Raw genomic sequence first — 125,443 nt, 5'->3', positions numbered from 1 at the left:
AGTGCTTTATTTTAGTGTTTCGTGAGAGACACTTTTTATTGTAGGTGTTCTTGGTCACTTGGCATACCAGTTCTAGCTTATTAACTCGAGTTGACAATACAACTCTTTCGGAGAGATTGGGTTCCAGCCATTCCCCCAGGTACTTAAACCTGTTGGATCGTTCCTTGCTACAAATGCAGTGTACAAGGAGATTCACTAATCGTAAAGTATTGTGTTTTCTCAAGTTAAATGTGTACCCCTACCTTTGCTACTCGTTGTCTGAGAATATTGAATTGTTTGACTAATGTATCTATTTAATTATTTAGAGGTGCCAGGTCCTATTATTATTATTGTGGGTTTCAATTTTACACAATATTTAATTCGAAAAAAAAAAAAGCATGAAAGGTACACAATAACATATTTGATACATCCACACTCCGCTTTCGACATCACGTTTCTGTTTTTATTTTGTCTTTCTGTTGTTTGTTTATCTGAGTTTCTAACAACCAAAGAATAGCAATGATTCCACTCCCACAAGTCGGCCATCATCTCTAACCCCAACTCCTGATTACAGGCTATGTATTTTTCCCACTACTTCTTCTATCTTTGCACATTCTTTCCATATTCGTCGTCCTCTTCTTCATTTTCGGGGCGATACCAGTATAATCTATATTTAACAAGTTAGAGATTGAAATTAAATCATCCAATGATAAATTCTTGTCTGCAGTCTGAATCTTATTTAATTTTACTTCAGAACCTTCGCTGAAAGAACACCCTTTAATCCACGTAACCTCTTCTTAATCTTCCCATCACCAAATTAAACATTTGTAAAACCTTTACAATTTTAACTGACTCCTTGTTAATCTGCATAATAGACAAGGTTACAATAATAGAACTTACAATGCAGGCATTGTACCTTGAATCTTGAACGGCGCCAAAGATGCACATCCTTGGCATTCGTGAAGATGCGGCCTAAAGCGTCGTCACTGGAAGTTATTCACAATACTTGTCCATCTTGTTTGTTGTATAAGTGAGTATTATTTATGTGTGTGAATTCGTCTTACCTACAGTACGTCTTGGAGATTACCGACATTCACTTACCAATGCGTCTTTGTTATTCATCACCTTTTTTTCTCGTCTTCTATCTAGAACGAGCCCACTAAATATGTGCATGTTTTAATTTTACACAAGATTTAATTAGGAAACAACAAAAAAGCATGACAGATACAGAACACATTTGATACATTCACACTCAATTTTCGACATCACGCCTCTTCCTTCCTTCCTTCCTCTCTCTCTCTTTTCTTTCTTTACCGGAGCCTCTAACAGTGACATACACTAGTCTTATTTCTACAGCCAACTGTGGACTACGCCCATTGTAACCTCGGGCTCCTTTTCAGCCGTTCTTCCGCCGAGATGTTCCGCAACTTTCTTCCTAAAGATGGTCCACATTTACCTCAGCCAGCGGGGGTGAGATTTACATTTTTCCTGTAACGTGGGCGATCTCTCCGGGTCCGGTGTGATGACCTTTTCGAATCCCGCATACACTTCCTTGTTTGACCTCACAAAACCGTCGAGCACTTTCTAAGGAACTTCCTTTCCTTCTTCTTCCATTTCTCCTAGTTCTGCGGCCTGACTGCTACGTACTAGTGTCTCAGTTTAGCCTGGTAGGATCTATATCATGCCTCATTTTAAATGCCAATTCCTTGCTCTCTCCTACAGAGCTTTCTTTTCATTGTGACTGGAGTTTGTCTTTTCCGAACCCATACACTCGGTCTTTTCAAAGGAGCCAGTTTTAGCAGCTATTTCCACCTGTTTCACTGCTGTCTGAAGATTGTCTGCTAGGAGCACATCATCAGCGGAAGCCAAACAGTCAAAAGTGTTTTGCATCCCACTTTTACTCCATTTAGAACATTACTTTCGATCAATATTTTTCTCCACTCCCTGATTACCTTACCTAAAACACAATTGAACAGGAGTGGGGTGAGGCCTCAAACAGCTGAGACAGCGAGCCGAGGAACTTCGTCAGTGAGAGTCTGTTGTGTTAGTACTAGCGAGTTATCATCGACTTCAAATTCTCTGAGAATGTTTAGAGCATACCCTTTGTTGAAATCCACGAAAGTCATAACAAATTATTATTATTATTATTATTATTATTATTATTATTATTATTATTATTATTATTATTATTATTATTATTATTATTATTATTATTATTATTACATGCGAAAAAGACCAGAAAAATGATCACGGAAAGCTCTCTTAGAAGTTGTGCATTTCCTTCTTTGCCAGCCAGCCTTCAGTTTTTCTCTCATCGTGGTTCTTCGTTCTTCTGTCCACTTAGCTCCTGTCTTCTTCTTGTGGTTTCTCTCTGACCCTACTTCCCTACTTATTATTATTATTATTATTATTATTATTATTATTAATATTAATATTGCTATCTTTTAATTCCTGTAAAATAGTTATCCAAGATCCAGTCTAGCGGAATATACACCGGCGAGACAAGAAGAAAAATGTTTGTACAGAAGTTACTGAGTGGCAGTCATTAGACTACCGTAAATGCCACACTTATTCCAGTGGATTGATTACTTGTGCTTCTATAATCGGAGAACCAGTTTAGGCTAACATGAAAAAATAATCGTACTTTAAAATATGTAATGACCCAAATGTGTCTTCTTGTTTATCATCTGAGGACCTTGAAGAGAAGTTTATGTCTGTAATAAAATAAAATGAAAGATCATATGTTATTCCTCCTATGCGTCCACTGTCGCCGATTTTCTTAGACATATTATATGTACCATAATTTTGGGAAAGGTCCAGTGGCGACTCTGCTCTACCAGTTTGAAAATGTACAGAAAAAAATACAGGTAAACATACCGAACATCTCAATTTGTAAGACCCAGAATTTGAGGGACATGGACGATTTAAATAAATGACTTGATTAAAGAGTTTCAGAAAAGCCTTTCCTTCGCTTATCGAAAGGATGTTGATCCACACACTCATATTGACCTGCATACGCTTTCTTAATGGAGAAGGAACATCATACTAACGTTCCCGTTGTCATTTTCATGGCTACTAAGTCGGAAGAATTCACTATAATTACGGAGAAACATATTCATGATTACTTGTAGGCCTAAGAACTCGTACATTCGCTTCGTACGACAGAAACTGTTTTCGGTCCTTCGATAGAATTATGCTTAAGTCCTGGCCATTACACAAAAGGTAGAGAAATATACAGCACGTACCCCCAATCTTTAAGTACGCTGTTAGAAGACTTAACATGAACAGTAAATTAATTCTGTTTTAATCACAACTGAACACCGTCCTCTTTATCACGCATTTCTGCTGTATTTAAGCTATTTGGGGTTTCTTTCTTCTGAACAGAAGCACCACAATTATACGGTAGTGTAGCATCTGGAAATGTTGACATATACGATTACTATCCACACAGTTTTAAAAGTTCCCTATTTACAGCGGAGGGAGCTTTTTGCCAAACGGCTGGCAGTGAGATTTCAATATGCTCCCCTGGTAGACGGTGGCGCTGGTGCTGCTTGTTGGGTATTCAGGCCGAAGGCTGGTTTGATCCTCAATAGCTCTGCCAACAGCTTTAATGATAGCCTAGGCGTCACTGAAGAGGCATTCTAGAGAAATGAGATAGTTTACCGTTGCTTTCCCCACCGAGCTATTACATATCATTCTGCCAAGTCTGCTGAAATGCACGCACCAACCAACCCTACGAGCGATATTTTCACACTATTCATATCAGGATCTGGCTGCATTACTGGCATCGCTCATACCCTGGTCACTTTCGTATTGTCAAAGCCAAGGATGAGACTGAGACAGGTCAATGAAAGTAACAAATTTATTCTAGCCCGTACCAGAAGACACAGTGCACTGTAAACACTACATCTCGCCAGCAAAGGCATACCTCTAGTGTATGGTCTCAGGGACACACACGCGGCGTGCAGCTCATACAGAACCTTATGGGTGACTCTCAGTACGAAGGATGGGATCGATAATCGCTCTATATTATATGTTTCACTCTGCAGCTCTGCAGATAGTATTATGAAGCTGCGCCTGGTAACATTGCAAAAACTTACTAATCTGTTTGTTCATCAGTTTTGACAAATATGGCTGGGGGTCGTTTGAAACTGTGTAGCACGATGTTACTTAGCAAACTGCCGGTCAATGAGTGACGTGATGTTACCTAGCAACCGTTGAAGGATGGGTTGATAGTACACTCGATGCGGAGACGAATGCATTATCTGTCATTCTGTTTACATTGAATAAACGCAAAACCTGCTGATCGGCTTTCCATGAAACTGTCGATATTAAGGTAGAGGCATCCAAAATTTTCTTTCGCTTGGTTTTATCTCAATCAGTTTAGTACAAGGTGAGAAATAACTTATTTAATCCCGAGTCCGGCAGAGAGAAGGGAACAACAAGTTCAGCGACTTCCGTCGTGGGCAGTGGTGGCCGGTATTCTCTTCAGATGGGTGTGCAACACTTCTCTCTTCCTTATTCACGTTCTCTCTCACTCTTTTACATACAAACATATGTAGATTTACTCTTCCGTCAGCCGTTGCCACTCCCTATCTCTCCATCTAACGGATTAGAAAACGAGGTGATGATTTAAGTCCATTCTACGGTCCTTTTGACTGGCAAATCTATCTGTTACTTTTCGTTGAAGTTGAGCAAGTCTTTCTTTCTATGATGGCACTACAAATGCACCCATACTTTCCTCTCCTATTTTAGAACGCAAGAAGGATTTTGCATGCATTACAGTAGAACAACAAATTTCGGTTTCCCTGGTTGTCATTGTCACTGTTTAGCAGTTTGGAAATCTCACTCAGTGTGTTCTGGATATTAGTTTCTACAGTGTATCCTAATAAGCCAAGTAATACGAGTAATGCACCTGTTTGGGGGTGAGTGAGTAATTAGGGTGTCAGGAAGTACCACACCCTGATGTTAGCCAGAGTGTGTAGAAGTTTCTTACATCATCCACTGCAAGTCGCAAAAGCGCTTGTGCAGAACCTATCTTTTACGAGACTGGCTTAGTCCCTGATCCCCGCTAGCAGTTTTGGGCTCACAAACTCGCGTGCTCCCAGCAAACAGCACGCTCTTGAAAGGTGGAGAGAGCGCGTGGTTTACATGATCGGAAACTTGTATTTTCTCGAATGTTCTTTATCTATTAATATTCGGGAGTTTTGTCTGTACATTGCTCAGAATTTCTGTATCGGTCGTGTCCACAGTAACAAGGAAGTGCACTTTTTAATTTTCCATCATGTCTGTCTGTACGCGCATCACGAAAAAGTACCTGAAGAAAATTTTATGAAAATCGATATCAAAACTCGGGGAATGGAGCTATAAGTCATGTTATTCACGCTGAATGAAATGGTAGTCTAGGGGAAGGACTAAGGTTTCATTCTCAAATGTCTATGTTTTTTGCGGTCCTGTCGATAAACAATTAAATTTCTCATCATTTATGTCTTATACACTTTTACCGTACCGGCTATGGTAACACAGATATTCGTAAATCTCGATTTTTGTTACTACGATCAACGCCGAACCACGAGCAAATGGGTAAACCGAATTTAATGAAAATCCGTGTGTGAAGTTAGATAATAAGGTTATAAATAATTTGAGTGGCGCTGGATAAAATTGTAGTTTAGGGAAAGGCGCCTAAAATGTATTTTTAAGTACCTATGCTATTGGTCCCATCGAAAAGTTATAGAGAATACAATTGCCTATCATTTACCGACCATGATAATAGAATTAATGATTTTAGAGTTTTGTTACTTCAACTGGTGATGCTTGTAAAACCGCGCGGTCATCGGTCCACAAGGAACATTGTGAAGATCGCTTCAAGAATGAGACAAGGGGGAGTCATTGAATGCCCAAATATCACAAGTGGAGCTGCGTGTGAGAGGTGACGTTGTTGTTATTCCCTTTTAAAAGTTTCCTTTATTGCCAGTTCTACATAAGGAAAGGCCTCACTCCTTTCTGTATTTCATTACCTTCTGTTCTTATCACTGCATAATAATAATAATAATAATAATAATAATAATAATAATAATAATAATAATAATAATAATAATAATAATAATAATAATAATAATAATAGTTCCGGGGTTACCCGTGGAGCAGAAAGAGGTTAATGAAGGTGCCGGGGGTGAATGGGTCTATCTACAATTCCAAAATTAACTTAAAACTTGAACTGAAGGTTATATTTCTTCAAAAACAACAACTCAACAGCTTTTCACATAACAACATGTCAGGTACAAAGCAACCTTGAAACAAGACAAGGAAGAACCAAGATAGTGAATTTTACAGATTCTGGACTTCAAGCCCCTAGTTTACAAATTTACAATTTCAAAGTGATATAAGTTATGCAAGGGCAGAAATCCCCCAATTTAAGAGCACTTTGCTCCAACAAATTTACAGCCTTCCAGAGGCACTCCTCAATATTACAGTAAACTTAGAAAAGAGCTTACAGGCTCTCCAACATTACGCTCTCTGGCCTCTCTAGTCACAATTTACAACTGAAATTACTTTTATCCAACCTACTGGGCCTTCGTGGAAAAGAACAGGTTAGATAACTGGCCCAAACACAAAATGAATGGAGGCGTACACTTGCACTCCTCCTAACGGGGCTCTTGGCCCAGAGATACAGCTACTGAGGTGGCTCGCATATTAATTACTGTAATCCATTACAAAAGATTGCAAAATCGCAGGTACCTCGAACTAAAATGAAGGGGAGCTCGAGAGGGTAACTCACTCTCTATCCCCACTTTACAATTAAAGATTTTATGAAGTTTTTACATTAGCCGAAAGAAAAGTTACATTTTAGAAAAGTAGGTTACATAGTTATAGATTCGGACCTTCCCCTCGGAAGAATTCGCGGCTACAGCAAGAAAGATGGAATTATGTGGCCATTACCTTATAGATGTTCTAGCTGCCGACGAAAGAGGCCGCCAGCCTCCTGCTTAAACACACACTCTCAGAAAGACGACGATCAATTGGCCAGGAAACATGAAAAGCCGCAGTTTATATACCCTCAGGGAAGGTTCGAGATCATTCAAGACTAATCAGGACACACCCTCTTAATTTTATTGGTTGATTCATTTTTTGCTAGGGACTTTACGTCGCACCGACACAGATAGGTCTTATGGCGACGATGGGATAGGAAAGGCCTAGGAGTTGGAAGGAAGCGTCCGTGGCCTTAATTAAGGTACAGCCCCAGCATTTGCCTGGTGTGAAAATGGGAAACTACGGGAAACCATTTTCAGGGCTGCCGATAGTGGGATTCGAACCTACTATCTCCCGGATGCAAGCTCACACCCAACTCGCCCGGTTGGTTGATTCAAAGTGAACAAGAAATGCGGGATTGGTTGAAAATTAATTACCAAAATTTATGATTGGTCCGATTCAAAACTGGCGGAAAGAAAAGGAAGTGTTGCCAATCCAAAAATAAATGAACATAGATTCAGTTATGGACAACCTAGAAATACAAAACTTCTTTAAATTATAAGTTCTTTCACCTTACACCAGAGTGCATGAGTGTCATCTGTAGAAAACTGTTCAAACATCTTGATGTATAGCAAACAAAACAAGGAGAAATCCAGTCAGTTTAGGAAACTGCACAATAACAAAATTACTTAATATTTCAGTGGAGACATCTTCTGATTAAAGTTTCAACTTGTTGTGTTATTAGTTTCCCTTTTTGATCGATAGAGCAGTTCATTAAGGCGCTTATTTTGAATGCGCGGCGTTGAGGTGTACCTCCCGGCACAACAACAACAACAACAACAACAACAACAACAACAACAACAATAATAATAATAATAATAATAATAATAATAATAATAATAATAATAATAATTGTTACGGAGTTATCCGTGGAAGTCAGAGGTGAAAGAAGGTGCGGGCTGGAATGGGTCTAACTACAAGTCTCGAAAGATGAATTAAAATTTCAACAAGGTTATATTTTCAAAACTTAACAATGGTGACATAGAATTTTGAGCGTACAACAAATAACAACAAGTTAAATCAGGTACACAACCAAGAGAAAAATTTAAAGAGTTTCCACTAGGGGGAAATAACAAAGAAAATCAGGTACAATGCCGCTTTACAAGAAAGCACCAGTTAAGTGGTCTCTACAAATTCTGGGCTACGGGCCCAAATTCATCAATCCTTGAGTTCTCAGCTCAAAATCACAAAACACCAAAGGGCAGAAAACCCTTAATACATGGAGCATTAGCTCCCAACTTTACCTTCCAAGCCTCTCTAAGGCACTTTTACCACAACACCGTAAAGAGCTGACCCGCTCTCGATAGTTCAAGCCTATCAGAAGGCCATAAACAAACTTTACACTTGACTGCCCTTAAGGCATACTTATAAATAAACAGGGGTATCTCGTACCCAATCTACTGGGCCTTAGTGTGCAAAAACCAGGTTAATTTAAATGGCCCAAAACAAAAGGATGGAGGCGTGAACTTGCACTCCTAAATCTACATTTTAAAACCTAAGTGCCTCTAGGCCGATACACATGGGCTAATCCCAAGCAAGGGAGGTGACTCGTATGAAAAAACTTTAATACATTAAGGAAGAGAAGAAACGGTTATGAAAACGTAGTCACCTCAATTTCAAAATGAAGGGGAGCTCGAGAGGGTGAAGCACTCTCTATTCCCGCTTTACGGTAAAAGAGATTGGTAATTTTTACATAGACTGGAAAGGAATTTACATTTTAAAGAGATGGGTTACATATTAAAGGTTTCGAACCCTCCCCGAGAGTTAGACTGCTGAGCTAGCAAGAAATAAAAATTTTAAAAGGCCATTACCTTGTTGAAGATCTGCTGTCTGAAGAACGAGGCGCTTCCCGCCCCCTGCTACATATCCACACACTAAGCTAGATGTTACTGAAGTGGCCCGGAGACAAGAAAATCAGCAGTTTTTATACCCTCGTGGAAAATTCGAGACCTTTCAAGAATGAGTAGACACCCCCCCTCAATATTTGTTGGTGGACAAAGAATTACACATGGAAATTTGAAGAAGAAAGCTATGATTGGAGGAAAATTAATTACAGAAATTACTGATTGGATAAATTCAAAACAGGCGGAAAGAAAGGATAAATATGCCAACCCAGAAACTCAGAACAAAATTTAGTAAAGACAAAACTTATGAATACAAAATTTCTTCAAGAGAGTTCATTCCATTGCGCCAGAGTGTATTACCATAGTTTTTGGTAGAGACATCTGTTAGAGAATGCCCACACTTCTTGATTAATAAAAAACAAAAGCAAATCAAAAACACTCAGTGACATCTTCTCATAACTAGTAGAGGTAGTTCGATGGTTAAAGTTCCGGGTTTCTCCAGTAGAGGAGTTTCAATTGGCGCAAGATTTGAACTTGCGTCGCGTAGAGGTGTACTGCTCGGTACAATAATAATAATAATAATAATAATAATAATAATAATAATAATAATAATAATAATAATAATAATAATAATAATAATAATAATAATAAAGAAGGTGCGAACATGGCCAAAAGGGACAAGTCAGGAATTTGGAACTGAAAGAAGGAAAGATCTTGAGAAACATCGTGGGCCCCATTAAAGGGGAAGATGAATACAGAATTTGGCATAAAAACGAGCTTTACCAACATTTAGAGAGCATAACAGAAGGAGACATTATTACTATTATTATTTTATTTTTTGCAAGTTGTTTTACGTCGCACCGACACACATAGGTCTCTTGGCGACGATGGGACAGGAAAGGGTAGGAATGGGAAGGGAGAGGCCGTGGCCTTAATTAAGGTACAGCCCCAGCATTTGCCTGGTGTGAAAATGGGAAAGTACGGAAAACCATCTTCAGGGCTGCCGACAGTGGGGTTCGAACTCACTATCTCCCGAATACTGGATACTGGCCGCACTTAAGCGGCTGCAGCTATCGAGCTCGGTGAGGAGACTTATCTTCTACGGCTACACAGTCAGAATGGACAACAGACTGACACCCTTCCTAGAGGCAAGGGGGAAAATGCTAAATCAACGAAACTGGTTCGAAAAGACCTAGAATTCAACAGGGATAAATTTATTAAGATGACGGGAACATCCTGGCAGCTGGAGTGGGAGTGAAGTGGACAGATGCTAAGAAGAAAGAAGGAACCACGTGGTCGACTAAACAAGAGGCATGAGACTGGATTTAAGAAGCACAACAAAATTGCAATAAAAATCCATCGTTTGGAAACTAGTAGCACAGCAGCAGTACAGTGCGGTTCCCAGCACACCGAGAAGGGTGGAAAACGATGCCGGCATGTTTTAAGAATGATGTGACAACTTTATTACTAAAAGAATAAATCAAATCACATTTTTACCGCCGTCAATAAGTGAGATGCACCTTGTCACTCACATTCGGAAAACGTTCTCATATCAATTTGGCCTGTAAAGTCTTCACTGCGTCATTTTCGGAGTCGAATCATCGTCCTATGAGTACTTTTTTGTAGTTTGAAACAAAAATCCACAGTTGTAGCCCTTCAGGCAGATAACTCAATGTTGAAAACATCCTAGGGATATGAGCTACGAATTTTACGTGAATAAAATAAGAGAGTATATTCTTTATTTATTCCTATAAATTACAATCCTTTTCTTTATCATCGTTATCCCGTCTATTAAATTAGCAGTTTCCCTTTTTCTACCACTACGAGCGCTAATGTGTCTTAATGCAGAGTTTGACTCAGGCACTTATAATTATATTCGGGGCAGAAATATTTCAAAAATCAAAAAAGCTTGAGGGTATTGTGCCAAGGAACACAGCAAGTCTAGGATTTTAATAAAAAAAGAAGACGAGTAAAGAATCAAGCGATTTTAGGCAATTTTTATGGAACTGTTTTCAGACCGGAAGTGGTTTTCGAAATTTGATTTTTTTTTCTTAGATAGAGCTATCCAAGACTCAACATTTTGAAACATTTCCGGGCTCTTTAGCCCTTCAACTTTCGGCACAATTGAGAAAATTGCTTAATTTTACGTTTCTCGTAGTATGGGGACCCCTAGTTTGTCTGCTAAGAATTGTGCGAGTTCTCCGACGGTGACACGAGGGTCCTTGGACACGAGCACAGCCGCAGTGTTGAAAGTTATCTCACTTATCTATATACAGAAAATCGTAACGATCGTGTCACTGTACATTGACCATTTTGGCGAAATTTTCGTACAGTTATCCATTTCAGTTGTAATAATGACCATCTGCATATTTTTTAGCTTTGGTATCTGTTTGTCTGTTTGATTGTCTGTTTGTGTGTTTGTCTATAACTTGAAAACTACTGGATATATTTCTACCAAACTTCATATTTAGAATCCACCTGTCCTTGGGTAGGCTTTAGGACCAATATCGTTTCTGAATCACTGAACTTACTGGAGCTTTATAAGAAACCGAAACCGATTTTGAACTCCTACAAAATATACACAACCAAACTTTACGGAAATCCACCTGCCTCAGTGGAAATCAATTTATAAACCATTTATATCATCTGAATCATTTCGATACGAGGATTAATAAAGGAGGTATCGTTAACGGACCGTTTTTCGGTACAAGTCCCACCGGACTTAACTCAAGATGGGGTGCGTATAAAGCGTATTTCTGATAAAATTCGAACTTCTGAAGATACGTCAACCAAACTTCATATTTAGCATCCATCGGTAAAAAGGTAGGTTTTTAGGTCCATATCATTTCAAATTTCCGGAATGGACTGGTGGTTTATGGGGACATCGTGATTTTACCGTCTCACAATATATACAAGACCAACCTGACCCGAAATCGACCAACTTTGATGGAAATCCATTTCTAAAACTCTTTTCTCATGTGCATATTTTCGATAGGAGAATTAATAAGGGAGATGTCATGAACGGTCGGTTTCGCAGGCTAAGTCCAGCGGACATAGTCCAAAAGGTGTTGTACGTAGAGCAGATTCCTTATCTATATAGACCGTGAGTCTGTACATTCACTATTTTGGCGAAATTTTCGTACAGTTATCCGTTTCGAGTGTAATAATGACCATCTGCATATTTGTTAGCTTTAGTTTCCTGAAAGTCCTTATTTTTAATCCCCGCTCCCCCCAAACAAGATTGAGGCACAATCTGCCAAACGAGCTAGAAAATGGAAATTTGGCAAAATTATATATCTTAGCCTGTAATCGACGGAAAGATTCCATGAGCATCAAATGTTTCATTTTTTAACCCCGGATAATATACGAGTATTGAGACAATTTTAATGCCGGTACAGACCTTCGCTTCGAGGTATTTCGTGGCTAAACGGTAAGTCGTATCACAAAACGGATAGCACAATCTCAGTTCAATTTGGAGTGATATGCAACTTTGGTCCTATGACGGTTCACCATGTCTCTATTACTTATACGTTAGTTTCTCCATTATACCTACATTATGCTCTTTGAACACGTATAATTCGAAGTTCAAATCACTTATACGAAAGGTAGAATCATCTAATTCTACACGAATATTGGCTCACCCTGTACCCATACGTGAGCCAAATTCTATGTTCATAGCTGTAATATTAGTACCCAAAAGAATGCCCTGTGGGAAAACCTTACCCAAATTTTACCCTATTCAACGTTTCTAACACAATTGTACCCATAAATAGAGGAGACAGGAGAAAATATCTTAAGACCAGCCATTTAGATCGCTAAATGAGGCATCTGATGGTACAATCCGTTTGTCGATATGATGTACCGTTTAGCAGCAGTTAACCTGTAAATGAAGGTTTGCCATATTGTAAACATGCATGTCCTACGTATGTCGATCTATATATATTCTTGTCGATTTGTAGTGATGTGGAAGGGGTGTGTTTGTCATTATAATTAATATTTTACATCGGTAGTAACTTTCAACAGGAGTGTGTCTGCTATTGTAATAATTACTCAACACATCGACTTTGACTGGCAGTAGGAATGAGATCCTTCTCCAACTCCTTTGTAACTAGCATTAATAAGGAGGGACTGCCATTATAATTAATAATTCCCCTCTCGATTTGACTGGGAGAATTCAAGGGAGCATACAATTTTGTTCAAAACTCCCCTAACCGATTCTGTTTGCGAGTAGGCAAGTGTGCCCGCCATTATAAAGAAATTTACTCTTCTAAAATGTGACTGACGTTAGGCATTGTGGCCTTGCTATTATAATGGAAACTCACCAACTCGGTGTGACTGTCATTAAGGAAAGGGGTCTGTCGTTATAATGATAACAGCACAACTCATTTTTGACTGGCAGTAGGGAAGGTGCCTGCTATTACAATAAAAACTCCTCAACTGTAATCTGTTTCGAAGTAGGAAAGGGCGCCTGCCATTGTAACGAAAACTCCCCAAATCGATTGTGATCACGCAGTAGGTAATGGGGCCGCCCATTATAATGAAAACTTACGCACTCGATTGTGAATGGCAGTAGGCAAGTGAACCTACCGTTATCATCACGACTCCGCAACTTGCACTTTACATTGGAAACAACGTATGGGAACCTCCCCCTGCTGTTTCTGGATAAGGCTAAGAGACATGCAATTTTAAAAATAACTTATTCACTGCATGTACAGTAATTTACTTCGATATCCGAATACAATGCAGAATACCGTAGCGAAGCACGGGCACATTGTGAGCGACTAGAGAATGTTGTGACAGCATGATGGTAAACAGTCCTCTCAGTTTTATTTACTGTGTTCATAGTAGGCTTACGTCTTTACGTCGCACCGACACACATAGATCTAGGAAAGGAGTGGAAGCCACGGAAAACGATCGCCAGAGTTACCGATTATCTCTCACAGTATGGTCACTGTAAGGAAGCCCAGTACTGCCAGAAATTTAAGAATGGCACGAGTTGAAATGGACATCCATCGGGAGTTAACTTTACTTATCTTCATTAACGAGTTTGTACAGATCTCTCCACATGGTTATGACGGTATTTAGGTTGTCTTTTATGCTTTACGTCTCACCGACACTGATAGGTCTTAAGGCGACGATGGGATAGGAGTGGGAAGAAAGTGGCCTTAATTAAGGTACAGCCCCAGCATTTGCCTGGTGTGAAAATGGGAAACCACGGAAGACCATCTTCAGGGCTACCGACGGTGAAACCCACTATCTCCCGGATGCATGCTCAAAGCTGCGTGCCCCTAACCACACGGCCTATTGAGGAGGTGTAGTAGGGATAAAAAGGAGAGAGCGTATAAGTCTGGTATGTGATTGAGGATAAAGTTGTAATTAAAGAAGACAAATTGGAACAAATATTAATTTATAGGACGAGGAGTGAGGGACTGATGTTCGAAACATTTGAAAACGTTTAAGAGAAAGTTGATAGCGACAGCCCTAAATGCAGATCGTGGTCTCGACAAAATGGCGCTACTCCACTCTACCAATATGTGACTACACACGCATAATTAATGAACATAAGAAACATATCACACACACAGAGTGCTTTACAATTAAATTATGCAGGTTCAGCCGTTCATGGACACCATTTCCTATATTTCTTTCGTGAGCTTTACAGCTGACCTAGATTTTCATCACATCTGAAAGCTGCTGACAGAAATGCGCATACAAAATGCCCACCAAGAGATTATGACACATAGAAGATGTGATGTCTCTTTAAATAGGTCTCTTACGCCATTTTAGACCTGATTTATCGTTCATGACCAAGCAAGGACATTTAACCTTTCTTATAAAGATGCATATTTTAACGTATGTTTGACACCTTGGCAGTTCCTGAATGGTTTCTCTTGGAATGCGAGGCCAGAAAGAAGCCCTGAGCTGTCGAAGTTGAAGCCATAGATGAGCGCCAGTCCTATTAGAACAGGCCAACGGCCGTTCACTCCTTCAGTACCTTCCATCGCGACACAACACATCACATCACTGATTGTAAGTTGCTTTATACCATTATTATTATTACCACGGCAAACAATGCAGTCCTTCATCATTTCGCTGTGGTTCCTCTTCCACTCTTCTCACATCATGTTCTTGGGCTTTTCATTTTGTTTTTCCTGAAACCCCTTGCATTTATCAATTTTATATCGAAACATATCTCTGTTAAACATTTCTTCCGGATTGATGCCAACTTCCTCCATGTACTTTCCTGCTCCTTCTTTTAATTTGATGACGTAGTTAAATATTAGTCCCGCTCCCACCTAGTGGAATGGAATCTAATCGAACTGAACAGAATTTGTTTTTAACGTGTGTTTAAATGGGAGATAGAAATCGCGATCGCCACGAGTCGAATCGAACAGAACAAGATCATTAAAGCACTGCATTTAGGGCAGTCACCCAGGTGGCAGATCCCATATCCGTTGTTTTCCTAGCCTTTTCTTAAATGATTGCAAAGAAATTGGAAAATTGATTGAACATCTCACTTGGTAAGTTATTACAATCCTTAACTCCCCTTCTTATAAACGAATATTTGCCCCAATTTGTCCCTTTGAATTCCAACTTTATCGTCATATTATGATCTTTCCTATTTTTAAAGACACCACTCAGACTTATTCGTCTACTGATGCCATTCCACGCCACCTCTCCACTGACAACTCGTAACATACCACTTAGTCGAGCAGCTCGTCTACTTTCTCCCAAGTCTTCCCAGCCCAAACTTTGCAAAATTTTTGTAAGGCTACTCCTTTCTCGGAAATCACCCAGAACAAATCAAATTGCTTTTCTATGGATTCTTTCCAGTTGTTGAATCAAGTAATTCTGGTGAGGGTTCCATACGCTACAACGATACTCTAGTTGGGGTCTTACCAGAGACTTATAAGCCCTCTCCTTTATAGCCTTACTACAACCCCTAAATACCCTTATAGCCATGTGCAGAGATCTGTACCCTTTATCTAAAATCATATTTATGTGATTACCCCAATGAAGATCTTTCCTTATATTAAAACCCAGGTACTTACAATGATCCCCAAGAGAAACTTTCACCCCATTAACGCAGTAATTAAAACTGAGAGGACTTTACTTATTTGTGAAATTCACAACCTGACTTTTAACACCGTTTATCAACATACCATTGCCTACTGTCCATCTCACAACATTATCGAGGTCATTTTGCAGTTGCTCACAATCTTGAAACTTATTTATTACTCTGTACAGAATAACATCATCTGCAAAAGACCTTATCTCTGATACTGCTTTGAGGAATTCCCCTCTTAATTATTACAGGGACAGATGAAGCTTCGCCTACTCTAATTATATGAGTTATATTTTCTAGAAACAGAGCCACCCATTCAGTCACTCTTTTGTCTAGTCCAATTGCACTCATTTTTGCCACTAGTCTCCCATGATCTACCCTATCAAATGCTATAGATTGGTCAATCGCGATACAGTCCGTTTGATCTCCTGAAACCAGGATATCTGCTATATATATCTGGAATACTACAAGTTGAGCTTCCTGGAATAACCTTTCCTAAACCAAATTACCTCCTATCAAACCAGTTATTAATTTCGCAAACATGTCTAATATAATCAGAAAGAATGCTTTCCCAAAGCTTACATGCAATGCATGTCAAACTGACTGGCCTGCAATTTTCAGCTTTATGTCTAACACCCTTTCCTTTATACACAGGGGCTACTATAGTAATTCTCCATTCATTTGGTATAGCTCCTTCATGCAAACAATAATCAAATAAGTACTTCAGATATGGTGCTATATCCCAACACATGTCTTTAGTATATACCAAGAAATCTTATCCATTCCAGCCGCTTTTCTAGTTTTCAACTTTTGTATCTTACGCTACATGTCTTTGTTATCATAGATAAATTTTAATAATTCTTTAGTATTAGTCACTTCTTCTATCTGGACATTATCCTTGTAACCAACAATCTGTACATACTGCTGACTGAATACTTCTGCCTTTTGAAGATCCTCGCATACACACTGCTCTTGCTCATTAATGAATCCTGGAATGTCCTTCTTGGAACCTGTTTCTGCCTTAATGTACCTGTACATATTCTTCCATTTTTCACTAAAATTTGTATGATCGCGCATTATGCTTGCCATCATGTTATCCTTAGCTGACTTCTTTGCTAGATTCAATTTCCTTGTGAGTTCCTTCAATTTCTCTTTATTTCCACAGCCATTTCTAACTTCTTACTCTATTTCTTTCAAATCTGCACCTCCTTCTTAGTCTCGTTACTTCTCTGTTATAATATAGTGGATCTTTACAATTCCGTACAAATCTGTTTTCACATTCCTTAACAATTGCTTTATAAACCCACCCCAGAGTCTGTTTACATTTTTATTTACCGTTTTCCACCGATCATAGTTACTTTTTAAAAACTCCCTCATTCCTGTTTTATCAGCCATATGGTACTGCTAATTTCAATACCTTCTTGTCTTTCACATTTATTTTTAACTACGCAAAAACAGTTTCGTGATCCTTAATGCCATCTATTACTTCGGTTTCTCTACAGAGCTCTTGCGGTTTTTCCAGCACCACCAGCACCACATCCAGAATATTCTTCCCTCTAGTTGGTTCCATCACTTTCTGAATCAGCTGTCCTTCCCATATTAACTTATTTGCCATTTGTTAGTCATGCTTTCTGTCGTTCGCATTACCTTCCCAATTGACATTTGGTAAATTGAGATCACCGCTACTATCACGTTCCTTTCCGTATCGTTTCCCAAATAATTCTGAATCAGCGTCAGGGCTACCCTTTCCCGGTCTCTACACTCCAAAGATATCAAGTTGAATATTATCTTTAGAGATGAGCCTTACACCTAGAATTTCATGTTTGTCATCTTTAACTTTTTCTTAGCTAACAAATTCTTCTTTCCCCAGAATGAATACTCCCCCTCCTACTATTCCTATTCTATCTCTACGATACGCAATCCCGTTCCGTGAGAATATTTCTGCATCGATTATATCATTTCTCAGCCGTGATTCAACTCCTATTACAATATCTGCTAAGTATATATATCTATTATATTACTTAATTCTATTCCTTTCTTTACAATACTTCTACAGTTGAGCACTAATATTTTCGTCATCCCTACTGACTTTCAGTTCCCCATACCCTTATCACCGGTCCCTAGACCACTCCGTCTCTCTGAATGTATCTCCCAATAACCCTCCTAAATAAATTTCGTAACTTATATGTACCACTACGGTTTAAGCGAAGGCCATCTGAGCTGGGGTCCCTTTCTCCTACCCGCCCATTAGAATCTAGAAATATCACTCTCAGGATTCTCTGCCAAGAATATTTTTGGACTAGCGGATTGGAATCGAACAGAATTATCAACATATGTGCAACTTCGTAAATTATCGGGATATTTCGGACGGCCATTTTGCGGCAAATGTGTATCAGGTAGGGATGGCAGAAATATTTTAATACCGATATATTGATATTGCGATATATTGAAAACTTATTTTCGATAATCGATATTTATTGCACATAATATATCGGTATATTCAAACGATATCGATATATCTTTAATGATAACCGAAGAGTATAAGACATTCTACTCCTCTTTCCCCTCTTGCAACTAAACGTATTCGACTTTCCCTCTACATAAGGGAAGTAAGCATTTTTACTGACGGATCAAAATCAGCACACGGCGTTGGAGCAGCCTTTTATATCCCCCAACCGTATACTATCTCTGAGTTTTCCCTCCCTTCTGCCTTTTCTGTTTTTACCGCCGAATTGTTTGCTATTAGACAAGCCCTCATTACCATCAGGTCACATGCTTATGATAAGGTTACGATTTTCACGGATGCACAAAATGTTCTGCATGCCTTATGCTCGCCTCTCTCTTCCCCTAATTGGTACTTATATAGCGTTAAGTATCTCTTATATATCCTTACTCGTTCTGGTGTTTATATAACTCTAGTTTGGGTTCCCAGTCACTCTGGTATCATGGGGAATGAGACTGCTGATCAGGCAGCTAAACGAGCATCACAACAATCCCCCTTTCTTTTTCTTGCGATCCCCCCTTCTGATCTCATTCATGAAGTGCGGGATATAGCATATCAACATTGGCAGTCCGATTGGAATGAAACGTCACGAGAAAAGGGATGTTTTTATCATCAATTACAACCTGTTATTCCTCTTAAACCGTGGTTTTATTATGGTACGTACTCTCGGCGCCATATCACATCTATTATACGTCTACGTTTTAATCATGCCCTTACTCCCCAATATAAAAATCGTTTTCATCTTCCTCCCCCAACTTCCTGTGCTTGTGGCTTGTCTGATACTGACAGTAATCATCTTCTGTTACAATGTCCTGCTTTTGATGTTCCCCGCCAGCGCTTCCTATCCTCTTTGCTTAACATGGGCATCCCCTTCCCCACAAGTATTTCGTGTTTATTATCCTCTCTAACTCCTACTCTTGTGAACAGCATAAATCAGTTTCTTGATGAAGCACATATTATATTATAATCCTCTGACAGTCTCTTTATGCTCTCTCTTCCATTGCAAAATGTTTATCATAATTTTGGTAGGATATAAATCTCTTTACCCTCTGTCTATATGTTATCATCGTTTCTTGTGTGACTCCTATGGAATGTTTTTTATTTTTTTATTTTCTATCAATTACTTTTTAAAGTACAATACGAGTGATACATGTGTCAGTGTTAAGTAATTAATGTTTTCGTGACTGGACGATAACACATGAGTCCAACCACACCTTTCAAGAAGAAGAAGAAGAAGAAGAAGAAGAAGAAGAAGAACAATATCATCAGACCTCAATGCATATAATATATCAATATTGGTATTCTGCCTGTGCACGCGACTGGTTGGTTGAGTTTATCTTGCTCCTGGAATTCGCGGTTTAATTATCCATGGAATATATCCATCAACGGCTGCTAATTTCAGATGAGCACCAGCCTGCACTATACTTCCGAAACACAAATTTTCACTGACCCTCGGCCACAAGATATATTTATGTCAATAGGCGAGGCATAGATCCTGAAAGAACTACGTACACCTGTGAAAGAGAGTGAAAACATAGTGCCAGTAATACTTGATGAAGTTTATATAAACCTCGTAAATTAGTAGGAATGGCCGAAAAAGAATATGATGCAGAATCTACCGTGCAAGTATTTATGTCTTTATCATTGCATTCTGGGAATAAAGATGCCATTGGTCTTTTTTTCTGGTAACTCAGACACTTAAGGTGTTAGAATTCTTGGTTGAATTAGGTTTTGATGTTTTGTACTTTACTGCTGATACTATTATACACACAAGATTTTGGTCATTATATTTGATTCTCTTAATTTTCTTGTTTTTCTTGGAACTGCCGTGGTCCCCTTTTTATAGAACTTCAATATAATTTCATATCCTTGTATTTTGGAAAAAAACTGATATCGAGATATATCGATATTTTGCTTTGATAGTAAGATAATATCGGCATGTCGATATCGAAGGATATATCGATATTTTAGTACGATATATCGGAACGTCCCTAGGTGTTATCGTTGCCTACAAGATAAGTAAAGGCCTTTGCATGCACGGTCTCTTCAATACTCAATTGACAGAGTAGCAGCAGTTCAAATAGCGCCGCTGGATGTCAGGTTTTCCCTCCATTTCTCAGCACGATTCCAATTGGCATTACGGGAATAACTTGCACATAAACACACATTACAAATATAAAACATTGCGTTTTGAGTAGGAAAGTGATATTTCTATGACGTTGAATGAAGAAAATAATTCAAGATTAGCTCATACGAATCAGGTAGTATCATTGCAACCGGAAAGTTCACGTCCTAATAAAAATGAAAATACTCCACAGTATATTTTAAAACACTGCAGTATTCACATAACCTATGTCGATGAATGCAGAGTGAATCTCGGTCCACAAGTGGCCACGGCTGGTCCGTGGTCCTACAGCTCTGGACTCCGACCGGCCAATCGAACAGAGGAGGGGTGGCCACAGCTCTACCGTGGCTCTTCACCTCTGTATTCGGAAGACGGGACAGGGCTGAACCTCACGACTGGTCCCCACTGTCGACTGTCCTGAGAATGGTTTTCCATTCTCCTGCACTAAGGCGAATGCCGGAGCAGTTCCTAGTATAGACCACGGCCACCAACCCCCTCACCTCTCCGAGCATCTCCTTCAACGTGACAAATCTCCCGGCCTGAGAGGCGTCACCGTCTAAGAGGCCCGCCTCCTCCTTCACGTGAGGAATGTAGTAGTACATAGCCTAGTCTTGCCATGAAAATATGATGGATACCCTGAAAAAAGTGTTGGCATTGATTGTGGCTAGTTTTAGTAGAAATGCTAAAGCATGTGCTTTCAAAATGTTCACTACATACTACAGACTTCGAGGAAGGTTGCCAAATGCTATTCTTCTCTTCACCCCGACATGATATAATTTTGACCCATTATTTGCTCGTGGAAAGAAATGCCACTACCTTCCTGAAGTTTACTTTGTCAGAATGGTACACAGCAATAAACCATTGTTTATCACGCGCAATAAACATCCTGTGAATATAATGTTTACAATAAACTCGACCTCGGCTCTTGTATATTTATCAATATGCACAAAACATTTTCTTAATGTAAATCCTCAGCTTGTTTAGTCATTTGACCGGGTCAGGAATGGAAAGAATGAAGGCCCATCTAGCGGCGAGGATGGGAACCGTGCCGGCTGCCGAAGCCTGTCGCACTTCTCTGGGGCAATGATTAATGACCGACAGATGAAATGAAATGATAGTGGAGAGTGTTGCTGGAATGAAAGATGACAGGGAAAACCGGATTACCCGGAGAAAAACCTGTCCTGTCTCCGCTTTGTCCAGCACAAATCTCACATGGAGTGACCGGGATTTGAACTACGAAACGAAGCGGTGTGAGGCTGGCGCGCTGCCATCTGAGTCATGGAGGCTTCTATTTCTATAAACCATATACTCACCCCAAGCTGAATACACAAATTAACACCTCTTATAATTAATTTTAAGGCTTATCTCACCTAAAAACTCACTAACTTACCTTTTTGCTTCACAGTTTCCTTATACGTCTGTGTTGTTAAACAATGGAGGGCTAACACGAAGTCTAGCGGCGACTCTGGAACTAGAACGTATTTCGCGCTGTGTAAACTGCCATACGGAGGCCTTATTACTAATCACGTAGGCAACGGCGTTACATATTCCACCGTTTGTGTTCGAATTATAGTCCAGCATGTCAGAGGCTCAGAGCAAGGTATTAGTTAAATTGGATATTTCCAGGTTGCAATTCCACCTTCACTAGCACCATCTCTTGGAGAATTATCGGCGTTCTCTAGTACGGATGTTGTCAATGAAAATAATAATTCAAAGAAAAACGATACATTTATGGAAAAACCGATATATTATACGATAAATTGAATCAAAATGTCGGTATCGATATATCGATAAATCGAAAGGAAAATATCCGTATTTCGTAAAAACCGATATATCGTTGCCATACCTAGCATCAGGTTCTGCTGGAAGGTCACTGTTTCCTGCAGACGACCGGGAACTGTCTATTTCGTTATAGTTTATTCAACTTACCAAGAACGGACACGAAAAATTATCAATTTAGTTCAAAAATATAATTTCCTTTACGACAAGACCGATGAGTACCGCATTATTGCAACAACATTAAGAAATAATGCCTTGGAGGCAGTGGGAAATAAAGATGGTTGGAATATTCAGTTACTATACCCAATTTATTTTATAATTATTGTTGACTTAATGACAAAATCATGTGAAGTTGGAGTCCACATACAGTATGTCACTTGAAGTGATTTTTTATATTTACATTAGAACAGTTTCATAAGTGGCATTCCCTACGTTTGACACTGTCGTACATGTGTTCTGTGTACTGCATACGGAACTGCTCTGCTGAGGAATATAAATACACTTTACAATTTTTAATTAATGTTGAGCTTACCTCGATTAACGAGTTTATCATGCCTAGGTACTTAAACTACCGTATTATCCCTTCCAATCTTCCCATCCCTACACAAGGCCCCTGTTCAGCATAGCAGTTGCGGCCGCCTGGGCGAGCTCCTGGTCATCCTTACCAGTTGTATCCCCCGACCCGATGTCTCACGTTCCAGGACACTACCCTTGAAGTGGTGGAGGTGTGATCTTTCGCCGAGTCCGAGGGAAAAGCCAACCCTGGAGGGGGACAGATTAAGAAAGAAAGAAAGTAAGAAAGAAAGAATATAAATACCCGAAATAGAAACGGAAATCTATGATGAAAGTGCTAACTGCTTTGAGCCAGAGAATTCTTGAAATGATAGTGTCCCTTTGCTCGTTTTTTCCTGTTCGAAATACAAAAAGGCACACAGCAATACATATTGGAATATTTCCAAACACAGGATGTAGATCATGTGTACCCCCTGCTACTGAGAGCGGAACAACCAAAGAATCTGTACTCGTATGGTGCTCCGTGTAGCGGAGAAATTTAATATTTAAAAAATCAATATTTGGACCCGTGAGAAGAGGAAGATCAAAATGCACGAGGAGGAGATCCTGCGAAATACTTTTGAGAAACAGAAACACCTCTGCATGAGTACTGCTTCCTTCGTATCCAGCAACTCGTCTCCTTACTCCCAAGTCATCTCAGGCCAAAGTTTTTGTCGGAAATCGTCCAAAACAAATCGTGCTCTTTTTTTTTTTTTTGGAGTTTTCCATATCAAGTAATTCTGGTGAGAGTTCCATGCGCTGGAAAAGTGTCGTCTCTCTTTTAGACTACACCTAAATAACCTCATAACCATATGAAGAAAGATCTATGGAGATCTTTCCTTAGATTAACACCTTAGTCGTCCCCATGAGGCACTATCAACGAATCAACGCATAAATTAAAACTGTGGATATTTTTCAATCAGTCACTACTGATCTGCATTTAGGGCAGTCGCCCAGCTGGCAGATACCCTATCTGTTGTTTTCCTAGCCTTTTCCTAAATGATTTCAAAGAAATTGGAAATTTATTGAACATCTCCCTTGGTAAGTTATTAAAACTGTGGATATTTTTCAATCAGTCACTACTGATCTGCATTTAGGGCAGTCGCCCAGCTGGCAGATACCCTATCTGTTGTTTTCCTAGCCTTTTCCTAAATGATTTCAAAGAAATTGGAAATTTCTTGAACATCTCCCTTGGTAAGTTATTACAATCCTTAACTCCCCTTCTTATCAACGAATATTTGCCCCAATTTTTCCTCTTGAATTCCAACTTTATCTTCATATTGTGATCTTTCCTACTTTTAAAGACACCATCCAAACTTATTCGTCTACTGATGTTCTCCCACGCCATCTCTCCACTGACAGCTCGGAACATACCACTTAGTCGAGCAGCTCGTCTCTTTTCTCCCAAGTCTTCCCAGCCCAAACTTTGCAACATTTTTGTAACGCTACTCTTTTGTCGGAAATCGCCCAGAACAAATCGAGCTGCTTTTCTTTGGATTTTTTCCAGTTCCTGAAATAAGTAATCCTGGTAAGGGTCCTATACACTGAAACCATACTTTAGTTGGAGTCCCACCAGAGACAAATATGCTTTCTTCTTTACATCCTTACTACAACCCCTAAATACCCTCATAACCATGTGCAGAGATCTGTACCCTTTATTTACAATCATATTTATGTGATTACCCCAATGAAGATCTTTCCTTATATTAATACCTAGGTATTTACAATGATCCCCAAAGGGAACTTTCACCCCCATCAACACAGTAATTAAAAGTGAGAGGACTTTTCCTATTTGTGAAACTCACAACCTGACTTTTATCCCCGTTTATCATCATACCATTGCTTACTGTCCATCTCTCAACATTATCGAGGTCATTTTGCAGTTGCTCACAATCTTGTAACTTATTTATTACTCTGTACAGAATAACATCATCTGCGAAAAGCCTTATGTCTGATTCAACTTCTTTACACATACCATTGATATATACAAGAAAACATAAAGGTCCAATAATACTGCCTTGAGGAATTCCCCTCTTAATTTTTACAGGGACAGATAAAGCTTCAGCTACTCTAATTCTCCGAGTTCTATTTTCTAGAAACAGAGCCAGCCATTCAGTCAATCTTTTGTCTAGTCCAATTGCACTCATTTTTGCCAGTAATCTCCCATGATCTACCCTATCAAATGCTTTAGACAGGTCAATCGCGATACAGTCCAATTGACCTCTGGTGACTTTTCATTGCCTACTGTCCATCTCACAACATTTATCCAGTCTCTCAGATCCTCTGTGAGAGATGTGATGGTGTTTAATTCTATGAGTAATGCGGAAATGATCTTGTTAAACATCTACTCCCACCCTTTAAATAATATCACTCGTTGCAGTATGTAGAGGTGTACACAAGCCGCTGAGGCCTGGTATTGTCATGTCAGTAACTGTGAGTGACAACTAAATATCGGATTTGTATGAAAATGCATATTTTGTTTGCCGATATCCAAAACTGACAAGGAAGTGAAACTGGACGAATTAATAACTTTAATAGTGCATATTTTTGAGATTAGTGTATAGATTTCGGATTTATTGTGCATGTTTTCGATTATTATGCGTATTTTAACACGTTTCAAGCAGTTTTTAAGAAAATGTAAAGTAATTGCTGCCGTGAACTCTTTCGGGAATGAAATGGTTCAAAGGGAACTAGCACTTACTACGACACACTTCCAAATCACACCACAATCAATCAAGAAGTTAGAAACACATGGCGATTCGCTGAGCATTATGGAGAACGAATGTGAAACGTGAAATGGAAGTTAACCCAAGTAACCTCGGATTCCGTCTGCAAACAAAATATCATGATGCCCTTAAAGGAAATCCGGGCTACGATATCTTGGTAGCTATAAACAAATATGCATTTGGTACTGATAATGTGGATCTACACCTACACTCTCTCCCGAATTCAAGTGCTGTCCTGTCATATCAGTAGATGTAGAGAGATGCACATTGGAGGTAGGGTAAAATTCCAGACCTTTCACGCAAAGAGGTGATGAAGTATAGTAGAAAGCATGCAAAACTTACGTGGAATCCCTTTTAGAGAAGAGATGTCTTCATTGCTATGTCCAGAGACCCAGCAGCTCACCCCTAGTTAACCTAAGGAAGAGTCGTGCACCCTATGTTCCACTGCTGGAATGGCTACTCGCATTGCTACTGGCTGATGTAAAATACATTTTGACGTAATACCCATCAATGATCAGAAGTACATAGCGTTACCAACCCGCGCACAGCTAATAAAGCCTGTCAGTGAAGCAAAATAGAATTACATAGGTATTGTATCAACAGTGGAGAGATGCGCCGCTGTCTCTACCTCGAAAACAATGTAGTAGGCTTTGCTACTATCCGGCATAGCTTTTCACAACTAGCAAGAAAGAGGTAATTAATCCTCTCGCCAGTAACCCACATAGAATGCACTGCTGTAGTATACGGCAAGAAAAAAACGTAATGTTGGTCCAGGGCCCACTACCTTAACCAACCCAAACCAATGGCCTTGTCCAGGGTCTAGCGTAACCTATCCGAACCAATGGCCTTGTTCAGACCCTACCCTAACCAACACAGACCAATGGCCTTGCCCAGGCCTTACCCTAACCAACGCAAACCAATGGCCTTTTCCAGGTCGTACCGTAACCAACCTATCCAAATCAATGGCCTAGTCCAGGCCCTACTCTAACCTCTCCAGATCAGTGACGTTGTCCAGGCCTTAACCTGAAATCTCCAGACCAATGACGTTGTCCAGGCCCTACCCTAACCTCTCCAGATCAATGACCTTGTCCAGGCCCTAGCCTAACCTCTCCAGATCAATAACCTTGTCCTGGCCCTACCCTAAAATCTCCAGACCAATGATCTTGTCCAGGCCCTACCCTAACCTCTCCAGATCAATGACCTTGTCCAGGCCCTACCCTAACCTCTCCAGATCAATGACCTTGTCCAGGCCCTAGCCTAACCTCTCCAGATCAATGACCTTGTCCTGGCCCTACCCTAAAATCTCCAGACCAATGATCTTGTCCACGCCCTACCCTAACCTCTCCAGATCAATGACCTTGTCCAGGCCCTACCCTAAAATCTCCAGACCAATGATCTTGTCCAGGCCCTAGTCTAACCTCTCCAGATCAATGACTTTGTCCAGGCCCTACCCTAAAATCTCCAGACCAATGATCTTGTCCAGGCCCTACCCTAACCTCTCCAGATCAATGACCTTGTCCAGGCCCTACCCTAACCTCTCCAGATCAATGACCTTGAGCAGGCCCTACCCTAACCTCTCCAGATCAGTGACGTTGTCCAGGCCTTACCCTGAAATCTCCAGACCAATGACGTTGTCCAGGCCCTACCCTAACCTCTCCAGATCAATGACCTTGTCCAGGCCCTAGCCTAACCTCTCCAGATCAATGACCTTGTCCTGGCCCTACCCTAAAATCTCCAGACCAATGATCTTGTCCACGCCCTACCCTAACCTCTCCAGATCAATGACCTTGTCCAGGCCCTACCCTAAATTCTCCAGACCAATGATCTTGTCCAGGCCATAGCCTAACCTCTCCAGATCAATGACCTTGTCCAGGCCCTATCCTAACCTCTCCAGATCAATGACCTTGTCCTGGCCCTACCCTAAAATCTCCAGACCAATGATCTTGTCTAGGCCCTACCCTAACCTCTCCAGATCAATGACCTTGTCCAGGACCTACCCTAACCTCTCCAGATCAATGACCTTGTCCAGGCCCTAGCCTAACCTCTCCAGATCAATGACCTTGTCCTGGCCCTACCCTAAAATCTCCAGACCAATGATCTTGTCCACGCCCTACCCTAACATCTCCAGATCAATGATCTTGTCCAGGCCCTACCCTAAAATCTCCAGACCAATGATCTTGTCCAGGCCCTAGCCTAACCTCTCCAGATCAATGACCTTGTCCTGGCCCTACCCTAAAATCTCCAGACCAATGATCTTGTCCAGGCCCTACCCTAACCTCTCCAGATCAATGACCTTGTCCAGGCCCTACCCTGACCTCTCCAGATCAATGACCTTGTCCAGGCCCTACCCTAACCTCTCCAGATCAGTAACGTTGTCCAGGCCTTACCCTGAAATCTCCAGACCAATGACGTTGTCCAGGCCCTACCCTAACCTCTCCAGATCAATGACCTTGTCCAGGCCCTAGCCTAACCTCTCCAGATCAATGACCTTGTCCTGGCCCTACCCTAAAATCTCCAGACCAATGATCTTGTCCACGCCCTACCCTAACCTCTCCAGATCAATGACCTTGTCCAGGCCCTACCCTAAAATCTCCAGACCAATGATCTTGTCCAGGCCATAGACTAACCTCTCCAGATCAATGACCTTGTCCAAGCCCTACCCTAAAATCTCCAGACTAATGATCTTGTCCAGGCCCTACCCTAACCTCTCCAGATCAATGACCTTGTCCAGGCCCTACCCTAACCTCTCCAGATCAATGACCTTGTCCAGGCCCTACCCTAACCTCTCCAGATCAGTGACGTTGTCCAGGCCCTACCCTAACCTCTCCAGATCAATGACCTTGTCCAGGCCCTACCCTAACCTCGCCAGATCAATGACCTTGTCCAGGCCCTACCCTAACCTCTCCAGATCAATGAACTTGTCCAGGCCCTACCCTAAAATCTCCAGACCAATGACCTTGTCCAGGCCCTACCCTAACCTCTCCAGATCAATGACCTTGTCCAGGCCCTACCCTAACCTCTCCAGATCAGTGACGTTGTCCAGGTCCTACCCTAACCTCTCCAGATCAATGGCCTTGTCCACGCCCTACCCTAACCTCTCCAGATCAATGGCCTTGTCCACGCCCTACCCTAACCTCTCCAGATCAGTGATGTTGTCCAGGCCCTAGCCTAACCTCTCCAGATCAATGGCCTTGTCCAGGCCCTACCCTAACCTCTCCAGATCAATGGCCTTGTCCAGGCCCTAGCCTAACCTCTCCAGATCAATGGCCTTGTCCAGGCCCTAGCCTAACCTCTCCAGATCAATGGCCTTGTCCAGGCCCTACCCTAACCTCTCCAGATCAATGGCCTTGTCCAGGCCCTACCCTAACCTCTCCAGATCAATGACCTTGTCCACGCCCTACCCTAACCTCTCCAGATCAATGGCCTTGTCCAGGCCCTACCCTAACCTCTCCAGATCAATGACCTTGTCCACGCCCTACCCTAACCTCTCCAGATCAATGACCTTGTCCAGGCCCTACCCTAACCTCTCCAGATCAGTGACGCTGTCCAGGCCCTACCTTAACCTCTCCAGATCAATGGCCTTGTCCACGCCCTACCCTAACCTCTCCAGATCAGTGACGTTGTCCAGGCCCTAGCCTAACCTCTCCAGATCAATGGCCTTGTCCACGCCCTACCCTAACCTCTCCAGATCAATGGCCTTGTCCAGGCCCTACCCTAACCTCTCCAGATCAATGGCCTTGTCCAGGCCCTAGCCTAACCTCTCCAGATCAATGGTCTTGTCGAGGCCCTACCCTAACCTCTCCAGATCAATGGCCTTGTCCAGGCCCTACCCTAACCTCTCCAGATCAATGACCTTGTCCAGGCCCTACTCTAACCTCTCCAGATCAATGACCTTGTCCAGGCCCTACCCTAACCTCTCCAGATCAATGGCCTTGTCCACGCCCTACCCTAACCTCTCCAGATCAATGGCCTTGTCCACGCCCTACCCTAACCTCTCCAGATCAGTGACGTTGTCCAGGCCCTAGCCTAACCTCTCCAGATCAATGGCCTTGTCCAGGCCCTAGCCTAACCTCTCCAGATCAATGGCCTTGTCCAGGCCCTACCCTAACCTCTCCAGATCAATGACCTTGTCCAGGCCCTATCCTAACCTATCCAGATCAATGGCCTTGTCCAGGCCCTACCCTAACCTCTCCAGATCAATGACCTTGTCCAGGCCCAACCCTAACCTCTCCAGATCAATGGCCTTGTCCACGCCATACCCTAACCTCTCCAGATCAATGGCCTTGTCCACGCCCTACCCTAACCTCTCCAGATCAGTGACGTTGTCCAGGCCCTACCCTAACCTCTCCAGATCAATGGCCTTGTCCAGGCCCTAGCCTAACCTCTCCAGATCAATGGCCTTGTCCAGGCCCTAGCCTAACCTCTCCAGATCAATGGTCTTGTCCAGGCCCTACCCTAACCTCTCCAGATCAATGACCTTGTCCAGGCCCTATCCTAACCTCTCCAGATCAATGGCCTTGTCCAGGCCCTACCCTAACCTCTCCAGATCAGTGGCCTTGTCCACGCCCTACCCTAACCTCTCCAGATCAGTGACGTTGTCCAGGCCCTAGCCTAACCTCTCCAGATCAATAGCCTTGTCCAGGCCCTAGCCTAACCTCTCCAGATCAATGGCCTTGTCCAGGCCATAGCCTAACCTCTCCAGATCAATGGCCTTGTCCAGGCCCTATCCTAACCTCTCCAGATCAATGGCCTTGTCCAGGCCCTAGCCTAAAATCTCCAGACCAATGATCTTGTCCACGCCCTAGCCTAACCTCTCCAGATCAATGGCCTTGTCCAGGCCCTAGCCTAAAATCTCCAGATCAATGACCTTGTCCACGTCCTACCCTAACCTCTCCAGATCAATGGCCTTGTCCAGGCCCTAGCCTAAAATCTCCAGACCAATGATCTTGTCCACGCCCTAGCCTAACCTCTCCAGATCAGTGGCCTTGTCCACGCCCTACCCTAACCTCTCCAGATCAGTGACGTTGTCCAGGCCCTACCCTAACCTCTCCAGATCAATGGCCTTGTCCAGGCCCTAGCCTAACCTCTCCAGATCAATGGCCTTGTCCAGGCCCTAGCCTAACCTCTCCAGATCAATGGTCTTGTCCAGGCCCTACCCTAACCTCTCCAGATCAATGACCTTGTCCAGGCCCTATCCTAACCTCTCCAGATCAATGGCCTTGTCCAGGCCCTACCCTAACCTCTCCAGATCAGTGGCCTTGTCCACGCCCTACCCTAACCTCTCCAGATCAGTGACGTTGTCCAGGCCCTAGCCTAACCTCTCCAGATCAATAGCCTTGTCCAGGCCCTAGCCTAACCTCTCCAGATCAATGGCCTTGTCCAGGCCATAGCCTAACCTCTCCAGATCAATGGCCTTGTCCAGGCCCTATCCTAACCTCTCCAGATCAATGGCCTTGTCCAGGCCCTAGCCTAAAATCTCCAGACCAATGATCTTGTCCACGCCCTAGCCTAACCTCTCCAGATCAATGGCCTTGTCCAGGCCCTAGCCTAAAATCTCCAGATCAATGACCTTGTCCACGTCCTACCCTAACCTCTCCAGATCAATGGCCTTGTCCAGGCCCTAGCCTAAAATCTCCAGACCAATGATCTTGTCCACGCCCTATCCCAACCAATCCAGACCAATGGTCTAGTAGAGAGGGTGGCAGCGCGTGGTCACGTATTCTGCAAGAAATAGACATAGGACAGTCGTACGGTGCGTAGGTGTTGGCGATGCAAATGGTAACCCATGGTACTAATGTTGCGTGATGAGGACTGGTGTTATCATAAAACTAGTTTTAACAGACAAACGCCACAGATTTATACTAGAAAGATAGAAGAAGGCTGTTGTAGTGTACAGCAAAGAAAATGACGGACAGGAAAAGTAGAGTGTGCAGTGTAAAATTAAAGAGGAATGTGCCCTTAAGTGTGTTTCTTCTCGTTTGTGGATCTACAACCTTAGGCTACAGTGTGCACTGATACGTCTCACGAACTATGCACGGATCGTGGAACAGCCGCAGTGGACGGCGTCTAGTTTGCATTTCATAATATTGTACACATTTGACCACTTTTTATTTTGGTGTCTAATGCTGCGGTCGTTGTTTCCTTGTTACAGGTAGAAAGCTATGGTAACCCCATCTCTGTTTGCTCTCGTCGCCATCTTCTTCTCCGGCAGCAGTGCGCATGCAGTGTGTGTGGGCCAAGAGGCAACGGCTATTGCGCTCGTGGCACTGCACGAAGGCCCTAACTGCACTCTAGTCTCTCTGCGAGGAATTCAACAGCAGGCGGCCATTTTGGCTGCAGCTAAGGAAGCAGACAGTACTCTCAGCAAGGATGGAATGAACTTTCGTGAGTTGCATTTTCGATCTCTTACTTAGGGAGGGGGCCAAATTCCGTCCCTGCACCTAATTTCTTCCCTCTAGGGATTTCCAGTTTGCAAGGTTGGCACCTAATGTTTAGCCGCTCGCACACGCGTAGCCTCGTCCCGTTGTCTTCTTGTTGCACCACGTTTAGTTTCCGTGTACAAGGAGGATTCATTTTTCATGATGAGCTGAGTTAGTGCAGCCCGTTATTCCTAGAGTGAGCACTGAAATACTGGACTTCATTTCTGTCGTGTGCTGTAGTTTCTGGCTTGTAATCGCTACGCCCGTAGACCGCCGTAATTTGTAATGTTACGTGTAAGTGGAATTAGTGAAATCCTACTTGGAGAGCGTCTCGGAGGATGCCCATACATTACTGACAATCTGTATATCTCAGTTTGTTCGTTCGTGACATGTTCCAGTCTTGTGTACATATGATCGAAATATTATTATTTTAAATTTAGAAATTACATTTTTGTAGTCAGAATATTTATGCAATTCCGTGTCAACAAAACAATTCTCAGTGTATTAGCTTTACGCAGTTAAATAAAACCGTAATTTATTTCATATCTTGCGGATATTTTGTATTTTATTTGGACAGGTAAAAATGCCAAATATGGCTGCCACCACAAGATTTAACATGGCCGGTTCTAGGGTTAAAAGGGGATAAAAAATGCCTTCTATTCGTTTTTATATCTACCTGTTTATTTGCTTACCAGCATGACATAATCCAGTTACTTAAAGGTATCAACACAGTACAATATACTATACAATCCGTCCTTTGCCCGAGATAACGTTGGCGCTGTACCATCGCACAGCCTCGGAAGCAGAGTAGGCTGTTTCAACCAGCGCCTTCCTGCGCTCTTCAAAGACGAGAGACTCTTCTGTTCATTTCGTCATCACTTCATCTTTATTATCAGCTAGAGTCTTTGTCGTCTTGTGAAAAGATGTTGGTGAAGGAGATATTCTTTGTTGTGTCATGTTGAGAGAATATGTTGGTAAGGGAGATATTCTTTGACGTGGTGTGTTGCGTGAATAATGTTCTATGTCTAGGGGATGACGGCAGCCCTAAGACACTGCGTGATCTAGGAGCTGAAGGCAGACCTAGCACATTACGGAGTTTTTGACATGATCTGAAACTGCCGAAACTTCTGGTCTTGGGAGATGAAGAAAGTCTTATAACAGTTGCGGTTCTAGTTTTGGCTGAAAGGTTCATAAAAGTCTGGGTTCTGTGAGGGAAACGATTAAATGCTAACGAACGTGATTTGGTAGGAACTGGCAAATCTATCATGTAACGTGTTTTTCCGTTGGCGGATACAGTCTTAAAAGTACGCGTTTTCTGTGTCCGAGGAAATCGGCTCTGCAAATCAATTTTGTCGACTGTTTTACTGCTTGAGACGTCGAATATATCGGATCCGGTTTCACTTGCAGAACGTTGTGGAGTTTTAGTGTTCTCATTGACGACTTCACAGGACTTAAATTCTTTCCACTTATGTAGCATTTTGTATTCATCTTGCTCGCCAATCCAGTTCCTTGCTTCGGGCTCCTTCAGATGCAGCGACGCCATTTCCTGACGGTATCTCATAGGATTCCGCCAAAACGTGCATCGCACTACAGCGTATTCCGCAGCTAGTCGGACCATTTCTAACACTTCCGGAATATGAGTAACGTATTGCACTTGCGGAAACTGTTTATTGCGCATCAATTTGATCAGTTGGAATGGCTTCATAAATCCGAATCTGATACATTTCATGAGTGCCACTGCCTCCTGATGTCGCACCTGCCAGTCGTAGCTGAGCCATTTCATAGCTGCCTGGAAGACTTCCATCTCATCGTGCACGGAAATGAAGCTGGACTTGAGAAGGGCGCACACAACTTCCAGTGATAGTCGAGAAAAATCATTGGTCTGGACCATAGGTAAGAATGATTTAGATATTCGAGGCAACATCAATTCTTCCACTTCTTTATTGCCTCTAGTCATGGCATCCGACAAGAGAAGTATCGCTGTCTCTTCATTGAATACCTCCAGAGAATCAATGAAAGCCCAGCATTCTTCTTCTAATTGAGGCATACCCAAATACGTGGCTGCATCCAGCATATCGAGGGTGTTTCTCCTCGTGAGAACAGGCTCTGCTGGGTCATCGTCCTGTTGAAGGATCCACCTGTAAACGTATCCGAAAGTCTCCGGACTTACTTTATCCGGTGGAAGGTAGATGGTGACTCCACACTGAGCAGAGATGAAGTATTTGGCGTAGGTCTGCAGCGCCAACAGGTGACACCGGAACAGATGAGAAGCGATGCGGACATGGACGTCGCAGTTGATGTGGTTGCAGAGTTTGGAGACCACTGATAGGTGAAGGTTGCTCTTCTTCACTCTGCGGATACTTTCCCAATACACTGGTTCTTCATAGAGACCATCAAGAAGCCTGAGACACGTTTGTAGATCGGACTGGGACTCCTCACTATCGCCTAGGGAATCCAGTTCGCTGTCCGTCCTGGATGAAGCTTCTGATTCCTCAGGGATCGACTGAAGGTGGTTGCACTCGACGATACTCATTTCTGTTGAGAAGAAAACATACAACAGCGCTAAGTAGATAGGTATTGTCAGTTCGATGGTCTAGAACAGAGAGCTGGAGGGCCGCACTGGAAACCTTAGGCATGGTCGCTGGCCGCACTTTAACTGAGGCGGTCCACGTAAAATGGCACATTCGTGAAAATTAACTTTGGAGGAAAAAGGAAATAATAAAATTGTCTGTATTTTTCTTCGGTGTTTAATTTCCATACTGTAGTGTTTGTTATTATTTAGAATATGTAATTCAGATATGAATAATGTGTGTAAAATATGACTTAAATGATACATACATTAAATAAATAAGAACTTTTAAATCAATATTATGAGCTCTTTTTACGCAGAGAGCATATTTGGTGGTAGAATTCAATAAACGAGACTTAAATACAGTGCTTTAAATTAAATGTAATCCAAAATTTGTACCAGAGTTTGTGACTACAGTAGATCAGTATTGTCAGAGAATAGAATTTTCTAGTCAGTCTTGGTTTATTAAGTTTGTCATAGAATAATACCAAAAGGCCCTACTTGATTTGCTGTTCAATCTTGGTTTATCATTCTCTCAACAAATGCAACATCGTATTCAGACAAAATTTTTGACATGTTTCTTACATTCTTCACTTTCTTTTGGTTGATGTCCGGGGAAAGCAGTCTTTTCAGTGGCGAAGTTATCTAGTCTATAAGGACATTTCTAAATGCGGGAAGGGTTGAAATTTGCAATGAAGGTGTGAGAAGACAAAACAGGACCATCTCTCATAGTGTTTATGATAACATACTGCATTACTGTGAATGGGGAGTTATTCTGGATACTGGCTTGTCCAAAAAGAATGGAGATAAAAACTGTCTGGCAGTAGGTCAACGTCCATTGTAACTTCAGAAATGGAGAAGGATTTCTGCGGCACAGTTCTACTGCAGTAACAAAAGGCTTGCGAATCTTACTCACTTCTTTCTGCTTGCTAAGGCAACGCTGTGAGGAGCTGTGACCACGAACTGGGAAAAGTTGCACGGCTAGCTCTGAACAACATCAGTTTTCAACATATCCCGCTGAGTCTTAACCAGAGAACCCGGCATTCTGCGTGAAACGGGCCCATGTGCCCTTTTAAGTCCACCGCCTCAATTTTCGTAAAATTCTGCAAATAAGTACCAGTATGCAATAATACGCATAGTTCAATTAAAACGAAGGTTTAATTGCATTAAGACTGACATTTAAAATAAAGACCACTAGGGAAGCATTCCTTATAAAGAGGTCAGATAATTCGTCGCAATCAGATTGTTTTGCCTGCGCTCTTCAATAGTTTTATGAACATTTAATACCGCTACATAATAACTGATTCATTCGTAATGTAGTTTATAACTCTTCTTTGCATATAATATTTCCTGTGCTTCGACCATTCTGCATTTCACGATGTTGCGCGAGAAAGTGGCTGAAACTCGCGTATTCAAGAGTTTGTCCTTGCGCTTTTATTACTGGTCATAGAGAAGGGTACCTCCCTGTCTGCATGTACACGTTCTGCCAAGAACCCGGGGATAGTCAGAGAATCAAAGAGTATAATTTTTGCATCATCAGAGGAAGTGTGTATTCTCTGGCTTGACAGGTAATAATCAAACATGGCTGCATGCAGGATATAAATCACCTATATCAGAATATTAATGAAAGTGCATCACTTCCAGAAGACGGAAAAGAGCATAAACAGGCACTTGTCGCTGGGCTCAGAAGATACTGGCATGAAGTCAAAGCCGGAACAAGAACAAGAGCTAGATACTAAAATGTTAGAGGCTAGTGCTAGTCGCTTAGCAACCTGCGGGTTAGGGCGAGCCTTCGTCTGCAGATCACTCAAAGTTGGAGAGACCTATCTGATTCATCGGCGGGTGAATACAATGGGAATGAAGCAATAGAACTGCCAAAGCTGTTTTTAGTAAATATATAGATTATACCCATGACAATTGAATTTGGAAGAATAGCATCCAACAACGTCAGTTCATTTGAATTAATATTTGAAAAATGACAAACGGAAAAAGAAACTTAAAGACAAACTGAACGTAATCAAATCAAAACTTAAAGGAGGACAATTTAGTGCGAGTAGTGTGAACGGAACAATTCTTCCCTTCACTACCAGTGAGAGAAGAACTGAAACTGCTTTTTACACCAATGGCAATGTACTCATTGCATGGTACGTCGCAGAAAATGTCGACATTAAGGTGTCATAGAGTTTAAGATTTAGCGTGGATCCCATAGCCATTTCTGTAATGGTTAAGACCTTTCTGAGGGCTCATTCTCTGCCAAAGTTTGGGTTCTAATTTTAAAAAATAAAAAAAATAATCTATTTACATCAAGTGAATACGTAACAACAGCAAATAATATTAAATAACGAATTAGTTCTGACTTGGGTCTAAAAAGGGTATAAGAATGAATACATTTTTGAACGAACTATGAAATAAGTTTAGTTAATTTTCTTCACATGCCTTAAAATATTTCTTTTCAAAGCACTCGTGGGCCAACTATTGGAAACTCCTAGTCTCGAACCATGTTGTACCAACTCCCATTTTTCTCGTTTTACAGTACAGGGTAGTCACGATCGGAAAGTATTTCAAGTAACGTAACATACGTTAATGTTCATCCCTGCCCGTAGTACGTCTGTCTTCTGGTAGAGTTCACTCAAATTACAACAATGACGGCATCTGATCGTGTTCTGTTTTGCTTGTGGTTCTGGCGACTGCTACCAAGGTGATACCGTTGTGAACACTTGTCTTATAATGGCGGATAGAAGGAGATTCACAATTCAGGAACGTCTTCTTCTTAGCCTAGTTAACCCTCTACCCTTCCAGCCTTTGAGATATGGGGCCGGCAAAAATCCCAGGGTCGCTATACGGGTCATCCCCAGAGATATCTTCGAGTATAAATACCTAAACTTAAATTACTAAGCAGGAAGGATAAGGGAGAAGAAAAAAATTAAAAAAGATATGAATGAGAACCTATGTTGCAAACAAATTTATTTTTAAAAACTTTGGCAAAGTAAAATACGAAAATAAATTGAAAATGAACAACACTTCACAATAAAAATTTGTCAGTCACGCACTAGGTCAACTGAAACTCTTAATAATTAATTGATATTACAAAATCGGTTTGATCCATTTAATATTTATACCAATTGTGCTGAATTAAACAAGTCGGTCTAATTTCAATTTAATCCAGTTCCACTCATAAAATTATTAACATAAACACAACAATCGATAACTGCATATTGAGTGGTTGAAATATTTTACATCACTTAATAAATTCATATTGACAACTTCGTTACAACAAGATACTGCCGACGTAAATTTATTTAATTAATTCATTCATTTAATTACCACCTATCGGGTTTCGTTACTAGTAATTTATTAACATTTTTCCAAATGTAGTTGACCTGTGGTATCTACATCCACCTCATTTGAGTGACATTTCCATCCAAAACATAATTACATTTCTTCTGTACATAAATTGTTTAATCGATATTAAATCTCTATCTCTTTGTCGTGGCTTCATATCTTCCATCTGTAACTATTAACACGGAACGAACCCGGACTGATGAGTACCTCGTACATGACTATTGCGGACTGTCATCTGATTTTGACTACGAAATATATTAACTCCACACATGCATAATCAGCTGTTTGATATTTCACACAAAATGAACACAAAATAGTAGCGAAAGGTCTTACAACTAACACAAATTCCCCAAAAGCTTTTATCTACACTGTAGGACAGAACCCCTGCTTCAAACATGACAGCCACATGAAATTAAATCCACAAATCAAAAATCATTACAACCACAAATCAAAATTTGCGTCGCCAAAATATACAACAAAGAAATCCACATAAACAACAACAAAAAAACCATCAATAATAACCATCAGGAAATTCCAAGTCCATTGACCTGGTCAAGAGTCGAAGTAATGACCGTCAGGAAGTGACGTTACAGTGACCTGAAAATCCCTACCTTTAATTGGAGTATTAGTAATGACGTTAAATCTTTAAACACCTATGTGCTGTTACCTAATTGGCCAATTTGACTTAAATAACAAATGACGTCGTGACTATCCTTTGATGATCCTATTACAACGGAGTTTATCTTTCTTTAACAAGAAACGCAGAGCAGTGGAGAAATCTTAGAACTTGAGCATATTTATTTCCTTCACGCCTTCAGCGGTATATCTGTCAACACACCAATATCTCCGTGTCCTCGGCAATTCATATAATTCCTCTGAAATCGTACTCCACATAACTTAGCCTTCACTGGGCTTATAATCTCAATTGTTCCTTTGCATTCTGCATTTCAAAATACACAATGTCTAGCCTATAATCGTCATGTTCACTGGTTCAAATCTCGCCAGGATTCACACTATTATTCATCGGAACACTTAATTTCTTTGCCTTCAATATTCTTAATGGTATCTCGTTCCATATTATCATTGGTTCATTGCCTGCCACTAACGTTTTGAGTATTAAAGTGCGTTATCCCAAACCGAGCTCGAAACACCCACAGTGCTGGCCATTCAGGGAAGCATATTACACTGCAAGATATAAAGTAACTTACAACACGTATCATTAGCCTAACAAAATCAAGTCATCGAAACAGACTTTCAACGTATTAGGTCGTGTTACGCACATGTAGTACGTTTTGAAGAGATGTTAAGTACAGAACAAAAATGGCGAGCCGGACACCAGTGGGATCCGAACCCACAACCCCCGATTTCGCGTCGGTTGCTCTACCAATTGAGCTATGGTGGCCTAAGCCAGCTTTGTTCTGTTTGAAAGGATCTGAGCTACAGGTCTGGCACTGCTGCTAGCACACTGTAGAGTGCGTTTAAGTCGCCCGTTGTGGGGCATGTCAATGAATATTGAATTTTCACGACCGCATTGAAATCGAAACAGACTTTCAACGTATTAGGTCGTGTTACGTACATGTAGTACGTGTTGAAGAGATGTTAAGTACAGAACAAAAATGGCCAGCCGGACACCAGTGGGATCCGAACCCACAACCTCCCGATTTCGCGTCGGTTGCTCTACCAATTGAAAGTCTGTTTCGATTTCAATGCGGTCGTGAAAATTCAATATTCATTGACATGCCCCACAACGGGCGACTTAAACGCACTCTACAGTGTGCTAGCAGCAGTGCCAGACCTGTAGCTCAGATCCTTTCAAACAGAACAAAGATGGTCTAGGCCACCATAGCTCAATTGGTAGAGCAACCGACGCGAAATCGGGGGTTGTGGGTTCGGATCCCACTGGTGTCCGGCTGGCCATTTTTGTTCTGTACTTAACATCTCTTGAACACGTACTACATGTACGTAACACAACCTAATACCTTGAGAGTCTGTTTCGATTTCATTGCGGTCGTGAAAATTCAATATTCAAAATCAAGTCACTTATCGATGAATAAACACTAAATATTCACTGTAATGTCCGTAGATGGTTGCTGGTTCATATCCGCAGCACAATATCAATGAACTTTCTCGAAGATTATGAATACTCATGCAACATGCCGTTACTACAAATAACATGCCCGAAAAAACTACTAAAAATGTACTTAATGCCATCTATCCTCATTAAATATAATAATACACACGAGTATCATTTCAGAAGATCAGTTACACACGCTTATATTATTTCAGATTATATAACACAACACTCTGTGGTGTAGTGGTTAGCGTGATTAGCTGCCACCCCTGGAGGCCCGGGTTCGATTCCCGGCTCTGCCACGGAATTTGAAAAGTGGTACGAGGGCTGGAACGGGGTCCACTCAGACTCGGGAGGTCAACTGAGTAGAGGTGGGTTCGATTCCCACCTCAGCCATCCTGGAAGTGGTTTTCCGTGGTTTCCCACTTCTCCTCGAGGCGAATGCCGGGATGGTACCCAACTTAAGGCCACGGCCGCTTCCTTCCCTCTTCCTTGCCTATCCCTTCCAATCTTCCCATCCCTCCACCAGGCCCCTGTTCAGCATAGCAGGTGAGGCCGCCTGGGCGAGGTACTGGTCATACTCCCCAGTTGTATCCCTCGACCAAGAGTCTGAAGCTCCAGGACACTGCCCTTGAGGCGGTAGAGGTGGGATCCCTCGCTCAGTCCGAGGGAAAAACCGAACCTGGAGGGTAAAGAGATGATGATGATGATGATGATAACACAACACACGCTTATGAAAAATATTTTAAAGATCACAATAACATTAACACATGCAAATTATATATACACAGATACACACACCCAAGCCATTAATACTGTAAATTTACTAACTCTAACTCACCCTTTCTACGTTTAAAATCAAAATGAAACTTAACCATCACATGCAAAAATGATTATGTACATATTTACATAACAAAGTGATTATGCATATGCGAGTTATATAAAATCAGAATGTGCTCATCTTAGTCTGGTTTCGTTCCATGTTCAAGCACACAGCACTTCGAGCAGCAGGTCGGCACACACGATCATGACGGTGACTCAGGTTCTCCACTTGAGGTCCAATTCATGTACGGCACAATCGTACACGTTTAATACACTGAGCATACAAAGGAAAAATACAAGTTAATTATATTACAAATTATACACAAAAATACAATCTTCTCACTCACGTACAATTCCCGGAACAGTTTAATTAGAATTACATCTCGGCAAGAATCCACGATTCCATGATAAACTGCACTCCAACGCGGCCCGCAACGTTAGCTGCTGCTCGGCGAACAGGTTCGTCGGCACTTGATACTTAACACTTCAAATGTAGGACAGTTTGAATATAACTGATTAGCACATTATTATTCATTAAGTCAATAATGTTCTCTGACGGCGATCACCGTACCGCCTGGCGTTCCTCATGGTACAGCGTCTGGGGAATCCCCTGACCCGTTTCATCACATACTGCTTCCAGTAGCCACATATTTAATTTGCAAAGTTTGCGAGGATATTTCATTTTCATTTTTCTCATTATGTTAGTCTTCTCTATCTTTGATAACCTGTTCTTATGGATTTAAACTACTATTACAGCGCGTTCTTGTTGGTGTTCCTGCTACTGCTTGACTTCTCTTCTTGCGCACGATCTTGTGATTTGCTGGTTCGAAAGTTGTGCCAATTCTGTTGCATAGGTCTTACACTTCTGTCTCTAGAGTTGAAGATTCCATCGCCTTCTTATGCCGGTCTCGACACGTGCGCTAGATTACAACACACATCCTGCTTCATGTCCGGCTCCATGGCTAAATGATTAGCGTGCTGGCCTTTGGTCACAGAGAACTCGGGTTCGATTCTCGCCAGAGTCGGGAAATTTAACCATCATTGGTTAATTTCGCTGGCACGGGGCCTGTGTGTATGTATCGTCTTCCTCATCATGTCAAATCAAAAGACCTGCACCTGGCGAGCCGAACATGTTCTCCGACACTAAAAGCCATGCGCCATTTCATTTGCCTCATGTAACATTACTTCTATTTATCTTTAGCAATTATATGTCAATGACGGATTCAGTATGGGTGCATGAAAAGAGCGAACGATGATGGAATTATGGAAACTGTTTTTAATTGCCTCACTAAAGAAGCGCCAACGGAGGCTAATGTTCGAAAACTGGAAAGAAAGATCTTTGCAACTGGGTCTGTGTTAGATGCACTACGCAGTGGAAGACCCAAAAAATATGATGATAATGAAGTCAATGCTCCATTGAGGAATGGGCAGAGGAAGCGGTCGGCGGAGATGGACATTCTCCAAGGGTCGTTGAAGGTGATTCGTGCGAACACTGGCGGCTCGCCGTAAGATTATGACCACCTTACATCCCGGTCTCGAAATGTTTATATCTGGGCGAAGGGCAACCCTCATTATTATGTAGAAATTAAGCAACACCTTCCTCATTTTACGCTGTTACCAGTCGATGTGTCTGTGACAGGGTAATCGTACCACCACTCACTGGCTGTTACCTGAACGACGTAGTTGAACAACGAGTTTCCGTATGGCCACCCGCGGAACGTATGATAATTGACTGTGGTCCGTCTTAAAGGAAAGGGTTTACGCAACTCGTATCACTTCTGTTGAAGGGATGTTTGTACCCTGAGAATGATCATTCCCGAAATGCTGCGCCGGGCAAGCAGACGCACATGACTCTGGACCGATAATGATGGTGAGCGTACCGGAAGAGTTTGAGCATACATTGCTGTCTTATTCCATTCTTGCATCTTTTTCTGTTAAAACAATTGTTTACCGTTTATGTTTATCTAATAACATTAATCATTTCCGATCGTGACTTGTGGCCCATCCTGTAGGAGCGATGACAGCTTGTAACTTTATTAGGTTGCTATGTCATTATAACAAACCGTTCCAAACATTGGAAAGTAAGAGACTAAATTACACAGTTTCTAACAGTTTGTTTCCTGATTGTATTAGAAATCTTTGTGTAGTATGCATTATTTCTTTCGTCTGACACATATACCTACTTCGTCGCCATAAGACCTATCTGTGTCGGTGCGACGTAAAACAACTAGCAAAAAAAAAACTAGTTATATTCATAGAATACGCTATTGTACTTCTGTTGATATTTCTATATTATTTCACATTTATTTGAAGAGATAAAAGAATTGCTGAGTGAGGCAGGTGTAAGGACTGTGGGTGTGAGTGAGAACTAAGGAGAATGAGGGAAGATGTAGCGAGCTTGAGGGAGATAATTAGACGTGTAATGGAGGGCAGATATGAAGATAGGTTTCTGTCAATGAATGTACAGGATAGGGTAGGTGGGGAGATGTTGTGGAAGACGGGTGGGCTAATGTTTACAGGACGTGAGCGACCGCCCTAAATGCAGATCGTTGATGATTGATTCTCAGCTTCTGACAACATTGATGCACTGCAGGAAACAGAAATACTTGTAAAGTGACTTCATCATTTAGCATGAATTTTACGGCTTGCCACTTTTGGCTGTGCTACACATACCTCATATGTTAACTTCACTATCTGGAAATGAGCATTTGTATTTCACCAGCATAATCTGGTCTTCAAAGTACAACATTATTGCATTAGTAATGTGTGAGAATTGGACAGTGTGAAGTTTTATATTTACAAACAAAAGTATTTAAAATGTTCAATGCCTGGTCCTAGCAGTATTTCACCTAGAACGTTAATCTAATATCCACCTAAGAGTTCCGTACAAAACCTGTGCTCTTTATCTCCAATAGTTTCTGATGTACATGTTCCAACCCGTGAAGAGACAAATGTATTGAGTGCTGCGAAAACTAGTTAGAACTAGTTAGAATGACAAAAGTCATTGTCGGGAAATCACAACTTTTGTGGGTTTAAAATACTACTAAAGGAAGACCTAAAGATATGCAAAAATGCGTTCGAAATCCATTTATAATTTTGGTTTTAATGAAGGAACATAATGTTTTAAAATGTAAACTTCTGCTGTTACACGACAAAGAGATAGAAGAGATAGGCCGCCTCTGTGGTTAGCTGCCACCCTCGCATGCCCGGGCTCGGGAATGAGGGCTGGAACGGGGTCCACTTAGCTTCTGGAGGGTGGGTTCGACTCCCACCTCAGCCATCCTCGAAATGGTTTTCCGTGCTTTCCCACTTCTGCAGACAAATGTCGACATGGTTGCTAACCTAAGGACACGGCCGTTTCCTTGCCTTCCCATCCCTCCACAGGGCGCCTGTCCATCTGGGCGAGATACCGGTCCTCTTCCCCAGTTTTATCCCCCGACCCAATGTCTGCCCTTGACGTGGTAGAGGTGGGATCCCTCACTCAGTGCGAGGGAAAGACCTAACGTCGAGGGTAAACAGATTAAGATAATTAGAAAAAGGAATTCCGTGTTTGTTAAAAAGCTACTTGCAGAAAGTACAGGTATAATGAAAAACGTTTTTCGCTTAGAATTCAAGGAACCCACAATAGAGAAGGGGAAATAAATTAGTATAAGTGGAATCGTATTTGGCTTAAGCACACTGGGCTTGCAGAAACCTCACCGCAGCATATCACATGAACGCTACTTCCTCTTCAAAGACATTCACTCTCCTTTAAACATTTCACTTATCTTGCACATAATTTGATACTCCTGGTTTTTTCACTTCATTCTCTTTTCATGTTCTCTCTTGTCAGATGTGTGTTTACTAGAACAAAATGTTTAAGAGGGGAGAGAATGGGCACTAATCGAAGAAAGGTGAAGATCTCAAGAAGGACAAATAAAAGCCACCATTTTCTGGCCTACAGTGTACAGCTCACACGGCTTTGGCACTTTACCTGTTCGTATTCCTTTCAGGGCAAGAAGTGGCTAACAGGGCAGCAACTCATCGTTGCCATTTTCCAAACAGTCGGCTGAAAGAGAAATGATTGGGGGACAGAAACTTGAAATTTCCTGTATACTCGAGTTTGTAACTTCGAGTTAGTAGCCAAGACTGAGTAAAATCCATGGAGACACGCAGGGAACAACAATGGCGGGCTGTTCCAACTATAAACGCTTTCTGAGCCATGCATGTCCTTAAAGGCGGATACAAAACTCTGCAACGTAACCTCGTCGTCCTGGCCGATGTTACGCACCGCGCATAGCGTTCGAACATGGAGACAGCTGCAGCATTATGCAAACCGAGAAGCAAACTCAGTTACATACACGTACAACTACACATGGTGGTGCACATTTCCCGGCTCACATGAAGTTTTAGCCAGTTAGTCACCTGCCATAATTTATACCTTATTTATACACCTGACCCTGTTCCCATGCTCTTCTTTACTTTTCCTTTCTCCCTTCAGAGTGAACAAATCAAGGACGTCATTTTCTTCCGGCATTCCTCGGCCAATGTGTTCAGTTCCGCCACTAGATCCTCCCAATCATCGTTCCTTAAAATGTTGTTGAAATGCCAAGGATGACCAGCTAGCCACACAATTTCCTTACCTCTGCACAGTGTTCTGCTCGGTCCACTCCATGTTTACTGATGAAGCAGGCAGAGGCGAATACCTGTTGCACGCCGAAGTTCTGTATACAACTTGTAACAATAAAGTTCGGTGAATGAAGTCGAATGGTCGATCCGGCAACACTGTCGACACGCAACTCTGCAACTGCATAGCAGCAGGTTTTGACCACCTGCTCCCAACGTTGTTCAGTTGAGCATCGTGTCTGTGCCGTGTAAGACCTGCTTGACACAGTGCGTGTTTAGTGCGTTGGTTCTGAAATGCCAACAGGAACATGAGCGACCAAAAGATCACTGTACCGTTTTGTTTTAAGCTTGGCAAGGAAACGCATGCGATGCTGGTACATGTTTTGAAGATCAAGCACTGTCCTTGAAATGTGTGTTCGAGTGGTTCGCCCATTTTCGACGAGGCCGGGAAAGTGCTTCTGACAACCCCCGTAGCGGAAGACCGACGACCGCCGTCAGTGACGAAAACATTTAGAAGGTGAAGGCATTAATCACGAACGATCGTCGATTAACTGTGCGTATGAAAGCAGGTGAGCCGTAGATTAACCGTAAAGCCGTGCGACAAATCGTTACCCAGAAGTTAGGGAAGAGGAAAACGTGTTCTTATCTTGTGCCACATCACTTGACTGACGATCAGAAGCAGGCACGTTTTAGAGGCTTCACAGGATTTTGTCGAAACGGCAGATGCGACACCAAATTTCTTGAACTGTATCGTCACTGAGGATGAAACCTGGTGTCTCAGGTACGACCCTGAAACAAAACGGCAAAGCATGGAATAGCGCTCTCCGGGATCCCCTCGTCGGAAAAAGATCAGAGCCTATTACCACGACTCAAACTCACTTTGAAAGGAAGGAGATTTGACGATATTCCTGACATCCAACGAAACGTGGCGAGGCTTTTGAACACTAACCCAAAGGAAGCCTTCTTGCAAAGTTTCTAGGACATCTCAGCAATGCATAGCTATAGGAGGGGACTATTTCGAAGGACAGTAAGGTCACTGTCGTGCATTGTTCATTATGTTGATAGTACAGGACTATTCACCGAACTTTATTGTCACAGGTTGTTCGTCCAAGCTTGCTGTATCTTCCGCGCGCGCAGCTCTTTGATGTGACGCGGAAATACTGACACACAGTGGAATGCAGCGAATCCCGTTCCATATCGTTCACGCTGCGGGCTAAGGTTACGCAGCACCGTCCAGACTGAGGAGCGACGCGGTTACGTTGTGAAGTTCTGTTGCAAGTCTGGACGCGTCTTTAGCAACTGTACCAACATCTAACGGGAAGTGGAATGAAGAAATAAGACGAGAAGAATGTCCGCTCTATCTACCACGAGATGTTTGCAGGTCAGCGGATGTAGAGTGGGGTTCGGCCACGGCTGGTCTGTGGTTCGACAGCTCTGCACTCCGACCGGCTGGCCACGGCTCTACGCCTCCGTGTTCGGGAGACGGAGACGGGCTGGTCCCTACTGTTGACTGTCCTGAGAATGGTGTTCCGTGGTTTTCCGTTCTCCTGCACTAAGGCGAATGCCGGGACAGTACCTAGCATAAGCCACGACCGGCAACCCTCTCACCTTCTCGGTGCATCTCCTCCGATACAAATCTCCTGGCGTCAGAGATGGCGTCACCCTCTAGGAGTCCCGCCTCCCCATTCAGGGGAGGAATGACAACATTAATAATAGTAGTAGTAGTATGTTTGGAGAGGAATTTACCAAATCTATATATATGTAAAGATAAACGTGTGACGTTTCAGCCACAACTAGCCATCGCATTGTGTGTGGTAGTAGCCTCGAGTCTCCCACCGAGCACTATAGTGGTTGTGGTCGTGTGGGAGATGTAGTGAATGAGTGAGAATGTACTCTAGAAGGCTGTGATGTGTATTCTTTGGTTTTATATACCATCTTTGATTCATCTGGCAGGAGTATGGTGATCTCAGAACCAAAACAGGTTGGTGCTTGAATACATCTGTGAGCAGATACTCACTGAAACAGCTCCTTAACAATATCGTTGAGGCAGTAATCCTACCCGCCAAAGAAAAAAGGAAAAATCTGTTTTCATACCAAGAAAATTCATTGATTTCAAATGATATGCCATTTTCTTTCATACGATTACAATTCTCAGTGAGATTAGCTTACAGTATGACAATCAATAAGCCTCAGGGTGAAACATTCCACTATTGCGGAGTTAATTTGAAGGTTTCCCGTTTCTCACATGATTACTTTATCGCGTGTCAGATACGCAGAAAATCTGTTTGTGCAACAAGACATCAAATGTAGTATATAAGAGTGTATTTTTTGTGAAATTACTTATTATGTAATATATTCATGTACCCCGATGCATTAATCAACCTAAAAGAAGAAACAGGAAAAGAGTGGTATTTTAATGCACATCTTCCGTATTATATGGAGAAAAACGCATGGATGTAAAAAAAACACAGGGAACCGGGTTTTCTTCAGCTATAGCTCATTCCACGTTAAGAAAAGAATGTTGCTCTTATGGTCCTACAAGGAGTGAACACACCCATAATTCCTCGTGATTAAAGGATATTATACTGTACTTTGTAATGTAATATAAAAGACAGATAATAACGATGAGCCATTTTTGGCCTGAGTTATTAAAATAACTATATAACATTTTCTTTTTCATAAATATATTCGTAATGGCAGGAAGAGCCATTGCTTCTTTGCCTTCCTCCATTCTCCTTCTTCTGTGTTGCTCTGGTACAAGCATCGTGTAGTCCGTCACCACCGGCAGCTCACTTCTGTCATCTACAGTATTGTTACGTGCTCAAGCGACCGTCAGTCTTGTCGCAGCGCCTTCGCTATTACCTGAAAGGGGCACGGCATCTTGCCTTCATCTAGTTTCTCCACGCGGTTTCTGGAAGATCTCCAGCCGAGTCCTGAATGTTGTAGTGACCCAACATCGAGATATAAATACAAGGCCCTGCGAGCGAGCGGTTGTTGTGGTGTCGGAGAGACCAGTGAGTGTGTAACTGGAGGCGACAGAACGGAAGACTGTTCTGCGTAATTCTGTGGACTGAGGATCGCCGTGACCCAGCGAGGAAACACGCTATCGTGAGTGCGAGGATTCATGGACCTGTGCTAATGTTCGCTGTTGTGAGTATCGTCCTGTTGTTGAATACTGTTGAGCTCTTCAGTTGTTTACTGCATGAGACTGTGTGAAGTACTGGACTCTCATTGGAGTCGAACTGACGAACAGTCGTCGTGTGTTGTATAGCCAGGGGCACTGTGTTCTAATCCAGCTCTCTACGCACAGTGGCTGTAGGAGGTGATTGGACTTGGGGGGAAGAGAAAGTAAGGATTAGGAACGGGCTGGACCCTTTCTGCGCCCTAACGTAGAGAGATTTGTAAATATTGTGGCTATTCTTAACTGGTTACAATTGTTTGTGTTTAAATATGTGTGCGTGTGCATTTATTAGGCCATCCTGAAATAAACCAGAGTAATGCAACAGATGGAGCAACAGTATTTATTTGCTGCGTGTGTGTTTCTTGGCTTTACATCAGTGTGTACTTGTCTTGTGTTGAGTGTTGTTGCTGTACAGAAATTATTACTGAAGATTTTGGTGTTGTGGTGTGCAGCGATACGTCATGGTATAACATGTACTGATAAAAAAATATTGCCGTGTGTTTTATTTGTGCTTGGTTTTGTTATTTAGCTGTTCTTTCTAAAGCGCAACTTTTTACGACCGCATTCATTTTTAATACTGTTTTTGTGAGCGATAGGACAGCACAGTAGTACCCTGAGTTGCCTGGGAAAATTGATTAAATGCATCCCTCACCCCTCGAGCCCATAACAAAGTATTTTTCTATTTTATCCCCAATTTGTCTTGCACTTCAATGCTGAGGTTTTTTATGTGCCGTAGTTTACCTCTAATTCTGTACAAATCTAAAATAGCCACTGTAACCCCCCCCCCCCCTGTCCCCTTTAGTTCATAAAAATAATTTGCAGCTTATATTATTTCACTTTTTAGCTTGAACTGAATTTCACAAATTTATGTGACGCCGTTTCCCCGTGCTGGTGTTGAACAGAGTGCTATGTTCTCAGACGGTCAAGGCGCTGGCTTTCTGAGCTCAAGTTGGCAGGTTCACTCCGGTGCGTCAGCCCCAACGAGCTAGAATAACATAGAGGGGCTGTATACCTGACATCAGCGCTCCCTGCTTGAAGCAAGTTGATAAGGGGCAGCCATGTTAACGGTTGTCAAAACAAAGCTAATTGGCGCGAGAGCACATGTTGAGGTGTCAGGGAGATCGTGCTTGCTAATTTAATTCCCTAAGTTTTAAGAAGTGAAAACATAGATTCTCGCTTTCAAGAATGCCAGCCGTAAGCTCAGCGTATGGTTGTACTAATCGGAGTAATAAAACCAAGGATATATCGTACTTTAAGTAAGTAGTACTGAATTATAGCCGAGATTCCTTTTTGTAATTTCTGTTTTTAATTAAATCCATTTTATTGTTTACTTAGCGAAAGTACGGATAGCCACGGTAATTATTTGTCGAATTTTGTATCAGATTTCGTTTAAAGAACAACTAATTAACCGAACAATGCGTTGTGAGGGCGAAAAGAGATAAATGGTATCCCACTCAATTCAGTTGCTTATGCTCTGTACATTTCCAGCCCTATTTAATTTTCATTCACATTTACAAATAAAGGAAATGGAGCGCCCACCACCAAGAAAACGTAACCACAAAAAATCACTTATTTCGTTCAAACGTACACCAAGTAACTTATGATAAATACAGCATTTTACTGCTATTTTTGAAATGTATACAGCCTTTATTGTAGATGTCTGTTGCCTTGGTTTTTAAAACTATGCCACACTTCATAATGGACAACTTTCAAGGTTATCTTTCAGCTAGTAATTCCAGTATGATATGGTAATGGGAGAAACATGATATCCCCCCTATATTATAATAAATAATTACACTAAACGATTATTGTGGTAAAGTATTTATGGGCCGCCTCTGTGGTGCACTGGTTAGCGTGAGCAGCTGCCACCCCTGGAAGCCCGTGTTCGATTCCCAGCTCCGCCACGAAATTTGAAAAGGGGCACGAGGGCTGTAACGGGATTCTATCAGCTTGGTGAGGTCAACTGAGTAGAAATGGGTTCGACTCCCACCTCAGCCATCCTCGAAGTGATTTTCCGTGGGTTTCCCACTTCTCCTCCAGGCAAATGCCGGGATGGTACCTAACTTAAGTCCACAGCCGCTTCCTTCGCGCCCCCACAAGGCCCCTGTTCAGCATAGGAGGTGCAGCCCTCCCTCACAGTTGTATCCCCCGACCCAATGTCTCACGCTCCAGAACACTGTCCTTGAGGTGGTAGAGGTGGAATCCGTCGCTGAGTCCGTGGGAAAAACCAACCCGGGAGGGTAAACAGATTAAGAAAGGAACACAGTACTCATGAGGATGCAATAATTTTAGAAATATGAACAGAATGAGGTTGTAACCTATTGTAGGTTCCAATGATTTTAAGGCTTCCTGTCATAAATATTTATTTATTCTAATTTACGCTTAACCACAACAGCCAAGCAGGGTAACGCTCTTGTTCCGATTTCGAGGCCTATTCGTATGTCACTGTGCGATGATTTCGAACTACCCTACAATCAACTGATCGTGATGCTGGCCTCGTGCCGCAATATGATGAAGTGGCGGTATTCGCTTTCATGCTTCAAGCTTTCGGCAACGGTCTTTAATTATCCCCCAGCGATTCTAAAATGCGCATTTTCTACAATTTTCGTCATTTAAAGGCCATGCCCCCTTGCTTGTGTGACAACAGGAAACGTGGCGGACGTTCGTTCTATTAGGTTCACCCAGGCAGCGCTTCCGCCTCTCTATGTTATTCTAGCTCGTTGGTCAGCCCCGTGTAACTGACACCTCGGCGTCTCCGAAAACATGGAGAGTAGTTAATGGGACGTAGAAGCAATAAGACTATTGTGCCTTTCAGTGATCAGTCGCCAAGCATCTGTGAATTTACTGAATCCCTTCACATTCCTCTCGTTGTAAGTAGCTCTGTGCCTCTTATCATTAGAAACTGAGTGTAACCATCGGCGTGGTCTCCATAACAAAGCCCATTGCTCTCCTAGGTGGCATATCCTCCTGCATTCGCATCACATGAGCCCATTTACGTGTACAGCTTCATCAGTTGAGTTCATTCCTAACTTAGCCTTTATCCGCTCATTCGGATTACCCTCCTGACATTGTTCCCACCCTTTTGCGTCAGAGCTCATTCTGGCAACTTTCCTGTGTAGTACTGACTTATGGATAAGATCTCCTGTGTCCACGCAGCTTTGACTCCCGTACAGAAGAGTTGGACTGTAAAGAGGGATAGTAGTAAGGATATACAGGAGAGGGTGCGTGAGTCTCTGGTAAGACCGCAATTAGAGTATGGGGGACCCACACAGCAGGGGGTTTCAAGCGCAAGAGGAAATTCATGGTCTTGCAACAAACGACAGCACAAAGAGAAGTGATGATCGCTGTATTCTAGCCCAGGGGTTTCGAAACGACGGCCCGCTTTAAAAGAAGTCTTTTAGGAATTGTAAAGAAAATTTACAAAAATCATAGCTCGTTCAAAAATGTATTAATGTAGAGCCAATAAGTAGCCCTATGAGAAACGTCCCTGATGTGGTGCCCTTCTGATGTTGTGTTGGTAGGATGACGTTTACACACAAGTCAGTGGTGGGTGGTGAGCAAACTGTGGACCCAATCAGCGTCTATAGTATCGTGTATTTGCCCACAGTGCCTCAAGTCTGCATCATACTTAACTTCTGTAGGAAATATTTATCAAGTTGTTCTTATGATTTTCAAATTGTTTTTGTAGCTTTTAACTTCACTAATTATTTTAGTTTCACAATTATTTCAAATTTTTCGAGTTCTTAACAAACCCATTTCTTTTTTAATCAATATTCACTGTATTGTGTATTCTTTTCTTCGGACAGCCTGCAGCTGAAGGAAAAATTTATAATAAAAGGGAAATAATTGACCAATTACACAAAGCGGAAATGTAAATTGAAAGAGGTGCTTCGAAAAGTATGAACATGTATAACGTTCAGCATCAGAAGTTTACTTAAGCTAATCTGATGCTGTGCTGTCTTCCACCGCTCCTTTTAAGATGGATGTATTTCTTTTTCAGGAGTGCGGGTGTTCGACACGTGCTCTGATCCCCGCGAGGCGGTGTCAGCAACTCTACGGTCCCTTGCTGCTCTGCCACACGCCTGTCTTCAGCCTCCGTTACTTCTTGGTGAGTCAGCCCATATTACGAAAAACCCAACCAGATTCTAAGTTTTCCGGAAAGTTGCCAGTGTATCTAACTGGTGTGCTGTGTTTTTAAAACTAGCTAAATGCATTACCTTCCATTTCTTAATCACAAAATATCTGAATAAAACACCCTTGCTTTTCTTAATTAACTTGTAAGAACCACTTAGAGTTCATCCCTACAGCTTTATGTGAAGCGTGAGAATTCATGATATTACAGCAGTCTCCTTAATTCGCTTATAAGTAACACTTAAGTGATATTCTGTTCCTGGTGGTTACTCCAATTTCACATCGTTTATGATAATGTAATAACATATTTTTAGTTTTCCTGCCAACGGCCGTAGCCGTGTTGAAACACCGGATCTCGTGTGAGATCTCCGAAGTTAAGCAACATTGGGCGTGGTCAAGATTTGTATGGGTTGCCACGCGCTGTTGGTGGGGGGGGGGTAAGGGAATGGAGGAGCGGTAAGGACGTAAACTCCGGCTCAGACACACGTCTGGGGAGGTTCGGACCTGCCTTCGGGCAGAATACACCCTTACCTTATCTTAGTTTTCCTAATTATCTTATACGTACCTGGTGTATGCATAAATAATTTCCGGTTTCACTAAGAGATGGCGCCAGCGAACAGTGCGCAGCGTATGAATTTGACATGTACGTCAGTTTGTTCGCCTGACATTAACAGACCAACACACACAAGTTGAGTGCTAGCGTCTGTGTTGTATCGTTCAGCGATCATGTCGACGTTTGTGCCTGAAAAAGAACATTTGCGGCACGCATTGCTTTACTTATTTAATCAAAAGGAAAAGGCTGTGGAAAGTCATCGTTTGCTGGTAGGAACATGCGGCGCGCTCTGGTGCGAAGACGAGCAAGTCCGGCGAAACCGTCAATGTACAACGCTGCCGCCATTAATTTATTAATTTAAATCACGCATTGATCGAAAGACGACCGGAATGGGCCAGAAGACATGGCAATGCGCCGTCTCACGCAGCAAAACCAGTTAGAAACTACCCGCTGTGGCGCTATCTGACGGTCACATCTTCGCACCAATGGGGCGCGCTCAGAGCAGCACTTCAGCAATTTCGAGGAAGTTGGGAAATGGCTCGGCCAATGGTTTGCCGGAAAAGAGAAGCAATTTTTCTGTCATGGTATTCATAACTTACCTGAAAGATGGGCGAAGTGTGCAGAAGCTGATGGTCAATATTTTGAATAAACAAAAAATGAATTCTCCTCGAAAATTACGTCATTTCTTTACCACAAAACCCGGCATTCAGCTGGTGTAGTCATTAGTACGTTAGCACACAAACTAAGTGAAGCAATATAGCCTAGACGACTCAGTGGTTGTGCTATGAGTTGGGGGGGGGGGCACGCCCCATCGTTTCTTGCAAATTCTTAGATACAGCCTGTAAAAAGGTAATTCCGGATTCTGAACTTTGTGGACATATACTGCAAGAAAGTGCAGGTCGAACGGCGTCTCTGAAAAAGTTCATTAAAATGCAAATTTAAAGGTGATATTGAAAGTTGCTCGAAGCCACCCGGATCCACAGGACTGTTTAGAGAATACTGCAAGAGCCGTGCGTTGTTGTACTGCCCTCAGTGTCCGCCTCCGGATGATAAAAGCTGGTTCACGCTAGGGCAGTAGGGAAGTGACCCCCCTACCTTCACAATTCTAATTTTACCAAATGTTAATACACATTTCGAGAAGACTGCTACACAGGGAGCTTGAGACCTTTTGTGTCAATGGTAGTTTTTAGATTTTGAATATTAAAGACTCGAATTTATATAATTTTTGAAATGGTGCCCATTTTAATCGACATTTAAAGACTTTATAGCCAAATAAATGCAACATGTTAAAAAGCTACGACATATGTAACACAACCAATAGGACAAGTGTTTGAAATGTCATACTTCTTGAAATACTGGTGTCTTCGGCTAAAAGAAGTGGTGGTGCTGATTATTGTTTTAAAACTTGGCAACCATCCTCTATGTAACACTGATCGGGATCCGACAGTTCGGAAAATGAAGGTATCGGCCAAAGAAATACAAGGGCCACGAAGAGAGTGAAAATTAAAGACTCCCTGGGCCTCGAGTGCTTCAATACCGTCGGGGTCGGAAAAGAACGACAGTTGACCAAGGGAGGTCGGATAGGATAGATGAAAGTGAGGAGCCTGGCTAAGGACAGGACATGGTGTTAGGATGTAGGAATCAGTGGTAAGGTAAGCAAACAAACATGGCATGGTATTCTCGTTCAACCTGTATACAAACATATACCGGGTGGGCAGAACCACTCTAGTTCTAGAGTCAGTCAGTTTCTAAGGATAGAGATGCAGGTCCTTTCTGAGTTCTGCCGGTGGTTTCTCAGTAAAGTGGGATCCTTTCTTCACATGAGGCCATTTCTAGCATCTCGTGTGATGTTCATTAACAAGGGCCATTTCTATTCTGATAATGTTTCAACACGATGTTCTCTTAATGCACAGATGAACGTCCGACTTCCTTCACTCGAGCAATGTTTTCTGGTGTTCGAACTCTTGCTACAGAGCACGTTTCACGCCATTTCGCCACAAAGTTCTGCATTAAGGATTTTGTCTTAAACTCTTGCGCAGATAGTGAACAGGCGCTGTTTTATCGTGAGCACCATTCAATTCGTTCAGTCACACGTAATGACACAGCGACATACTGGGGAGATGCGCGTGACATTTCCTCCTTCAAATTAATATAAAAATAAAGGCAGAAATATAAAAGGTTAAATTGAGTGAGGGTGAGACAGTGTTTATTTCCTCAGCGAGTTTGAAACACGACTTCATTATGAACATCTTACTTGGGTACATTGAGGTTAGTTTGTTGATGATTATGTCTGCTGTAACTAGTCTATCTCTCTGGTCTAAAAGTGAAGTCATCTATACTATTAATAAAATTGAGATGGTGTCTGTCTGTTTGTTCAAGTTAGACTCGAAAATTATTGGACCAACTGAGCTAAAATTTGGCGAGGATATACCTCTAACGCCGAATTATGCAAAGGGCACTTTTGATTTTCATATATTTCACCATTTCGAACTAGTGAGGGATTCTACAGGGGTTCTTTCCATCGGGTAAATTATTGTTTTACTTCAACTAAAATAACGTTTAAAAGGTTGGCGTTATCGAAAAATTAAGTGCTCTCTTTGGTTGTGAAATTAAAGTTTCTACAAGAAATGTCATTGTAGTGGTTTTCGAGGAAATTCACCTTTCTTTCACAAGTAGCGGTCAAAGTCACCTGAGCTGGTAGTGCCGCTACCAGTAGGAGGCGAAGTGAAATACATCGGGATGTCTGCGGGACGTAAAAACGGTGTAAAATATATTCCTCGTAGAGTAGATCTGACTTATGTATTCACATACATAGGGTAAGACCAGTAAGAACACTCAGTTCACTGTAGGTCCCACGATATTAATACTTACAGGCACCACACCTAAAGCGTCGTTATATTCCGACAGCAATTGAACCGCACAATGGCTCTTGACAATGGAAAACGCATTGCAGGGCCACCTCATTCGCCGGACCTTAACTACATTTTTGGACTGTGTGTCCATGAAAGCCCAAGTACACGAGATAATGTTTCAGCCAAAAGAAGTCGCGTCATTTCAGACAGTGCGCTGACGTAGGTGGCAGAATCTTTGTAAAGGGTTAGTATTATTTATTTACCACAATTGTGCGCAGAAATCTTTAAGGTGTAGTGGAAAAAAAAAGAAAGGTGAGCCCTAAGTTCACATAAAATGTTTCCTAGACTTATGCCTAAAACTGGATATTTGCAAGATATACATGCAATCACCCATTCATTCGCCACGTACTTCCTGTCATTCTACCACTATGCCATTCACAAAAACATGCAGCAATTCCTTTAAATGACACTTTTCTCTCCAGGCAGCTTTACGAACCCTTCTGGAAGGGAGAGGTCACTCGTCCTCTCTGAGCTGAGCGGAAAACGAGCGACACAAGTTGGAAGGGATCAACATCTATTGAGGTGATAGGAATTTCCAGAGAAAGAAGTGCTTCGTTTCTCTTTGAATGGAAGATAATCCGCGCGGCGCTGCAGCTTGCGCTGTCAAGCGGGTGTGGGCGGACCTCGCAGCTCGTATACAGGAACAATGTACTGTCACAGATTGCAGAACAGTACAGTGCGCAGTAAGAATTGGAATGTCGGAAAGCACGGGAAGGTAGGCGACCACGAGACACCCTGGTGTGAACGTTGGAAGCGACGGAAAGCCGTTAATTCGTAATGTTAATTGTAAGCTAAGGACAACTCTGTTCTGACTGGTGACATAAATAAATACTTGCACTAACACAAGTGATATCCAGCAGCTGAGGAAGGAACATTCATCAATTGTAACCTAAGCAAAGTCACATGCAAATTAACATGAAAACAATAATGACAACAACCATACAACTGAGTAGATGAGTTTCTATCCTCGAAGTGGTTTTCCGCGGTTCTCCACTTCTCCTCGGGATGGCACTGGCCGCTTCTTTCCCGCACACTGTATCACGTGAGTGAGGCCGCTGCCTTTGTGGCGAGTCGGACTGGTGTGCCCGTGCTTCATCGTGAATAAGATTTTATTGGATTGCATAATGACATTCGGTAGGTAGACAATTACATTTTTGGTGCCTCCCCTAAGCTACCATTTCATCGAGCGTGAATAAAGTTATTTAGGCCTATATCCTAGACTACAATGCTTTCGTCCCCGTCTTTACAAACCGATCTTAATTAAATTAATTAAATTCTGTTCCTCCATTTTCTCGCGGCTCGGCATTAATGTGGAATTAGCAGCAAAAATCGAAATTCATTAATACCCCTGTTATCAGAACATATAAGACATGAATGATCGAAAACTTACTTGTATATAACTTTAGTTATGTAGTATTTGCTGATACGACCACTAATAACATAGGTTCTTGAGAGCTGAATGTTAGGCCTTCCCCTAACCTACCATTTCACTCACCGTGAATACAATTAGTTATAGCCTAGATTGTAGTGTCTTATTCCCCTACTATACATAGCGATTTTCATTCACTTATCTCCTGCCATTTTTTGTGATGCGCGTATAGACATGGCGGAAAATTAACCAGTGCACTTTCTTGTTACTGTGGTCTCGAGCGATACAGAAATACCATTATTTCTCTTAATCCTGAGCAATGTACAGACAAAACTCTTATATAGATGTATTGCAAGGGAATAGGTTAAGTGCGACTGACTATTCTTCACAGTTTAACCAGATTGGAGCGTTGACCGAAGCAGCATGCACTCATTACTCATTGTTGATTCCCAGGTATGCACAATGTTCCAGTAAGTTATAACCTTAAAAGTGAACTCTTCATTAACAATTTGTAACACAATAAATTTACTCGTGTCCCCACGAACGCGTATAAAAACGTCTAGATGGCCATGGGTACCACGTAAGAGTTTGTATCGTAGAGATCTTGAGAAATCTAAATTATATTTCTCGATTAAACATTGCATCGTGTGATAACAAAGAAGTAGTTCTTCCAGTAAGGCCAGAGGACAGATTGAGTGACTCCTTCTTCGGAATGCTTAAAAACCGTATAGGAGTCATGAAAGATTCACCACTGATGGGCAGTCGCCCAGGTGGCAGATACTTGGCCTTTTCTTAAATAATTCCAAAGAATTTGGAAATTTATTGAACATCTCCGTTGGTAAGTTATTCCAGTTTCTAACTCACCTTCCTATAAACGAATATTTGCCCCAATTTGTCCTCTTGAATTCCAACTTTATCTTCCTATTGTGATATTTCCTACTTTTAAAGACACCACTCAAACTTATTCGTCTACTGACGTCATTCCACGCCATCTCTCCACTGACAGCTCGGAGCATACCACCTTGTCGAGCAGCTCGTCTCCTTTCTCCCAAGTCTTCCCAGCCCAAACTTTGCAACATTTTTGTAACGTTTCTCTTTTGTCGAAAATTACCCAGAACGAATCGAGCTGCTTTTTTGTGTGTGGATTGTTTCTTGTTCTCGATTCAAATAATCCTGGTGAGGGCTCCATACACTGGAACCATACTCTAGTTGGGGTCTTACCAGAGACTTATATGCTCTCCCCTTTACATCCTTACCACAACCCCTGATGTATTCACAAAGACGCACACAAAATGCTGTCAGTTGCGTACACTAATTTATTTTCAACTTTACTTCACACACATCAACAAACACCATTTTTAACAACTGCCTATCACGAAGCACAATGTGACGGCAACCACCGGATGTCAATTACCAACTCTAAGAAACCAATTCACATACTTCAAACACAACTTCTACACACGTCTCACCAAAACAAATTCTGTTAAACAATAACTCAACTCTACCATCAAGACTGCATCTTATATGTTCCCTGGCCAGGCTTCTAGAAGGATGTTACTCAACACGTCTTCCCGTAAATTCTAGAGTGCCTATAGTATAGTCTGTTATAATGTAAAGAACATTCTACAACCATCTAGTGTCAAAGATACGTTATTCAGAATGTTACAGTGTGCTGCACATTGTTACTGTGGATTATACATTATATATACAGGTAATGATAAATTATATATTATTAATTACAGGTTATTACATTAACTAAACTCATATAAATATATACAGCACATGTTTCATGTCATAACCTCACAAATAATACGATCGTATCGTTCGTACATATGACGTAACTACGTAAATAATAATGATAATAATAATACTAATATTGAATGATGTAAACACATCATAGACATGCCTCACAAGATATAATAATAATAATAATAATAATAATAATAATAATAATAATAATAATAATAATAATAATAATAATAATAATTCGAGCCCGATTCTTCCATTATTTACCCATGAGTTAAAGAATATTGCTTTAAAGTTATATCAGTATATTGCACTTGCGTTACTCCTAGATACCCTCATGACCATGTTCATAGATCTGTACCCTTTATTTTCAATTCCGTTTATGATTACCCCAATGAAGATCTTTCGTTACCGTATATTAACACCTAGGTACTTACAGTCACGAGCGAGACATCGGGAAGTGCGGACGTGTGAATGAGCTGAGGTGCGCAATATGGGAATAACGATACAGCAGTACAGGCTAAGAATTGGAAGATGGCATGGTGCAAGGCAGTGTTGGAAGGAAGGTGGAGTTGAGAGAGGAAGAGAAAATAGTGGTTATAAAGGACTGTTGGAGATTATGTTGTGTGCGACGGTTATTGCGACGCTGCTGGTGGTAGGAGGTATAGAAAAAAATCCGGGTCCAAACCAGGGACCGTTCGGCTGGGAGGAGCTTGAAGAGATCAAGAGAGTGGTGAAGGAAGCAAGCAAAGGAGAAGAAATTAAGGAAATGATGCAGGAACACCAGGCAACCCAAATGAAGGAGATGAAGGACTTAAAAAGTTTTATAAAAGAAGAAATTGGAGGTGTAAATGACAAGTTAGCGGAGATAGAAGATGAGGTAGGGAGCTTGAAAAAGAAGGTGGTGGTACTGGAAGAGGAATTAACAGCAATGAAGAGAGAAGTGAGGTTAGCGAGGAACGAATCAGCAAGAAAAAATGTGTTTGTGTATGGTGTACCTGAGGAAGGAACAGAATCAAAAGTGGAATTAGTATTGAAAGTGGTGGACATAGTTTCGAACAAAATGAAGATAAACTTTTCTGAAGTTGATATAGATGATATATATAGAGTGGGAAGAAACAAGGGACATAGGCCGGTGAAGTTAAGATTAATATCAACCCTGATGGCTGATATACTTCTGAGGAATGCTGGAAATTTGAAAGGATCGAACATTTATTTGAAGGCTGAGATAGAGAAAGAAGACAGGATGCGGTCGGATGTCTATAAGCGGCATATGTGGCGTGCTAGAGCGCAGGGATTGCGAGTCAAGATAGTGGGGAGGTGTCTGGTTACTTCAGGCAGAAATTGGTCGCGATCGTGGACACAGGAGGAACTGCTGAGGATGGAAAATTGTGAGGAGGAAATGAGTTGCAGAAATCGAGAGCAGGGCGACATCAGTACGGAGAAGGAAGAGAGAAGAGGGGACTGCGGTGTCAGCGGGCAGGTAGCGAAGACAGCAGAGTCCTTGGTGAGTCAGAACAGCCCAGGAAGGGGTGAATCAACAAGTAGGACACTAGACCGAAGTGAAGTGGATACAGGTAGTGAAGAGGTGACGGGAAGGGAAAGGAGTCAGGGTAGTGACTCAACCTCCCCGAATAGGAATAATGCAGAAATAAACCTGGAGAGAAAGCAGGCGTTAAATAAGGCGAGATCCTTAAGCTTAAAAGATCTATGGGGTGGGAAAAAAGGCTCTGGCACGGAAAAGGGGAAGGAGGGGGGTGAGAAGAAAGAGAGGGGTGGGGTGGAGCCAAAAGGAAGAATTACGAGAAGTAAGGGGGGAAGTGGTGAAATGCAGAAGTATAGGGAGGGAGGGGGAGGAAATAAATAACTAGATATGGTGATAGGGATGCTGAATATTGAGGGGTTGATGGGGAAGTTAGGGAATAAGGAAATTGTGGATTTAGTGAAAGATTTTGAGATTATTGCTCTAGTAGAGACGTGGTTAGGGAAGGGGGTTGAAATTACATGGGACGGTTATAGAGTAGTTAACGTGTTAAGGAAAAAAATAGGGAAGAGGGGCCGAAACCCAGGGGGCATAGTAGTTTTAATAAGAAATGAGATAGCTGAATGGGTGGAGACGTTACAGACTAGGGTAGAAGGGGTAGTGTGGTTGAGAGTAAAAATGGGGAAGGGGGCAGCGGAAGCAATTTGTCTGGCACTGCTTTATAACCATCCGAGCGATTCAGTGTATGCAAATAAACATTTTTTTGACGAACTGATTGAAGAAATAAACACAATTAAAGGAATGTATGTAGAAGATGGGATGATTTTATTGGGGGATTGGAATGCGAGAGTGAGCAATAGAGTACCGGTATACGAGAAAGAAGCAAAAGTAGACGGGGTACTGCAAAGGAAGAGTAAGGATAATGTTGTAAATAGTTATGGAGAAAGGTTATTAGAGTTATGTGCTCTAGAACATTTATTTATTTTAAATGGGTGGATGAAGGGGGATAGTGTGGGAGATTTGACGTATATTACAACAAATGGAGGGAGTGTGGTGGACATAGGAATAAGCTCAGAGATAGCGGTAAGGAGAATAATAAGTTTTGAGGTGTTAGAATATGGGTTGACAGAACATATGCCTATCAAAATAAAATTGAGAACGTTGGTCGCTGATGAGAAGGGAAAGATGGAGGAAAGTAAGGAGAGGTATAGGAATGGAGGATGGAAGTATGTATGGGATGATAATACTAAAGAGAAATTAAGACGGCATTTGCAAGAGGAGGGAGATATATTAAGGGTAGGAATTGAAAGGGCGGTAGAAGGGAATGATATGGATAACGTGCTAAAATTAATTGAACTCCCTGTATGGAGGGTGGGGAAGAAAGTGAGGAGAAGGGTAGAGGGAAAAAAGAATAAAATGAATGGATGGTTTGATGAAGACTGTACGAGAAAACGTGAGGTTGTAATGAGAGCCCTAGCGGAGTTTAGGAAGGAGGATGTGCAAGAAAAAAGGAAGGAATATTGTAAATTGAGAAGGGAATATAAGGAGGTATTGAATGAGAAGAAAAGAGGATGGAAGGAGGCGGAAGCTGAAAAAATAAATATATATTGTAGAGAGAAGAAATTTGAGAGAATTTGGGAGTCAATAAACAAGATTAGAAGAACGAAACCGGAGGGGAAGGGGGATAAAATAGGAGAAAACGAGTGGGTTAGGCATTTTAAAAGGCTTTTAGAAGGGGAGAGGAAATTGGGTAGAGAAATAGACAAGTCACAAATTGGAAGGGAACTGGAAGTAGGCATTACAATATTGGATGGGGAGATAACAAGGCAGGAGGTAATTACAGTATTAAAAAATGCTAGACCCAAGGCTGCAGGAGGTGTGAATGGTATTTCCAATAGTGTATGGAAAGAGGTAGGGGCAAATGAACCGATGTTGAGAGGGATTGTGAAATTCTTTAATAGGTTGCTGGAAACGGGGAAATTTCCTAGAGAATGGAGGAAGGGGGTATTATGCCCTATTTATAAAAATAAAGGAGCTAGTAGTGATCCAAACAACTATAGAGGAATTACACTCCTAGACTCGCTATCAAAGGTGTACACAGGGGTTTTGGCGAATAGGATAACAAATTGGGCGGAACAGTACGGTAGGATATCTGAGTTCCAAAATGGATTTAGGAAAGGATGTAATACAGTTGATAATGTTTGGATTCTGGACACTTTGATTACAAAGTATGTGAGGATAGCAGGGCGTAAATTATTTATAGCAGCGATTGATTTAGAAAAAGCCTTTGATACGGTCAGTAGGGAGGCGCTATTTTTGAGATTAGGGGAGGTTGGAATGTCGAAAAAAATGAGGGTGGCAATTGAAACTATTTATGAGGAAGTGTTTGTGATGATTAAATTGCAGGATGGAAGGTTGAGTAAGTGTTTTGAGTCAAAAAGCGGGGTGAGACAGGGTTGTAAGCTATCCCCGATATTATTTATATTATTTATAAATAATATTTTAGAGGGTCATGGTGGAGACGCATGGCAATGCCCTTGGGTAGGGAAAATGGAGGTTCCGGGGTTGCTATTCGCGGATGACCTATTGATTTTGGCTTTGACGGCAAATGGCTTACAAAAAGCGTTGGACAAGGTAGTTGAATATACTAGGAAATGGTCTCTCAGAGTAAATGTAAGAAAGACTCAGATAAGGGTGTGTAGGAAAAGGGGTGGGAGAAAGAATAAGGAAGTCTGGAGGCTTGAGCAGGAAGAAATTAAACCAGGGGGGAAAATTGAGTACCTAGGTGTAATAATTAGTAAGAATGCTTCTTGGAAAAATCAGTGTAAGAAGGCAAAACTTAAAGGAAGAGGAGCGCTTGCTGTAGTAGGAGTATTAGAAAAGAAATTTCCAGACGTTAAATACAAAATTCAGAAAACGGTGTTTAAATCACTGGTAATGGGCAAAATGCTATTTGGGGTTGAAGTATGGGGAATGGAGGAAGGCAGGAGTGAACTAAACCAGGTGGTGGCGAAATTTAGCAAGATCATGATGGACCTACCGAATTGTACTGCCAATGCCGGGGCCAGATTAGTCTGTAAAGAATCGATAGAGGTTGAAATTGCTAAGAGGGTGTTCAAGTACTGGATGAGATTGGAGGAAGGGAAGGGTGGGGCGTTAGTACAAGAAACGTTGAATTTTCAGAAAGGTATGACGAATGAAGGTTACTGGGTGAATAAGTGCAAAAAATGGTTACAAAAGATTGGATTGGGGGTATATGGAGAGGTCTGGGGGGATGGTAGGAATAAATGGGTATGGGAAAGGATAAAGGGAAGACTACTAGATATTGAAAGACAGAGCTTAATAGAGGAATGTAGAGAGAGAGTCTCTTTATCAGTATTAAATAAATTGGTGGAAGTAATAAACCCGAAAACGGAGTTTGAGGGTAGAAGGGATAAGAGAGGTTTGTATTGGTGGGTATTGGGTCTTCCGAGGAATAGGGGGTGGGTTGGTAGTGAGAATAGGGATAGATGTGTGTTATGTGGAGAGAAGTGGGAGGACCTGCATATTTTTAATCAATGCCGACCTTTGGCGGAGATAAAGATCAAACTACTAAGTAAGAAGGAGCTGCATATGGTAGGGGAAAGCTATAAGATAACATCTTGGTTATGTAGAGAGTGGGAGAAAGGAACGAATATAGCGAAATTCTTAAATGTGGCCAGAGCTATATTTATAAAGAAATTGAGGGAGTAATAGGGGTTGTGCAGATAATGTGGTTCGTGCTGAGGGAGAAAGGGGGAAGGCATTCTGCTCAGAGGAATGGATATCCGCCCTGAGCAAATGCGGGAAGGGTATCATGGTAATCATGATATCAGAAGAGGGGGCTGTAGTGTTAGGGGAAAGGGGGAGAACACCTTGCCCTGTGGAAAGGTGATCCGCCTGGGGCAAAGGGAAAGCCTGAGAAAATTAGGTAAGCGTTGAGAAAAAGGGAGGTTGAGTAGGTTTGAGGGTAGTGTAAAGCTTAGGTGGAAGTAAAAAAAAAAAAAAAAAAAAAAAAAAAAAGCGAGTTGACTGAGTGAACTAATGGACTTGGAATGGAGTACTGTCTGTTGGTGTGTAAATGAGGAGTGAAAAAAAAATGGATTGTTTAAGTGTATTTGTGTGAGGAGGGAGTATAAAGAAGGTATATGTGATAGAAGTGTGATAGATTAAGTGGGAAGGTAGTTAAGGAGAAAATGTTGGCAGTATGGAAATTATGAAAGTAGGTCAAAAAAAAATTCTTTTAAAAAGAATTTAAATGGTGTAGATGCCTTGATGAGGGGTGTAAAAATTGAGGGATTCTTGATGTTTATGTATTAAGTTTAATAGGATGGAAGAAATGGGATCTAACAGTTTGATGTAATTGAGGTGTTGTAGTCTGAGAAGACGGAGTGAACTAATGGATTTGGAATGGAAACTGTTTGTTTGTGTGTAAGTGAAATGTTTAAAACAAAAAAGTCAAATTGTTTTAAGTGCGATATAAAATGATTGTTAGTTGATGTTTAAGTCTGAAGCTTAATAAGGTGAATCGGTTTGATATATGAAGTGTGGTGCGGTAGGTGGAGAAGACTGAGTGAACTAATGGACTTCGAATGAAAAAAGTTTGTCTGTGTAAAAAAAAAAAAAAAAAAAGTGTTAATTGTTTTAGGTGCGTTGATGAGGGATTTTAAATGGTTGTTAGCTGATGTTTAAGTCTTAAGTTTTTATAAGGTGAGATGTAAATAGCGGGAGTAGTGCGTGAGAGGTGAGGGTGACGTATCAAGGGAAGAGGGAGGGGTGGGGGACTTGACCCCACTCCAAAGAAGATAGACTTGAGCATGTCCGCACGGAAATGAAAAGGATAGGGAAGGTAGTGTGCTGACAAGGGACAAGAGTATGTGTGACGTACATAGCGGAACTGTGTTGCAGGCCACCTGTTGGGTCTGGTTTCAGCCAGGGTGGCTTGTAACACATGATAAGGAAAGGAACACAGTGTTTGTCAGCGAGGGTCGGTGAGATACGATACCAGTTCTCACGTGGCAAGGCTGGTGGCTGCTGTAGACGGGTTGGTGGGCGTGTGTTCCATGCCAGGGCTGTTGCAGCGACCAGTCTAATTATTATTTTTTTTTTTTTTAGGTGGTAGTTAGGGGTTGGGCTTTGGGTAGTTAGTAGTGCGGTATCGTCCTGCATGTGTGCTGGCTATCCGCGTACGTGTGGGATGATACTGAGTAGATGTAGAGGTAGTAAATGTAGTTAAGTAGTTTTAAGAGATATGTAGTTGTTATTATTGCTTGTTTTCCTTTGTTTCGCTCTGTCTGTCTTTATTGCCTGTAAGCCGATGGTGTACACTAGGGTGGGCAATAAAGATATGTATGTATGTATGTATGTACCTAGGTACTTACAATGATGCCCATAAGGAACTTTCACCCCATCAACGCAGTAATTAAAACTGAGAGGACTTTTTCTGTTTGTGAAACTCGTAACCTCACTTTTAACCCTGTTTATCACCATACCATTGCTTCCTGTCAATCTCACAACATTATCGAGGACATTTTGCAGTTTCTCACAATCTTGTAACTTATTTATTACTGTATACAGAATAACATCATCCGCAAAAAGTCTTGTCTCTGATTCCACTTCTTTATTCATATTATTTATATACATAAGAAAACATAAAGGTCCAATAATACTGCCTTGAGGAATTCCCCTCTTCTTTCACATTAGATACCGTATTATAACACAGAGGCGGACGAAAGGTAAATGTGAATGTCTACAAAATCTAAAGCTCATAAAACTGATCAATAATACATTACACTGACTATTTTTGTTATGCGATTTGTTTCCGATAGATTACTGCCTGAATATTGGCGGAAAGTAGCTCGGGAGTTATGATTGTCCAGTCAACAGCTAGTATGAAGATAGAGTTGTAATTCAAGGCGACATGTTGGAGAAAATACTCATTTAAAGGGATCTGAATAATTTACCAAGAGACAGATTTCCACGTTCTTTAATATCAACAAGTGATAGGGGATCTGCCACCTGGCTGATAGCTCATTACTCACGACTCTATTGAAAGCAATGGGGTAGAAACTATTTAATTACAGTAAAATCCAAATTAATTCAACAAGAATAAAGATCTATAATGATTGGCAAGGACAGATGTTTCTTTAACCAGACATGTGGAGAAAGTGATCTGAGGACAACACGTCATGCTCAATGGTCCGTGACTGACAGTAGCTACAGTCATGCTCTGTTGCAAAACCAGCTCCAGCGAGGGTTGACAATCCACATCAGTGAAGGGCACTAGGTCTTAAATAATAATAATAATAATAATACCCTCGGGGGAGCCTGTTAACACCTAGAGGGCGCCTACAGCAGTGTGGGCTGGTGAAAATACCTCGGAAATGAACCCGCGGACCAACAGCTCCTGGGGCACCCTCTCTCCAGGGGTCATAAACATGTTGGACCGTAACACAGGGTGATGTGTGAAGACCCCAACGACATCAACAGCAGAGAAGATAGACTTCGATATGGTGGTGATGGCGGAAGTGGCAGGTGAACGGCTTCCAAGGCGGAGGGAGATGTTTAGTACAACCTCAACGGCTAGGAAGGCAGGGAAGATTGGAATTGGAGCTCACAACCTCGGTCAGGATATGTATGTATGTTTGTTTAGTTAGTCTTCAGCCCTAAGGATGGTTGAATCCTCTACAGCTCCGCCATCAGTTGTCATAGATGGCCTAGGCGTAGTAGGGAAATGAAGAGCGAGGTTGCTTTCCTCAGATTAGGGTGTAATAACTCTAATCCACCCAACACAGTTTTCAACTAAAGCATGGAGGACAGACATACGGAAATGATTTCCCCAGGTGGTACCCAATTCACCGTTACTTTGAGTGACGTTCATGGGGCTCCGGATTCTGGGAGCCCACACCGACATGCTACAAGGATGAGTCACAGAATCCTGAAACCTCCTGCAACAAAATACGGCATAAACAGCCCAACTACTTTGCCACGTTCAATGTCAACTCCCTAATCAAGATAAGTAAACTGAAACATCTAACAGACACTTTGACACAGCACCAGATTCTGATCACGGCAGTACAAGAAACCAGATATTCCCATGAATATGCATTCGAATCTCAAGGATACTGGATCTTCGAGGGAAAAGTGGAGCTTCGGAAGGTAAAGAATATCCCTCATTTGGGGACTGGCTTCATTGTCAGCTCGACCCGAGAGGAAGGTTTTAGAGAGCTCTGAGCTAAGGTCCGACATACCTCCAAATTTTATTGGATAATTAAATATGTACAAGAAAATAAATATTGGTTGAAAATTAAATACACGAAATATTCTATTGGCCAGCATCCAAAGTTGGCGGTAAGAGACAGAAGTGTAGCAAACTGTGATACACAAAATTTGGAATTCTCGTAAGTCCTTCTCAGTTTCCTTAAACCAACCGGGCTTGGTTTTCTTATTGTGGAAATAGTCGAAGATTCTTTTAGTTATCCTTTTCGGGTCATTCTTAGGATGCGGCCATAGAAGTCAATTCTTCTTTTTCTTATTGTGTCGGTAATCCTTTCTGTTTTCATATACAGTGTTTCATTGCTGATGTGTGAAAGTTCGTTATTATGAAATTTGTGGCCTAGAATTTTTCGTAGTATTTTGCTTTCCTTGATCTCCAACATTTCCATTGGACCATATGTAGTTATAAACAGTGTTTCTGAAGCATAAAGGGCTTCAGGCTCGACTACTGTATTATAATGTCCGATCTTGGAATTACAGGAGAGTATTTCGTAAGCTGGAAGGCTATTTCTATTTCGGGTTCGTGGAGATTCAATAATTGCTTTCTTCTCAAGACCATTCCAATTTATCTGTTCACCAAGGCATTTTAAATCTTTGACGATTTCTATTTTTTGCTTCCCCACTTTCAAATATTTTGGAGGATTCTTAATGTTGGTTATTATTTTGGTCTTTCCAAAGGCGATTTTGAGACCTATCCTCTCTACTTGCTTCAGCAGGTGGATGGACTGCTCCTTGGCTGCCTCCCATACCTCAGCTAGTAAGGCCATGTTGTCTGCGAAAGCTAAACATTTGATCTTTATCCCCTTGTGTACTGTTCCCAATCTTATTCCACCACTGGTTGTCTTATCCCATTCTCTGACTACCTTCTCCAAGGCACAATCGAACAGTATGGGGGACAGTCCGTCACCCTGTGGGATACCAGTTTTGATCTCAAAAGGTGCCGACAATTCTCCCATGAATTTGACTTTGGAAAATGTATTAGTGAGAGTTTTCGTAATGAGGTTTGTTTTGTTGTCCAGACCGATTGAGTACAGAAAGGAGATTTTGCCGGTCTAGTGAGTCATACACCTTTTGGAAGTCAATAATAATAATAATAATAATAATAATAATAATAATAATAATAATAATAATAATAATAATCAATATAAACGAATCTTCAAGTACCTTTGGGAAAAGAAAACAACTACCACCTGGATTCAAGAAGTCAAGAAAGACCTGGAAAGGAACAACATACGAGAAGAAGAATTATTGGAAAGAAAGATTTTTAGGAAGAAAGTCTTACAAATGGAAGGATTCCAAGGGAGGAAGGAAAAGAAAGCAGGCACAAAGTGGACTGAAGACAGGAAAAAGAAACACAGTGAAACAATGAAAGAATACTGGAAGAAAAGGAAAGAACAACTAAGGAGGAACAATTGAAATTGTAACGTGGTCCTTAGAAGGCCGTAACGCAATAATAATAATAATAATAATAATAATAATAATAATTTAAAAATGTTATTTGCTTTACTTCCCACTAACTACTTTTACGGTCTTCGGAGACGCCGAGGTGCCTGAATTTAGTCCCGCAGGAGTTCTTTTAGGTACCAGTAAATGTACGGACACGAGACTGCGTTTTTGAGCACCTTCAAGTACCACTTACACCGTTACAGGCCTTCAAGCCAGAGTTAAACTCGTGACAAAGCAGGGACTCTATTTCGATTCATTGGGCAGGAATCGTCACGTAACACAGATCAGTGGACCAGCTGGACGGAAAGCAGCTGTTTTGACCTGATTTGTCTCTCGAGCACTGACTCGCCTGTCGCGAAGGTCGCGAGGAACAAATAACACCACAATAGCGAAGAAAGCGGTCCAAGGATCTAATATGGAGGGAGAAGGAAATGGCGTGTTTGGATTAAATTATCAGTAGTTAACTTAATGGTCTGAAGCAGGTTTACTTAATTGTCGGAACATGTCCGAAAACAAGGCAGGTCATTAAATTAATTAATGAGTTAATTTATGTCGTACCAAACTTACTACATACAAAAAACATGACTGTAGTGCCATCATAGTACTCGTTCTGCGTTGACCTGCGGTCACGAGAAGTAGGTTTAGCAGCCGGCGGATTTTGACCGCGTGTCTGTTGTTATTTACTATTCAATCACAAAATTCCGGAGAACATGATTGAAATAGCAAAGAGAAAGGAACTGCAGCTCCAAGAGGAGGTATATTACATATTCACACGGTGATGAACGTGGCAACATCTTCAGCGGTATTCACTGCTTCTAATATACATACAACTTTAGCGTTCAATCTGCAAGCCTGTGCTATCGTTTACTTCTATCTTTCTTATATTTAAATCGTCGTCTTCGCCTCCCTCTACTGCTGTTATCCATTATTTTCCTAGGTAACCTATCCTCCTCCATTCGCCTCACATGATTCAACCACCGAAGCCCGTTTATGAGTACAGCTTCAGCCTTCACTTCCTCATTCCGAGTACCCTCCCGCCATTGTTCCCACCTGTTTGTACCAGCAATCATTCTCGCTACTTTCATGTTGTTTACTTCCAACTTATGAATTCGATATCCTGAATTCACCCAGCTTTCTCTCCCGTAAAACAAAGTTGGTCTGAAAACAGACCGATGTAAAGATAATTTCGTCCGTGAGCTGACTTCTTTCTTACAGAATACTGTTGATCGCTTCTAATATCAGACAGAATTTTAAGAACCTTGGACGAGCCATGAAACGAACCGAGGACCGCTAGGTAAGTAGCAGTCACACACTACGCGACAAACTGGTTTAGGTGATGTAGCCTCTACTAGTGCCGTATAGGAAATTATCGGCTGCCGAGACCTGTCGCACACTTCCGGGGCTGCACCAAATGGCTTATTACTGGTATGAAATAAACAGCGGAAACCGGAGATCCTGAGTGAAGTACTTTGGCCAGCACACATTTAACATGCAATCAGGGATAATTTAAAAGACGAGGTGGAAAAATACAAGGCCATCGTTTGGTCACGGAGAGACGTCGCAGGTGTATAGTGTTCTATATATAACAAACATGGGATACAGACATTATCGTAGCTCCACCATAGGCTTACTTCTCATTATTCGTCCGATGGACTCAACTCCACCGTTTATTGGTCACCGTAGAACTTATTATAATTAAGTGTGATTTACTAGTTTACACGACATTATTTGTTCAAAACTTATATTTATTATCGATAATGACCAGTTTGGATTTCGATCAGGGAGAGGTACTAAGGAGGCAATTCTGGCATTACGTTTAATTCTGGAAAGAAGACTTGACAAGAATGGGGCCTTCATTGACTTAGAGAATGAGTTGACTGGAAACAGCTTTTGTTACCATGAGAAAGGTAGACGCCTCATACTATACATATACAGAATGCAGAACACTGATTTTAAATGCCAAAACAGGAAGAGGAGTTAGTCAAGGATGTCCACTCTCTCCTTATCTCTTCAATATGTTCATCGACGAAGCCATCACAGTCATGAAAGAGAAAACATTCTATAAGATTTGCAGAAGATATTGCCATTCTAGCAGAAACAGGCAAACGTGTGCAGAGAATGATCAACATACAGCAGAAACTTTAGGCAAATGAAACCTCAAAATTAATGCAAGGAAAACAAAAAACATGACAATATGTAAATCCAAGAAAACACCTGTAGCACACATCAAAATTGCCCCCGATAACATTGGACAAGTGAAACAGTTTTGCTAATCACGAGTGATAATCGGAGCATAGCAGAAGTCACGGAAAGGACAGCAAACTGGCAGGGAGCGTGCTTCTGTACGGCAGCGAAAGACTGAAATGACGAGCAGTACGGAAGTCCTTAGAGAGAGGAGAGAAACGGAGAATATTGGTCACATTCTGCGGCGTGAGGACTTCCTAAGGAAGAATTGCAGGGAAAAGTGTCTTGCTTCAGAGGATTTATTTTTTGCTAGTTGCTTTACGTCGCACCGACACAGATAGATCTTATGGCGACGATGGGACAGGAAACGGCTAGGAGTGGGAAGGAAGGGGGCATGGCCTTAATTAAGGTACAGCCCCAGCATTTGCCTGGTGTGAAAATGGGAAACCACGGAAAACCATTTTCAGGGCTGCCGACAGTGGGGTTCGAACCTACTATCTCCCGAATACTGGATATTGGCCGCACTTAAGTGACTGCAGCTATCGAGCTCGGTCTTCAGAGGATGAACTGCAAGCAAGACTTACACCGAGGTGAAAAGCCTGGCTGAAGAATATGACTGATGAAAACTTATATCAAACCATAAAGGTTGTAATAAGGAAGTCATTAAGGAAAAGACGAGAGAAATTTAATTGTTACCTTTATTTTATATTGTTAAGATTTTAGTTCACAGACCAAAAGTGTGCATCTTACCGAGGATTTATTTCGTGGTTTGTGCGTCATTTGCCGCATGTATCTTAACTTTAGTAAACTATTTGTACGTATTCTGGCGCGTTGATAAATGAGAGTGCTTAATCCGACATGCACTGAGCGTATGGCTGTCAATTGTTGCCAAGTAAGTGATCAAATAAATAAATAAATAAATAAATAAATAAATAAATAAATAAATAAATAAATAAATAAATAAATAAATAAATAAATAAATAAATAAATAAATAAATAAATAAATAAATAAATAACATTTATCACATTACAGCAAACGCAGTCATAAAATCAGCATTGAAGTGTGAGATGGTATTCCCGTTTACCCCCGTAAATCGCTCCCCGGAGTTGTCAAAATTTCACTACGAATAGGATTTTTTTTTTCATGGGTGAGGATTAGCGGTATTTGTCTCTTTATAGTTACCCCGAAAATTGATCACAATATCTTAAATCTGAAGAAGATGCTTGCCACAAACATAAAATTAGCTACTGAATTCCATGATTTATGTGCTGAGGCAAGTGTCTTTTTCTCCCTTAGAGAAGGACTGGCATATTGTTTGTTGCTATAACAAGGTAGCAAGGAAGTACTACCGGTTATTTCGTGAGTTTGCTAGTTGAGAAAACACCTCTGCACTATTTCGCAATTAAATGCTGCACTCACGGAGCTTGTTCTTATTTGGAAGTTTCAGGTTCAGATTTTTAATAGTTATTACTGCAGAAGCATGAGATGGTGGTGGTGGTGATTATGTTTTAAGAGGAAATACAACTAACACCAATCAGAGAGAAAAATGGAATGGATCCGACACTTCGAAAAATGGAGGTATGAGCCAAAGAGAGACAAGGGCCACGGAGGGCTCTAGGCCTCGAGTGTTCTAATACCGTCGGGGTCGGAGAAGAACAAGAGTTGACCAAGGGAGGTCGAATAGGATACATAAAAGTGAGGATACTGGTACAAGTAAGGGGAAAGCAATGCCAGGACTCAGCTCAGGGCCCCGTGGTCGCGAAACGACGCTCCTACGTTGAGAGTCTCTGGAGCCCCTTTTAGTCGTCTCTTACGACAGGCAGGGGATACCGTGGGTGTTATTCTACCGCCCTAACCTACGGGGGCATGAACTCAGCTAAGGGCCCCGTGGTCGCCAACCCACGCTCTCAAGTTGAGAGTCCCTGGGGCCCCTTTTAGTCCTCTCTTACGACAGGCGGGGATACCCTGGGTGTTATTCTACCGCCCCCACCTACAGGGGTACAGAAGCATGAGAGAAAATCCACTTAGGATAGCTGCCCTAATTCTAGGTTCAGCCTATTGAGTAATCTGTAAGAAAATACATTTAATTAATTATCATTTGAATTTTTTAAATGTTGCATTATTTATTAATTTTCGGGCAGCTATCCTCCGATGGATTCTATTAAGTTATCCAGATGATTTTGTAGTATTTGGAGTCAATCCCTCAAAATGCAGTTGACATTTCTTGTAGAACAGTAGTTGGGAGTCGAAATTCGCGATTGTTCACCGCACACCAAACAACATGCCAATAACTTTCCCGTTATTCATTTTATACTTGTGTTCCAAGTCAGGTCAGATAGTGCCTTTTCTTTTCTGTACCGACCTCCTTCTCGCTCACTGTTGGATCGATAATAACTGCAACGTCTGCTCTTTTAATGGAACCTACGTACAAGTCACTTCTTCATAAACTTCGAACTGGTTTGTATTTCGAAAGGAGTCCGCTGTTCTTCTTCTTCTTAGCCTATGGTGCCTCTCCTTTGCGGCAGAAACCAAGAACAAGGAAGGGTCCAGTCTCGTTGCAATCACGGCAACTGCAACAACATTTCAGTTCTTTTTTTTATGACGTTCGTCCATTGAGAACAAGATGGGCCAGTCTTCATTGATATCCAACTGTTAGATTTCTTCCAAGTGATTCACCTTTGCCACGATGGGGGTAAGCTTTTCCACTGTTCAAATTCCTGATCGAGAAGTTTCTCTTTTTTACTTAGATCTCTTCGTCAATTTCTAACTTAAGATGTCTTAAATTATTGCGAATTTCTTCTTTGACATTTCTGGAATGTTACGTTTCAGGCGGTTGTGCATGTTTAAGAATGTTTCCCATGAAGCCTTCATAACACCCAAACGACGGACTGTTCTAAATGAATACAGCATAGATTCCATACATACTGACATACTTTCTTGGCAGACTCTCTAGCCTTTGCACTGAGCCCATAATTCTACATTGCTGAAATGCTAATTGCGAGAGGGAGAAAAACGCGCATCCATTTCTATATTCCAAGCTCACCTCGTGTTCCGTGGCGTGACAACTCACAGCGGGAGGCGAACGAGGTCGGAGCATTTCGGAAGACCTCCGGTAATCAATAATGAAATTCTGGCTAATGACCCTCAATGCGAGAGATTTCGGCACTCTCATTAGCGAAGAGATTAATTGATAATTTTGGGAAACATTTGAGGAAGCTAACTTCGCAGGGTGGAAATTTATTTAATTATGCTCAGAGAGAAGTTAGCATGCCTGAAGGCAGAGTGGAATTATACGTTCATCCTGTCAAAATACGCGGGAATCGCCGTACGCGGAATTAATTAATTACGTCCGTGCAGTGTGTTGACACTTAGTTATATTTTTGTAGGGTTTACACTACGAAAGTGGTTTCGAATCGTCAGCTGTTATCACATTTTTATTTTCATTTTACGAGTGATTTATCACTTTTATTTAACTTCAGTGTTTGGTGTTTCTTCTAAACGCACAGTCAATTAATGTTCCCCTGCATTTCGCAGTTCTGTTCCTTCAGAACGATGTAACGTAAGATCCCCTCGGATCAAGTGTTGTTTGTTCGTTCTGAACATCTGTTTGGCGTGATGCATCGGGATTCCTCTGTAACTTAAGGGTGTCACGAGATGACAACACATGATGGAATGTTATTTTTGACTCTGATAATTGCTGTTAACTTGTAACAAACACCTTGCTATCCAAAGCAACTGATAGTCAATTTGGTTCGATTAAGGATCTATTCGAGGATGTTCCAATATCCGAGAGGAGAGTCGACTTAATTAAATGTAAATTTGGAATTCTACTTGTTGAAGGCCAGATTTTGCACGGATCGTGTGGTTAACTCAGTTATCGTTTGGACCGATGTTGCCCGATTTTCAAGTTTTCATATTCTTTTCTCTGGTTTTGCGGTCGCGTTGTCATTATTTGAAAGAGAATAATATAAACATTTTCAAGATACTTTTACCACTTACCATTGTGATTGCGTTATGATATGTGGTTACAAACATTTCAGTGATATTTTTTCTTGCCTATTTGGTAACAATTATCGCGATTTCCTCACATGGAGTAGTTATGCTCTCCGCTGAACCCTATCGGTTGGTCAATGAAGTGACCGCAAGATTCAAGAATCGATAGAGCTCTGTCGAAGTAGCCGAGGCAGACGACCAACGATGTTCAAGGGTTCAGCACGAAACATAGCTTTTCGTTTGGTATTACTGTGGATTGTTTTAAAGCCTTTTAATTTTGCACTGAATAAATACTTTTGATTTTTTGCATCTTTAAAAAATCATCGAGCATTTCACTCGCACATTGAGTAACTCCCAACGAAACTTCCTTCTACTCATTTTGCAGATTATACTGTAAGAAGGCCACATTAACAAGACAGTTGTTCTGCAAGTGTGCTGGTGGTGTTTTAAGAGGAAGTACAACCGCCCTGTATATAACAGTAATCAGAGGGGAACACGAAGACATCGGTCAAAGGAAGGCCAGGGCCACGAAGGGCGTCAAAATGAAAGACTCCGTAGGCTTCGGGAGGTCGCAAAAGGGAGGTCGGATATGATAGAGCGTGGCACAAGTAAGTGGAAGCAATGTTAGCACTGAGCTAAGAGCCTCGTGGACGCCAAGCCATACTCCTAAGTTAAGAGGTCTGGGGCGCCCTTTAGTCGCCTCTTACTAACGGCAGGGGATACCGTGGGTGTTATTCCACCACCCCCACCAACAGAGGATTGTTCACCAAGTGTCTTCCTTCAAATACCTTGAGACTGTAATGACTGAGCATTGCGATGTCAGGATTGGGCAAGCCAAAAAATTCTATTCACCAGCTTCGAGAAGAAGAAAATACAGTACACGGAAATATTAGCCAGTGTCGCAGTGTGTCAGTTTCCTGCTCGTCAGTGATCCGCAGTACCAGCCGTGTGGAAGTGACGTAGTCTGCTACTTGTGCTTGAATCAGTGCGAAGAAAAGTCTCCATAGTGCGAACTGCAGGTGGAGGAGTGGAGGAGGTCTGTATCTGTATCGAACATGACGAGTAACGTCACCGGTAGAAGCTGCCTGAGGACTTACAAAACGAGCACTTTGCATTAACTACAGCACCAATGAAACATTTTCGGTCTGGCCACGTGGAAGAGAAACATATTCCAAGATCAAGTTGACGATGGAAATGTACAATAAATGCAGACGCTCAACTGACAGCATCCATACATTAGGAGACAAGGTGCCAGCCCCACAGGACCTACAGAAAAAGATAAAAAGTATTCGTTCCGTAGGAGGCAGAATAGGGCGCATATTCTACTTCCGACCGGAAGCTCATATCCCTGCTGCGAGCAGTGAAAGAAAAATCCACATTTCTTAGCAGACAAGGTAGGGGTTCCCCTACTACGAACTTCCTCATTGTGGCGAAAGTTGAAGGGAAATGATGCTCTATCAAATTTACAAAATCACTTCTGACCTAAATGCAGTTTCTTTACTAGTTTTCTTTCTTATTCAAATCCTAGCGAAATCAACTTCCTTCTGTAATGTGTTCCTTGGTTCAATACCCTCAGGCGGTTTTAGTGTTTGTTGAAAAGGTCCACATCGAACGGGCTTGACTCTCATTAGCGCTCGTAGTGGTAGAAAAGGCAAACCTAATAGACCGGATAACGATCATTAAGAAATGTTTGTAATTTTCAGGAAGAACATATTCTCATTATTTATTATATTGTATTTGCCTAAATTTCGTAGTCGATATTTCTAGCGTGTTTTCAACATTGCGTTGCTTGCCTGAAGGGCTAGAACCGTGGATTGTTTTTGTTGGACTCGTTAATATAAATTGGCTTTAATCTAGATATAGGGGCTGCCGGGCCGAAGCGGTAAAGGCGTGCTCGGTTCGCCCGGAAGGACGTGGGTTCGAATCCCCGTCAGGAGGTCGTAAAATTTAAGAAAAGAGATTTCCACTTCCGGAGGTGCATATGGCCCTGAGCTTCACTCAGCCTACACCAAAAATGAGTACTAGGTTAATTCCTGGGAGCAAAGGCGGCCGGGCGTAGAGCTAACCACTCTACACCATCACGTGCCGAGGTTAACAATGGTGGAAGTCCTTACCTTCCACTCCTCCAATGGCCTTCATGGCCTGTACGGAGGTGACTTTGCTTTGCTTTTAATCTAGATATAACGTGTATTTATTTAATAAAGTCTTATGTATGGTTGATGTACCGACAGGTTTCGTGGGACCAGAAGACGGCGCCAGTCTTGAAGGTGTTCAGAAAGTTACTCGAGTGTTCAACCTCAACCATGCCGTGCCTTTCCGACTGGACTCCGCCAATCAGGCGAGCAATAGCAAGCAAGGTCCACTGTACGTCACTTCGCTGAACCAGGAGGAGCAGCTGCAGGTAAAGTTCCTGTCAATTACTTTACGCATGATTGAAAACCATGATCGAAACCATTAGAATCCGTTTTGCTTTATCTTATCTATTTGTTTGGTATAACATCATCAGCGGGGGCTGTATCTCTTCAGAACAGTTTTTCCGCCTGTCTGTTAGATGTCGACTCTACCTATTTAACAATCTGAACTTGCGGTCACGCAAAGAAAACTTAGTTCCTAACTAGGGACGGGAAGTTCGCGCCCAGCTCATCTGCCTGCCGTTGACTCACCACTCTCCGCACTTACTTACAAGAATTGCTCGTACCTTATGACAGGAAGTGTTGGAAATATTCTCCTCCTGCATCTACACATTTCTGGCATTGTCTTAGGAAACTCCAATTCGCATACATAAGCTCGTCTATTTCTCTCCGGATATGTTCTTTCAGTCGTCCCAAGTGTGAGGGTTTCTTGCATACATTTTATTTATTAAGCTCTCGCCGTAAATAAAACTCGCAAACAGTTAAATCTGGGGACCGTGACGGTCATAAGTCCGTACTAATAACATGCTCTTCAAACATTTCCTCAATTAACTTTAATGTGTCATTAGCTGTATGCGCGGTGGCAGAATGCTGCCGAAAATATCCATTTCAACAGTCAGTGCCAGTCAGCTCGTCGAAACTTAAGTTTGAGTATATTATCCCTGTATCTTATGCAAGAAGAAAGTAGGTCCTATAATTCTGTATCCATTAACTGCGCACCATGTAGGGAATTTCGTATACGCGATGGGGTTTTTCTGTACTCCAATATCTGTAATTCTGCGTTGAAACAGACTCCTGTAAATGCTTCGTCTTACGCGTTGAACGTTACAAAAACGTACCCGCTTATCAATGCAGGTCGTGCTCAGCTTCTTGTCCAAGTCGTATGTTCTGATCTTTCTGCGATTGCATTTACCTTTCCCTCGTTAAGTGCACATTTTTAACACTTCGCTTCTTCTCGAGTGAAGAACAACTTCCTCTCAATTTGTTTACGAGTTTCCACAGGTTTCTCTATGTGGAGGGTAACACTTAGAAATCGCTAACGACTTCCCACGAAGACACTTGTTTTCACATAATTATCGTACACAAACACCCTCTCCTCCAGCGTATACACACTTCACAACTCGAGAACAGCTGGAGCGACAGGTCAACACTAAGCACGGTGCGAAGTGCGGCCATTCCCGTGCTGTCTAACGGGAAGTCATGAGTCAACGGGAGGCAGATAAACTGGGGGCGCCTGCCGGCCAACCGATCAGAGAAACTCACTGAGTTTGTCGCGCCATTGAATGAATATCCAGGACAATTATTAATGCAAACCTCTAATATATGAACAGATTATGACCATTTTTATTGTGCATAAAAATTGATATTTCGTCTTTTTAATAGATGCATCATATTTAGGGTATGGCCTAAAATGCTATATTAAGGGGATATTGTGCTTATATAGGCATGCCCTGGCATTTTCTACTAATGTATAATATGTTCCGCGAGTGCAAGGAATGTAACTGATGACAGTGATGAACGTTTAGCTGCTCAGTATGAAGGAGTGCGAAATATTTTTCATCAAGGAACAGCACGATGCTCTGTGTCTCGTGTTTCCCCACACTTAAGCTGTTTGGGGTTATTGTTTACCTACGAGGAATCAGCTTATCAATGCCCCTGTCACTTCGTGCGATCTTGAACGAAGTTTTTCGCGTTACAAAGTTTTGCCGAACGAAAACAGACCAAGATAGACCGTGGAAAGCATCCCTCACTGCCTAAACTCAAATAGCGAGGCTGGCACTTTAAAATGCAAAAAGTAACGACGTGAGTTACAGATAATCGTTCCATTTTATGGAAATATGCTCAGGTTGGTGCTGCATATTTTATTGCACATGTCGGTACTTTGTGGGCATACACAGTTTTTAGGGCATGAACTTACGATCCTTACTAGTAGAAGTAATCGTGTGGCTATTTCTAGCCGAGTGCAGCCCTTGTAAGGCAGACCCTCAGATGAGGGGTGGGCGCTATCTGCCGTGTGTAGGTAACTGCATGTTATTGGGGTGGAGGATAGTGCTATGTGTGGTGTGTGAGTTGCAGGGATGTTGGGGACAGCACAAATACCCAGTCCCCGAGGCAGTGGAATTAACCAATGAAGGTTAAAATCCCAGACCCGGCCGGGAATTGAACCCGGGACCCTCTGGACCGAAGGCCAGTATGCTGACCATTCAGCCAACGAGTCGGACACGATCCTTACTAACCAATCATTGCCACTTCAGATGCACTGCAAAGTGGGGGCACAAGTCTCTTCGCACCGTGCTCCATACTGCCTGGGTGGCCACAACCCGCTCTACAGCAGTGATAACACAGTGACTAGGAGTTAGGTCGGCAACTTGTCCGTCAGTGCCGTTAAGCGGCTATGCATACCTTCTAGGCGTAATACGATCGGCCTTTGGTCCCCACCAGATATTTTCCCCACTATATTTCCATCGGGGAATATTCCCATCCTATATACAGTAGCTGAAATATTCTACGTATTTCAATCTTCCATATTTTCCCAGCTTGCATCGCTTCAATCATATTATTTATGTAGGATACAGAAACGTGAGCCGAGGCTCTTCTTGGTGCAATGTCGAGTAATTACAATAACGGGCATGAAACTACAAAAAAGGTAAATGTAGTTCGTGTAATCAATAAGAGAGAACAAAGCTACATGATCACTTAAAGTATTTTAGTCCATCACATACTTTAATGTTGAAAACACTCCTTAAGTATTATACCGCGAAAAACAAGACATTTCAGTCGTAAAATCGCTTGTTCCTTTACTTTTTTCTTTTTTATTCAAATCCTGGCCAAATTAACTTATTTACACAATTCTTTTTGCTTCAATACCCACAGGTAGTTTTTGAATTTTTGTAAAATGTCCACACCGAATATACACAAGGGCATAAGTGAAACTCTGCATTGACTCACATTAGCGCTCGTAGCGGTAGAAAAAGGCAAACTCCTAATGTAATCGACCGGATAACGATAATTAAGAAAAGGATTGTAACATTTAGGAATAAATAAAGAATATATTCTCATACTTTATTTACCTAAAATTAGTAGCTAATAACCTTACGACTTTTCAACATTGAGTTGTTTTTCTGAAGGGCTACAACTGTGGGTTTTTCTTTTACAGGATTCATGGGACGAAGTTGGTACATGTTCATGTTTTCTGGAAGTAAATTATGAATTATACATAGTTATAGAGCGAAGCCATAGAGAATTTTGACCATAACTAGCAGAATGTACCTTACTCTATCAAATACAGTATTATAAATAATACCTGTTTCATAATTATGCACCTGTGAATTGGTAATAATTGATGTGTTTTAGCGGACTGAAAACTTTAACTAGTGTGGGAAATTCTCTCAACTCCCTCATATCACGTCATTGGCGCCAGGAAGTACATCCGGTCATAAAAACCCGCCACGACATATTCATACCCGACACACGGGACAAACAGAAACAGGACGTGTACCAAATAACACATAAGAACATACTAATGCCCCTCAAAAACGCACGAGAAAATGTATACCTCAATCTACATAAGGACACCAATCACAGGGATTTTTTTTACAGATATTCTCCACCTGGTTACTCTATGATAGATTAGCGTTGATTTTTCATACCTCATCCTCTGCAGTTCTTTAGGTAGCAAATTTATTGATCTACTTATGAACAAAATAGTGATTATTGTTTTAAGAGGAAGTACAACTGGGGTGGGAAAAGAATAAGACTTGACCAAGGGATATAGGATAGGACAGATGAAAGTAAGGAGCCTGACAAGTGGAAGCAATGTCATGACTCTGTTATGGGACCCGTGGTCGCAACCAACGCTTCCAATTTAAGAGCCCATTGGGCCCCTTTTAGTCGCGTCTTATGACCGGCAGGGGATATCGTGGGTGTTAGTGTACTTCATCTAGCCTGTGTGGAAAATGATCCTTAAAAATACTAATTCTTCAGACCGTTAGACACTGCAATCACTTATATGACAAACTTCTGAACCTCCTCACAACCAAGTCAAAATGCCTATTATTTTCAACCAGCATTTTATAAAGCGTCGCTGCAAGACTATTGACAAAATAGTTTCAAGGTGTCAGAGTGCGTGATTTTAGAAATTCGGGAGTCGTAGTTTGATTATGGAGAGTGGAAAGCCCAGTCACTGCAACCTTTACGTACCTGCACGCCTGGAACCTTTGAAGTTAGAAGACTGAAATCATCTTAGCGGTTTTGAACGTACTCTTGATATAAGTATGCCGTTTGGCTGTGGGTCAACTGAAATCTTGCGTTACTGAATTATGTGTGGCGAAAGTGTAACCATAGCAACCAAGCAAGGCTGTGATGTAAGGTATGGATAGATCACCAGACAATAATACCCAGCAACCGTGCAGGCTGTGATGTAAGGTATGGATAGATCACCAGACAATAATACCCAGCAACCGTGCAGGCTGTGATGTAAGGTATGGATAGATCACCAGACAATAATACCCAGCAACCGTGCAGGCTGTGATGTAATGTATGGATAGATCACCAGACAATAATACCCAGCAACCGTGCAGGCTGTGATGTAAGGTACGGATAGATCACCAGACAATAATACCCAGCAACCGTGCAGGCTGTGATGTAAGGTACGGATAGATCACCAGACAATAATACCCAGCAACCGTGCAGGCTGTGATGTAAGGTACGGATAGATCACCAGAAAATAATACCCAGCAACCGTGCAGGCTGTGGTGTAAGGTACGGATAGATCACCAGACAATAATACCCAGCAACCGTGCAGGCTGTGATGTAAGGTATGGATAGATCACCAGACAATAATACCCAGCAACCGTGCAGGCTGTGATGTAAGGTATGGATAGATCACCAGACAATAATACCCAGCAACCGTGCAGGCTGTGATGTAAGGTACGGATAGATCACCAGACAATAATACCCAGCAACCGTGGAGGCTGTGGTGTAAGGTACGGATAGATCACCAGGCAATAATACCCAGCAACCGTGCAGGCTGTGGTGTAAGGTACGGATAGATCACCAGACAATAATACCCAGCAACCGTGCAGGCTGTGATGTAAGGTACGGATAGATCACCAGACAATAATACCCAGCAACCGTGCAGGCTGTGATGTAAGGTATGGATAGATCACCAGACAATAATACCCAGCAACCGTGCAGGCTGTGGTGTAAGGTGAGGATGGATGGTCAGACAATGTCTCCTAACAGCCGTGCAGGCTGTGATGTAAGGTATGGATAGATCACCAGACAATAATACCCAGCAACCGTGCAGGCTGTGATGTAAGGTATGGATAGATCACCAGACAATAATACCCAGCAACCGTGCAGGCTGTGATGTAAGGTATGGATAGATCACCAGACAATAATACCCAGCAACCGTGCAGGCTGTGATGTAAGGTATGGATAGATCACCAGACAATAATACCCAGCAACCGTGCAGGCTGTGATGTAAGGTGAGGATGGATGGTCAGCCAATGTTACCCAGCAACCGTGCTGGCTGTGATGTAAGGTGAGGATGGATGGTCAGCCAATGTTACCCAGCAACCGTGCAGGCTGTGATGTAAGGTGAGGATGGATGGTCAGCCAATGTTACCCAGCAAGCGTGCAGGCTGTGATGTAAGGTGAGGATGGATGGTCAGCCAATGTTACCCAGCAAGCGTGCAGGCTGTGATGTAAGGTGAGGATGGATGGTCAGCCAATGTTACCCAGCAAGCGTGCAGGCTGTGATGTAAGGTGAGGATGGATGGTCAGACAATGTTACCCAGCAAGCGTGCAGGCTGTGATGTAAGGTGAGGATGGATGGTCAGCCAATGTTACCCAGCAAGCGTGCAGGCTGTGATGTAAGGTGAGGATGGATGGTCAGCCAATGTTACCCAGCAACCGTGCAGGCTGTGATGTAAGGTGAGGATGGATGGTCAGCCAATGTTACCCAGCAAGCGTGCAGGCTGTGATGTAAGGTGAGGATGGATGGTCAGACAATGTTAACTAGCAACCGTGCAGGCTGTGATGTAAGGTGAGGATGGATGGTCAGACAATGTTACCCAGCAAGCGTGCAGGCTGTGATGTAAGGTGAGGATGGATGGTCAGACAATGTTAACTAGCAACCGTGCAGGCTGTGATGTAAGGTGAGGATGGATGGTCAGCCAATGTCTCCTAACAGCCGTGCAGGCTGTGATGTAAGGTGAGGATGGATGGTCAGCCAATGTTACCCAGAAAGCGTGCAGGCTGTGATGTAAGGTGAGGATGGATGGTCAGACAATGTTACTCAGCAAGCGTGCAGGCTGTGATGTAAGGTGAGGATGGATGGTCAGACAATGTTACCCAGCAACCGTGCAGGCTGTGAACCGTGCAGGCTGGGATGTAAGGTGAGGATGGATGGTCAGCCAATGTTACCCAGCAACCGTGCACTCTGTGGTGTAAGGTGAGGATGGATGGTCAGACAATGTTACCCAGCAACCGTGCAGGCTGTGATCTAAGGTGAGGATGGATGGTCAGACAATGTTAACTAGCAACCGTGCAGGCTGTGGTGTAAGGTGATGATGGATGGTCAGCCAATGTCTCCTAACAGCCGTGCAGGCTGTGGTGTAAGGTGAGGATGGATGGTCAGACAATGTGTCCTAACAGCCGTGCAGGCTGTGATCTAAGGTGAGGATGGATGGTCAGACAATGTCTCCTAACAGCCGTGCAGGCTGTGATCTAAGGTGAGGATGGATGGTCAGACAATGTTACCTAGCAACCGTGCAGGCTGTGATCTAAGGTGAGGATGGATGGTCAGACAATGTTACCCAGCAACCGTGCAGGCTGTGATCTAAGGTGAGGATGGATGGTCAGCCAATGTTACCCAGCAACCGTGCAGGCTGTGATGTAAGGTGAGGATGGATGGTCAGCCAATGTTACCCAGCAAGCATGCAGGCTGTGATGTAAGGTGAGGATGGATGGTCAGACAATGTTAACTAGCAACCGTGCAGGCTGTGATGTAAGGTGAGGATGGATGGTCAGACAATGTTACCTAGCAACCGTGCAGGCTGTGATCTAAGGTGAGGATGGATGGTCAGACAATGTTACCCAGCAACCGTGCAGGCTGTGATCTAAGGTGAGGATGGATGGTCAGCCAATGTTACCCAGCAACCGTGCAGGCTGTGATGTAAGGTGAGGATGGATGGTCAGACAATGTTACCTAGCAACCGTGCAGGCTGTGATCTAAGGTGAGGATGGATGGTCAGACAATGTTACCCAGCAACCGTGCAGGCTGTGATCTAAGGTGAGGATGGATGGTCAGACAATGTTACCCAGCAACCGTGCAGGCTGTGATCTAAGGTGAGGATGGATGGTCAGCCAATGTTACCCAGCAACCGTGCAGGCTGTGATGTAAGGTGAGGATGGATGGTCAGCCAATGTTACCCAGCAAGCGTGCAGGCTGTGATGTAAGGTGAGGATGGATGGTCAGCCAATGTTACCCAGCAAGCGTGCAGGCTGTGATGTAAGGTGAGGATGGATGGTCAGACAATGTTAACTAGCAACCGTGCAGGCTGTGATGTAAGGTGAGGATGGATGGTCAGACAATGTTACCCAGCAAGCGTGCAGGCTGTGATGTAAGGTGAGGATGGATGGTCAGACAATGTTAACTAGCAACCGTGCAGGCTGTGATGTAAGGTGAGGATGGATGGTCAGCCAATGTCTCCTAACAGCCGTGCAGGCTGTGATGTAAGGTGAGGATGGATGGTCAGCCAATGTTACCCAGAAAGCGTGCAGGCTGTGATGTAAGGTGAGGATGGATGGTCAGACAATGTTACTCAGCAAGCGTGCAGGCTGTGATGTAAGGTGAGGATGGATGGTCAGACAATGTTACCCAGCAAGCGTGCAGGCTGTGAACCGTGCAGGCTGGGATGTAAGGTGAGGATGGATGGTCAGACAATGTTACTCAGCAAGCGTGCAGGCTGTGATGTAAGGTGAGGATGGATGGTCAGACAATGTTACCCAGCAACCGTGCAGGCTGTGAACCGTGCAGGCTGGGATGTAAGGTGAGGATGGATGGTCAGCCAATGTTACCCAGAAAGCGTGCAGGCTGTGATGTAAGGTGAGGATGGATGGTCAGACAATGTTACTCAGCAAGCGTGCAGGCTGTGATGTAAGGTGAGGATGGATGGTCAGACAATGTTACCCAGCAAGCGTGCAGGCTGTGAACCGTGCAGGCTGGGATGTAAGGTGAGGATGGATGGTCAGACAATGTTACTCAGCAAGCGTGCAGGCTGTGATGTAAGGTGAGGATGGATGGTCAGACAATGTTACCCAGCAACCGTGCACTCTGTGGTGTAAGGTGAGGATGGATGGTCAGACAATGTTACCCAGCAACCGTGCAGGCTGTGATCTAAGGTGAGGATGGATGGTCAGACAATGTTAACTAGCAACCGTGCAGGCTGTGATGTAAGGTGAGGATGGATGGTCAGACAATGTTACCCAGCAAGCGTGCAGGCTGTGATGTAAGGTGAGGATGGATGGTCAGACAATGTTAACTAGCAACCGTGCAGGCTGTGATGTAAGGTGAGGATGGATGGTCAGCCAATGTCTCCTAACAGCCGTGCAGGCTGTGATGTAAGGTGAGGATGGATGGTCAGCCAATGTTACCCAGAAAGCGTGCAGGCTGTGATGTAAGGTGAGGATGGATGGTCAGACAATGTTACTCAGCAAGCGTGCAGGCTGTGATGTAAGGTGAGGATGGATGGTCAGACAATGTTACCCAGCAAGCGTGCAGGCTGTGAACCGTGCAGGCTGGGATGTAAGGTGAGGATGGATGGTCAGACAATGTTACTCAGCAAGCGTGCAGGCTGTGATGTAAGGTGAGGATGGATGGTCAGACAATGTTACCCAGCAACCGTGCAGGCTGTGAACCGTGCAGGCTGGGATGTAAGGTGAGGATGGATGGTCAGCCAATGTTACCCAGAAAGCGTGCAGGCTGTGATGTAAGGTGAGGATGGATGGTCAGACAATGTTACTCAGCAAGCGTGCAGGCTGTGATGTAAGGTGAGGATGGATGGTCAGACAATGTTACCCAGCAAGCGTGCAGGCTGTGAACCGTGCAGGCTGGGATGTAAGGTGAGGATGGATGGTCAGACAATGTTACTCAGCAAGCGTGCAGGCTGTGATGTAAGGTGAGGATGGATGGTCAGACAATGTTACCCAGCAACCGTGCAGGCTGTGAACCGTGCAGGCTGGGATGTAAGGTGAGGATGGATGGTCAGCCAATGTTACCCAGCAACCGTGCACTCTGTGGTGTAAGGTGAGGATGGATGGTCAGACAATGTTACCCAGCAACCGTGCAGGCTGTGATCTAAGGTGAGGATGGATGGTCAGACAATGTTAACTAGCAACCGTGCAGGCTGTGATGTAAGGTGAGGATGGATGGTCAGACAATGTTACCCAGCAAGCGTGCAGGCTGTGATCTAAGGTGAGGATGGATGGTCAGACAATGTTAACTAGCAACCGTGCAGGCTGTGGTGTAAGGTGATGATGGATGGTCAGCCAATGTTACCCAGCAACCGTGCAGGCTGTGGTGTAAGGTGAGGATGGATGGTCAGCCAATGTTACCCAGCAACCGTGCACTCTGTGGTGTAAGGTGAGGATGGATGGTCAGACAATGTTAACTAGCAACCGTGCACTCTGTGGTGTAAGGTGAGGATGGATGGTCAGCCAATGTTACCCAGCAACCGTGCACTCTGTGGTGTAAGGTGAGGATGGATGGTCAGACAATGTTACCCAGCAACCGTGCAGGCTGTGATCTAAGGTGAGGATGGATGGTCAGACAATGTTAACTAGCAACCGTGCAGGCTGTGATGTAAGGTGAGGATGGATGGTCAGACAATGTTACCCAGCAAGCGTGCAGGCTGTGATCTAAGGTGAGGATGGATGGTCAGACAATGTTAACTAGCAACCGTGCAGGCTGTGGTGTAAGGTGATGATGGATGGTCAGCCAATGTTACCCAGCAACCGTGCAGGCTGTGGTGTAAGGTGAGGATGGATGGTCAGACAATGTTACCCAGCAACCGTGCAGGCTGTGATCTAAGGTGAGGATGGATGGTCAGACAATGTCTCCTAACAGCCGTGCAGGCTGTGGTGTATGGTGAGGATGGATGGTCAGACAATGTGTCCTAACAGCCGTGCAGGCTGTGATCTAAGGTGAGGATGGATGGTCAGACAATGTCTCCTAACAGCCGTGCAGGCTGTGATGTAAGGTGAGGATGGATGGTCAGACAATGTCTCCTAACAGCCGTGCAGGCTGTGATCTAAGGTGAGGATGGATGGTCAGCCAATGTTACCCAGCAAGCATGCAGGCTGTGATGTAAGGTGAGGATGGATGGTCAGACAATGTTAACTAGCAACCGTGCAGGCTGTGATGTAAGGTGAGGATGGATGGTCAGACAATGTTAGCTAGCAACCGTGCAGGCTGTGATCTAAGGTGAGGATGGATGGTCAGACAATGTTACCCAGCAACCGTGCAGGCTGTGATCTAAGGTGAGGATGGATGGTCAGCCAATGTTACCCAGCAACCGTGCAGGCTGTGATGTAAGGTGAGGATGGATGGTCAGACAATGTTACCTAGCAACCGTGCAGGCTGTGATCTAAGGTGAGGATGGATGGTCAGACAATGTTACCCAGCAACCGTGCAGGCTGTGATCTAAGGTGAGGATGGATGGTCAGACAATGTTACCCAGCAACCGTGCAGGCTGTGATCTAAGGTGAGGATGGATGGTCAGCCAATGTTACCCAGCAACCGTGCAGGCTGTGATGTAAGGTGAGGATGGATGGTCAGCCAATGTTACCCAGCAAGCGTGCAGGCTGTGATGTAAGGTGAGGATGGATGGTCAGCCAATGTTACCCAGCAAGCGTGCAGGCTGTGATGTAAGGTGAGGATGGATGGTCAGACAATGTTAACTAGCAACCGTGCAGGCTGTGATGTAAGGTGAGGATGGATGGTCAGACAATGTTACCCAGCAAGCGTGCAGGCTGTGATGTAAGGTGAGGATGGATGGTCAGACAATGTTAACTAGCAACCGTGCAGGCTGTGATGTAAGGTGAGGATGGATGGTCAGCCAATGTCTCCTAACAGCCGTGCAGGCTGTGATGTAAGGTGAGGATGGATGGTCAGCCAATGTTACCCAGCAAGCGTGCAGGCTGTGATGTAAGGTGAGGATGGATGGTCAGCCAATGTCTCCTAACAGCCGTGCAGGCTGTGATGTAAGGTGAGGATGGATGGTCAGCCAATGTCTCCTAACAGCCGTGCAGGCTGTGATGTAAGGTGAGGATGGATGGTCAGCCAATGTCTCCTAACAGCCGTGCAGGCTGTGTTTTATGGCTGGTTGTCATTTGAAATTAGCAGCCGTTGATGGATACCATGGCCGAGAGGCATATTTATTTGAATTTTGCCAAGGGGAAAGTGTTTTCCTTGTTGGATAAGGTGATGTGGTTTGAATGAAACAATAAATGCACCTGACTGTTCCAGTCTGTGCTGCAGCTGGTCGCCAAGCTGCATTGGAAGCGAGTGACGCTGTTATACACCGCTGACACTAGAACATCTCAACTGGCCTCGGCGCTCGCCAGACGGCTGTGCGTCACCAAGGCGCCGCTGCAGCTACCAGAGTATGACGCCAACGCCAGCACAATGAACGTGCTCTCAGGTAGGGCGGTAGTAATGCCAAACAAGGACACCCTATATCTCGAATGCTCTGATACCGCCGGGGTCAAAAGACAAGAGTTGGCCAAGGGAGGTCGGACAGTGAGGAGCAGTGGAAGCAATGCTAAGGGCCATGTGGTCGCCAACCCACGCCCCAGACTTCAGAGTCCCTGAGACCGTTTATAGTCGCCTTCGAGGACAGGGGGGAGGGGTGGTACGGTATGTTCCTAGAAAATAGAACTCAGAGAACTAGAGTAGGCGAAGCGTTACCTGATCCTGTAATTTTAAAGAGGGGGAGTTCCTGCAGGGCACCATTATTGCACCTTTATAATTTCTTATATATAAATGTATATGAGTAAAGATGTGGGGCCACAGATAAGATATTTGGGGATGATGTATAGAGTACAGCAGACAATGGTATGTGTGGAAAACGTCCGCTCAGTTTTAATTATTGTATTCATGGGGAACAACGTAGGTATATAAGGAATGATCTTCATTGAGGTAATCATATTAACGACGTTGTTAATGAAGGTTACAGATCACTTCACATGGTTATTGGAGTATCTAGGGTTGTAGTAAGGATGTAAGGTCTCTGGTAAGACCCCAACTAGAGTATGGTTCCGGCGTACGGGACTATCACCAGGATTACTTGATCTAGGAACTGGATAAATTCCGAAGAAAAGCAGCTCGATTTGTTCTCGGTGATTTCCGACAAAAGAGTAGCGTTAAAAATGTTGCAAAGTTTGGGCTGGGAAGACTTGGGAGTAAGGAGACGAGAATCTCGACTATGTTATATGTTTCAAGCTGTCAGTGGAGAGATGGCGTAGAAAGACAATAGTAGAAGAATAACTTGAGTAGAGGTTTCGAAAGAAGGACGCATTCATTTATAGGACGGGAAATGTTCGATAAGTTTCCAAGTTCGTTGAAAATGTTAGGTAAACAGTTGATAGGTAATCTGCCACCTGGGTAGCAGTCCTAGATTGCTCAGTGCTGTCCGCCTGCTAGAGTACATCCACGGTATCCCCTGCCTGTCGTAATAGCGGTGATTATTGCTTTAAGACGAAGTATCAAGCCTCTATTAGTACTAATCGGAGAAAGAAACGGAAGGTATCGGCCAAAGAAGGACAAGGGACACGAAGGGCGTGAAAATGAAAGGACTCCTAGATCGCTAATACCGTCGGGGTCGGAAAAGAACAAGGGAGGTCGGATAGGAGGAGCCTGACACAGGACTCAGCCCAGTGTCCCGTGGTCGGCAACCAGAGTTAAAGAGTCCTTGGCGCTCCTACGACGGGCAGGGTCTACCGCCCCCACCCACGGGAGGACAGCAATAAGGATCATATGTAAACTTGATGCTGCTACTCACGGATGCCCTGGCAGAAGATTAGTTAACATTTTTAATCGTTTAATTTTAAGCCCGTATTGGCTGCTGACTCTTACAATTCTATCCATTAGTGATTGTAGCGCTTGGATAGTATCAGCAAATACAATTGTATCATCAGCATACCGGATGTTGTTTAATCTCACTCCATTTATCAAAATTCCTTCTTCTATATCTTCCAAGGCTTCTCTAAATATGTATTCTGAATACAAATTAAATAGTACACGTGACAAGATACATCCTTGCCTCACTCCTCTCAGGATTTTGACTGCTTCGGTGTGTTCTCCTTCAACACGCAACACCGCTGTTTGATTCCAGTACGGCGCCTTGATGCTTCGCTGATCTCTTTCCTCCATTCCAATATTTCTCAAATATCCATCAATTTTTCATGTTTTACACAGTCAAAGGCTTTCTGGTAGTCTATTAAACAAGCAAATACATTCTTATTTACATCTCTACATCTCTTAAAGAGGACCTGCACACTGAACAAGGCTTCTCTCGTACCTACTGCTTTAATAAACCCAAATTGATTAGGGGCTGTCTGATCTTCACACAGCCTGTATATTCTTCTGTGTATCACTCTCAAGAACACTTTCAAGAGATGACTCATCAAGCTTATTGTGCGGTAATCTCCACATTGGTTTCCGTTTTGCTTTTTTGGCAAGGTGATGAACTCTGATTCGAGCCATTCCGATGGAATATTCCCGGATACATAAATTCGGTTGAAAATTTTGGTCAACCATTTTACATGATGTTCATCCATCAGTTTTAAGAACTCTGCTTCTACTTTATCTGGTCCCACTGCCTTTCCGTCCTTCATCTGATTGATGGCTGTTTGAACTTCTTCTTCTAATATATCTGTGCCACTTATTTCATTTGTATTTTGTGTAAAAGCACATCTAGTGTCACGAAATAAATCATCTATATATTTTTTCCAGATCTTTTTCTTGTCTTCTAAATCCACCATCAAGTTCCCGGCTTCATCTATTAACTTTCCACCAGTGCCATTCCTGTATTTCCCTGTCACTTCTGTTACTTTCCTGTGTACATTGAAGCTGTCCTACCTACTTTGATATAACTCAATCTCCTCACATTGCTCCACTTTTTCTTTTTCTTTTGCCTCCCTGATCTTTCTTCTGATGTCTGCATTTATCTTTCTGTATTCTGCAGGTTTTCCTTTATTGACTCTTCTTTTCTCCATTAGGTTCAGTATTTCATCTGTCATCCATGACTTTCTCTTTTTCTCCTCTGGTTTCATGTACTTCTCTTTTATTTGCTGAACGGCGTTTTGTACTTTAGTTAATTCTAATTTGACATTATTGCTGGTGATGTTTTCCTCTGTGATAATCTTCAAGTTAAGTTCTACTTGCATGTTCTCTTTCATTATTGGGTCTTTGATTTTCCTCAAATTGTAGTTTTGCCTGTTCTTCGTCTTCACTTTCTTCATTTTGACTTTGAAAACTCCAACAAGTGGTGTGTGATCTGCACCTGGGTAGGTTTTCACTGCGGTGCAACTGTTCCTGAAACGTTTATTTACCAATATGAAATCAATCTGGTTTCTCACACATTTCCCGGGTTTGTCCAATGGAGACTTCCATGTATATAGTCTTCTAGGTGGGAGTTTAAACCAAGTGTTCATGATCACTAAATCATTTGACATCGCAAAACTTTCAAGATCATCCCCTCTGGAATTCCTCTCTCCTAGTCCAAACGGTCCTACAATGTCTGATGTCCTACCTTCCCCCACTTTCGCACTGAAATCTCCCATCACAATTGTCAGGTCATGTTTGTTAAGGTTTTTCAAAATCCCATTTATGCTTTCGTAGAATTCTTCTACCTCTTCAACTTCCTTGTCCATTGTAGGCGCATACACTTGTATTATGTTTATGTCAATAGGCCTAGCACTCAGCTGTAACATCATTACTCTGGCTGATACGGGAGACACCTTGCTACTTCCGCTGAAAGTATTACACCATCAACTCTACCCGAATATAGCACTCTATGTTTATTTATGGAAACATCGCATCTCACTAACACCAAGTATATCTAACTCCATCCTATCCATTTTTTCAATCGTATTATGTATTTTTCCTCCTTGGCTCATTGTTCTCACACTCCAGGTTGCCACTTTAATTTTTTCTTGCCACTTAATTTTCTTCATGCCTGTACTCACTACTGTTCCTCCTGAGGAACTTACTCCGGATGAATTTCGTCATGAGCACAGCCATAATGATTACTAGGACTTGCCATCAGGCCTTTAATGTAGTCGTTGTCCAGTGCGTTCTACATCTTTATGCCGTTGACCACCTTTGTGGTTCTTCCGCCTTTAAAGCCAGTTTTCCAACTCAAGGACAAAAGAGTGCCCTTTAAGAGCCAATTAAGGCGAGAGAGGATATTTCTGTCGGGGGTTTCTCCCTTAGCCTTTGATAGTCCCCTATCAACCTGCAAGGCAGCAGGCTGTACTCGTATTAATCCCCAAGTACAGGGCTGCCTCTTCCGCAATCTCAACCGTTCCGAAGTCCATCTTCTCCGTTAAAGATTCCGTTGAGGTCTTCACTCGTAACCCTGAGCTGGGACCCTTACCAGATGTTACACACCGGGCCAGTGTGCTCTGGGACTCACATAGGCAGGGGCGCCACTCCCTGGGTAGGACTACCTCTGAAGAGGGTCCCTACCTGCTACCTTACTACAACCCCTAAATACCCTCACAACCACGATCAGAGATCTGTACCCTTTATTTACGATCATACTTATGTGATTGCTCCAATGAAGATCGTTCCTCATATTAATACCTAGGTATTTAGAATGATCCCCAAAGGGAATTTTCACCTCATCAACACAGTAATTGAAACTGAGAGGACTTTTCTTATTTGTGAAACTCAACCTGACTTTTATCCCCGTTTATCATCATATCATTGTCTACTGTCCATCTCACAACATTATGGAGGTCATTTTGCAGTTACCCACAATATTGTAACTTATTTATTACTCTTTACAGAAGAACATCATCTGCAAAAGCCTTATCTCTGATTCCACTTCTTTACACGTATCATTGATATATACAAGAAAACATAAAGGTCAAATAATACTGCCTTGAGGAATTCCCCTCTTAATTATTACAGGGACAGATAAAGCTTCGCCTACTCTAATTCTCTGACTTCTATTTTCTAGAAACAGAGCCACCCATTCAGTCACTCTTTTGTCTAGTCCAATTGCACTCATTTTTGCCAGTAGTCTCCATGATTCACACTATCAAATGCCTTACACAGGTCGATCGCGGTACAGTCCAATTGACTTCCTGAATCCAGGATACCTGTTACATCTTGCTGGAATCCTACAAGTTGGGATTCAGTGGAACAACATTTACTAAACCCAAACTGCCTTCTATCGAGCCAGTTATTAATTTCGCAAACATGTCTCATATAATCAGAAAGAATGCTTTCCCAAAGCTTACATGCAATGCATGTCAAACTGACTGGCCTGTAATTTACAGATTTTTGCCTATTACCCTTTCCTTTATAAACAGGGGCTACTGTAGCATCTCTCCATTCATTTGGTATAGCTCCTTCAACCAAACAATAATCAAACAAGTACTTCAGATATGGTACTATATCCCAAGTCATTGTCTTCAGTATATCCCCCGAAACCTTATCAATTCCAGCTGATTTTCCAGTTTTCAGCTTTTGTATCTTGCTGTAAATGTAATTGCTATCATAGGTAAATTTTAAAACTTCTTTAGTATTAGTCACCTCCTCTATCTGGTCATTATCCTTGTAACCAACAATCTTTACATACTGCTGGCTGAATATTTCTCCCTTTTGAAGATCCTCACATGCACACTCCCCTTGTTCATTAATGATTCCTGGAATGTCCTTCTTGGAACCTGTTTCTCTCTTAAAGTGCCTATACATACTCTTCCACTTTTCACTAAAATTTGTATGGCGACCAATTATGCTTGCCATCATGTTATCCTTAGCTGACTTCTTTGCTGGATTCAATTTCCTGGTAAGTTCATTCAATTGCTTCTTACTTCCACAGGCACTTCTAACTCTATTTCTTTCCAACCTGCACGTCTTTCTTAGTCTCTTTACTTCTCTGTTATAATATAGTGGATCTTTACCATTCCTTACCACATTTAAAGGTACAAACCTATTTTCACATTCCTCAAAATTGCGTTAAACCCATCGTAGAGTCTGTTTACATTTTTATTTACCGTTTTCCACCGATCATAGTTACTTATGGTACTGCCTAATAGTCCTAATTTTAATATCTTGCTTTCTATCAAATTTATTTTTAACTACCACAAAAACAGCTTCGTGATCACTAATACCATCTATTACTTCAGTTTCTCTATAGAGATCAACTGGGTTTACCAGCACCACATCCAGAATATTCTTCCCACTAGTTGGTTCCATCACTTTCTGAGTCAGGTGCCCTTCCCATATCAACTCATTTGCTTCCTGTGGTTCGCATTACCTTCGAGTGCAGTGGCAACTCTGGCTGCAGTAGACGTGATAAATCCTATAAGCCGATAATGCCGCTGTAGAGTAGTGGTGTGATGTCCCCAAGTATACTAGAAATGTCTCCCATTTCATCGGGCAGGTACTTCCACAGGCTGATGGTAGCGGGTAGGGAAACTCAGATAATGACCTTATTTCTGGTTGATAGGTACTGAAGGTCATCTCTCAAGTAAATCGCTGTTTTGCTCCGTAGAATTGCACTATGAATAAGTGACATAGGGTGCAGACTTTGTCTCTCCTCTAAATATAGCCAAGATAACTGATTGAGGTAGGGGAAGATATGGCGATGTCTCGGTTCATCTATATAAATAAAGTTGTAGGGGGTCCGCTGTCTGTAATTTAGATTGTTTTGACAATTTTTCAGATATTTATCTGTTTTAGGTCAACTCAAGACTGTATCAGTGGATCCTATTTTTCGTGTCTGTTTGTTCCACCATCACGGGAAAACGGATCGATAAATCTCACCCAAACTTCATATTTAGAGTATACTCATCCCGAGGAAGGTTTCGATATGCAAATGACTTTAAAATGCCCGAATAGACGGGGTTTTATAGGAAAAGCAGAACAGTCTTCTTCCATTTTCTCTTACACTATTGATTTTCTGTAAAATCCGTGCACTGTATGTGAAACGTCTCTTCATTATAAAGAGCTTTTGTTATTTCGCTTACTCCTCAAATGACGGAGATACTGCGGGTCTCATGCTTTGCCCGATAGACCGACAACGAACCTACAGGTTACCATGGCAACGGGAAGTAACCTATTGCCATTTTCGTCATCACTCCTGTAAACTAGACGTTGCTGCAAGAGAGACGTTAGTCGGCCATTTTGCGGGACCCAATTGTCCTCGGATAGCATTAGGGGGCGTTGTTAATATTTGAACAGTACTGCGGAGTGTACTTCACACTGTAAGGTGCTATCACTTTTACTGTATTTCTACTCTACTTCTGTTTTCCGCTTTAATTTATTGCCTCTGCCTTGCCTTTTTAAGCTTAAGTCATCCTCTTATCTGTTTATCTAAGAATCCATGCGCCTAAATTTCTGCGCTGTTGCCGCCTTCTTATATCCGTAACTCACAACATCTCAAGTTATTGAGGGGTACTTTATTTTCCAATACATCCACTTGATATTTACATATTTCTCCTATCTCTGTCCTCACTTATAACCCCATTTCCTATAACTTTCTTAACTGCATTACTTTCTTTCTTAATTTATCCGTACGTATGCAATTGCTAATCCCAAAACCTGGGCACTCAGTTCTTTGAGGAAAAATTCCAAGTTGTTCAAGTGTATGACTTTTGGCCTCGGAAAATATTGAAATATGGATGCATTTTAATGACGGTGCAGACCTTCGTTTCGGGGTATTTTTTTCTAAACGGTAAATCGTATTATAAAACTGATAGTACAATTGCAGTTCAATTTGGAGAGATCTACAGCTATAGTCCTATGATTTATTGTCGCGTTTCGATTGTTGTTACGTTAGATAGCGCTGCAGTTCTCGATTAGAATCACATATCTCCAACTGGATTGTGACTGGCATTAGGAAAAGGGGCCTGTCTTTATAATGAAAACTCCATCTCTACTGTGAATGGCGGTTGCGAAATGAGCGTGCCGTTATAGTAGAAACTCCCGAACTCGATTGTGATAGCAGTAGGGAATGTGGCTTGCCATTATTGTCAAAAGTTCCCCAATGCCTACCTTACATGGGAAACTTTGTATGGCGTCCTCCCTGTTTTGTTTTTGGGATAGCGCCAAGAGACTATCTTACTCACTGTCTTTACGGTAATTTATGGAGAAATCCGTATGCAATGTAGAATACCGTAGCGATACATTTGCTAGTTGAATATAAAGTGCAGTTGTGTTGCATGTTCTGTCAGTGATTAGGCCAAGATTCTTTACGGAATATTTGAGACTTACTTCTGTTCCGTGGAACATAATCGTAGCAACATTTTTCTCTCCATTTTATTGTGGTTAATCCATAACATTTTTTTAAAATATTTGAAGTACAGTGGTTGATCACATTATTAGGTGAAAGTTGTATTTTTCACACTTGTTAAGACATGCACAATTATATTTCATTGATATACATTTAATTAATCTAAAATCGACTTTTGAGAAACATATTACACAATTTTCGACTTTAAATATTAATGAAAATCATGAAAAACCTAAGGGAAGTAGGAAAATGTAGTATTTTGTAACTCCTCTCCTCGACTCTATCTGGCATACTACAAATGCATCTGAGGCAGTTATTTCTAATTTCATCATCGTGATGCCATACTTTGATTAGTCTTTCGATCAGCTGGCTCTTATTCGTGAATTATGAGCACAAATTTTCCTTTTCATTAACCCCCAAAGGTTCATGATCGTGTTGAGGTCAGGAGAATTGCCAGGCCTGTCCAGAAGGAACCTTGTCACAGTTTCAGCCTGGTGACAAGGTGCCTCCTGGGAACCATTCACGAGCTTGTGGAAGTAGTCATTTCTCTACTGGTGTTGGTTCATGGTTCATACAGGCGGCCGGTACCAGTATTACTGATGATGGACCACGCCCACTTGACAATGCAGTCACTATTGTATTTCTCACCCTTGCGCCTCTTCACAAATACAAATCTGTCACCAAGGATGTGTAGTGATGACTCATCCGAAAAGCAAACCTGAACAAAAAATGTAGTTTTGTATTAAAACCTGTTTACTCTAAGTGCGGTCGGGCATAACGGTGAGGCAAACAGCTTACCCTTTTCCATTGATCAGCAGTCTGATAATAGTCGCGTCTTCATCATGTTTGGTGTCAGTAATGGACAATGACAAGCGAAACCCAGCTGTCATTAAACATCTCCGCTTGTCGAATGACTTTCATTGCAGCCTTTAATGACCGGCGCTCTGCTCGCGGCCACATTTACCCACCCGTTTAGGTGACAAATTCGTTCCTTGGTCAAGTTTTTTCTTACTTCTGTCCACTGTTGACTTTGAAACATAAGTGATTGATTCTATTTTTCTATGAGAATAATCAGTATTCTTTAAAAGTGTTTTTATTTCGAAAATTGGAGAAAGATCTTTAGATTTTCCCACGTTTGTGTTCTAAATATCGGTATTTTTAAGTATATACTGAACCATAATTAACTGTGTTCTGCTCTTGTAACTTCACTGTATCACATAGAGAGCATAATTCGCACGAGAGATGCAAGGACACAAATCAACAATAAATCACGTGTGTTACTGCAACAACATGCAGCAAGGAATTGTAACATAATTGGCACTTTTTGCAATTCTTGACCAGAGTTTTCATTATTAGGCTTTTTAATGTAGGGTTGATTGTTGATTTAACTACAGAAATGTGTTTTTAATTGCATCCAACCATAAAAATAAGCAATAAGTAAATACTTACACGGGGCCGATGACCTTCGATGTTAGGCCCCTTAAAACAACAAGCATCATCATCAATACTTACACGAGAATAATGATCCAAACATAAATTTTTCAATTTTTACCTAGTGGCCCTAATAATATGACCAACCAGTGTATTTTGATTTGATTCTTTAAACTGTCAAAATGAGAAAGCAGCGACTCACTGTTTGCAGGTGAAGAGGAGAGTCCGGTGGTGATCGTGGCCGGCTCGTCGCTGCCAGTGTCACAGTTCCTGAGGCAGTCCGAGCACTCTGCGCCAGCCTACTTGGTGGTGGCGGGCACCACGGGGCTGCTGCCCGAGCTCACGTACCTGCCAGTGGCTGCCCCCGTCGTGGTGCTGCAGTACACTGCGGGCAGGAACCACTTGGACAGCGCGCTCTGGGAGCAGCACGTCATGTCGACTACCGGCGACGTCAAGGTACAGCAAAGCTGATCATTTTTATCGATTTGCTTATCAGCTGTTACAGCTAAGGTTTCTGAAAAAAGGAAATCAAATGATCATAAATATGAAACTCAAACTGATGACGAGTAGCATTCAGCGCATCAGAACTGACTCACGAACTACCACGAAGAGGTGAGAGGAAAGAGCCGTCTGCAACTCCAACGCTCGTGGACACAGCTCTTATGGCGACGATCGGATGGGAAAGGAAGCGGCCGTGGACTTGATACAGTCTCAGCGTTTGCCTGGTGTGAATTAGGGAAACCACGCAAAACCATCTTCAGGGTTGTCAACAGTGGTGAAGTGATTATTGTTTTTAGAGGAAGTACAAGTATGCAACCATCCTCTATATCATATGGAAGGGATCCGGTACTTCAAGAATTGAAGGTATTGGCCAAAGAAAGAAAAGGACCATGAAGGACTCCCTAGGTCTCGAGTGCACTCGGAAAAGAACAAGAGTTGACCAAGAGAGTTCGGATAAGTGAGTAAGTGGAAGCAATAACAGGTGTCAGCTAAGACGCCCGTGGTCGCCAAACCACGCCCTCAAGTTAAGAATGCCTGTGGGTGTTATTGTACCGCCCCCACCCACAGGGGATTTTAATTTGTAAATTGTACGGTGTTGTAGAACAACACATTAAACGAGAAAGCCGTAGCGAGGGCAGAACAACAAGTGTTCCCACAGTTCCAGCTAAAACAAGAGCTGTGATACATTACTTGTTACACACTTAACACAATTACTGATTGTTTTTACTTATTTTATGGCATTTTATTTATCATAATAGTGCTTGTTAGGTCATCAACACATCTCCAAAAGGATGACATACACGTAACTTTTGCTAAAAATTTGAAAACTTAGATAGTTTACAAACAAAGTTTGTTGAACATGGAGACTTTGTTTAGGTACCGATTTGTAAATGATAAAACCTTATTTTAAACTTCTTATTGGCTATTTAGATTGTTGGATTTTGACATTATGAGATTCAGTTTTCGAGGAATTTCCCTTGTTTTCTTCCTTGTTGATGAAACAAACGCATTTATCCTCGGCCATAACACCAGCATTATGAAGTTGGCGGCTCTTTCCCACGTATCTTTCAGCCGGTTTAATTATATAACAGCGACTGGTAATTCGTACCGGAGCACGGCCTAGAATCTGGCTGACAGGAGGACCCTCACCAAGATCACGCGATACCATTTGTGTTGGATGGTTGCAAGACTAGCACCTCCTGTCAGTGGAGAGAAGGATGTTAGTAGAAGAATAAGTTTGAGTGGAGCTTTTAAAAGAAGCAAAGATATAAAGATAAAGTTGGAATTTAAGAGCACAATTTGGGGCAAATAATCATTTATAGGAAGAGGAGTTACGGAATGCGATAACTTACCGAGGGAGATGTTCATTAAAATTCCAACTTCTTTGAAATCTGCCATCTCGGCGACTGCCCTCAGTTTAGATAACTGATAATTGATTTTCCCCCAGACTCAGCGAGACGTTAGGTCGGGAATTAAATTGGGGAGGAGGACCAGTACCTCGCCGAGGTGGCTTCACCTGTTATGCTGAATAAGGCCTTGTAGGGGGATGGGAAGATTGGGAAGGGTAGGCAAGGAAGAGGGAAGGAAGTGGCTGTGGCATTAAGTTCGAGGTGGTGGTGGTGATTACTGTTTTAAGAGAAAGTACAACTAGGCAACCATCCACACTAATCAGAGAGAAAAAGTTGGAAGCGATCCGACACTTCGAAAAAAGGAAGGTATGGGCCAAAGAAAGACAAGGACCACGAAGGATGTGAAAATTAAAGACTCCCTAGGCCACGGAAACCTACAGTAATAGCGTCGGGGTCGGAAAAGAACAAGAGTTAACCACGGGAGGTCGGACAGGATAGATAAAAGCGACGAGCCTGGCACAAGTATGTAGAGGCAATGCCGGGACTGAACTAAGGGCCCCGTGGTCGCCAACCCACGCTCCTCTGGGGTCCTTTTTAGTCGCCTCTTTCGCTAGGCAGGGGATAGCGTGGGAGTGATTTTACCGTCCCCACCAACACGGGGACAAGAACGTGGAAGATAAGGGCCCCGTGGTCGCCTCCGGGGCTTACTCGAAATGAAATACCGACTTTTGGCATGCAATTTAGTGGTTACAGTTTTTATATCACCACCTTTCCTACGCTGTGAGCCAAGATTCTGATGGGACTCGAACCGACTAATCATAGAGAATGAACGCCCTACCGATCATGGCCACCATAAGGACCAATGTAATGGTGTCTGAGCTGTTTCCGTTCGTGCTCTATAAAAATGAAGATAGTGTACCAAGTAATAGCAGCTGGTTTAGAACATATGGATGCTACTTTGCCGCAGGAAGCCTGAAAATCCCGCTCTGTAATTACGGTAAGCGATGTTCGCGTGTCGGGATGGACCTCTTTAATTTGTATTCTCTCCGGTTGCAGAGGAAGTTAAAAAGAAAGTCTGTTGTATCACACGATACATCTTGGAGCTTATAAACGTCTATGCTTATTAAGTTCCAGTGAACACAATTCAGCACGTAAGTGACTTCTTGGTGTGGGTGATCACTTCAATGACGGCCAGAGCCTTCAGGTGGTCTATGGTCGTAAAATACGAGTACTTGGTGGTGGTTATTGTTGTTACAGTAAGAAAGATCCAGCTACGGGTGAAAAAAGAAATGAAATTTAAATTTTTGGCGTATTTAGATATTTACAATATAGACAACACAAAGACGTTGAAATAATTGCATTATTATGAAAAATAAGTATTTAAGGATACTTTGGTCATAGATGTCCACTTTCACATATTTTTACATTTCTGTAATAATAATAAATACCTTTGCTAGCGAGATGTGGTGTTTACAGTGCACTACGTCTTCTGGTATGGGCTATATCAAATTTGTTACTTTCATTGAGCTGTCTCAGTCTTATCCTTGGCTTCGACAATGTGAAAGTGACTGAGGTATGAGCGATGCTAGTAATACCATTCCTTATGTAGCCAGTCCCTGCTATGAATGGTGTGAAAATATCGCTCATAGGGTCGGTTGGTGCACGCATTTCAGTGGGCTTGGTAGACTGATATGTAATAGCAACTTCTGGCTCAGTGAGGAAAGCGACGGGAAACTACCTCACTCCTCATTTTCCTCGTACGCCTCTTCAGTGACACCTAGGCTGTTTATGACAGCTGTTGGCGGAGCTGCAGAGGATCAAACCAGCCTTCGGGATGAATACCCAACATACATACAATAATAATAATAATAATAATAATAATAATAATAATAATAATAATAATAATAATAATAATAATAATAATAATAATAAATTATTTGCGTATGGACCCTGGTGGATCACGCATTACATTTATGATTCGCCTTTCTAACAGAGCATATTGCTTTCATTCTTTCGCTGTGTGCCTGTTTTCTTTCTTCTGGCCACTTAGTCCCTGATCTTTTAGGGACTTCATTCTCTGGCTTTACTACCCATCTATGTATCTTGTGACGGTAAATGTTTCTGTCCACTATTTCTGATGGTTCTATCTGGGCCTTTTCCAGATCAGTTTTGACATCTTGTATCCATGGTACGTTCTTCAGTTTTTCGGTGTATGTCAAAATCTTGTGGGTTAGCCTTGAAGACGATAGTCTGTGAACGTGTCCATAGAATTTCAGTCTTCGTTTCCTGACGTCTGCGGCAAGGTTGGACAGTCTTTCCGTAGCTTTGCGTGATTTGAGCCTATACCCTTCTTCCTTTTTATCTGGGCCCAGAATTTTCCCCAAGATCTTCCTTTCCTCCTTCAAGATGTTTTCCAGATCACCTTTATTATTAAGAACCAAGATTTCACTTGCATACAGCACTTCAGGTTTAATCACCGTATTATAATGTTTGATTTTTGTATGTATGGACATGCACTTCTTCTTGTAGATGTCACGGGTTCTCCAATATGCTCTTTTGAGTTTTTGTAATCGAACTTTCTGTGCTTCCTTTTCCAACCCTGTTGGTTCTAGGATCTCACCGAGATATTTAAAGTATGGAACTCGTTTGATGTGTCCATATTTTGTTTGTAATTCCTGAATGTCGAATTTAGTGCAAATAAACTTGGTCTTCTCGAATGAAATTTTAAGTCCAGTTTTCTCAGCGCATTCCTTGAGGATTTCAATCTGTTTGATCGCTGAAATTTCACTGTCTGTTAGTATCGCTAGGTCGTCTGCGAAAGTTAAACAACTGACCTTAATGTCATCGTTCTTTCGGCCAAGTTGAATGGGTTTCCAGTGCTTCTGAACTTTTAATTCCTTCTCCCATTCCCGAATGACTTTGTCTAGAACAAGATTGAAAAGCAGTCACCCTGTCGCACGCCGGTCTTAATGGCAAAGGGCTCCGATACTTCACCCATGAATTTAACTTTTGACTTTGTGTCCGTGAGTGTTTCCTTGACGAGTCTCAATGTCTTTGGGTCAAGCCCTTGTTCTTCTAAGATGTTAAAGAGAGACTGTCGATCGACCGAATCGTACGCTTTCTTGAAGTCGACGAAACTACAAATAATCGGGGAGTTTCGGGTTGCTCTATATTTCAATATCGTCTTCAAGTTAAAAATTTGTTCAACACAGGACCGCCCAGGTCGGAAACCGGCTTGATATTCTCCAATTTTGTATTCAAGCTGTTCTTGTACTCTTTGAAGAAGACACGCGGAGAGCATCTTGTAGGTGACTTGAACGGGAGAATTCCCTCTGTAGTTATTTACATCGGTTTTGTCACCTTTCTTGTGTACCGGGTGGATAAGTGCACATTTCCATTCTTCAGGTAGCTTTTCTTCTTCTCAGATGTCCATGATTATTAGTGTGAGCTCCTCAAGCGTATTTGGGCCTATGTTCTTTAATAGTTCTGCAACTATGCCATCTTCTCCAGGCGCCCTGTTATTTTTGAGTCTGAAGACGTGTCTCTGGATTTCTTCTTTGGTAGGTGGTGGAGATTCAGGGTTTACGTGTACAGGAGTTTCTTTGGGCCATCGTAATGTTGGCTTCTGGCAATTCAGTAATTCAGAGAAATATCGAGTCAACTCCTTACAATTATCCTGGTTAGACAGCGTGAGTTTTCCGTCTTGTTTTCGGAAGCATAAATTCTGTGGGGTGTATCCACGGATTCTTCCTGCGAAAGTCCTGTAGAAGTCTCGCATATTGTGATCTTGGAAATCTTTTTCTATAGATTCCAGTTGGTCCTTCATGTATCTCCTCTTCGTTCGCCTGATTACTTTTGACGTTTCCTTCCTTGTCTGAAGATAGTGTTGTTGAGCCTCGAGTCACTTCTTACAGTTATATTTCTGAAAGGCTCTCTTCCGCTTTTCCAGTGCTTCTTCACATGCAGAGTCCCACCAAGGGTGTTTCGTATTCTTCTTCATTGGAATCGTCTCTTTAGCTCTTGTAATGATACTTGCTCGTCACTTTCGACGTCCCGTTGTACTCTAGACCCAATAGTAAACCGAATTTCTCTTGGGCGTCCATGGCTGAGGTTTATTGAATTTTGTCGGGTAGTGGTGGTGGTGGTGATTATTGTTTTAACAGGAAGTACAACTAGCCAGCCATCCTCTATATATCAATAATCGGAGAAAAAGTGGTAGGGATCCGACACTTCGAAAAATGAAGGTATCGGCAAAAAAGACAAGGACCACGGAGGGCGTGAAAATGAAAGATACTCTAGGCCTCGAATACTCTAATGCCGTCGGGATCGGGAAAAGCAAGACTTGACCAAGGGAGGTCGGACAGGATAGATGAAAGTGAGGAGCCTCTCACAAGTAAGTGGAAGCAATGCCAGGACTCAGCCAACCCATGCTTCCCATTTGAGAGAGCCTGGGGCTCCAACATGACTGGTCATTTGTGTCCTTTGGGATGTTATTTCCCAGGTATGTGAAGTTAGAGAAACAGGTTGCGCTGTGGTCTGTGGTTTCCTCCAAATGAATACCGTATTTCAATTGTCCTCCCTGCGGTTAGGTCCCGCAGCTGTGTTCACAATATCAAGTGTCGCGGTAAAATGTAGACCTTCACCACATAATATTGTTTTGAGTCTAAATGCTGACGCAACCAAGACCTTTTTCAGAACGATAACAATGTAGAATGAAAACCGTAAATGGCAATTATTGTTACTAAATAGTGAGTGGGCTCAAGATAGAGACTGTGTTCATTACAGGGCCGACAGAGTCATGTAGTATGTAGCCGTCCTTTTTAATAAAATTATAATTTCTCTGGGTTAGAATTGTGGACATAAATTGTTTCTTATTTTCTTCAAAATTCCAATGAAGAAATAGTAGGAGATTCACTCTCTTGCTATAAATCATCAAACTCCCGACGACTGCAAGCAGTCTGTTGGCTAAACAACACGTTCTAATGTGGAGGGAGGATCTCACATCAGGCAAGGCAGAGAAACAGATCAGTTGGTGCCTCGGTGAGCCGCCTACCTGGAAAATCAAGAGCGTCACTCCGTTAGACGAACAGAAGCACGAGCTCTCTGTGCTTTTCTACCGAGCGGAGAAAATGTTTTCTTCAAGCGTCTTTTCTCGAGCTCTTCTGATCTCACAGATCTCCGTGATGTGGTCGTATCTCTCGTGTCTCGATCACACCTACATAATTAAAATCGTAAAGACCGTGTGTCTGTACATTGGTTATTTTCCCGAAAGTTTCATTCACTTATCCGTTTGTTTCTTTGTTTGAGTTCTTATAACTTGAAAACTACTGGATGTATTTCTACCGAAGTCCATATTTAGAATCGACCTGTCCTTGTGCCCTTGAAGAGGTTTTAGGGCCAATATTGTTTCTAAATGTCTGAGTTGACTGGGGATTTATGCGAAATCGAAACCGTCATTTTGCACTCCGGCACAATATGCACAATCAAACTTAATGGAAATCAATTTCTAAAACTCTTTTCTCAAGTGCATCATTTCGATACGAGGATTAATAAGGGAGATATCATTAACGGACGGTTTTTCAGTCTAAGTTGGAGCGGAATTTTTTTTTCAGCTTTATTGTCGACTCGTCTGCTCGTGCGTTTGTTGAGTTCTTATAACTGGGAAACTACTCTGTATATTTCTACCACACTTTATGTCTGTTCTTCGATAGGGTCAATATTATTTCTAAATCCCGGATTGGTCTGGGCGTTTATGCGAAGTCTGAACAGTGATTTTACCCTGCCACAAAATATACACGACCAATCTTTTGGAAAACTACCAGCCTGCATTTTAGTCCTTCCGATAGAACAGATAATGAGGGAGCCACAGCGTAGTCTGTCTCCGCGTTACTGCCACGTTGATTCCACACGCCGTATACCAGTTCCCGTGCTAACCACTATGTTCTTCTGTCTACCGAAATGCATTATTTTATAAAGCCCTGAAGGCCTGCAGTTTACGACGTGTCATGTGGTCAGCACGACGAATCCTCTCGGCTCTGCAGACCGCGACCTGCATAAGCCCTGTTCCCTCGTGAAGGAACTAATTAGAACAGTTCGCCGGAGCACGAGGGTACTCCTCATCAATCAAAAATCAACACTACCGGTTTGTATTTCCCTATCTGTTGTTTACCTAGAGTTTTCTTAAATAATTTCAAAGAAACTGGAAATTTAATGAAGAATCCCCTTGGTAAATTATCCCAAACCCTAACTCCCCTTCTTATAAACTAATGTTTGCCCCAATTTGTCCTCTTGAATTCCCACTTTATCTTCATACATTTCCTACTTTTAAAAACACCACTCAAACTTATTCCTCTACTGATGCCATTTAGCGCCATCTCTCCAGTAATAATAAAATTAATCGTATGGCCTCAGCTACCGTGTGCAGACATTTCAATGTGACGCCATCTGGCTGTCTGCTCGTCAATTTCGACGTTCCGTTTTACTCTAGGCCCCCACTAGATGGCAGACCGAGTAAACCGAAACTCTCTTGGGCGTCTATGGCTGAGATTTAATGAATTTTGTCGGGTAAACACCAAATGTGTCACCAGAGATCTTTTACATGGCGATATCGTACGACATGGAGTGTCGAATGGCCTTTTTTCCGCTCTTCAAAAATCCGACTACCTCTGTCGGGTTTGAACCCGCTATCTTGGGATCCGGAGGCCGACACTCTACCACTGATCCAGTGACGGCTCGGAACATACCACTTAGTCGAGCAGTTCGCCTCCTTTCTGCTAAGTCTTACCAGCCTAAACTTTCCAACATAATCGTAACGCTATTCTTTTGTCGGAAATTACCCAAAAAAAGTCGAGCTGCTTTTCTTTGGATTTTTCCAGTTCTCGAATCAAGCAATCCTGGTGAACGGTTCCATACACTAGTTGGGGTCATATCATATACTTACTGCGGATACTCTCCTTTACATCCTTACTACAACGCTTTATTAACGATCCCGTCTATGTGAGATCTTACTTTTCGTATTAGTGAAACTCACATCCCCGTTTTCCATCACACCATTTCCTGCTGTCCATCGCGCAACGTTGTTGAGATCTTTTTGCAGTTGCTCACAATCTTGTAACTCATTTTTCACTCTGCATAGAATAACATAATCTCTGATTCCAGTTCCTTACTCATGTCTTATATCTATAAGAAAATATAAAGGTCTAATAATACAAGCTGAGTAATTCCTCTCTTAATGACTACAGGATGAGATAATTACTCATCTACTCTAATTGAGCTTTATTTTATAGAAATGTAGCCACCCAATCTTTTTCTCTAGTCCAATTGCACTCATTTTGCCAGTAGTTTCCTAGGACCTTACATAGCTCATTCGCCATACAACGTCCTGATATCTGCTGGAATACTCCAAGTTTACTTCGTGTCTTCTACTTTAAATAAAGTTATTTGTGCTCGTAAATGTGCGTACATGAGCAAGGCCTTTCTCTTGAACGAAAGGACTTCCCGCAATTACGGGTTGCCACATAGAAATATAGCTTGTATGTATCCTTTTTGCCTGCTGCCATTTCTTGACGGATGCATCCATCTCTTGGCACAGGCCAGAGTAAAGTGTAGCTTCCACCCAAGTCCCAGTCTCATCCATGGCTGTGACAATATGGAAGTTCCTGGGGTATGGGTAGTGCTGAGTAATGACATTCGGAGCATGAGTAGTGCATCTGAGTGTTATGAAAGGTGCTGCTCACAGCACAATAGTACTTTCTGACCCAGTGAGGAAAGCAATGGCAAACTACCTCACTTCTCATGTTGCCTAGTACGCCTCATTTTGGTGCTGCCATTGGTTTTTGGGGTTTCCTTATAACCTTTGGTGGTGCTATTTGAGGATGCAACCAGCCTCTGGGCTGATGACCTAACAGACAGTGTTGAGGAGTGTATATGAACCGTATTATTTTCCTTTCAACACCTACTTTTCTTGACTGCTAACCTCTTTCTTATAGGCGTCAGAATGTCAGACTATAATGACTGTAGGTTTAGCAACGTAAAGACCGTAATTAACGTTTCTGCACACTTCTCATCAATAGACCTTCACCTTCCTGAAGTTTCAGTGGGGAATTGATTTGCTGTAAGACACGAATGACAAGTTAGCACGCAAGGTGTTGACTACCAAATACCTTCTTTTCTCGCCGTCCATCAATGTGGAGTACTCTTCTATCGTAGCTCACAACACAGTGACAGCTGGGTACCCCTGCCTGTCGTAAGAGGCGACTAAAAGGGGCCCAGGGGTTATCAACTTGGGAGCGTGGGTTGGTGAACACGAAGCCCTTAGCTGAGTCCTGGCATTGTTTCCACTTACTTGTGCCAGGCTCCTCACTTTCATCTATCCTGTCCGACCTCCCTTGGTCAACTCTTGTTCTTTTCCGACCCCGACGGTATTAGAGCATTTGCGCCTAGAGACTCTTTCATTTTCACGCCCTTCGTAGCCCTTGTCTTGCTTTAGCCGATACCTTTAATTTTCGAAGGATTTTTCTCTCTCATTAGTGTTATATAGAGGACGGTTGCTAATGACTGACATTGAGAGTGTTGCTCGAGGGAAAACCCGTTCCACCCAGCGGTATGAGGCCGGCTCGTTTAAATCAATATAAAACCAAATATTCAAAGTATCTTGGAGTCAAGAACATGGAAACATGATAACTAAACTAACAGCGCAACATGTCTACTTCCTAATTCCTCTAACTACACAAAAGTTTGTGTTGCGGGTTGACACACTTCACCACTCAGTGTCCTTACTCCCAAGTCTTCTCAGCTCGTTTGTCTGGAATCGTCTTCTTCGTCGCGAATGGGTCACGTAGGACGACGCGGAACAGCATTTGTTGTCTCTTTCTTTCAGTCCAGTATTCCTTCATACGTACTTTCCGTAGCCGAGAGCGTACTTGTCGGTTAGTCTTTCTCTCATCACCCCCCAAACGCCACGTGATTTCATCTCGGTGCAGAGCTCTTTCTCTGTCTCTTTGTATCAATTTGATCTAGAGCTTTTATTCTGTTGGGGTTCGTTCTTTCATAGTGCCTCGTCAACTGTATTCTTCATTGTGTCTGTAGTTTTGGACATTCTTTTATATATTTCTGCATTTGGTTTTTGAAAATGTACTCCATCTTTGATTCTTTGTAAGATCTGTTTATTTTTACACTTGCAACTTACCTGCGTTAAGGGCTGTCTGCCTTCACTTCAGACAAGTTGGAACTGTATCGGACATGTATGTCTGCCCCTCAGTCGCAGGGCCGGGGGTGAGACGAGGTGAATTTATATGGCATCTTTTTACGGACGAATGCCCTTTCTATCGCCAACCTCAATTGTGGAGCTAATTAATGACAGTGAATGTAAGGAGACGCAAAGAATCGCCTGTGCCCTATGAATAAGAACTGCCCTGACATTTGCCTTGAAGTGAAAATGGGAAACCACAGAAAACTATTCTCAGCACAGCTGACGGTGGGGTTCCAACCCCAAGTTAGTCCTCTTGAATTCCAAATTTATCTTCGTATTATGATCTTTCCTGCCTTTAAAGACCCGATCAGGTTATTTCACGCCATCTCTGCACTAATAGCCGCTTAGTCTCAAGTCTTCCCATCCCAACATTTTCTTTAGCCACTCGTTTGTCGGAAATCGTCCAGAACAAATCGTACTGATTTTCTTTGTATATTTTCCAATCCTCAAATGAAATCCCCCATACAGCAGAACCATACTGTAACTGAGGTTTTGCCATTTACTTAACTTTTTACCCGTAAATACTGCCATAACCAAATGAACAGATCTGTAACCTTAATCCCGTTCATGCGATTACTTCATAAGAGTCACCCAAGTACCGTCACCCCATCAACACGGTAAATAAAAGCGAGAGGACTTATCCTCTTTGTCAAACTTACGACCTCACTTCTCACCCCGTACAGCATATCATCATCCGCAAAAGCGTTATATGTGATTCCAGTTCTTTACAGTAACCTCGCACAATTGATAACCTCTAGCCATGTACCAATCTGGAGAGAGCTTTCCAAGTCCAAGTCAAATCCCTTTCCCTTCGCTTCAAACTTCGACACCATGTATGCCTCAGAATGCTTGAACGTGGTCAAAAAGGAACAAATCAGGAATCTGAAACTGAAAGAATGAAGGATCCTGAGAAAAATCGTGGATCGCATTAAGAGGGGCGTGAATACAGAATCAACCATAACAAAGAGTTTTATACCAACATTTAGAGAGCATAAAATTAGCCATAAGAAAGAGAAGACTTATTTTATACGGTCATATAGTCAACTGGACAACAAGAGACTGACCTCAACAATCTTCGTGCACTATTTTTATAGGAAGGGGATAAATACTAAGTGGGCAGAACTGGTTCGAAAAGACCTAGAATTTTTAAAAATTGATCCCAAGGATGTATTCAACAAGGACACGTTTAGAATGCTGATCAGAAAATCCGACCTTCTCCAGATCGCGTCCTGGAAAGGAAACCAACCCACAGTGCACAGACGAATGAATACTGGGCTAAGAAGAAAGCTCACCAGAGTTAGGAACCACGTGGTCCACGGGGCCTCAACTAAACAAGAAGATAAGAAAACACAGAGGTCCAGTAACACTACCTTGCGGAATCCCCAACTTAACCATTTCTGGATTTAAAAAATAAATTCACATACTTTAATTCTCCGAGTTCTCTGAGTACCAACCACTTAGTCACTGTTTTGTCCAGTCCAGTAGCCCTCATTTTTGTCAATAATCCACCATGATCTACTCTGTCAAAGTCCTTGGATAGGTTAACAGCGATACAGTCCACTTGACGTCTGAATATCTTGCTGCAATCCTACAAGTTGGGCCTAACAGGAATAATATTTCATAAATATGAAATGCCTTCTATGAAATCAGGTAGTAATTTCACAATGTGTCTAATATAATAAGAAAGAATGGCTACATGCAACACATGTCAAGCTAACTGGCCTGTAATTACCTGCTTTATGCTTATCACCCCTGCCTTTCTACAAAGGAGCTCCTGCGGCAGTCATTTGATATAGATCCTTCCTTTAGGTAAAGTACTATATCCCAATCCATAGTTTTCAGTATATTCCCAGAAACCTTATCGATTTCAGCTGCTCTTCTAGTTTTCAACCTTTGTATAAGTGTAAGAGAAGGACAAAGGTGTCCCCAATATTGCCATGCAAAATAATCTATCTATCTATCTATCTATCTATCTATCTATCTATCTATCTATCTATCTATATTTGTATATCTATTTGTTATCATAGTTAAATTTCAGTACATTGCTAGTATTAGTCATCTCCTCTACGTGGCCATTATCCTTATAGCCAACTATCTTTACATAATTTCCGCCTTAAAGTACCTACACATCCCCTTCCATTTTTCATTAAAACTCATGTAAGTGCCAATATTGCCATCATGACTTGTTCGTTATATATAGTTTTTAAGTAAGTTTCTTCAAATTTTCCTCACTTCTACATCTTTTCCTAACTCGATTTCTTTCCAACCATCACGTCCTCTTTAATCTACTTATTTCTCTGTTATAACACCATTCCTTACCACCTTTAAAGGTGCATAGGACTACTTGTTTTCACCTTCCTCAATAATTGTCTTAAACGCACACCATAGGCTGTTTATATTTTTATTTACCATTTCCATCGAACACAATTACTTTTTTTAAACTCCCTCGTACCTATCTTATCAACCATATGGTTCTGCCCAATATTGCTACTTTTACAACTTTCCTTTCTATCACAGTTATTTTTGACTAAAGGAAAACAACTTCGCGATAATTTGTACCATCTATCACTTCGGTTACTCTAGAGAGCTCGTCTACTTTTATTAGCACTACTTCTCCATCACTTTCTGATTGAGCTGTCCTCCCCAGATTAACTTATTCACCATTTGTTTGTGATGCCCAACTCTGTTTTTATCTCATCTACAGTGAGATCACATAGAACTGGAAACCTGTTTCTGTCTTTAAGGATTGTTACGGGCCTTTGTTTCGGGGTATTAAAATATTCCGGACTGGCGTATACAAATGTATTCCTCTGGTGAAGAAAGTACCCTCCATAGAGCCGCCTTGCCGATCGAGATTTAGGAGGCCGAATGCAGACACAAACAATAAACTTGCCTTTCTCTAAGGCCGAGTGATGGAATGGCAAACGATTGGTTGGTGTTGGTAATAATCTATGTTGACATTTACCACGCTTTAACGAGTCATTGACAGCGCGTGAATGTGACCCTCATGTACTCCAAGTACAGCCTGTGTATGTGATAATTGTATCCTTGGAGTGCTCACTTACAGTATGCATTCATAAGAAGTGGAACTCGTTTCTATCAAAAGCACTGAACTCGTTACTTCGCACATTAAGGGACTCATCAAGGCTTCTCCTTCGCTTTCATAATAATAATAATAATAATAATAATAATAATAATAATAATAATAATAATAATAATAATAATAATAATAATAATAATAATAATAATACACAGATTGCTATACTCGAAGAGCAAGCAGTAAAAATAGGACTTAAAATATCTCATGTGTAAAGAACTAAACATCAAAACGGCTTCACTTGAACTTACCATCGATACGGATAAAATTGCAAGAATAAAGGAATTTATGTAGTAAGGTGAGTGGACCACTGAAAATGGCAATAAGTAGCTTCAAGAATTCAGGAAATGGAAATTACTTTTCAACACACAAACAAGAAATGCTCGTCCTGGAACAGTAAAATTAGTCACTACTTAACAGTGTTCAAGCCTGGAGCTCTACGCTTCAGAAATGCTCAATTTACATCACACAAACTTAAAGGAACAATTGCAGATTAAAGAAAAGAAAATTGTGAGAAAAATCTTAGGGCCAAGAATTAAGAATGGAATACATTACCCCAAAGCCAGATCGGAAATATATTTAAAAATATCTCAATTAACTGATACAGTGAGACTATGACGAAGTCAATATTGAAGCCATTTGGAAAGAACGAATAACATCAGACTTACTTATCAAATACACAATTAAACGTACGAGATCAAAATGGTATGAGCAAGTAGAGAATCTGCAGGATAGAAATGTAGCGAGGAAATTTATTCACACAAGGGGATTTGAGGAAGACGAGAAGAAACCAACACAATGCACCTGGTCGGAGGAACAGAAATCAAACAATCGATGGAAATGAAGAACTATTGGGCAAGCAGGAAAGGATGGTGATTCCGCGTGGTCCTAAATGATACATATGCGCGGAAGTAGCAGTAGAATAATAATAATAATAATAATGATAATAATAATAAGAAGAAGACCGGGCGAGTTGGCCGTGCGTGTAGAGGCGCGCGGCTGTGAGCTTGCATCCGGGAGATAGTAGGTTCGAATCCCACTATCGGCAGCCCTGAAGATGGTTTTCCGTGGTTTGCCATTTTCACCCCAGGCAAATGCTGGGGCTGTACCATAATTAAGGCCACGGCCGCTTCCTTCCAAATCCTAGGCCTTTCCTATCCCATCGTCGCCATAAGACCTATCTGTGTCGGTGCGACGTAAAGCCCATAGCAAAAAAAAAATAATAATAAGAAGAAGTAATAGTAGTAGTAGAAGAAGAAGAAGACATGTTGGGAGTACTTGGGTGAAAAAGAGTAATAACGAAATGTATAGCCAAACTGAAATATTATCAGATGTCATCAGGAAGACAAGTTCTTTTATTGTCTCTTGGTGCGAATCAATCCGCAATGGCTGACTAATTTTTTCTCGACCATTTTGTCAAAAATCGCAAAACACAAACAAGTTCGTTCATCGAAGTGGAAAAGAATTTAAGAGAAATGACTATTACGAAAGTAGATATTGTTGACAAGCTCACACTGCGCAATAGGATAAAAAGTTCGGGGTTTTCAGGAAAACAACAGAAAGTGTGCAACTCTCTGGACGGATAAAATGAGAAAAGAGCTCTGTGAGAGGATGAAGAGAGACAGAAAATCAAGAAAGGATATAAAAACGTGAGGAAGTTTTTGTTCGTTGTAGACAGATGTTCAAAATCGTCCAATGAAGGTATACTACTACTACTACTGATAATAATAATAGGGGCTGCTTGGCCGAGGCGGTAAAGTCGTGCTCGGTTCGCCCGGAAGGGGTGCGAATCCCCGTCAGGAAGTCGTAAAATTTAAGAAACGAGATTTCCACTTCCGGGGGGTGCATATGGCCCTGAGGTTCACTCAGCCTACACCAAAAATGAGTACCAGGTTAATTCCTGGGGGCAACCACTGTACCCCATCGCGTGGCGCGGTTAACAATGGCGGAAGCCTTTACCTTGCACTCCTCGAAGCGCCTTCACGGCCTGTGCGGAGGTGACTTTGTCTTTGTAATAATAATAATAACATAGTTTGGGTAATATGTGGACAGGTGCCACCTTATCCTGTGCTGAACTTTTCCCTCACAAACGAACTGAACAAGTCCTGGGTGTTGTAAGATGTGTCTTTCTCTTCTTCTCGTCTCACATTTCAAATCCTCTTTCTGAGCTAGTTATCGACCACGCTGCAGTCTAAAGGTTTCGCGCTCTATCAAGAAACACTTTCGGCCTAAAGTCGCTCGTTTCTTTACTCGACTTCTATTTGATTCAAATCCTGGCCAAATTATTTACATAATTCTTTCTGTAGTGTGTTCCTTGGTTCAGTCCCCTCAATCACTTTTTGTTTTTTTGAAAAATGTCCACACCGAATGTCGTTATATGGGCTTAAGTGAAACTCTGCATTGACTCTCATTAGCGCTCGCAATGGTAGGAAAAGGCAAGCTGCTAATGTAATCGACAGGATAACGATAATTAAGGAAACGATTGTAATTTTCAAGAATAATTAAAGAATATATTCTCATACTTTATTATTTACCTAAAATTCCTGGCTCATGTCCCTAGGAGATTTTCAACATTTAGTTGCTTGCCTGAAGAGCTACAACAGTGGATTGTATTTATTTATTTAGCCTATAGCTGCGATAGAAATCCCAACAGCAAGTTCGTTCAAGTATTTTGGTACAGTTAATCTTTCGCTATAAGGTAGCATAATTTGATTTTCGATGTGAATAAGTTCGTTATCATCGGATTTTCTGAAATGTCCCCCGTTATCACCATCTAGTGTACAACCGCTCGCCACTGCCCGTCAAAGTTCCTCTATGTCCTCCACTTGACATTTCTCATGCTGACCTCCACCGATTCGTCGGCCTCTCCCCTTTCACTTCTCTGTCAAAGTAATTGTGTGCTTTGTTTCCAGAGCCTGTTCGCTGATGTTCAAGACCCGACGGTGACACCAATGGCTCATGCAGTCAGGTTGTACGGTTCGGCGCTTACCGTTGTACGTCAGGCTCGCTGTCAGGGACGCCCCGGCGCCTGCTCGATGCTCAGCGTCATCTCCCCTGACCAGTGGCGCAACCTGCTATCGGTCGCGATGACCCCAGACAACAGCAGTGATCCAGCCTCCAAGAGAATCAGGTTTAGGATGGAGATACCATCCAAAGCAGAGATTTTCCTCAAGATGTCCGTAGCGGAGAAAATTACTCAGGTAGCTTATCTTTTGTCCAGAGTTGGTCAAGTAAAGTGATCTGTACTTTTTAATTTAAGCGAATAGTACGTACTAAAATTTTGATAATATTAAACATTTTTCCTTTGTTAGTATATCGTTCACATTAATAAAATTAGTGCACGGTTAAAGCTGAATTTATTCTATGCCTTATTTAAAATGCTATTGTAATATCCGAAAGGCGGCTGTTCACGATGCAAGGGTTCACAGTTTCACCGTTAATTTTACTTTTGTGAACATTTTTGTGCATTCTTTTTTAATTTGTTGATAGATCTGGAGATTAAAATATACTGCTCTGTCAACTGCATGGCTCAATGTATAATATTTTTCATTTAATGTTTAAACAGTGAACTGATTTTTCACAATCTTCACAACAGTTTTTTTTAAATCTGAAAAAGTTTTCAACATAAGGGAGTGATTTTGCCTCGTATTGTAGGTAGAATATGCTCAAAATGTGACAGGTTTTAGTAGATAGTTTCCGTGTTAACCGGAAAACGGTTCTTGAATCTGTAATTTGCGGGAAATGTTTGTTCACATACACTGACATGTTAAGTATTTGTCTTGTCTTTTAAATCATAACTCAAAAACTATTGCAGGTATCAAAACATATTCCTGAATTTTGAGTACAAAACTTATATTAAGCCTTTTGAAGGTGTTAATCTGCCTTCTTCTTATCCCTCCTAGATGCTTCTATGTTTTAAATTATTTTAAAACAAACTGAACATTTTGCAGAATTTTCTTTTCCATCACATTTTTATGAAAATTGAAAGTAGATGGAAAGCGACAATAGTAATTTTATTTATGTCAGTCAATTAATATTAGTATAGTATAAAGTTCCAACACAAAATACTGCAATTCAATATCGAACACCTCCCCGGAATAAGGATGTTTGAAAAGTGAGATTTTAGAGGAAATATTGTGTACCATCACGCTTCCATGCTGTGGCGTATGGCTTTTAGTGCCGGGAGTGTCTGAGGACATGTTCGGCTCGCCCGTAAGTGACCTGCGCGTCGTGATGAGGATGAATGATGATGAAGACGACACATACACCCAGCCCCCGTGTCAACGAAATTCACCAACTATGGTTACAATTCCCGACCCTGCCGGGAATAGAACCCGGGACCCCTATGGCCAAAGGCCAGCACGCTAACCATTTAGCCATGGAGCCGGACTATGCTGTGGTGTCATCACATTTCCAAGCTGGTCTATCGCGCAGAATTGTACTTAGCGCGCGCCATTTGAATCAACGCTAATTAGATTACCCTTCCAAATTAATTTATAACTTGATCAAAGGTTGATCGATAAAAAATTCAAAATTCCTGATAGAAGTTATGCATCTCCCTTTGGCTTGTGTTCACAGGTTGGCCGTCTTGACGCAGGGAAGTTAGATTTGACTTCAGAAGAAATCTCTTTGCTAGCATCAGTTACGGCAGATGTCAACAGCAGTGAAGTAGTCTGCTGGAATGGCGTTGTTACAGCTCGTGCGCCCGCTACCAAGACAGTGTCAGAACAGAACAACAACAACAACAACAACAACGCCAATGACGACGTTGTTTTGGATACCGTATCCACCTCAGATGAAGATCTCGAGTTTTACGAGATGATCGCTTACTTGAGCGGTATCTCTGCTGGCATCTTCTTGCTCTTCATTGTAGGGCTCTTCATAGTTATACGTAGTTTTATTCCCAAGAAACCAAGATGCTCTCCGCCTAGTTCTGTCTCCTCCGTTCGCACGCGTGATTAGTCATTTATGACACATTCATCATGAAAGGTTTCCGCCTCTAAGTTGCCGAAAATAATTTTCATGAATACTTCAATCTTTGCAGTTAAGCTCCTATTGTTAAAATCATATATGGGTAGTGCTTTAGCAGGAGGTACTCGATCTTTTAAAGTGAAATACAAGTGGAAAAGGTACCGTACCTGAAGCGGCCCATATCACTTTTCGTTGATCCACTAACAATACAGCTCATTGCACAGAAAGTTTGACAAAGGATATGCAACTCTGTAGTAAGATACCACGTTGTGGATCGCTAGTTTTGCTCTCGTACAAATATTGTTAACGGCAGGAAATTAATTCTCCGCATTGCAGCCACATTTATTTTCTTCGTCAAACATATTGAATTTCCGGGACGAAGCACTTCATAATCGGTTTAGGGCCGATGACGTCCCCTTTAAACAAGCAGCAGCAGAGAGTCTTTATTAAGCACTCCTCATTTCATTCACTTTCGTGCACAGATCACAATTTGATTCTTGACTATTTTCGGTTTCTCTTAGATCGGTATTGACAATTAACAATTAACAACAATCAATTGTATTGATAGGCGGACCCGTATTAACCCTGTTTTCTCACAGGTTCGTTTAGTGCAAGATAACAACAATGTTGTTGCCTTCATTCCGGTACTTCTTGCCGCATTTTAATAGATATTCATCATATGTATGGAAATTATTTGTAAGAATCATCCTTTGAACTTACATAGATTGAGAAACTGTTTACACAACTAGAGTATTCTTGAGTTAAGTGAAGACCACGCGTTGTGCTTCTTCATGCCTGTGTTGCCTTAGTTCTGCTAGCTTCAACTATCCCATTAATGCACCGCCTTCTTTGCGGCGTTCTGTAAGTTACCTGTTCAGGATTGGCCTTTTCTGTATGCAGAGTCCTTACGACATTTCAACTGAATTGCTAAGACGTCGGATACACCAGCACATCGAGCATTGAAGTCTAGAAACCCTATAGAAATGTAATAAACATACACATTCTGTGAAGCTAGAGACTCTGTTGTCGGCTAATGCTGCGAGAAAAGTAAATAACGGAGAAATTCGACATGGAATAGATGTTCAACCATCACGAACGATATTGGAGGTTCAAAATGATATTAGACTGAACACCAACTCAGAAGAGGATGGTCCAGAAGAACTCAGGGAGGTGGCATCAGTAAATCTTCATGAATGGGAGCAATTATCGAGAATGCGGCGAGAAAAATCAGCAAACCTAAATGTTGGGATGCAACAAATGAGAATAATACTGAAGAGTTGAGGATGTTGCACGCTGTACTCCCAGTCAGATTCACTTGATGTTGACGAGGAAAACAGAAACTTTATTTCAAAGTCTTAAGTTGTGGAAAAGTTTCATGAGAAACGCAACATGGAACACTTCTCCCCTGCATTTCTATTAGGTTTTATTTCAAAATAAGATGCGTTTAAGCTATGATGTTATCGCTGCGTAATACGTCCTATGAATAAAGGAAAGGAAGCTATCAAGAAAATAAAAAATGGAATAGATGGACCTTATAATTTTGAATGGGAAATACCTCCTTAAACCGATTATTGAAGGGAAAATAGAGGGCAAAAGAAGAACTTCATTGCTGATGGTATGACAGCTCATTTAATTAGAAGCAGTAGATCACCGCCAAGGACCACTGAAGACGAGAATGATGAAAAATGATTTCCTGTCAAAGTCTTTCTTACACAAACGTAACGGTACAATCTAATGTGCTGTCTTTCGATCTAAATATAGATCTGCATGATTGAGACTTATGTGGCCCAGAATTCTAGACATGACAAGTATTGTAGCGTATGAATAGCCCGAAAACTCTAAAAATCAGCAAGGCTAAAGAATCGTATATTTGTAACACCTCTTGAGACTTTATAGAGTCGTGGATTTTGCTGTCATTACCAGACACTATTGACAACAAGAGTTGTATATTTTTATGAAGACGAGATTCTACAGTGGCTGTAATCTGTGTATAAGAGTGTTGTCTGTACATTGCTCAGAATTAAAAACATAACGGTATTTCTGTGCCAGTCGTGTCCACAGTAACAAAGAAATGCACTTTGTAATTTTCCGCCATGTGTGTACGCGCAACACGAGAAAATGGCTGAACATAATTTAATCAATATGGGTACATTAAGTCGGGGAATAAGCCACTACAATGTAGGCTATAAATACATTTATTCACGCTAAATAGCCATCAACAGAAAGGTCAGTAAAACAATGCTCTTATATTCCAGCAGGCTCGGGATGTGGACCTAGGAAAGCTAGCTGCTTGCCTTACCTGTGGAGCAAGAGGCACCCTCCCTAGTCAGACATCGACCTTACTCCAAAATATGAAAGTTCCTTTCTGCGAAATAGATAGAATAGTCTACTGTCTACACCTGAGAACGTGATTAACATTGCTCCCCCTGGAAACAAAGAAGATAATAACAGCATTAGCAATTCAATTTCCACTTTTTGATATTTTTAAACTCTACTGAAATTGTAACCTGACCGTATTTCGGATCTGAATGATCACCCTCATTGGAGCACGGAAGATTTATTTCTTTAATAAATATCTCTCTCTATATAGAGTTACAGAAGGTGGTGTACGCATATCAGGATTAACCCGACACTTTATACCGGAAGGAAGAGGTCAAATCAAGACCAGCAGCAATGAAAAGAAATACCGAGAGAACACGACAACCCACTGACATTTATGTGCCTCAGAATGCGAGCACATACTGTGTCAACGACGGCTACTACGGATACTTTCTCATAACTCCGCAAAAAACAAAATACTGAAAGTTATATCGTGCGACAGTTCCTCTCTTGAAATATCCTAACAATTCCTAAAAAGTTTAAACCAAAGTTGACCCTTATTCAGCTTGAATTCTGTTACCATGCTTTCAATAACGCTTAAATGAACTAAAATATTCTCTCTTCAATCGACGGAGCTCTTTTCCTTAGACTTGCCCTATTGTTCCATCGTACCCTAACTATCCCGCTTTGAAGCTTGTTGCATTATAAGATATAAATCTCTGTGAAATCATATGAACTTGGTGCAATTACACATCATATCTGTAATAAAGTGTCATCAACAACATGTGTTGTGAAATCATAGAAAAGTCAGTGGCGTGTTTAGGAATTCTCTTCAGCCAAGCTTCAAAGTTTTGTGGTAGTATTTCAATTATTTTACATCTCGAAACAGACAGAATACCAATCTATTCTGTTTGAACTTTTTACCTAAATATTAGAATTTTTGGTTGGATTTTAGTCAGAACTTTGTAGGATGGAGTCTTTATTCCATACACATGCCACTAAAAATAAGTACACCCAACATGTAAATGGATGTCGAGTTAAAATAAATATCTGTTATATCACCATGCAGCATTTTTATTTGACTTCATATCCTCCTATGATCTCAACTAAAACAACAACAATAATAATAATAATAATAATAATAATAATAATAATAATAATAATAATAATAATAATAATTGTTCCGAGGTATCTGTGGAACAGCAGAGGCGAAAGAAGGTGCGGGCTGGAATACGTCTCAACTACAGAATTAAAGTTAATTTAAAACTTTAACAAAGGTTATATTTTCTTTTCAAAATCAACAAAAAACAGATAACAACATTCAACAATTTCCACTGGGTGAAATAACAACGAAAGGCAGTTACAAAATAATTTTTCCCGCTCAGGGTTTTTTTTAACTAGGTTTCGGGCTTCGAGCCCCACACTCACAATCTTTGAGCTATTAGCTCAACTTTACCAGGTTACCAAATGAACAAAGGGGCAGAAAACCCCATCATGCCAAGGAGCACTAGCTCCTAATTGCAATGTTAAGGAAAAGAGCAGACCCGCTCTCAATTTCACAAGCCTCTCAAAGGCCACAACAAACTTCACTTCTATCTGCCCTCAAGGCACACCAGGAAACAGGGGTAATTAATACCCAACTTACGGGGCCTTCGCATGAAGAAAACAAAACATCAGGTTAAGTTACTGGCCCAAAGCAAAGGAGATGTAGGCGTAATTTTGCACTCCTACACAAAGTTTTTGTCTTAAAACCTATGTGGCGCTAGGCCGATAATACAGGGGCTAATCCCAAGCTAGGGAGGTGACCCATATGAGAAAACTTTACTACATTAAAGGAGAGAAGAACGGTTATGAAAACGTAATCACCTCCATTTCAAAATGAAGGGGAGTTCGAGAGGGTGAAGCACTCTCTATCCCCGCTTTACAGTGAAAGAAATAGGTAGCTTTTACATAGACTGAAAGGAAATTTACATTTTAAAAAGGTGGGTTGCATATTAAAGGTTTCGAACCTTCTCCGAGAGTTAAACTGCTGAGCTAGCAAGAAATAGAGATGTTAAAAGGCCATTACCTTGTAGAAGAACTGCTGCTTGAAGAAAGAGGCACTTCCCGCCCCCTGCTACATATCCACACACTAAGTTAGATGTTACTGAAGTGGCACCGAGACAAGAAAATCAGCAGTTTTTATACCCTCGTGGAAAATTCGAGACATTTCAGGAATGAGTAGACACACCCCCTCAATTTTATTGGATAGCTAAACGTTACACATCAACATCGAAAAAGAAAGACACTATTGGTCAGAAATTAATTACAAAAATTAGTGTTTGGTTAAATTCAAAACAGGCGGAAAGAAAGGATTAATATGCCAACCCACAAACCACAGAACAAAATTTAGTAAAAACAAAACTTAGGAATACAATATTTCTTCAGGAGAGTACATTCCTTTACACCAGGGTGCGTTACCATAGTTTTTGGTAGAGACATCTGTTAGAGAATGTCCAAACTTCTTAATGCGGAGCAAACAAACACAAATCGAAATAGACACAGTTCAGAACACTTCAAAATTACCAAATTTACAGTAGTGACATCTTCCGAGAAACCGTTGAGTTAATACCGTTTGTTAAAGTTCAGGCTTTTTCCTGTAGAGGAGTTTCAACTGGTGCAATATTTGAACTAGCGGCGTGGAGGTGTACCGCCCGGTACAATAATAATAATAATCGTGTGGCCTCAGCTACCGTGTGCAGACATTTCAATTTGACGCCATCTGGCTGTCTGCTTGTCAATTTCGACGTTCCGTTTTACTCTAGGCCCACTAGATGGCAGACCGAGTAAAATGAAACTCTCTTGGGCGTCTATGGCTGATATTTTAATTAATTTTGTCAGGTAAACACCAAATGTGTCACCAGAGATCTTTTACATGCCGACTTCTTACGACATGGAGTGTCGAATGGACTTTTTTTCGCCCTTCAAAAATCTGACTACCTCTACCGGGTGTGAACCCGCTATCTTGGGATCCGGAGGCCGGCACTCTGCCACTCATCCACAGAGACAGCTAACCCAACAACAGTGATGCTATCGTAATGTCTTAAAAATCTATGGCGCTATAATCGTGAGGGGCTACCAAGTGACCAGTACTCAGCCAGAAGTAGTGATGGGTCGCGTGATGCAAAGCTCCCGATGCATTCTGAGCAAGCGATACAGTACGTGCCTCATGATGCTGTCTCGATGCCGTATAGTGACGTCAGACGCATGAGCTCTTTGTCTCGAGGCAGTGCTGGGAAACGTATCGAGAGCTCTCGATGCATTTCGAGCAAGTGATGCAGTCCATGACTCGTACCGGTAATCCTATCTCGAAGTTTGAATCGGGACATCATGCGCATGTTATTCCTCGCTATACTACGCCTGCTGATCAACTAACGACGTCTCCGAAAATCTTAATAAGTAGTTAGTGGGACGTAAAGTAAATAACATCATTATAACAATTAATGACGATACGCCCAGTTCTTTTTAATCTACTCGCAGTCAAATTAATACCTGTACTTCCTGTATTTTACTTACGCACTGTCCGTTTCCACGGCGAAATGGTTAGCGTGCTGGCGCTTGGTCCAAGTACTTCCTGGTTCAATTCTCGGCTAGGTAAAACATTTTATTCTTCATTGATTAGTTCCTATGGTTCGGGAACTGGGTATGTGAAATAAATAGTAATGAAGAGTGTGACATATTTTAAACATTTTATTGAAACCATTTCTTTTACGACGCATCGAGTTGTGTAATAATTTTAACAGAACGGAAAATATACCGGTAATGGCATAAAGATACTGGTGTATGTGTGCATGTATCTGAAAAGGGACTCGTTCTCGGGTTAAGTCTCATTCTGGACTATCGATATTTTTATATAAGTATGGTAACAAATTGATCGTTTCCATGAAAAGGATCATTCAAGACCAGCCACAATATTATCCAACCTGAAGGCACATACACAGGATGAAGCCGAATTCCGTCGACAAACTTTCGGAAACTGTTGAGGGAAACCTTCTGTGTATATTGGTAGAAGGTACCCGTAGTCTCCGGTGGCTCGTTATAGAGTAGAACCGGTAATTAAATTATGATTTTTTCGGATTTATTACCACAAACAACCTTATTTCTGTGGAAATATCTTCACAACAGAGAAAAGGCCTGCAATATTCAATAACCAAAACGTACAACACAAAACCCAGAGTAACAAAGCCTGTAATATGTAATAACCAAAACGCACAACACAAAACACAGTAATGGGATAACCCTCTATAGAAACACGTACACTTTTATCACAGTGTGTTCAGTATTTTCTGTCAGTGTACTGTTTTAAAGGTAACAATTCCATGTCGTTGGCTTCCGGCACGTTAAAGAACTCCTGCGGGACATAATTCCCACACCCCGGCATCTGTCAAGAACTAGCATTTAGGACGGACGTAAAACAAATAACATTATTATGAGTACTATTTTTCAGTGCAATACAGATACAAAGCAAACTGATCTGATGACATGGCCACGAGGTAATCAGGTTTGTTTACATTATGATTGGTGTATATTGCATGTGCTCAAGTGGAAGAGATTTTATTATATATTGGTTATTTTGTATGTTCAGCAACGTTACAATTACTTCTATTAGCGATTTGGTTGTTTCTGCACGAACAGGCGTGTGTTTGGTAGCCGAAACTCCGATTGCAAAATAAAAAATTCTTTGAAGAAAAGATTCGAACCACCACAAAACGTAGCGGAGAATAATAACCAACGATGCTATATAGCCAACTGAGCCATACTAATAGCTCGAGTTCAATGTTTGCTAATCATTTCTTTTTCTACCATATTCGTCCTGG

The 125,443-nt window shown here is 42.0% G+C and overlaps 1 protein-coding gene across 1 annotated transcript; it reads left to right on the top strand.

The window, feature by feature from the left end:
- Positions 1 to 14,843: 14,843 nt before the first annotated feature.
- On the top strand, positions 14,844 to 119,278 carry LOC136882227 (uncharacterized). Its single transcript, XM_067154784.2, has 8 exons — positions 14,844 to 14,882; positions 31,755 to 31,987; positions 52,613 to 52,720; positions 77,955 to 78,124; positions 89,668 to 89,842; positions 99,312 to 99,556; positions 116,210 to 116,497; positions 117,876 to 119,278. The coding sequence occupies exons 2-8, from the start codon at positions 31,765 to 31,767 to the stop codon at positions 118,257 to 118,259; spliced, it is 1,593 nt and encodes a 530-aa protein (XP_067010885.2). The 5' UTR covers positions 14,844 to 14,882; positions 31,755 to 31,764; the 3' UTR covers positions 118,260 to 119,278.
- The last annotated feature ends 6,165 nt before the right edge of the window (positions 119,279 to 125,443 follow it).

Source organism: Anabrus simplex, chromosome 10 (assembly GCF_040414725.1).
Source record: "Anabrus simplex isolate iqAnaSimp1 chromosome 10, ASM4041472v1, whole genome shotgun sequence".
Lineage (NCBI taxonomy): Eukaryota > Metazoa > Arthropoda > Insecta > Orthoptera > Tettigoniidae > Anabrus > Anabrus simplex.
This window is presented reverse-complemented; position numbering and strand designations above follow the sequence as displayed.

Bases quoted from the DNA above. Each gene is read 5' to 3' on its own strand.
- LOC136882227 (XM_067154784.2), top strand. From the start codon at position 31,765: ATGGTAACCCCATCTCTGTTTGCTCTCGTCGCCATCTTCTTCTCCGGC. The intron at 31,988-52,612 runs GTGAGTTGCATT...TTTCTTTTTCAG, and splicing joins CAAGGATGGAATGAACTTTC to GAGTGCGGGTGTTCGACACG. The intron at 116,498-117,875 runs GTAGCTTATCTT...TTGTGTTCACAG, and splicing joins TAGCGGAGAAAATTACTCAG to GTTGGCCGTCTTGACGCAGG.